This window comes from Chelon labrosus, assembly GCF_963514085.1.
Source record: "Chelon labrosus genome assembly, chromosome: 22".
Lineage (NCBI taxonomy): Eukaryota > Metazoa > Chordata > Actinopteri > Mugiliformes > Mugilidae > Chelon > Chelon labrosus.
The window spans coordinates 12,865,237-13,009,415 of NC_140355.1; the positions used below are offsets into that span (position 1 = coordinate 12,865,237).

The following is a 144,179-nucleotide window of genomic DNA, read 5'->3' on the forward strand; positions in this document are numbered from 1 at the left end:
CTTATAAGGTGTGTGTATATAACATGGAGCACCAGCAGACTGTAAATCCCCAACTTTTACAAATTACACAACTCTAATCTCAGTCTGGTTTAAGGTCCCGAACCATCAAAATGATAAAGATGTACATTGTTTTGACTAAGAAATGGGATGTTCATTGGTTAATTTATCAATTTAGTGAATCTTTAAACAATCTTGTGCCAACATGTCTAAAGCTGCCATACATCTTTTATTCCTTGATAATGTTTAAATAAAATTAATTGCATGCAATTACGTTGCCTTTAAATTCTAATCATTGTCCATAAGCCGCCCCATTACCAGATTTATCTCCTCTTAGAAAACTCCACTTAATATTGTTGCTAGCAGCCTTCGGCAAACATTTTCGTCTTCATAAGAATTAATCTTGATCAGAATTATGGCTGAAGTGGCTGGCAGGCTGCTGGCAAAACCAGTGTACTGCTAAGAGTAAAGAGTAATGTTTTAATTCAGTGTCAGGCAAGCGAGCTTGCATCGAATCCACAAACATTTATAAGTCCCCCTTGAGCAATATCAGGTGGCATTAGGGGACCCAAGGAGACAAAAAGCTGATGAATTGAATTAATCTCCCCCGCCGTGATGGATGGGCCCGTTCACAGGGGGCTGGAAAATGGGCGCATTGTTCATCTGTCACTCCAATTGCCATGTCCCTCTATGATTTGTGCCTGGGTTGTGAAGGCCACAAGTGGCCAAAAGACCTCCCTCTCTCCTTCGCGCTCGTCTCCCTGTTGTTGTTTCTTCAGGGTTTCCCAGACTTTCAATTGCACCCCCACTGCCCACAGTCAGGCAGCCAGATGCAAAGAAATGCATATGTGGTTTTTGCTGCAAGGTTATGTTCCAATTATTGTACCCAGGATCTGCTGTGAGCTTATGTGCAATATTCAATTAAAACACATATTTAACACAGAGATAGTTGTGACCTGACTTAATTTTTTTTCATAGTGCTTTTCCTAATCCCCTTTTATTGCTTTAACTGGTAAGGTCCATATAAGTACAAAGTGGAGGAGCTTCACTTTTAACTGGGCCTCTCTATTGAGCTACCCTGTTTAGGCTTCCAGACTTTAAGAAGCTATTCTTATGTTGAATTTAAGAGTCACAGAATTAGCATGTAGCATTGTTATGCTATTTAAGATTTTACGTAAACAAAATGTAACCCATATTTGCTGACAGGGCTGCCGTACCTTATGACAATTTCCCTCTTTAAAGATACACAACCTGTTTAAAGTAAAGCTTGTGAACTGGTGGGACCACCTTCTTGGCTCTGAGTCATAGTCTCCATTGTTTTTCTTAAGCACCTGCCCCTTCAAAGGCAGCTGTCCCGCTAAAGGCACAGGTGCCTAAATGGGATTCAGTGGAGGAAAACAGGGCTCCGATTTCTTTGCTGCTTTTGTGCCATGTGTGGATTACAAATTAAGATCTGATCAGTTACCAGATAATATCTGCTGCCTGAGAGCGCTGGAGAGCGATATGATAAAACTGCCTAATCTGACTTGTAGGTAATGCAGGAGTCGTGCCGAACAAAGGCTGGATGTAAGGGATGCTGCTGCACCTCATCTCATTAGCTACAAAAGATGTGTGGCACTGGGTGGAGAGGTGTTTGGCCCAAATAAAAAACCTTAGAAGTTGGAATGGGATACTGTGAAAAAGATGGGCTTCTTGCCCAGACCTTGCTAGAATAAGTCCCAGTCCCACAGGACTCATCGAATCGTGGTCACTGGGGACTGAACAGACTCTGAACTAACAGGAGAACAAGGCATGGAAAGTACGGAGGTGGAAAGCCGACTATGATGCCGATCATAGTTATTTTAGCTAAATGGCTAAAATAACTATGATTGGCATGATAACATGTTGACAATAAAAATGGTAAGAGCTCAACGTTTTCTCGTTGAAAAATCAATCAAACAACTACAAAGAGATACAAAATGACTCGAGAGACTCGATACTACTAGAAAGCTGCAACACGACTCCAAAGTGAGAAGAAAATAACCGCGAATGGAGTCAAACAACTACAGAGAGACCGAAAATGACCACAGTGAGAGACACAAACAGAACGCAAAGAGACACAAATCAATGAAAAAAGACACACAAAAGGAGCAGAATATGGTGCATAAGGTCTGCAAAGAGTCACCAAAATGCTACCACGGGATTCAAAATGACTACTTAGAGACTCAAAACAACCGGAATGGGATGCAAACTAAAAACTAAACTACGCAGACCAAAGGAAGATGCAAAAACAACCGCAAAAAGACCTGAAAGAGACTCAAAACACGTCTGCGGTGTTTTCCGTTGTTTTGTGTCTGTGTGTTTCTTTTGCTCCTGTGTAGGAGGAATTGGAGAGTTGTTAAAAGTCTGTAACGTTTACTACATTCACCACTTACAGTTACAGCAGTTAATGTGTCAGTATACCAACATTTACAGCCAGTCTTTAACAAATTTCTGAGCAATATGTCCACGAAAGTGAAGCTTATAGCACGAAGTTAATAAGGTTCTTACTCAGGAAACCATAAACGTCTTTGCAAAATTTGTTGCTAATCCATTGAATAAATGGTTGAATATTTGTCCTTCTTGTGAAGCTATGTGAAATTTAATGGTGCTTAGATATTTCAATCATGACCAAAGAAGTGCACCAACTTAACAACTAACACTGGCATGCCTAAGGCCATGCCACTAGCATCGGTGAAAATTATTACCCGGAACTCACAAACAAAGCAGGATCAATGACTTGGCTTTGCTTTCGTTTGACTCTCAGATAAAAGGGAAGACCGAAGCACCCCTCTCCTTAACATAAACCGAAAGGAACGGACACAATCATTATGGGCAATGGACCATAATTTTATTACGCTACAGCGGTGGTTACTACACTGCTCCGTCTCTGTCTCACGCGCACACAAACACACACACGGCTCTTAGTGGCCCCCTCTTTGCTGAAGGACTGTGTTTGTGGAAAGACGGCTTTAAGGCCACTAACTGAAATGTTTAACGTCCGCTGGTCGATTTATTGAGGTCACCAGGAGGCTGCGTTTTGAAAAACAGAAGAGAGAGAGGGCCCGTGTTTGGATTGATTTTCATGAATGATTTTTATGCTGTGAGCAGCAGAGAAACAAAAGACAATCACGGCGCATCTGATCACGCCACAAAGGAAATAAAGGAAGGCAGCATAAAAAATGAAGGGCAAGGCCGGGGCTGTGTCACTGAGCATTAAACTAATAAATATCAGTTTGTGTCTCTGACAGGTGAAGACAAAGAGCGCGGAGAATCCTGCTGGATTAAGCTGTTCCGTTGATTTGATCAAAGCCTTTCGCTCTTGAAGTTGGTAAAATTAGCACATTAATGGCACTGTAAAGTTTGTGATTTATCTTGAAATAGTAACATTAGAAAAAAAAAGGCTAAATACTTACTTAGGTTCAAATGAGGGTCAAACAATGTACCATTCAACACTAAAAGATGCAGATTAAGTGTCACTAAATGACAGATGTCATAGTATTTTAAGCTTGGCAGCCGTTTTGATGTAAACTGGGAGAATAGGGATGTTTATATAGATAAATAATGATTGCATTAATGTTTCTGATTCCTCTTGATCGACATATACATCCCTAAAGATCAACGCCAGGCAAAAAGCAACATGATGACAGCAATAAAAAAAAATCTGTCAGTTGTGGTAGTGGTAACTCCTGATTTGACAATGTCTCATACAGGCTGTGTGCTCCATATGCTGGCAGAGCTCTCCCTCTCCCTCTCTCTCCCTCTCTCTTTGTGAAATGAATTAGGAGAACATGAAAACTGAGCAGACTTTCAGCAATACATTATGTATGAGAAGCTCGAAGGCTCCTACTGAATTCTGTTCAGGTGGCATCAGAGGGTGCAGCCAAGTGGAAATGCTGCCTGGTCACTTAAAGCACACTATCTGTGGTAATCTTTCTACATGAAAGCGCCGCACACTGCTCGGGCTATAGTCTTTTACTTGCGGGGTGAAATATGCAACACAACCGGGCTTCTATAGAGGCCACGGAGGAGGTTCACTGGGGCAACTGGGGATTAAAGGCCTTGCTCTAACCTTCAGGCTGTCTTCTACCCTGCATAACTTTAAACTATTTGCAATGTAAATTAAAATCTATATTTTGTTTACCGCCTTGCGCTTGATTTACTAATCATGCCGAATCTGTGGTAATCACGCTCGTCTGCAACAGTGGGGGCTCCCTGCGCACATGTCATCTGTTTATTAGCGAGTCTGAAAGCTTGACATAGTTCTGAAATCAGATAACACACCGTATGATTCCTCATCTTCTGTTGTTATGAGATAACATCTAATTTCCCATCTCTTGAGTCATCTTACAAAGACATCGTCTGCTCATCGTGAAATCAATATGCTGCGGAAACACCATTACAACAGTCTTCACAGTGCTTGAGTGAATCACTCGAGATCACAGATGAAGCAAGTACACACAGGCAGACAAAGGAGACACACACATTCAGCCACAGGTGCACAAACACACGGCCTCCTCCACTGTGTTCTTCCGTATTACAAGACTAATTCAAAAGCCCAGAAAGCACAAGAGTGCTCAGTGTAATTTAATTGAGTCTCGGTGCACAATGAAAGAAATGCACAAATAGATCAAGACCAGAATCAGGATGTAATGTAGTGGACATAGGGAGGAGACAGTAATCTCAACTTTTGAATTTTAAACTATTCTGATAAATGGCTGTTTTTCTTTGCCCTGTGATTGACAGTTGACCTGTCCGGATTGCACCCAGCCACCTGGCCAATGATGCCCTCCACGATAAGCCGCTACAGCAAAGGGTATGGTATTAAAATACGTGATGCCTCATGTGGAGTCATTCAACCATATTCCACAGAAGAGTCCATAACTGTGAGTTAACATCTCTGTAAGGCTGCAGACAAAGCTGCTTCGAGCTAAATGCTAACTGTCGCATGCTAATGACAATTCTAACAAGCACGCTTAAATCTACTAACCACATTCACCATTATGCGAATGCATGGATTGCTTACATGCTATATACTTCTGCACATCTGGTTAGATGCTAACTGCATTTTGTTTCCTTGCACTTAAACATGTGTAACGACAATACAGTTGAATCGAATCTAATCTAACATTTGACTTAACACAAAACACAAAGCAAATGGGAAAAACATTAGAAGTTAGAATAGGATACTGTGAAAAAGATGGGCCTCTTTCCCGGAGCATGAAGCCCATCTAGAATAAGTTCCAGCCCCGCAGGGCTCATCTAATCGTGGTCACTGGGGGCTGAACAGACTCTGAACTAACAGGAGAACAAGGCAAGAAAAGTGCGTAGGTGGAAAGAAAGAAGATCATTGTTATTTAGCTAAATGGCGATGTCGCCATGATAACATGTTGACAATAAAGATAGTAAGATCTCAACCTTTCCTTGTTGGAAAATCAATCAAACGACTACAAAGAGACACAAAATGACTCAAGACAGGCTCGATACTACTAGAAAGCTGCAACATGACTCCAAAGTGAGAAGAAAATAACCGCAAATAGTGTCAAACAAACTACGAGGAGACTCAAAATGACCACAGTGGGAGACACAAAAGGAACAGAATATGATGCATAAGGCCTGCAAAGAGACACCAAAATGCTACTACAGGATTTAAAATGACTACTTAGAGACTCAAAACAACCATAGTGGGATGCGAACTAAAAACTAAACTACACAGACCAAAAGAAGATGCAAAAACAACCACAAAGTGATCTGAAAAAGACTTTATTTTGCTTCAGTGCAAGACTGTAACTGTCCTTCACTAATCTAATCTAAACATTTGCAAATTAACTAAAAACACAAAGCAGATGATAATGAGATTTGCAGGTGTTTGACCGTAAACCAAAGCATGGAAGGCCGTGGAGACAGAGTTACTACAATTCATCCTCTTAAGACCACGACTGTATGAAATTTCATGGCGATCTATCCAATAAGACATTTAAATAAAAAAAACAGAAGTGGAGGGATCATCCGAGTCAGCAAGATTCATCTTCTTTAGACCACGAATCCTCAGGGGAAAATTAATGTCGGTGCAGAATGTGGTGGTAGTTTACTTTGCTGCTATCTAGATGTTTCAGATTGACAGTGGTGAACAAATCTAGCTTTTAAATGTTGGAATTATTGAACATCTTTGAGTTCTGGACCCTCATCTATCGGAACTTATGATGGTGATTTTATAATATCGTTTGCATTGTTAACAAAAAAAGGGAAATAGTACAGTCAAAATGCCAAGCAGACAGACACATAACATTCAGATAAGAGGGAACAAACTCACGTTGAAGGCAACATACATTAAAAGTTACAGTGTGTGTGCACTAACCTGTCAGGGAGACAAACAGTTAGACACTTTCTTTCTGAGCGTAAAACCAGAAGTGGACTGAGCAGTTAAGAAAATAACAACAATGAGCTGACGACAGTCTCAGAGGAGTTAGACCTGTAGACATTCTGTGATTTAAAGTCTCTCTCTCTCTCTCTCTCTCTCCCTCTCTCTCTCTGGCACTGCTATAATTTTCCTGGGTGGAATGATGGATGAGGCGGTGTCAGCCCATGTTCATTATAATGCACACCATCTATTCTTCTCAGCCAGACTCTCCGCGCTCCAGGAAATGCCAGAGCGGTATTGGACCCACGAAGAGAGGCGAGACTCCCATCTGATTTTATGGAGAGAATTTGCTGCTAGGTGTGTGTTAACTCGGCACACGGTAATCCATCAATCACTAATGAAGATACTGCGAGGCTACTGCTCGGTCTTAAAAGAAACACATTCCTCTCTGGGTGTGAGTGATGAGCTCCCTCTGATGCCCATAATCCCCTTGCAATATGCTCATCTTGAATTAATAACAATGAGAGGACTCCTATTTGCATTCGTGCAAAATACCGCAACAACAACATATCGCTATGGCCTGTCACTGAAAAGCTATTATACTGACCAGATTTAAAGTAATGTTTTCGTAAAGACATTAGTAATGTGTAAATTGTTTGCTAGGGAACATCTATACTCATATCCACTCAAAAGCAATCAACAATGTATGGAAGCTGTAACTTAACTTAAAAGTAAATCTGTTTTAGGAGGTTAAACATTATATTAACCTTAACTGACATTTCTTTATAATGTATTTACTGCTTTGTTATATTCATACATGCATAAATGCATGAAGGAATACCAAGCTGCAACATCCAGGGCTAACTTGTCTCAGAAATATAGCTGTGGCTAATGTCCTCATTTCTGACAATTATAATGCATAGTTAAGTTGTGTGTGCTTTGCAGGGAGTTAGGTGGATTCAGGCGCTGCCAAGATGGCGGCGGTCATTGTCACCACACAGAGCTTCTCTTTAGGGAACTAAACAGGTAATGTAAAGGAGATATGCTGCCTTCAGGTGGAACTCATGACAATGTGGTAACAACATGGGAAGTCAGCTGTGAGTCATGAAAAAAACATAGCAGAAAATGTCTCTTATTTCCACTGGAAATAAAATATATATTATAAAACTACAAAGCAAATCCTGACTAAATTACAATATATTACTTTATATATTACTTTAGCCTCCACCTCCTCTATTTCAGAAAATGTCAGCAAACACGTCACGACTCGCGAACTCCGATATTTTTGAAAATTCATACGGACTCTTCTCATTGTAAACACGGCCCCATGTGAAGGCAGCAGCAGTATATGAAAAATACTTGTAATTAAAAGGGAACTACTGTTTTATTACAACCTGGACTTAATTTCTGGCATAAAATACCATCATTTACTCACCCATATAACTTTTGTGCAATTTGTAGTCGTTCGGGAGATAATTAGATCTGTGGATATCCACATAGTGGACTGGGGCACCAAAGCGCACCCTCTAAATAACGCATTATCTGCCGTGAAACTCGTTCATTTCATTTGTTATCGTATGCCAGTACTATTCCCCGTTGAGTTCGGAGTTACATGTTACCATCATCTGGGGTCTGTAGATTGACCTACAGACCCCGGATAATGTCATCTCTGAGCGCCGCGCGCACGCGACTGTCGGCTTGTTTACCTGTAGTTTGCTACTGCTATGGTTCGTCCACAACCTCAGTATCAGAAAAATATTCAGCCATGTTGCAAAAAACTAGCAGTAGCAAATTACAGGTAAACAAGCCAACCGTCACAGGTGGGGTGTGTAGGTCAGTCTACAGACCCCGGATGATGATAACATGTAACTCCGGACTCAACAGGGAATAGCACTAGCATTTGAGCGAGTTTTGCGGCAGACAATGCATCATTTATAGGCTACATTTCGGTGCCCCAGTCACTCACACTATATGGATATACGCTGATCTAATTATCTCCCGAAAGACTACAAATTACACAAAAGTTATATGGGTGAGTAAATGATTGTATTTTACGCCAGAAATAAGGTCCAGGTTGTAAAAAACAGTAGTTCCCCTTTAAGAGTGTTAACCTAACACATGACGTTTGCTTCTACTAGCGTAACGTATTTTTATGAAAGTAAATGTTTTGAAATCTTTGTGAAATGCCAGTTTACTGGAGTCACTGACTCCAGAAGAGTCATACATTAGCAAGCTAGCTTCCTTAGCAAGTTAGCTCCACAACAATGACACATGGCTGCAGATATTTAGGAATTATTCATATATTATGTGTAAATCTCTTCCTCAGGCTTTATGGAATAACCACTTTAAAATGATGATTATTATTTTAAACCTTTTCTGTTGCTTTAGTGCAGAATATTTAATCTTGTGGGGGAACATATGAAATTTAAAGCCAGTTTTTCAGAGGCTTTAATAAACCAGCAAAAAGGATAAAAAACGGTTACTAACACTTCTGTTATGTTTCATCCAGTACCTCCTATTTAAATCCTTTCTTTTGCTTAAAGGATAAAAAGACAAACCAGAATATAAAATATTTACAAGACAGTGAACATATTTTATATGCTGCAAAAACGCTTGCGCTAAATGATATACCGTGGGTATATGTTCATAGTTTACAGCTTCTTCTCAGTTTATGCGACAGGAGACTAAATTAAAGGGCCTCAAATGCTCCCCCAATCAAGCACACACAAATGCCTATCCACTTCAGCCCCAGTGAGTCTAAACAGATTGTCTGGACAAACACATTATCTTTAATCAGAACAGTAATGCATCTTTTCTCCTCGCACACAGATCAAGTCAGCAGGGGCCTGATGAGGGGAAATGCGTGGCATATTGAAATAGATTTATTCAAACTGATAGCATCTCATCCTATCAGCTCCACACCAAGTGTGCCAAACTGTGTGAGAGTCTTTTCAAAGCCTTTAAGGATGTATCGAACAAAGGGGGGAACAAAAGTGTCCAAATGAGTTTTGGATCATTGCGGGAGCAAAGGGATCAATAACCGCCAGGCTAAGCCCTCGCTCATCCATCTGATTCATATCTTCCCCCCTGCTTGCTTTTTGCAGATATAAGAGGAATCGCCAGACTAAAGGCCCTCACTCTGTGGCAGTATGTGCCAGCTACAAGCTGTTTCCTCAAATACATTAAGCTGTAGGAAGTGATTAATGTGAGAACTGCACTTATATCACAATGGACTGGATATGTCAGCGTATGGTGAGCTTTTTCTGAGATATAGGGCGGCAAAAGGAATATACAGATCACTATGTTAGACCCAGAATTTAAGGGTAACATTTCTTACATGTAGAAGTGGTCTTGCAGTGAGCCTGGAACAGCCTATCGGTTATGTGATAGAAATCAAATAACTGCGACAAACCATCCATTTACACACTTCACAAGAGGAATAAATGTCTCTCTCAGAAACTGTAAAACTCCTGATGCTGCTACATAGAAAAGTCTTGTGTATTCATCTGACAATTGTGGCTCCTATTATTAGATTATTTTGAAGAGCTTTTAGTAAGGAGAAAAATGACACAGTTAAGTAGCCTTGTAATGAGCAAAACAACAATTTGAATATATTGTATTCCAGAAATGTTTTTGTAATGTCTGTAAATTGCAGCGATTAACTTTCAAATCATGCAGGAGCGCTGACACGCTGCTGCTCTAGGGACAACGTCTCACTTAAAGAGAACAAACCGTTGTGTAATCATTGTATGGCTACAAATGAAAAAGTCCATTCAGTTTACTTCAACTGAATATATATATATATTTTTTTTTTCTGTGAGGATCAATGGGATTAAGGGATAAGAAGCTTATTCCCTGAATAAACTAAATATTGAATCTTAAAGACCTCTAGGGGGATCCATGTGCGAAAGTGTAGTTTTTCATTTTATGGAGACTTGTGCACTGTAATCACTGTGGTATGGTTTACATGATGGTTCAGGAAGACGTTCGCAAAGAAGAACCAGGTTAGCAAGGTTAGGTTTTGCAGTGATCTTGAGTTATATTTGTAGGCTAATCCAGGTAAATATACCTGCATGTGTAGCGCATATAACGAGTACCTCTGATGAGTGATTATCAATAACACAAACGCTGTATTTGATGCATTTGTGAATGGCCTCGGTGGTGTACCTTTTGTTCTTCAACCACCTGTGATCTTGGAGAACAGACGGACCCGAACTAAACATTTATAGATAGGGTAAACAAAACCTCCAGCAATGAGTCATCACTGCAAATATAACCGGCGTGCACCATGTTGACAGGATATGATAATATATCCTGCTAAATGAATCAAGTCAAGCAAAAATACCCAGGGCAGTACCTTCCAGTGAAGACACCAGCGTCATTTTCTAGAGTACATGGTCATATAAATGTATTTTATGTTATGTTAAGTTGATTAGTTTTAACCCAACAAAATAAATGAATGCTATACTGGGGAAGGAGTTTACTGTCTGTAATTTCCTGGACGAAGCAGTATAATCTGGTACTTAGAGAGGGGTAATAGAAATAAAATTCTGGGACAGCTTAATGCTACACCTTACTTGAAATAAAAAATTGTTGAATTTCTTGGACACTTTTTGTCACAGATGATCACAGAAGACACATCAGCCTCCAGTTGCCTACACCCACCGGACACCTAACATTAATGTGCACCTGTAAAATGGCAGTCCAAAGTTCATTCTCCTTTTACCTCCATTTTTGGTCTTCACTATCTGTTGATGGAAATAGCTGTCTCTTTAGCCGCCTTTATGTTCAACAGTTACTCATTAAACGCGCAGGATAAACCCGCTGTAGACCGTGGCGCACGGCAGGCAAAGCGAAACAGCGGGTTTATCGCAACTTGAGGACCTAAAAACAGCTGCCAGTTGCTGCTGGAAACGAGGCTGATGAGATCGGCGAGAGTTAAAGGAGTAAAGCAGCAGACCGGAAAATTAAAACAATGAGCTGAAAAACACACACTCAAAAAAAATAAAAATAAAATGCTCCACCGAGCTCAGAGTGCTCCAGAGCTGTTGATTATCCTTTGTAGATTTGCCCCAATGAGTGACCTCTTTCACGTTAAAAAAATATATTTTTCCACATTTATTTATATAGAAATATTGATTTGTGCAGCTTTAAGCAAAACTTGCAGAAATTCATACTTGACCTACTTTTCGGTATCTTTGGTGGCTTCACCTCATCATGACCTCAGCATCTCTAAAATCTTGGCTACGGCCCTGAACATGACCAATCTTGAAAACAGCAAATAATTTGAGGGTAATTCCTACTGATTAGTCCTCTGCGATTTCTTCACTGCCAAATTGTGCGAAATAAAATGTGATAGATTTGTTAAGCGCAACACTAACCTACATATTTATCTGTTATGAAACACGGTGTGACCTCTATTCTGTCACATTCTCTGTTGTGAGAACACACTTACATTATGTAAGCGGTGCAACGCAGAATGTCACCGTGCAATGTTGACAAAATGATGTGAAATAATCCCTCTGTGGATTCTTTAATAGGCTGTAAAATTACAGCCAGAGTGCGGCAGTAAAGGAGTCCCGCGGAGCAGGCACGGCTTGTCCATCCAGTCTCATATCAAAGATACTTAATAGTACTGTAATCCCAGACTTTGATCACGTGAGCGCAAACTTGGCCAAATGGCAAGGCGAGTCTCTGGTAGTACGCTTCCGACCGCCATTACATTACAATGCGTGGTGGGCTGGACGACCGTGCGCGAAGAAATGCTCCGGCGCTTTGCGTAAAACAAACAGCCACAGAGGGCGAGAATGACACATTCAGGCTACGCGCACTCTCGTTTAGCAGCACGGCAACGGCGCTCTGAGACATAAACAACGAGGAAGCGGCCGCCGCCGAGGAAAATCATGCACATGTTGGAGGATTTAATCCAACAATCAAATCGTTTCGCGAGAAGGAGCAGGATATAAACGCCGAGGCGGTTTATGAGGGGGGGAAAAAATCTGCAGCATGCAACATATTCTTTATGTCAGTGATCGGCGCCAGACCAGGCGAGGACGGCCACTTTTTTTTTTTTTTTTTTTTTTTTTTTTTTTTGCTTCTACTGTTCATTTGAGAAATCCTATCTGATATTTCTGTGCAAGGCTGAGGCTGCTGTGGCCGCGAGAGGACGTTTCGTAATGATATAAAACTGAAAGGAAGGAAGGATTTTTTTCAAACCTCCGTCTACAGTCGCCTGCTTGTCGTTTTCCTGGTGGTGGAGCGCAAGAATAGTTTCTCTTGTCTGAACGCTTTGACTCATGATTTCTGGGGTTACTGGGAGCCCGCTCGACTTTTGTCCGCCCTGCCACGGAGGAACACCGGGGGCTTTTTCTTTTTCGGCGACCGCTTCGTCGCCCGAGGTGCGTTTGGCTTCAAGAGCAACAGAGGGATTAAACATTTCTGCTCGCAAGCGCCCGTTTGTGTGAGACAGACTGGGTTACATTGTGAGAGGAACGGTTGTGGCAAGAAAGAAGGCTATAAATAGCACATGCAATTCTCGAAAACTATCACAAGTGGTGCATCAGCTTGTGGAACAGACGGAATCAGATATCCTGCGCGTAATAACGTCTCGTCTCGAAGTTGATTGTTTTGCAGCGTATACGGACACCTTTATTATATTTAAGTTTAGACTCTTAATTTGATATTTTTTTAGGGCTGTTCCAGGAGAAAGGAGTCGCTTCCCTATGGATTATGATCCTTTAATGATGAAAGTATCCGCGGAAAGACTGATTTGGAAACAGGCTGATCTCCCTCCGTGTGTGGATTGAAATGGATACATCTCTGCGCTCTGACAATGATCAGATTTGGAATCGCCTGACCTGGATTGGAACAATGTTGTGATCCCCGCACACACGCTTGGATTTACAACATTACAACAGATCCGCTGGGGGCTTATTTATGGATGCATATTGCACTTCTTTTTGAATACGCCCATTCCTGCGAGCGACCATCCCGAGCCTATTATCCGGACCTCTCGTGAGGTTATCCGCCTGCTTGTTTTGGCACCGATTTGTCAGCCCCTGCTCGGTGTTTGATGCCGATGTAGGATTTCGACATGCCCTGCGCTGACGACCCCAAAGGCGGACGATTATGACTACAACGGCGAATTGGGTGGCTAACGGGGCAAGCCTTGAGGACTGCCACTCCAACATCTTCTCTCTGGTACAGTATTAATAAAGCGTGCTCGTCGCAGACGTGCAGTAGTAGTGATTGACAAGTCATGAGACCGCGGGTGGCACGCTTAAATGCGTGCCTGCTGTACAAAGGTGAACCAATTGCTGGTGGTGTTATTAGGCAATCATTAACACGGGTTAGTGGTCCGGGTAAAAACACCACATTTCACCACTAAGCCTGTTATAATAAGACACCTCAGTCCTCCTGAGGCTTAAATCAGCTGACAATAACGAGCCAACTTCATCTGGTTTCAGTCCAAAATAAATCCACTTCAACACAAATTGCAAATTTCAGCTGCTACCAAAACAAACTGACCTTACATTTTGGCATGTGATTGCAGACATAGAGAGAAACAGTAGATTAAAAAGAAATGTTGTTTCGTGAAAATTACAGTTGCTCTGGCTCATTTCCTCCTCCCCTCTAAATAATCATTTCACTGGAAATGTTGCTGGGAACTCTGTTGCATTGCCAAGCAACTAACTTGGAAAGAAGGCGTGCTGCTGCCACCGCTGCTGCTGCTCAAATATTTCTTCAGCCAGAGAATAGGGGAAAAGATTTTTATCATCTTCAGCAAATAACAGTTTTACCCTGCGTGTGACGGTTCAAAATATATATTTGGGTAATTAATTGGAAGTTTATGTGAACTGAGGATAGTATTTTTCAGAGGAAAATTGATCATTTTGTCACACGGGAAAAAATAAATGGCTAGAGATTTCAGACTACATATAACGGAAGCAGCACTTTCACACTCCGTTTATGATAAAAAAGGTGTTTTTGACTTTTCATTTTTGCAGAACTCGCTGGTTTTTGAGAGTGTAAGAAGCTGAGCCGTGTGTTTTCACAGTTTTCATCCTGCAATCAGCGAGTTAACTGTCTTACTACAACATGCAGCCAAGTGGAAAGGCATGCGGTAGACTGAGCCCAGGCAGAGGCAGCCGTGAACCACAACATAGGGGTCCTGAGGGCTTTTTAGGTGATCATGCAGGTTGTCGACCAGCAACAGCAGTTAGCCCCCTGTTACACTGCACAAGTCAACGCCAGAGCTATATAAACACGCGTCACATGGCATGGGATTTGATGGCTATTTTGGTGCCATCAGGGAGGAAAAATAAACTTCGTAGTAATCACACAGCTCACAGAAACCACTGGCAGTTCTTCCTGCTCATGTATTTGTGAGTGTAAAAAAAAAAAAAAAAAAAAGAACAAGCGGAGGATTCAAAGTTAATCTGTTCCAGAGCATCGTGTTTGAATTTCTGTGCACTGACGCTGAAACACATGCAGCGGCATTCCAGCATCACGACGCCTTAAATTTCCTCAGTCTGACACAACAGAAAACAGTGATTGCGCCCCTGTCACCGTCTCGTTCGAGGCTATTCCCTCGCGGGGGAAAAAAAAAAAGCTTTCATTCACCCGCCGCGGCGTTATTGGCCATCGTGAGCATCCCTTTCAAACCGAGGGAGAAAGAGACCATCCATCAGCTGGCTTGTTGAGAATATTTATGACCGGCTAGTGCCTCGGCGGTTACTCACTGGCAGGGCTCCTACAGGGAAAGTCCAAGACAGGGCAGAACGCTAATGACACACCAAGTGTCCTGGTTAGAGGGTAGGACAGAGACAGAGAGACAGGCATGCTGACGAGGAACACATGCTGATCTTGATAATGACACAGATGTGCACAGAAGTAGCTCTTAATATCACTGGAAGTTGACAATAGTCACCTGAACAGTGACAGCTTTTATTCCCTGCAGGAAATGTCCCATTTTTTACTTGCTATTGCAGTAAAATCAACAATAAAAATGTTGCCCTGATAGACAGATAGAAATAAATAAAATGTCATATTGATATAATTTATTAGTTGCAACACAAGGTGAGATATTTCTTAACCTTACGCTCCAGGTTATATTGGCTGTGTTCTTAGATAAAGGTCTTGTTGGCTATAAGCGGTGCGCGTGCTTGTCTGACAGCCTGTTAAACAGCATTCCAGCATGCATTAACCTCGTCCCGCACGCTGATTTGCCGACTGTTATTGCAACCTGCAACAGTAAGAAAGTACCTCAGGAAGCCTAAGTGCCCATACTGTGGAGCTTTTATGGGGGCACAGCAGATTACTGTCAGGCGCTCTGCGAGGCCGGTGTCAGATACTCCGGGAACGGCGCAATCACGCAACCCACAGAACGACTGTCTCGCGCGCCGGCGATCATCCATCTGTGACAGAAAGCAAACGAGACCCCCGTAAGCGGGAGAGGGGAGCCGGGCCGGACGAGCCGAGCTGGGGTGGCGACGAAGGGAGGGAAGGGTGGAGGACGAGGGGAGAAACAGAGGAATGTTTTCAGCTGGAGGAGCGCGAGTGCCGAAGGACTGCAGCAGAATCTGTTTTCATTTTAGGAAAGTATTATGACTGATGTGCATTTCCTGACTGCTGGCCTCAGCCGATTTGAGAGAGAGAGAGAGAGAAACTGAGAGTGCAAGAGCGAGGCAGAGGCAAGAGAGAAAATTAAAGAGGGAGAGCGTAATGAGAGAGAGAGAGAGAGAGCGAGAGAAAAAACAGTCATCTTTCTGTGGACTGGGCAGGTTCTTATAACACTGAGTCCCAGCCTGAATATGAAACGCAAGGAGGAGACAGTTGAGATCCTCACAACACAGGAAGCCTCAGTGTGTGAGTGTGTTTGTACTGGGCACGCCGCAGACTCAGGAGACAAACTTCAAACAGCCATCATATTACACAGACACACACTGCATTCACAAACACGGGCACCGACACAAAGAGAGGGAAAAAATAAACACCCACATGCCTACACAAACATATGTATCACAACTGCAACGCACACGCTAAATCTTCCACCCACACTCGCACGCACGCACACACACACACACACACACCGGCGCGCGTCGCCTTTTATTTGGGTTGTGAATATGGGACATATATCCCACTGATTGTACAAACATAGGTAGAATGCAGAGGCCTTAATTAAAGGACTTCTCCTGTCCCCTCGACGGAGGCGTGGAGTGTAACACTGGTAATTAAGTGTCCTCAAGTAGAGGTCTAATGTGATCAACTAAGAGGTGCTCATTAGCCAAACTGTATTCCAGTGGAGATCTTGCATGTGTAATGATGATGCCGCGGTCTGGCGTGGAAATAAAGTACTAAGAGACGAGGCTGAGGGAACACCATTAAGAGCAGCGTCTTGATTTATGGCAGGTGAGCGGCCGCGGCTTGTAAGAAGGAGCAGGTAATCAAGAGTGGTGCCTTTTCAATATCGACTGTTTGCATTTCTTGGTTATTAACGGTGGTGGACACAGCACGGGATGCCGAGGGCATAGAGGAAGGGGTGCGCGCCGTGGTCTGCCGAGCCGAGGAACCGTTGGTTTGGAGTTTATACAGAGCTGGGAATCGTTTGAAATTTTCTTCAATTAGTGCTGATGCAAAACTAAACCATTGCTGATTTCTCACCCGGAGACATATAAACAAGTTTAGAAAATCTTTAAAAAAAAAAAAAAAAAAAAAGAAGAAGAAGAAGCCAAGTCTCATATAAAGTCCTCTGATGAGCAAATAAGAGTCTGGATGATATATTAATCGAAGCAAACGCCTGGAAATATTTAGATACACAGATACATACTGTATACACTGATCAGGCATAACATTATGACCACCTTCCTAATATTGTGTAGGTCTCCCTTGTGCCTCCAAAACAGCTGTGTCTCATCAGAGAATGGACATGGGCATTGTGGACATTGTGCGTGTCTGTGTCAGGCTGCATCCTGCTGGGGACGACTGCTGCCATCAAGGAGTGTCATTGCTATGGGGTGGGGGTGCCTGGTCTGGTCTAGGTGGGTGCTACATGTGTAAGTAACACATCCACATGAATGCCAGGACCAAAAGTTTCCCGGCAGAACATTGTATTGTCACAAGATGGTCGGCTGATCAGTGTATTTTTCATCAATAATAGTGCCGTTCTGTCTTCACTAGTCAAATTTACGGATCACAACTAAGATATGTTTAGCTCACAAATTAAATATCAGCGCCAGCCTCAAAAATCTTGTCTTTGTAATGTTGTACAAGCTGTTGTATAATAATAAATGAGTCAAGCTAATTAGCTGCATTTTCTTTGAAAGGAAAAGTTAAACCAAAAGCTTGGAAATGCTTTGTAAACATATGCTATTAAATAGAGAATCTATTGGCGACTATTTTCAGCTTTGAAAAAAGAAAAAAAAAATACATTAGGACATGACCCTCTTTAAACGAGGGACTATGTGATCAGAAGAACTTGAGGAAACAAGATTTTGAATGCGGGCGTTCAGTGTCATCTTTACCTGTGTTTAATGGCAAATTCTGCAGTCGCTTGTGTGAAGATATTTAAGGATGACAGTGAAGCTATGGCAGCATCAAGGAGAAGACCGGTCCAGGTTTCCAAGGCAGCCTCTCCGTCTTCTGCCGCACGCCCTATGGAGCATCTCCATCTGGTTGCTCCTCGTTAAACAGTCCACCCCCTACGCCCAACCTGGGCTTTTGGCTCTGCTCGCGTTCGTTTTCGACAGCTACTGCTGGCTTCACCTAGAGCCTATGTGCGGCACCTCCCACTAATCTGTCCCTGTCGCTGCTGTGGGAATCCCTTGTCATCACAATGGGACTCATCCCGGTAGTGGCCCACCCGTGCGAACATGGCTTCCTGTGTGTGTCTGAAACACAGACGTACAGGTTTGTTGCAAAATGTGCCGTGAATGAGCTTCTGTTGTGGCCTCACAGAAATGGGGAGGAGAATAAGTTGGAAACAGGAAGACGGGGATCTCCACTCTCATACTTCTGTTTTTTTTTTGTGCACATCTCTTTTCTAGTAAATTCTCCCGAGTGTAGCCATGGATCTTATCTGAGCAGCAGGCTTGTCAGAGACCTGCCACAGAGGTGAAGAACGGTTCAAAGACAGACGGGGAGAGGGGGAGGGAGGGAGGGAACCACCGCTGGTCCCGGACCTGGAAATGGGACAGGATGGGGCAGGAGTATTTTGGAGCACGGTGACTTGAGTGTGAAATATGTAAGCCCCGCAGTGCCAGCTGTGTTCTATTCTTAGCGCCCGCTGGTGTTCCTGCATGTGTGCAGGGCGACAGAAGGCTGAGTGGGAAAGGAGGATTGGCAGGAATGGGCAGTAGCTGGTGCCATCAAGTGCCTGTGATAGCTGGAAAGTTAGCTAGTTAGCTGGCATACAGGCTGGTAGGCTTTTAGAGAGATACATATTAATAACCATCACAGTGTTGCTGCCGCTCTGCTTTAATGCGGCGTTATCGCGGAAATATGCAAAAACGAAAGTACTCGTTGTTTGTTGTGGTACATACTCGATGAGTAGAATTAGCTGTATATTAATGGCTCTTCTAAATGGATACACTTTTTAGTTATTTTGAATCCTTAATCCTAAAAAAAACTATTTAAAAACTCTTATATTAATTTTAGTACGTCAATGAATGTACACTGATCAGCCACCACATTATGACCACTGACAGGAGAAGTAAATAACAGTGACTACCTTGTGACAATGCAATGTTACTTAGACATGTAGCACCCACCTAGTCCAGACCAGGCACCCCCACCCCATAGCAATGACACTCCTTGATGGAAGCAGCCATCCCCAGCAGGATGCAGCCTGACACAGGCACACACACATAAACTCAAAAAATATGAAAAACAGCACAAGGTGTTGACCTGGCCTCCAAATTCACTAGATCCCAAACTGATCAAGTGTCTGTGGGATGATCCCCAGAGGCCCATAGGCCCATAGGACCCAAAGGCCCCGACTAACGACATCCTGTTACCAGACACCACGGGACACCCTCAGAAGGCCCATGTCCATTCTCTGATGAGAACTGTTTTGGAGGCACAAGGGAGACCTCCACAATATTAGGCAGGTGGTCATAATGTTATGCCTGATTGCTGTGTTTAGCTCCTTCCCACCGTAATAGAATCTAGTTTCACTCCAGTTATCCTCAGTGGAGACACTCCTCCTGCCCCAGACACATTTCCCCCCAAATAATATAATTATAATCTCTAATTATTAGATGTCTGTTGCCACACTAACCCTGGACTGAACCCAGATTCTGACTTTTTGCCTGGTGGGCCGATCAGTTGCAAACAACAGACAAAACCTGCGCTCTATGATGCTGTGGGTCTGACTGCCATCACATGGGAGTTCTCGGCTTTGTTTCGGAGGAGATCTGTTTGCAGTCTCCTCACCTGACTGCGGGCGCACTGACAAAGAGAATTTCTTTAAAGGGAGATATTGCCCTGCTTGTAACTGGGCAAATATTTTCCACAAGCCAGACAGCTTTGCCAATATCATGGTTGGCTGGGATTCAGTTGCAGTTAGAGCCACACTTAGGTTAAAGAGCTGCAAAACAAGAGGGGGGGAGAGGGAGAGAAAACATTAATGTTGTCCGCTGTGCTGTTGCAAATTCTAATTATCATGTGTTCATGTTCCATTGAGAGATTATCTGCGACCAATCAGAGGGGTACTTGATGAGAACAAACACATTATGTGCAGACTGTTGATTCACCGCCGTTTGTGGTGCATTGATTCTCACTCCTCTGCCAAACCGGCGCTCTCTCTCATCTTGAATTAGGCAGACACTCATGATTTTTCGGATGCTAATGACAATTTGTACAGCTCAATTTCAGCCCTGGCTTGCTTCATAGAATAAAAGGACATTGCAGCACAATGGGGAGGCACAAAAGGTTTTTACCAGTTTTCACCAGACATGACTGAGTGAGAATGGAGCTATAGGACTAGGTGTTTAGGCAGGGCGGTCCACGAAAGACATGAACACGCCACGGCACCATTGTATCTGTTGTAAAGAGTGAATGGACACAAGAGGAGGACTTGAGTGGGATTACATAAGATTGTGTGTGCGTGTTTTGGCTTTTAGCGTTAACGCTCTGATTGGCCGCCACTCCCACTTCGTAAGCAAACAACAGATTACAGACAGCAGCCAGGTGAGTTGCAGGTTGAAACCTGTTCAGGTGTGACCTGCAGAGAAGTTAGTGGCACTGCCCTGTCTATGTCACGTTCACACACCTACATGTGTGCCGCTTTCTTGCTTTCCAGGTTTTCCTCTCTCTATTTTGTTTGTCTGGCGTGTAATGAAACAAAGTAAAAGTCATGCTGACTTGCGAGGGGTTGTCCTTTTTATCTGATAGCATCCCCGTGGAAGAAATCAATGCAGGAAATTACAGGCCAAATGAGATATTTTTCATACCGCTTATGCTCCATTTGCCCAATTTCGGGAACAATCAGACTATTAACTACTTGTAGCCGTTTCAGACGCCTCCATGCAGTGCTAATTGTACAATTACGGCACTGAATAATTTTTTAATACAATTTAAATCATGCTCTCGCTACAGAAACTCAGTGAGTAATCCTATACAGCAGTAATTTTTAAGCCACATTTGTGCTCGTGAATTGCAGCTGCGAAGGGGAACAAACGGAGGCGTAGTTCTGCTCGGTAGAGACAACGTACAGACATGCAGCGTGCTCCTTTGTGATTTTTGGAGTACAGTAAAGAAGTGCATGAAATGTTATATTTCCACTGTAACCCTGGAGACAGATATCTCAAAACTTGAATACCTTCCTGAATTCCTACAGATGTTGTATGTTGCCTAGCAACTGTTTTTACTTCCCTCTCTCGCTCTGTCTCCCTGTCCTCTGTTGTTCTTCTTTGTGATTCTCAGTTTTCTGTCTTTGTCTCTCCCTCATCTCTCCCTCCCCGTGGCTTGTCACAGTTAATTAAGTTACACCAGAGACACCAGTAAAGCAGGGGCTGGTTTATTTATTTGCATGTTAATAATTTAGGCTGAGCAGGACCACTGCTTTAGACTGTCCCTTAATGCTTTAAAAGGAGCCTGACGCTGCAGCTTTGTGTTGCTGCATTTGGCAAATGGCTGGAGATCTTGTCTCTCGGATGTGGCAGCGCCACTGCACACAATGCCTCGATGTCCTCATTGGTCTTGCACCGCTGTTCCTCCCACTCCTGCCTCTCTTTGTGTCAGGTGAGAAGTCATGGCTTGATGGAGGCTTTCCGTGCCGTGATTGGCAGGTCTATCCGTCACTCAGCCCAGGGGACTCTCGCTGCTCTAATTAGGTCGCTTGGCTTGCTCACCTCCCAGGGCTGGATGCTACAGCGGAACACAGATCAAATGACGGTCCCCTTGTTTTGTAGGGACTTGTAAAGGTGGTGGCAGGAGGCAGAGGAAAGGCATCTGTTTAGTGTCTGCAGCCCCAGAGGCCTTATTTCTACACCTGTTTGGTGCTTTTGTGTCGCTCTCACTCGCTCACAAGTGCAGTAATGTGCATCGCTCTTCATTTGTGTTGTAAAATGCCAGAGGGGAGTACGACTCCTTGTGGGTTAATTTGATTTCAGTGGGTTAATTGATGAAGGGGGAGTCATTGCCTGTTCTGATTTCTGCCCCCGGCTCTTCTAACTGGTGACTTCTGAGTGTTGAATTAGTATCACAGCCACCCGGCTTACATGGTCTTTGTTTATATTTATCTTGCACTCTATTTACTGCCCCAGTGCGTCAACTCGGATGCGTTCGAAGAAAATTGTGTCATTAAAGTTGTAAGATTTCAGTCCTGTTATTTTGTGTGGCACCACGGTTACTGTGGTAACGAGCAAGTGCGGTTGAATGCTACAACAATCACTGAGCAGCTCCTCTGTCAACAATACACCAGGAAGAGCAATCTGTTTGCAGTACGGGCAAATAAATTATAAAGTATTTCACCTTTTCCGTCATACCACCAGCGGCAGTGATCCGATTTCATGCTGCGATTGGTGAGTAGATTTTCACACAACGAGCAGGAGCACACTCTTAAAAGGTCTTGACTGGTTATCGCCTACTATTTACCGATCAGCTGTCAAAAAATACGCAAATGGCTGCTCTCTTCTCTCGTAAATGCAGTTAACCATTATCATTCCTGAGGCTCTTTCACAGTAAAATGTCTGGCTAGTTAACTATTTTTATTGTGAGCTGTCGCTGATATGAAAGCGCGGTTTTTATCAGCGAGATAAAATTACATGTAGGCATTTGAATCATGGCAAAGGCGACAAGAGGAGAAAGTCAATATATCGAATGGCGACTGGTAAAAATATTCAAAGCGTTTTATTGAATGAACGAAAGAGAGTAATGTCGGTTAGAGATAATTAAATTCCACCCGTCCTTTGACATTGAATCAAAGGGAGATGCATACCTTTGTGTGCATCTGATAAAGACAACAGGTCTTATCTAAAGACTCGCAGGCATCACGAGAGATCTGAACACACCCCGAAATATTGGCAGCTTGTCAAGTGCCTAACCAGATTTGACGTTGATGAGAGAGCTATGCCACTCTGACAGAGGTAGCGTTTTTGCATGTGCCAAAGGAGGCAAAACTGCTGATACAAGCTGTCTCTCAATTGCCTAGAGTGCCTTCTTTGTCAGACTATCAGACTACGAGGCTCTTACGCTGTCGTGAGATTCTTAAAGAAGCAGCGTCTCTCTCTTGGAGGTTCTCTGAATGCTAACCGTCAGCTTTGATAGAGCATTAGGCACCTATCCACTTAGATGGACGCTCAGATGGTATGGTAGATGCATTCCTGGTAAAGAAATATCCTTAATGAAGCTCAAACATACACCGATCAGGCATAACATTATAACCACCTGACTAATATTGCGTAGGTCTCCCTTGTGCCTCCAAAACAGTTGTGACTCATTATAGAGTAGATATGGGCCTTCTGAGGGTGAGGGGCCTCTGTGGATCATCCCACAGATACTTGATCAGTTTGGGATCTAGTGAATTTGGAGGCCAGGTCAATGCTATGGGGTGGGGGTGACTGGTCTAGGTGGGTGCTACATGTCTATATAACATTCACATGAATGCCAGGTCCAGAAGTTTCCCAGCAGAACATTGTATTGTCACAAGATGGTCAATGTTATTCACTTTTCCTGTCAGTGGTCATAATGTTATGCCTGATTTTTGTATATCAGTGCATGGATTCAGAATCAATATATATTTTTTTCTGTTTTGCATTTTAAAAGATTGTTCTTTTTTGGCAGCTTCCTGCACTTATGTTCGATGTTAACCGCCGTGTGTGACGAAAGTGAAAGTATGTGCTCTGCTCTGCGTAGTCATGTTTGAATATGTCGCGAGTACATGCCTCTCTCTGTCTCGGCGCACTTTCCTTCCTGGAAGTGCTACGCAAACACACATTTGGGTGCGTGCTGGAAAGTTCAAGAGGGCCATTCTCGACTTTATGAGTGGAAAAACAAGAGGTTCCAAAATATTTTCTGACTCAAGGAGCGTTCCTGAAAAGTGCACGTCGAGTGCGTTTGCCTGTTATCCGGGTAATGACGGTGTCCTCTTCATCGTACAGCTCCCGGTCCATCAAACAACGTATCGCGTATCGCGTGTTCCAGTGTGACAAACATTTGTAGAAAGAGGATCCTCTTTTTCTGTTTAAGTCACATGGTTCAGACTTTACTCTCTGCTTTCTGTTAGCGCAGCGAATGCAGAAGATTAAAGCACGGACTTCCATATTTTCTTTTGATTACAAGCACATGCCTAGTGGACTGAGGCTGACCTCAGATTAGCTCTCTGCTTTAGAGTTTAGATTGCTATTTAAAACATCCAAAATCACATGGAATAAAAAAAGCAATGCTTTCAATGCTGTCGGGGAAAGAGTTAACAGAATATTATGAATGGAGTGCAATCTTCCGGATCTTCTGCGCTAACCTGAAAAGATACTGGAAACATTTAGTTATCAGTTATCTCTTCTCTGTTTACTTCACAAAAAGACATAAAGAGGGGTATATATATATAAAAAAAAGCCAAAAAAGAGAGCGTGCGATACTCCTGGCTGTATTTGTGACAGTGAGAGAGCGCCGAGAGATGAGAGGGAGAGTGGAGACGAGAAAGATAATAGAGGTGAGAGTAAGGTCAGAGCTTTGGTCCGTCTTAGCAATTGAAGGAAAAGCTCTTGTTTTTGGTCCTGCACTCAATCAGAAATTGAACCGAGCCAACCTGCAGAACAAGGGGCTTTGGAGGAGTGTGGGTTTTATTGACAGTGAAACAAAATCCACCCGCCTTTTTTCTCTTGACCCCTTTGCCTTTTTTTTACCCCTGCGGTAGTGTTTAAAAGAGACGGAGAGTGCTGCCTGGAATAATCTTTGATTTGCTCTTTTGCACCTTGAAGGATGGAGAGGAATTTGCTGCTTATGATGTATGTACGCCGTTCTGACAGACTGACAGTCGCTCCAACCACGTGCACCTCCAGAACCGCTGATTGCACAAAAGGGCTTTGAAATGATTAATGATAGTCAGATCTGAATTTCCTAATCCTCTCATTATCACACGTTTTTTTTTGTCTCATTTAGCAACTAAAATACTACAGCCAGTGTGTTAATAATTAATTCTCTTATCGATTAATCTATTCGGAGTTTAAAGTCTACATTTCAACAACTTCACCCCCTTTTGCCTGATAAATTTACCACCTAAATGATTAAAAGTCGTGTTGTATTCGCGCGACAGGCTTTCTGACTGATTTGTTACTGAAGTTGCAGAGATAATAGCACTGCGTTCACTTTGTTTCCACGCTTCGCTGTGATACCGTTTGAATTTGCATGCTTGACAGGTTTTCTCTTATGTGTTACAAGTGGTAATTTATTCATGCAATGAGAATTTGCTGTTTGTTAGCGCTGGTATAACCGACCCCAGAAGTGTGATGGCGAAGGTGAGGTCTGAGAAGTCATGAGAATCGCGTTGCAGAGCAGAAATGCGCGCTGAAACACTCACAGATAGACAAGCAGATCCTAGCTGTCGCTTTGCTGAAAAATAACTGGACGTCAGCCGGAAAATGCGTCTGCCTCCTGATGCATGTCAGTGTTTTTGAGCGCTTCTGGTCTGCACATCATCACAGCTGCCGTGCGTGCGGCGCGCGTGCCTGCCAGTGTTAGTGTGCAGGCATGTGTTAGGATCTGCCTGCGAGCGTGTAACTGCGGCTCTGCTCCTCTTCCCGCAACTGTGCCACAGCTAATCCTGCAGGGTGTTATGTTAGTGGTTTCCACATGGCCAACAGTCGCACGGCACCTGTGTTTGTGCACCATTGTACTAATTGTTACTTGAATGTTTGATCTTGCTCCGGTATGCAAATTAAACAAGTGTGATGTGGAAACTTGAGACCCACGCACACTGAGAACAGACTTTTTGTCTCAAGTAGGGGACGTTATGCTCGTAAAAATGTAATAAAAGTTAAATTCAGAGACTCTAGCTTCATCTTATTTTATTTTTAGGAGCGAGAAAGAGACATTTTAAGACTCAACATCTATTGATTGAATTGCTGTGAGGTTTTCTACACACATTCATGGTTACCAGAGCACAAATCCTTCTGACTCTGGTGATGTAATGACTTCCTCTATTACACAAAATACAACCAAACTGACACGTATCAGCAAGTATTGCTGGATGGATTGTTTAACATTGAGCACACTCTGTCATGGTCCCCAGAGGATAAATCCTACTGACTTTGGTGATCTGATGACATTTTCTATTGTGACAGGATTTCATTTTGTGGCTCACGTCTCAACAATTATTATTGAATATATTTAGCTATATTTAGCACATGATCCCCAGAGGATAAAACATGCAACTTTGGTGATCTAATGACTTGTTACCACGAGACTGAATTTAGTGTTTTTTTTAGTGATATGTCTCAACAGTTATTATTACATTATATACAGATATATTGCCATGATGTTGAACACACACTTTCATGGTCCCCAGAGAATAAGTCCTACTGACTGAGGTGATTTGTTGACTTCTTCTGCTGCCGCAAGATTGGAATCTGTGGCTTTTCATGAACTGTCACAACAGTTATTATTGGATAGATTGAGCACACACATTCGTGATCCCCAGAAGATAAATCCTACCAACTTTGATGATCTAATGACTTCTTCTGTTAGCATAAGATGGTATTTTGTGGCACCCCTCAACAATAAGTATTGGATAGATGTTAACCATGTTTCGCGCACACTTTCCTGATCCCCAGAGGATAAATCATATGATCTAATGACTTCCTCTGGCATGATTGAATGTTGTGGCTTTCAGCAAATGTCTCAGCAATTGTTATTGGATTATTATTAAATGACTAAATACTTACAAAAAAGTATTGATATTGCCATCATTCTCACCTCTACCCTGTGTTTAGTGCTAAACACCAAATGTTAGCATGCTAGCACACTAAACTAAGATGATAAGAGTGGTAAAAATTATGACTGTTATTGAAGCATCCTGACATTGTTGCTGTGACTTGCTGGTGTTAGAGTTTAGCTCAACACAGTGCTGTGCGCACGTACAGCCCTACAGAGCTGCTAGCATGGCTCTAGATGCTTGTCCAATCTTGTTAAACAGATAACTGTTTTTCTGGTAAAATAAATATACCAGACTCAAATTCCGAGCTGAGTATTTTCCTTCAAACATGTCTGGAGGGGACCATTTAACAGTCAGCTCACAAGAGATCATGTTTTGCTTTACCAAACAACTCGTATGCTTTCATTGTTGAATATATTTTCTGACATTTCGCTTCCCCTCATCTTTGCCCCTGATTCAGTAGCAGCAGACAGCTGCAGCGAACAGTGGAGGAACTTTTGACATTGACTGGGAGTGACGAGGCAGTGCAAGCAGATGTCTTCCTCTTTGCTTTGGGACAAACAGCATCCTTGACCTTGTCATGGCTAATATTTAGGGCTTGGCTTATCGCAGCGCCAATGTTTATATCTTCCATTACATACACTGTCATTACAGGAGGGACGCGCTTGTAATTATGGGTGCATTCCGCAGTTGGGATGTTTCGTGGGTGTCATGTGCATATATGTACCTCAGTGAGCACACTCAACGTTTAAGACGCTGCAGTGTTTGCTGTGAGCAAATCTGTAGCAAAAGATAATGTGGATATGTTGATCAGAGTGCATACCCCTGATTTCCTCATACACACGGTTGATTTTAGGTTGATTCGGACACATGCAGTACCTGCTGTGTTTGCACACACAAGCGTCCTCTCCCTCGCTGCAGCCATCAAAGCTGTGGAGCCTCCTTTTCTTCATCACTCCAAGGCACTCCAGGCTTTAATTTTCTTTGAGCTGCCCCCTTTCTACCTGTCGCCGCGTTAAAGTGGGTCAGTGTTTTTCTTCTCTCAGTTGGTCTTGGATGGCTCGGTGCCTGGGCCAGTGTGCCAAACATGATCCTCACAGCTGGGTGAACACGGGGGGAGGAGAGGAGGGCAGCGAGAGATTTCTCCCCCCAGCCTGCCAAATCTCTGTCCTGTTCGACAATGCCTTTGTGCGCCCGGGCTCATTCATGCACAAACGCAAACACAAAGACACAAAGTTTCCAAAGCATATATGTGCATCACAGGGTCACTGATGTTTCTACACCTATAACATTTGAGGTTTTCTGGCTTTGGGGAACGAGAATTCTTTCCCTGGCTCGTCACAAACTGTCCAAGTGTTCTTCACACCCAAGTCAGCAGTAGGCAACATAAACACCTATCATCTCATTAGATTAAACGGAGACGCTGTCAGCTGCTGGGCCAGGCTCCAACCATTGACCTCTGCACTATTTCCTTTTCGCATGCCTCTCTAACTCTTGGCTTAGCTCTGTATTTCAATGCAGCCTCTCCTTTAGTACTTCATTCATGTATTTCACTCAAGGCCGTCCTTTATGATTCACTCTACAGCTCTTCTCTCCGCAATAGTTACACAGACTTCATTACACCTTTACAGCAGCAGCAGCAGCGAGCGAGCGAAGGTATCGGTTAAATAAGGTTAAAACAGCACGTCAGGGAGACGTTGAATGAGCATTTACACAACGATCGTAGCTGCGTGAACAGGAAGCCGGTGGAAAATATAGCATAATTGGACGGCGGGCCTGAGCAGTTATCGATTAAGTCAGCGTTGTATGATGCGCCCGTTCATGTGAAACGCAATATCTGTGTGCACTTTAAACAACATAATTCACTCTGCAGCCGCATCATGGATTTTACACGAGGTGGTTGTGTATTGTTAAAAATCCATGCCGCAGCTGTGTTACTTCTGGTGAAATGCGAATGCAAGAGTGTTTAACATGCTTCCTCATTAACCCTCGTTCATTGTACAGTGATGGGCCTATAGAAAGACAGCAAATCCTACAACTTTGGTGAAGCTAGAGGTCAAGAACATTTAGTAATTTTGCTTGTAGAATTAGTCAAACTATTATGGAGTTGCAAATAATTGCAGGTTCAATTTCTGCTGTCTTTATTCTCAGTAAATTAACAAATTGTTTCAACGTTTACATTGTATTTAACCATGTTTGGACTGAACTGACTTAAATTAATTTATTAGTGGCTGCACATAATAACGACGCCTAACAAGTACTAATTGAAGGCTGTTTAATGGGCTGTTTACTGCTGCGATGCTTTAATCATTATTCTTCTCTCCTCTTCCAGGCGGACTTGACGGGCATTAAATGGCGCTGCTACAGATTCCGCAGCGGCGGCGACTACGGGCCCGTGATCTCCGCCCCGGCTCAGGACGACCCGGTCCTGCGCAGCTTCATGCGCTGCGTGCAGGCCAACCTTCTGTGTGTGTGGCGGCGCAAAATCAAGCCCGACGGCAAGGAGCTGTGGATCTTCTGGTGGGGTGAAGAGCCCAACCTCTCCGACGTCATTCATCACGAGCTAGAAGGTGAGAGGCGCGCTTTCTATTCGTCTCAATAGTTTTTTTTTTTATCTGGTCAGCCGTCACCTCAGCTGCTGTTGCGCTCTGAAAGTTTATCTTAGAAGCTTGTGCAGATTCTATCGCGTTAAGGTTGCCTTTCATTATGTTTTGCTGGATTAAGCAGACGGGTATTATCACATGGAACGCAGTCATTTAGCGGTTATGTAGATGTACAACACGAATCTGAGCTGCCTGAGTGCCAAATAAAGTCGAGTTTCATATTGCAGGATAATGCCTATACATTATACATGAGCTAACGTATAGCAGAGTTCAGTATTATGTAGATTCAAGCTGTTCAGTCTGCTGCGCATTTGAGCCGCGCTCTGTTTGTTCAGGATGTGTAGGGCACATTGATCTGTTTTGTTTGGTGCAGTCCTATTTTTTTTTTTTTGAGCCTCATATAGCACGTATCTGAAATGTGTTTGCTTTGCAACTCAAGTGTTTATATGCTGCTTCAGGACTATCACTATGATGAAGCACGCAGCAATGGAGAAGATATTTCTTGCCAGTATTTACTGTGTGTGTGTTGGTGAAAATTACACTGAGATATCTCACTCGAGAGAGAGAGCGCCACTGTCAGCACTATTGTCCCTATTTATAGAAACATTTGCATTATCTGGCTGCGCACGTGTGTGGAAGTCTAACATATCGACTAAGCCCCGGGAAGACGGGGAGAGGAGGAAACAGGAGAGGGATTATATTGGGTTTGGTTTAGCAGAGCAACAGTCAGGAGGGAGAAAAACGGGAATATTGGATGGAGAGGTTGATGCGATGAGTGAGAATTCCAGTCTTCAGTTGCCTATTAAAGCTGACGTGATGTGAAAAGGCTTTCTCAGGCAGTGTAGCAGGTATTTGACAGATGTTCTCACCGCTGCCGGGGAGAACCATTTGCACTGCGTGAACACGTGTAATAGAGAAAGGTACATTTTAATCATCTTATGTTTGCATCACTAACATGGGGAACTTCTTTTTTTATCACTTCCTCAAAACTGCCAACATCCAACTCTAATGTGATGGGACCTTTCTGGAAATGATTTGGCGCTTACCCCGCCTCTTCCCCCCGATCCTGTATAAGATAAGCAGTTACGGATAGTGATAACATGAGGAAATTAATAAATGAATGATTTTAAAACATCTATGGAGGCCTATAGCGATCACAAAAGCACACAGCCAATGATTAGCAATCGTTAGCAATTAGCAGTGTGAGGTTTAGCATTACCTCACCAATATACAAGCTGCTAGTGGTGGACTAAAATATTGATTGTGGCAGTATTTCAGTAGCACACTGAGGTCAAATAAACTTAAATCTTATTTAATTACATTTATTTGAACTTTTGATTTCCTTATATTGCAACTGTGTCACTAATTATCTGTTTATCAGGCATGGGTATTCTGCACAAGACTTTAATGTCTCTCTTTAAGTACATTTTTAGATTTTGTTACCACTTCAGGCTTGTAACTAATCATTAATTTTATTATAAAATGTGTTTGCTGGTTGTGTTTGTGTCTATAAAACACACTCATCACAGTCTCTAGCGTATAGAGTGATGTCAAGAGAAGCCCCTGCACACACATACAAAACCACTCATCGCTCATCATGCATCTCCTTTTAGCAGTCACTTGGTTGCTAGTAGACGTCCCAGGCTCTGGTTGCCCCTTTTTTATTCATTCATTCATTCATCTCCTGTAACCGTTTGTCCTGTGAAGGGTCGCGGGCCAATTTAGAATCACCTAACGAGCACGTCTTTGGACGGTGGGAGGGAAGCCGGAGTACCCCAACCCCGAATGTTTCCTGAGTGAAACAAGCAGTACATAAAAATATTGCTAGCATATGGACAGAGCTAGCTCTTGTGTCTTGAGTTTGGTCTCGGAACCAAAGTCGTGGACGGTGTTTCTGCGAGGTAGCCCTTCGGGGAACTCATTTTGCATTGAGATTAGTTGAGCTTGCTACTCGCCCACTTTGCATCGCCAAAGATTTCTTCGCCTGTAATTGCTACAACTCGCTGAATTTGATTAACATTCCTAGGTCTCTTCCTGAGTCCATAAATCAAAAAGGCATAATAACGTTAAGAAACGAGAAAAGGCTACAAATTCTCCGGTTTGAGCCGTCAAGTGTTGCTCCTTTTGCTTACATTTCACCATAATTGTGGTGTTTTGTAATATAACTCGTTAATTCATTAGCTCTCAAATGTACTCTTTCTGCTTTCACCGTGCCATTTCCCCCTGAACTGGATGGTTCGTGTGAGATTTTCATTAAAGTGTGATCGGGTTTGGCGTCAGTGTTTCCACTAATTTATCACACACTGTCCAGTTATGGAGAGCTTGTGTTCGTGTGGAGAGGCTCTTGAGGACGATTACTGTACAATACAACAGATGTACAGACACTCACACACACACACTTAAACATGCTCTGCGTACAATTATTAAGATAAGACTTCTTTACTTTTCTTGTAAAACCTCACAGGTCTCTCTGTGTAATTCCTATTAAGCACTGAAAATAGCACATGGGGTGGGAAAAGGAGTTGATAATTGTTAATTAAAGTGAAGCTGGATTCCCTCCAAATTACAATCAGTTGAAACACAGGGAATATCTGTGTTTTTACCAAGTTTTAATGACCTGAATGATGTTAGGTTTCTCTCTCCTGGAGTTCCTTCTCTCTGATGGCAGCCAGACTTTTTTTCTGGTTTATGATTTCTCCATCCAGGTCAGCTGACTTGGCCACTGCATAACGTATGTGCTGACATGATGCACGATGATTCCTCTTTCTCGATTACCAGGATTCTTGTTTTGCAAGATCTCGATGAACAGCGCGGCCAGAATGATTTCGACACACTGTTCAAATCAGCCGCACTCTGATTGCACATTAAGGCTATCAGTGCTAACAGTGGAAACATGAGATGCGGTGATATATTTGCTGGTTATTATTCAAGCAAATACAGTAATATTTACACAGGAACGGGAGATAAGCCTTTTTATTTGCTCTTGCTTGCACTCTGCTACAAGCTCATCCTATTAACAAGACAAAGACACCTCCTACTCTGTCTGTTCTGCTAACAATCCAGTGACACTTAGTGGCCCATTGGATGCCGGTTTGATCTGAGGTGACAGATTTGGCTAACTTCCCTGATTGCATTTGTTTAATAAAAGGATTGCGAGAGTATACTTAGTATTCTTATGCAAGTAAAGGAAAAACAACAACCCTAAGCTAATATAATATACTGATGGCAGCTAACTGTTGAATGTGAACGTGTCGAGGTGATGAATCTTTTGAGCAGTGGTTACGTCTGAATTAATCATGGCTTTGAGACAGCGGCAGCAGCATGTGCAGCTATGATCCAGTGTTACCTCTCTTGTTCTCCCTCGCTGTAGTGCAGCACTCTCCGCTATTGTCTTTGGTTCAATGACAAGCATTAAGGCATCAAGTTCAACTCGCCGAGACTTGCTTTCTAAAAATCAGATGGCACCGGCCCGTTAATGTATGCAGCATATTAAAGCACAGTGTGGGCTGAGTGCAGTTTGCGAGGAAACAGGATTAATGTGTTGAATGGGCTGAGTCATCAGCGTGTTGCCAGCACAGACCGAGAAAAAAGTGACATATTTTGGACGTGGAGTCATAAATATGAGCGCGCGCAAACACACACATCTTCGCACACGCAGGCTGTCATGTACAGACGCATGCACATATAAAAACACACAGTGGTTAATGTGGTGACTGGACACGCAATCTGGACATTGTGATTACACAACAGAAGCATCACCTACCGTCCAGCTGATCATAGAGACATAAAGAAGTCTGTGGTGGGTATTGTCATCACAGCTACACAAGCACGCACATCTCTTTGTGTGTAACGACTGAATGATGATAAGATGATAGTTTGCAAGGATGATTGTGTCATCATTTGTCTAAAAGTGGAACTGTTGCATGTATTAATCGACAGCAGTTATTTGAGTTATTAAAGGGGAACTACTGTTTTTTACAACCTGGACCTTATTTCGGCATAAAATAAGATCGTTTACTCACCCATATAACTTTGATGTTATTTGGAGTCGTTTGTCAAATATTTAGACCTGTGTATATCCATATATTGGGAGTGGCTGGGGCACCGAAAAGCAGCCTCTAAATGACACATTATCTGCCGCGAAAGACAGATAGAGGAACAGCTGGCCAAACACCAACAAACCGCTGCACGTCCGCGAATAGCTAACAGGTAACTCCAGACTCAACGGGGAATAGCACTAGCGTATCATTACAAAATATTGGTGAAATGAACAAGTTTCGTGGCAGATAATTCGTTATTGAGAGGCTGCGTTGCGGTGCCCCAGTCAGTCCCACTATATGGATATACGCGGATGTAAATATGCAGATGTTCCCCTTTAAAAAGCACCATGAACTATTTTTATTTAAGAAAGCAGAAGTTACTATTCTGTTTAAAATGACTGGTTATTATTATTATCATATTGGGAGTCACACAGTTCCATTTTAAACGTTCCTGTGAACCAGCATGTCCTTTTCCAGACCACTGGCATTGGTACACCTAAATGGAATGCAGCCATCATTAATGTGATTAGTGATTTTCCTGCTGTGACACGTCCAAATACCTGTGAGAAAAGACCAATTAAAATGGTTAATAAGGGGCTAGTCCGTAGGTAAACATGTAATCAAACGTGTTAAACAGATCATGCTTCAGGTCACTATGAGGTGTGTGCTCGTGTGAGGGCAGTGGACCATGAATCTGTGAAGAGCTCTCGTAGACGGCATCGCTGGTTAAAATGAAGGTGTTGCTCGTCTGTGAGACGAATCGCTAAAAAATGTGTCTGACTTGTGTCCGGTATAAACAAGGCCTTAGTCACAGCTGGCTGCGTACAGGCACACAGTCAGCTGGCACATCACACCGGCCAAAGACATTCTCAGTAAGATCAAATAATAAACCCACTTTCAAGGTAAATGTGTAATTTATTATTTCCGAAACAAAACAGTGACGCACGCAAACACGCATACGGGCAACATTCAGATGTGTTTATAATTTGTGGTTTTCCTGTTACACCAAATGGGAATTTGATGATACAGTGGTAAGAAATGTTTTCGACCAAATCAAATAACGCAATGTAGAGATCCTGAAATGAGGAATGGAGTTGATGTATTTGCCGTCAAATTATATGGACACAGCTGACAACTTACAGAAAGTACCTGAAACTTCTAAACAGGATGCGCTCGTATGTGTGACGGTGTCAAGTATCAAGATTTACAGTTTTACTTTTGTTTCCTTAATCATTCACACACCTGCAAATATTACAAGAAATTCCCGGACTTAATTTTCATAACTGCCATCACTTTATATCTTGATTTGACAGTGTAATCTATTGTATTGTGGGAATTATTGTATCAGTTAACTCCATGGTCAATATTTTTAGACAGAGGGGTTCCCCAGGGTTCAATATTGGGCCTCTCCATTCTCTTTTTAGACTAAGTCTTGGGCTGTGTTCGCACACCTGCAAACATTACAAGGAATTCTCGGATTTCATTTTCATAACTGCCATCACTTTTTATCTTGATTTGACAGTGTAATCTATTGTATTGTGGAAAATTATTATTTCATTTAACTCCATGGTCAATATTTTTAGACAGAGGGGTTCCCCATGGTTCAATATTGGGCCCCTTCATTCTCTTTTTAGACTAAGTCTTGGGCTGTGTCTTCAAATCACACAGCTTTTTCTTGCTGCTCGGAGACCAGCAAAACTCTACCTTCACACTCCATGACAGCGGGGTAATATGACACATGGAGCCTGGTAAAGTGTCATCTCGGCCGAGCCGTGTTCATCTGTGCATGCCTGCCACATCAGAGGGGTGATCTCAACCTGCCACATCTCCCGCCTCAACCTTCCTCTTCATCTCATCCATAAAATTGCAGTCCGAATTGTCCTTGGTGTCGCCAAATTATTTATGGCTATAGCTATACATACTGACTTTAAAAACAAAACTCATACTTTCAGGTCATGACCCGAGCAAGGCACCTTGCTCTGTTCTGGTGCAATTCTCTAATTATTTATACTTTTCCCTGCAGTGGCCTTGCAGTCTCCTTCTTTTCCTGTTGTAGAATGACTTTCCCACCTCAGTTGGATGAGGATGACTCATTACCCCTCCTCCATGACAACTTAAAAACAAGCACCTGAGTCATATCTCTACCTGCATACCTGTTTAATTAAACCTCTCCAGTTACCTGTTGCTTTATCCAAGATACTGTACATGCAGTATATTATCAAAACTGAAAGCGTACCCGTTCTCACATAAAGTGAAATACTTGGCAGCAATGACTAGATGCAAGAGAGTCTTCAAAAATGTTTCTCTGTATTCCTAGGGTGTCATATTTTGTCACAGAAATACATTTTAATTTAATTTAATCCTGTTTGTTTAACATTTTTTTATTCCATTCAGTAGAAAAAAAACGAGTTTAAAAAATTCAAACGTAGCTGTCGTTAATTTTCAGACACCCTTTCAAACGAATAAGGACTCGGTAATAAGTGTTACATGCACTGTGCAGTGGGTTGGGGATTTATGAATTTCAAATTATTCTGCTGTTGCACTCGGCAATTGCTCCGTATAAAAGCATCAGCTTGATCACTAAAATGGAAATGTCAGTTTGTTTTGTCAGCCCACGAATGTGTTCAATTAACAATGGGACAAGAATACTATAATGGGATTGATTACGGATTTGCTGAAGAGGGTGTGGGTGTAGTGTTATCTAGTAAGGAGTTTCTCCAGTGGAAAAACCGAGGGCTGATGACTTTGATAACACCGTAGGCGGTGCTCCTGTGTGCCACCAAAGCAGCATGTGGTCAAGGTGAATGCAGGTGCAGGAGGAAGAGTTAGAGGGCTATTCACTTAGCATTGCGTAGCAGGCGTTAGCGGTTTAATCTATGCTGTATGATCATAATATTTCCGTCTGAGGAGGCTGAAATGTTTCTCGTTTGCATGGATCCAGATCCATTTAAGATATTTGTATTACCCTTATATTAAAGCTCCCGCTGGAGATGAACAAACAACAAATCTGTTTTTTTTTGTTTTTTGTTTTTTTTATTCAACCAAGAGTAAGACTTCCACCATCCTGAGCTTTCCCTTTTTCGGTCTTGAAACTGTAGTAAAGCTGAGAGGAATACAAAGTAGGGGAAATCCAGCAGAAAAGAAAAAAGATTCTGACTGGAATCAATCCTAGCTGGGGGTGAATGTTGTTCCAGAGAATCTTAACCACAGTGTCTCAAGGAAATTATGTGCATATTTAATTTGAAAGATGATTTTAAAGAGTGCAAACTAAAAATGCACCGAGGTACAAGGCAGCAGAGAGATAATTATGCTCTACAAATTGAATGCATGGCGTTGGACTTGCAGAATTGACTAAGAAATCAATCGCACGTGAAGCACTTTTCCCCATCATCTTACTTCCAGATGTATTTTAACATCATATTTCTGCTGTCATCACGGGTTACGATGAACGTGAAGCAAAGCGAGATACAGACAGTGCATTAGAAACCTTACTTGTGCGTATCCATTATCAGTTCGATGGTTTGCTGGTGCAAGATATGTGACTAACAAGTGGATTAGAGCAGCAATACTTATGAGAAAATAATCAAAGACAATGGAATTAACAGCACAGAAGGGAAGAGTGTGAATTGCACTTCTGGGTTTAAACAGGGTGAAACAGAAAACAAATCTGCCAAATACGTAGGATGAGTCTGATAGTTTGTCTTCTGTGTTTTGAAAGCAGCAGCTGGATGCTGTGTCCTTCAGAAACAGAGCTGCTTGCCATATTTTTCGGAGCTATAGGGGTTTGTGGGGAGTGTGTATGTACACGCCATGACAGGTTGTGTGTGGTTCGGCTGTGACCGTTATCATTCCTTTAGTGTGTCCGTAATTGGCCATGAGTGTGTATGTGTGGGCTGGCAGAGGTCGCAAGGTAATTGTCCTGTGGAAAAATGGTTGCCAAATGCATGTGTGTGTGTAGCGGAGCGCAGGAGGGAAGGCTAACCTCTGCCTCCATCTGTCCACGTCCGGCTGTGAACTCATAATCTGGCCTGTGGAGACAAACCCTCTTCACCACTTGCCACCTGCTTCAGAAATACAGGTTAGACTGAGGTTATTACTGTTATGGATCTGCTGGCAAGAATGCTCAGTTACCTATGTTACAAGTGCCATGCATAATTTCCTGGCTCTGCTGGATTTGCATTTTACACATAGAGCGAGCTCGTGCATCTATCGGGCACGGTTTTCCAGTGTGTGTGCAGCTCTGAGCATTTCAAGTGCTATCTCAGTGAGAAAGCGCCACGCCAGATATGCGCTTTGCTCTAATTACAATGTATGCACCTGCTACTTACATGTTTTAAAGAGATGGACTATGATAGTCGGCGTGTCTGCAGCCGTCCAAACATTTGCGCTCGTTACACCTCGAGAGAATAAAGGGACGGCAAATGAAAACGAGCACAAACCAGTTTACCGTCAGTTGGAACGACATCAGATACGATAATTCAATTCATTCAGGACAGGTATTTACGCGCGCGTGTCCTCTCCAGTTAAAACAAGCAATCGTTCTTGACATTTTGGCAAATGCGCTTAATGAAGTGCGAAAACAGTAATTTGTGGTTTTATGTGGAGGTATGTATGATGAAACAGTCACATTTTACCCACATAAAAGTGCCAGTTTCACAGTTTTTGTAACGAGGTGGATGGTTGTAACCCTGTGACAGAGCCAGGCTAGCTGTTTCCCACAGTTTTCAGTCATTATGTTAAGCTGCAACAGTTTATCAAAGCAATCCCCTAATGTGCTGTTTTTTATTGCTTTCATTTTTTTTGGCAGAATCTCAGAGTGGGCGTACAATCCTTCCCAAAACAATGACAGATATTTACACCTGCCCACCTAATGGCACTATTATACCCTGTGCCGTATAGCCAGGTCTTCTACTTCTGGCTCCCCTCGAATCGTTGACGGGTTAAGAGTTTTGCTGAAGTCCTTCTCGGCAGCAGTTGTTAAGTGACAAGTGTCCGTTTCGCCTCCTTGCTTATTACAGCCCAGATCCAAACCGGCGATCCCGAAGAGGCGTCTCTTCGTCTTTTAGGGTAAAGCTGATGACAGCGAGCAGCTGAATATGCCGTGCACCATAACCTTTAAGTTATAATGGGGCTGACACTTTCTCAGGTTCATCGTAGTATGTTAAATTTTACCATGCGGCAGCTGTAATGATCCCTTTCTCGTCAGCTCTCCCATTCTTTTTCTGTATTACTTTTCGCTGAGCCATTGTCACCGACATCCCCATAATGACACCGTATGGAGAGAAATTAACAAGTGCAGAGAAGTTGTCACGTGCGACGTTACAAGAGCATCGCACCCCTTGCTCAGCACTGTGTCAGTGTGATCCCTGCACGCACAGCAAAATGCACAGAAAACACGCTCCCCCAGGATGCATGTCGAATGCCGTCACAGAGAACAGGTGCCACCGAGCACAGAAGAGAGCGTGTTTCTGACCTGATAATGTGGGTGAAGGAGGTAATTTCCTTGCAAACGCGGGTTTTGCGAGACAAGCATTTAAGGTTATGACTTGTAGTCATAAATCGGTAAATAGGAACTGGATGTTAAAGATTAACAAGACGAAGGCCACCCAGGTCAATCATGGTAAAATAAAACGTACAGGAAGCGTATAAAAGAAAGTCAATGAAAGCGAGAGACGGTGTTTTTTTTTTTTTTTTTTTTTTCCATGGTTTGCTTTCAAAGAGAAATATTCATGGTGAGAACAGCAACGAGCTTCTCACACTTTTTCATGGATCTAAAAAAATATATCCATCATCATCGCAGGCCTTCTCCAAAGATTCAATAGCATGACTGTTTTGTACTCAGGTCTATTCCTTCACTGGCGAAAGGGAAATAAAAAGAAGCACAACTCAGGTTTCAACCTTTATTGAGTCATAACGGAGAAACGCTGGAACGGCTTCTTCTCACAATGTGATTCTAATAAAAAATAAATTAAAATCTAGCCTTGATCTAAAACAACTGCCAAGCCACTTTTCTATGTCAACAAGTTTTACTTGGCACCCGCTTTTTCCTGTGACGCTCGCCTCTTTCAGCCCGCTCTCCATCCCCCCCCCTCCTCCTCCTTTTTGGGGCTTTGTTGCCTTATTTCTACCTCCTCCCTTGTTTTTTGGGGTTGCGCTCTGTGATGTTAGGGGTGGCGAATGTCTGCAAGCACGCTCAGTTCCTTGGCAAATAAAAGGTGTGGGTGTACGGTTGCCAATCAAGGCCTACTCCTTCTTCTTTATTCCTCCTGGGTTTGTCTTAGGAACGGCTCTCAGAAGCAAAACTCAAACAGAGGGAATGAATAATTAGCCTCCCAAATTTCGCTTGAATCGGGAACTAGGTCGCCGGCTGACACACGTCTCAATGGGGAACAACCCTCGCTGAAAGAGAGAGAGAGACCTACGGAGGTTATTAGAGGCCCCGTAGGAACGCTGGTGAGAGGGACTTGCAGAGAGGCAATGAGAAGACACATGCATTTGACTTTTTTTTTTTTTTTTTTTCTTCTTCCCCTGTCTGGCTTTGGCTGGTGAAAAAGTGAGTCACATGTGGAAAGCAGCAATTCCATGATAGCGAAAAAAAAAAAAAAACAAGAAAAGAGGGGAGGAGGGGCGGGAAGAGTGGGAAGAAGAAGAGGGAGGGAGAGGACAAGGCAGAGATACATGTAGGGAGGGTGTGTGTGTGTGTGTGGGAGAGAGAGGGAGAGAGAGAGAGAGAGACGGGAATTCATGCTTCAAAAAGAAGAAAAGAAGTGGTTTGTTTGGAGGGAGAGCAGAACATCTGTGATTTCTCTTTGGGCAGTTAGATAGGCCGTGCAGTTGGCGGGGTGTTCTGCACATGTTTCTTTTCTTTTTCTCATGTCGCGAGCTAAAACAACTCGCACTTATTTCTCAGAATTGGTCACTTCACACCTCCTGCTTACATCTCTCTGGTTTCGTATCTGTGAGAAAAAGATAAGTCTGTTCTCTAACAGATTTACTTTCAAATTCGGGTTAAAAAAGAAAAAAGAAAAAAGTTTTTCATGCAGGGAGAAACTTCAGCTTCTGGCTTTCCCTTGACGTGCTGAAGGGAGAGGAGAGGGGAAAATGAGCTAGCAAACAAGGACTGAGGAAAAAATTGCCTCAGTCATGTTTACTTGTCTGTAAATTTGTGGGGAAGGACTGAGAATCTCTGATTTCCCTCCTCCTCTTTTTCTCTCCTCCCCTTGTGGGCTGTCAGGGCGTGGCCCATGACCTCCTGACCCCCTTGTGTGTGTGTGTGTGTGTGTGTGTGTGTGTGTGTGTGTGAGCGAGAGAGAGAGAGAGAGAGAGAGAGAGAGAGAGAGAGAGAGAGAGAGAGAGAGAAAAAGATGTGATGGTAGGGGTGAAGTTTCCCAGCTGCACGGAGAAGGGGCGGGAGTGTACGCTTTTCCTTCGCAAGCTTTCAGTTTTGAAAGAAAAGCCACAAACTGAAAGAATGAGAGCTTTGTGTGTGTGTGTTTGTGTGTGTGTGTGTGTGTGTGTGTGTGTGTGTGTGTGTGTGTGTGCGCGCGTGTGGGCGTATCTCTGAGAGAAAACGAGATGTAGAGACGAAAACGAGGGGACAGGAGACAGGAGACAGGGAGAAGGGGTTTCATAAGAGGTCAGGAGGGAATCAGGGAGTCGGAGGTGTCGGCGTAAAAGCTGAAGACAGCGGTGAAAGAGTGTGAAACGGCGTTGAAGGGTGGGGCGAGCTGCGAGATGGACGGCGGAGGGGAAGAAGCGGGGGAAATGAGAGTATCACTTTTCTGTTTGCGCTCAAGAAGATCAACAAGTTAGCGCTAAATACAGGCTGCAGGTTTAATAGAAATCCCTAAAAAGAAGTGGGCTTTGTTTACAAAGCTCCTTGCAAAGGCGCCGGGTGACGAGAAGCTGCCTTTTAGGAAAACAAAAGTAAATAAAAAAAAAAAATGTTCCTCCAACCTTGGGGAAGGTTGTCGAACTTCAACAGCCCTGTTATGTGATGCTTTCGAAGCGCCATAAACGGGCACGCGCAGGAGTCGCTCGGCTTCCACCTTTGGCGTGCCTGCATGTATGCAAGATTAATGTTTGATAGAGGCATATAGATCGCGGGCTGACGTTAATGCCGCCTCGGGCTGACAGTTAGGCAGCCACGATACACTTCCATTTCACATTTCCACTCCAAGCACAAGTGCATTTTATTTATTTATCTGACAGTCTTGCCCACAGTAACCTCCGCACAATGAAAACTTAAAAGCATCCGATAGTAAGGAGGGCAGGTCACACCAAAGCACCGCGGAGGGTTATGTGTGGTGTCAGATATGAGGGTCTAATACTGTAATACATATAACTGACTTGTAATCATGTGAAAATAATCATCAAAAACACTACTTGGGATATAAAAAAATAACAAGAATAAACGAGGACAGCTCTTCTTCAAATCTTCTGTCAGTCTAACCTTAAGACAGAAGAGAAAAATGACTCAAAAAGCGAAGCTCTATGAGCGCGTACGCTTAAATAAACAGTCGAGGATTAAATGGAATGAATACCGTTGTTGTTGTTGCCTTCCATCCTCCTTTTTGAAGACGAGCCAGCTGCCTTTGATATCTGCAGTTTGTGAGGCCCCTCAGCTTGCATCAAATGACTGCAACGGCCAAATTGATTTTTTCCCCTGGCGTTTTTATTTATTTATTTATTTATTTATTTTTTATCACAAGCATAGAAATGCTGATTTTGTTGCAGTAACCACACAATCAGTGTCTCCACAATGGCCTGTTTTTTCTCCTGGGGGGGAGTACAGCCATTTGTTAAAACAATTAGCTACGAGGAAAACTACATTTCTGCATAAATGGAAACGTCCGCGTGTCGTCGTTCAGCCTCCGCTTGTCTGTCAGGAATGTATTCAGTCACGCCGAGGATGGCTGGTAAACTTAAACATTCGCCAGAACAATAAATTAAGCTGTTTGGTTTTTAATTTCTCTTGTAAGCACTGGGTGTTTACACTGCTTCCCTCTTAAATGAATTCCCAGTCGGCTGTTCTTTCATCATCGGTGTCTGTTTAATGTTGCCTTTGTGATCGCAGTTCTGGTGCAAATTTCGCAATTTATTTATTTTTTTTAAGGTAGGCTTCTCACACCACCCCGTGGAAACTGTACTTTTGCATTGTGTTTATGACCTGGAGCATTAAAGCCGCCAGAAATCCTCAAGATCCCAAAAGAAGAAGAAAGCAAGCAGAAACGAGCAGAACAGAAATTGCGGAATATAAATAAATAAATATGAATGGCAAGTTAATCTTCAAATCATCAAACTTCAAACTGCAACAGAGATGCCTGGACTACTCTACAACTCAGCTTCCCATAACAGTGGTTAAATGGATGTCTTTTTTCTTCTGGAGAAAATCCTGGACAGTCGTTGCGTGGGATTTGTTTGATAACCTACATTAGCATAAAGCGAGCATATTTGTCCACTTACATGTTGTTTGGAGTAATAAAAAATCCCTTTAAGGTACATTTACTACAGGAAAAAAAAAAAAGAAATGTGTGGTTAGTTTTCATGAATCGCATGTTAACTATGTAAATCACGCGATTAATTGCGATTAAATATTTTAATCTATCGGCTGCACTAGTTTTAACATATTTCCCCCTTCCTCTTAACAGTTGAAACCACATCCACTGTGCTTAAGTAAGAAAGAAAAGGAAAAAAAAAAAAAAAAAACGGGATCAAACCGCATTAAAATTCAATCCCACTTTATCTGATGTTGCTCATTACAGTAGATTTATGGCTGCCGTTTGAGCATTTTCGTTCTTACAGCGCTTGAAACATGTGCTGCTGCTGCTATACAGATATTAAATTCAACGTGATGAATAGTGACTTAGTGATGTCAGGCACCAGACGTATTTGCTGACTGGCAAACTATTGATCTCTGCAGTACTTTGCAAGACTTCGCTGAAAAATGTGTCCTCATACTGTAAGTGCTCTAAGGACCAGACAAGGACTAACACAGACACCCCAGACACTGCTATGAATGAACTGCCACTTGGTCTGTCTGGAAAGAGTGGGGAACTATCCATCTCTCCCTCATCCTTGAGAGAGTCTCCAGCCTCTCTCTCTCTTGTCTCCCCTCTAGTGGCAGTTAGGAAGCCCTGTGGAGTCCTGCTAAGCCTCTCAATGGCTTGCCCTGCCTCCCACCTCGAGGCCCATTCACTTCTAATGAGGTGCTCAAGTGTCTGTGGCTTAACATGAGGGTCAACACACAGGGATGGTCCCTTTTTACGCTGCTAGCTCCGCCACTCAGGCAAATGCTAAAGTGATTAAAGATATTACGCTCTTATGTTTTAATCTACAAGTGTCTCGCTTTGATGTGCATCAGTTAAAACCCTCGTCAAACTCGAGTCATTTGGAATATTTGCAGCCTTTCTCTGTGGCGTACACTGACATATTTCAATATCTTTATGTATAAGGTCCTCAGCCAACACCTCAGCACGGCTATCTCCTTGACACATTATATGACGTGCACAGGTATTCACTGAATGAATGGGCATCAAAGGAAGCATCACCTTGCTCAACCTGACCGACAATCAAAACCTCAAGGCCCGAAAAAGACCTCGTGCCCTCGAGACAGCATTAGCAGCCCCCCTCCCCTGCCGCCACCATCAGTCAGACGCATTGCTTTTGATCATTCGTCAATAGCTTTCCCCCGATGTGGTGCTCCGGCGTAAACTGAGGACAGGCGGTGCGGTTGCGCAATCACGCAGAGTCCACCTCTATTTAAACACTTGGATTAAACAGGTACAGGCAGGCACGGGTAGGATTCAGTGTCGGGTTGTTGTTGGAGACAGGTTGGCAACTAAACAACACATAAAAGTAAGAAGAAAAAGAGAAGTGGGTGCGGATTATTGGAGGGGTGAAGGTTTCTGGTCCCTTTGATGGCATTGAATATTTTCTTGTACTACTTCTAACAAAACACGCAGCCTGGTTTCTGTTGAGTAATTATTTATTTATCCTTGTAACATGTAAAAAAGAAAGAAGTGTTTTTGTACACTTGGAGAGACACTGTAGGCAAATAGGGTTACATTTGTTAACTAATAGCTGGTTATGTTACATTTTAACCATATGCAAAAGTTTTATCTGCTTGCTATTTATTTACCAGTTCGCACAGTTTACATGTATATATGAACAAATCTCTCTGTAAAAAACTTTTAGAGTATTGATTTGGTATTGGTGTACGTGGAAAAACTTGAGAAAGCAGCCACTGAACATGTGCATTATAATATTTGAAATATTTATTTATTGGAATCCACCATTTAACTAATGAATATCACCATGAAACCTCCCTCACATCTCATATTTCATATTTAAATATGCAAATTAGCCATTGTGTCACTGAACATGCACTAGTTTTCGTAAAAAATGTGCATCAAACTGTGTGGTTTGGACGTTTTTGGACAAAAAGAAGGAATGTTATGGAGGCGGAATGGCTCCAAATCTCAAAATTTACCCATGCAAGAAAATATGTTTTCTCTTGCCTGTAGTATCTCACCTTAAGCTGCCACCATGGTCTGTCAGAACTGCTTTTTGGATGCTACGAAAACCCACACCTCTACGGAATGTCCGATTATTTTTGTACCTCTCCAAAACTGACAGTCCAACACTCACACCCACTCCGCGGCGAGCAACGAGCAGAAAGTTCCTATTTAGCTCCGCGAAACTTACGGGAAAAGTCAGGTTAGGATTCTCTTCTGTAGCCTCGTCGCTGTGAGTGACTCCTCTCGCGCACAGGCAGCCTTTTCTGTCCACCCTTCACTCTGTGCTTTATTTAATCTCCTCATGGATTATTTATATCTGGCACCGCCGTCCCCCCGCACCTCAAAAAGCAAAATCCAGGTGCAAATGATCCAAGACAAATGTGGGATTCCTCCAGCTCTTGAGTTGCGCGGAACATTTGCTGACGATATAAAACTGTAAATACCCCAGTCATCCTCGCCACGCTCGGCGATGTCAGCAGATCCCGTCGCGTCCCCGTGTATTAAGACAGACGGGGTTAATTTTAAGAATACACAGTAGGCTGAGGCAGTTCCTACACGAGATGGTAGTTTGTTGATCGTTTGCTGCAGATTGACGTCCATAAACTTCAAATTGCGAAGGGAATACGTGCTAGTATAACAATACAGATGACCAATAATGATCTCATTGGGTAAAGGCTTAATAGTCAGCTAACAAACTCATTAAAGTTGTAGTAAAAACACAACACAGAAAGTTATTGCAGTTTGCTCTTTATATAAAAGATGTCTAAAGAAATGCAAAAGACATAATGAATTATAAATCATACATGCCATTTTTAATGTTAGCTCTTCAGGTTCAGTGTATTATGGATGGAATATTAAGTAAGTACAGGAATATGAAAGGAATAATCCAGCGTTCAGGGACTTCCTTCTGTCTTAATTAATATCCATTTAACGTGGTTCAGCGGAGAATTTATTTTCGATATGTTTTAAATTAAATTGTTACTTTCACTGAAATCCAAGAAGCCAATCGTGATCGTGCGTGTCCTCCGAGACGAAATGTGTTTTCATGACAATGTGCGCGAGACGGTTCAGACCCCGCGTCCCCATTCATTTATTTATTTGCCTGCGACTTATGGGAAAACACTAGGCACTTAGCACTTAGCATCCATCCATCCGCAGCTTCCCAGACATCAAAAGATTTGTGTGTGTGTGTGTGTGTGTGTGTGTGTATTGGGCTTGAATGAACTAAGTGACTGTCAAATTACGTAAGGGTGTGGGATAATTCTGTTGGCTTTTCTCTGCGCAGTTGGCTCTTTTTTTGATTGTCGGGGTTGCTGAGAGGCCAACGCACGCAACACACAAACACGCTCCTTTTTTTTTTTTTTTTCATTGTCAGCATCGCACAGAGCCCGTTCCCATTTCCTAACCTTATCTGTTATAGCTCTCCTGCCATATTTTTTTACTCTATTTTCCTGCCTGTGCTTCTTCCTTTCTCTCTCTTTCACACTAGCCGTGCCCTCGCACGCCTCTCGCCGCCGTCACCACATGCACCAAACCTCTAAACACACATTCTCACGCGCATCATTTTTTATAGCAGGTTATATTACAGACCGGAGTAATCTCATTTGGTTCTTGTTGTAGACATAATAGCCCGAGCTAGATCCTCCTCAGTCACTCTGATTACGCCATTGACTCCACATTAATACAGTAAACATCCTGTAAATTATAAATTACGCTGTCAACATGCTCTTTAATGACAAGCTCTGGAATCACACGCAGCATCGCTCCAAATTAGCGCCGGACCAACTGGTGAGATGATCAATAAATCAAGGAGCGTATGTGTCATTTTTGTTTACCGAAATGAAAAATAAATGAAAAGTAGCTGAAACGCTTGTCAGACGTAGAAACATAGAAAATATCAATTAGCATTAAAACATAAACTTGGGCTTTCGGTGATGCATTTTGGCGTGAGGAGATCTGAGCCGGTGTCTTCTAGTCTTAGCACGGATGCGCCGCCGCGTGCATTTAGTGATTGTTCCTTGTTGTTTTCAATAATTTATTTTCTTCCCCGTTTCCTGCGTGCTCATGTTGATTGCTCCCCGCTTGAGTCCATAAAATGTGTTTGCGCAAAGAGAGGCTGAGTCCTCTGAGAATTATGCCCGGTCTTTTCCATCTCCTGTTAATCTCTGCGTTTTGCAAGCAGGCATACTATACAGTGGCGCTCGTGTTGTACGTTTTCTTATTTTCTCCTCCTTGTCCTCTCCCTCTTCTCATCAGTATGCACTTTTTTTGCATTGCCGACAGAGGTGCTCTGGACTGCTCAAAGCAGGTCATCGCTGGCAGCGGATTGACATGCTTTGCAGCAACAATAATAGAACTCACGTGAAGAAACCACAATGTTTTTCTTAAACTCGTGACTTCTGAGCGCTCGCAGTCGTTCACAACGAAACCTCAGCTGCACGGTATGCCAACCACCTTTTTAAGACACATCCTTAAAAAGTTCCTTTTTTCTTCTTAAAGTGAAATTGCCCCCCGTCATCGGAGTCAGTGATAGAAAACAAAGTGTGCAGTGAATCTGCAGAGAAGTAACGAGGGGGGGAGTTGTGTGAGGGAATACTGAGAGCTGCTGTGTTGACTTGGCCTGGGTCTGTGCCAGCCATCCCTTCTTACCCTCCGCTTTGACCCCAGCTCAGGAGAGGTGGGGCTTTTCTGGCTGCAACTTGACTCCGATGGTCCAAGTTGGGAGGAAGAGATGACCCTTTGGTCAGAACGGACACAAATATACGGGTCAGCGTATGCTTAGCGAGAAGACATGCAGTTGATTTTGTGAGTTTATGTTTATATAAAAACATGTAGTCATGGCACAGCGCTCACACCCTGGTCCCTTCTTTTGCCTCTCTTCCTGACTCACCCCCACAACTATGCAAGCAACTCCAGCTCAGTCACCTAATTGATTCCAGATCCCCCCCCCCCCTTCCCTTCACTCTCTCCGAGCCTCCTCCTTCTCGCTGTCACCGCTGCCCTTCGTTCTCTCCATCTTTCTGGGTCTCAGTGCCTGCCAGATGTGCATTCACCTCGTTTGCAATTAAGTTTATGCAGTTTTATTTTTTTTTTCCTGGCTCAAAAATAACCAATTTCAACAGATATGAGTCCAATATGAGTCCTTGGATGAAATAAGCACTGAAGTAATCTTGCAGTTTTGTTCAATTCAAAAACCGACAACATTTCCTGTTTACTAAAATGTTCAGTACCAGTGGTCTGTGTGACAGGTGTCAAGTTTAAAAGAAGGGTGTCACTAGAGCGTGAGCATGCGTATGCAACTATGGAAGGTAAAGAAAAGCGTTGTTTTCTTTGTTATGACGCAACGTTGAATGTGATGGCGCGAACATCTCAGCAAACACGCTCACCTCAGTGTGGATATTTAAAGCACCCTGACGTACAGTATCTAAGGAGACGTGTTGGGGCAAGCAGCCACAGAGAGGTGGCGAGTCTTTGACGGATCAGCTCTGGCTAGATAGTCTTTTAATTTTAAAAACCGCCGTGACCACTCATCTCAGCGACCTCCTCAAGCTTCTGCTCAAACAAGCCTATTACACATTACCCTCCAAATAACAGACGCAAATGTACGTATGTTTCGGCGACCAGAAAGTGGGCTCAAGCAGAGCCGCTGTTGCAGAGCACAAAGCTCCCCACTGTTGCATAAGACAGCCATACCGTGTAAACTGATGCAGAGGAATTGACCGCGTCGAACAAATGGGATAGCAATGCGCAAAAAGCCGCTTTGATGTTTTAATTATTCAAGAATTAGCAAGGCTAATGGTTCAGTGGTAATGTGCAGCATGTCTGATGACAAACAAGCTTGTTCTTCGGCACAGATGAAGCACTCGTGTTCGGTTTTGGCAGCAGTTATTGTCTAACAGGACCTTGATTCACTTTACAATGTAAGCTTTTTATGGTTCAGAAATCGCCAACAATGATACTTGAGAGAGTCTCCAACGTCGGGAAGATCCTTAACTTGTTATTAATCTCCAACTTCGGGATGCTTTAACTTGTGGAGCAGGGGACTCTTCAAGTTTATTGAGTCTTTCTGAGTTGAGTGACAGCTCCTGAAATTTGTCCCCCATAGTACTGTGGAGGTAAAGTCAGGCAAGATAAGATAAGACAGATTGGCAGGATGATATTGGCTATTACATTATTATAATTTAATGGAACCATCCTCTGCAAATTGTAAATACTTTTACTCAATATTTTTTTTTTTATATTGTCTTTTTATTCTGTTTGTATTTTACTCTATCTCCTTGCAACTGTCACTTTATGGGAGCAACTGCAACATTTTCCTTGAAGTGTTAATAAATTATTCCGATACTGATGCTCTTTTTACGTACATGCTAATATTTTTTCCAATTGAACGGATTGCTCCTCTAAACAGAACCACAGCAAATAATTAAATATCTTGAATAATGATTCCGCGAACACATATTTCCAGGGACTCGGGTACTTCAAATTAAATACCGACCAATAATTCCAACTGGAGGAGGGAGAAGAAAACACGACCGTGGAGAACAAGGGAGTAGCAACGTGGTGTTTTGTAAGAAATGAGAAATAATTTAAGTGTTACATCTGTCGGTACAAATGGGCTGAATGCGCTTTTTGCTTAGTGTGTAATTAAAGAGAAAAGCTGTGGAGGACAGACACGTAAGTAATGCGTCTGTTCTTCTCTGGGATTGGATTTCGGTTGGAACAAGCTAGTGTTTTCCTTGTACCTGATTCATACAAATTACCATGTAAACTGAAGGCTGTATTATAAAAGTGTCACCATGAGTTCCTTTAAAAAGGCACTGTTCCTAAGTTCCTAACTGGAGGACGGTAGTGGTTTTGAGACATAACATAACAGAAAACTGCTGTTATTGCTGTAAAGGTAAAAACTATAGGTAATCCCTCAAGGACGTCTTGTCCCAGGAACACGATTGTTCTTTACTATATCGATATGCAGTGCAGCATGTACTGTATATTAACATAATGTGTGTATACCTTGTTAAATTTGTGTCACATAAACACCTGCTATTGTCTTTTAATGTTCAAGGTGACTCAGAGAATGTAAAAAAATCAAATCTGAAAGAGCGAGAAAGTGTGACTCTGCTTTCAGATGTCACAAACCGCTGAATAAATCAGTCAATACATGAATAAAATAACACGGAATTAAATGATTTTTTTAGTTTAGGGTTGTATGGTCTCCAGTTTTATTTTATTTTATTTTTTTTTTATTGCTGATTGTCAGTTTGCGTTGATGCGGAAGCAGGAACTGCAGGAATGCAGCCGTTTAATTCTCCTGCATGACATTTTTAGACCTCATCCAGCACCTCGAGCTGTTCATAAAACCACACATACCCGTGTCAGTCTGACTGTCAGGTATGTGTCGTAAAAATGTAGTGCAGGCTTTACATGACACTAACGCGTTTGCAGGTGTGCGTCTGTGTCGGCAGTTCCTCCCACGGCGCTTGCATTACATCATAGCACTGTACACCAGGTTTTGTGCTGTATTGTGATGCAACGGTTAAATTTTGTACGCCACTTATGGCAAAAAATCTCATAAACATTTTATATTAGGCGTTCATAGTATGTCCTTCATTGTGGACGACGGGTTTTAAATTCGCAGATTCTTGTCTGATCCGACCAAACATCAATTATGAAGCTAATCAAAACCTATAACTGAAATTTAATTAACTGGGACATTATTTACAATTTTATGGCAGTATTCTGAACTATCAAATATCAGAATGAGAAATCAGCAGTTTCAAAATGTCAATAGAGGACACCTAACCTAAACCCTTAACTGGATTGTCAACAGCCTCACAGTTTAGTCAATGCAAGGATTCATAGATTCAAGAAGACATGGTTCTGAGCGGTAGTCCCAAAAGATTAGAGACTCATGTCCTCCACAGAGGACAAAAATGAACTTCCAGGTCCCAGGAGGTTAAACAAAAGGTCAAAGGTCAAGTTCCCTGTGACATAACGTTCTATAAAATGCTATCTTTCATCAGAGTGTGGAGAGATTATGATATAAGAGGCGATAGATAATTATTACAGCTTCCACTTTCAAGCACAAATGTGTTCCAGATTTTACTTTCATGAAAGTATCCACCTATGAGACATATTATCGTCATTATTTTCATTTTTATCCCTCCGCCCCTCTGTGCCACTCTTTCTTCTGTTTCTCTTTCTGCCCATCTGTGCAGTCTTGTAATCTGTCTCTCTTATTAATAAAAGCGCACACGCACGCTGAGCTATGTTGCCATGCACGGCGCACTGCATGCCTGTGCACACACACACACACAAACGCACACAAACACAGCAAACAAGAGACCAACTCAACTCTACTCAGACATGCAGCAGGGCGGCTAATTAGTAAAGTGGCAGCGGTACGCGTACTGTACACACACACATCGGCCGGCGAGAGCTCATAGCGCGCACACTGCAGAGACACCGCCGGACGCCAAGACCGCTGGTGCTATTGATCCGAGACAAATGAACAAATGAGAGAGAGGGAGGGAGAGGAGGAAGGAAACGTGTGGAGAGGGGTCATCATGTCCGAGACGGAGTGTTGTCACAGCTCAACTCCCGCCTTCTCTCCCTCTCAGATCAATACCATCTTTGTGTTTGTTAGCACACCATTGCGGTGGTGAGGGGGGCCAGTCCCTCTAGCGGTGTGACACCAACACAGTCGGGGAAGAAGAATGCAAACGAGAGAGGGAAGAAGAGTTGAAGGATGGAAGAGGGAATGAGAGAGAGAGAGAGAGAGAGAGAGAGGGAGAAGCAGGCAGGGGAAAGAGTGAGAGAGAGAGGTGGAAAGCGAGGGTTAGATATAGAAGATGGAGAGAAAGAGAGGTGGAAATAAAAAGAGAGAGTGGCGACCCAGTTCCATCACTGCTCGTTTGTGTTTGGGGTGGCGCGCCAGTTAAGAGCATTGTGGCACAAGGATCGGGAAAGAGGGGGGGAGGAGGAAGGTTGTGTGAAATAAACATGTATTTGTGAGGATGTTACCTCACTGTACGCAGCCGTCACGCAAAGTCAGGCCGGTCGCTCGCACGTGCGAAGGCACTTTGGGAAAAAAGGTGCTTGGAAAAAAGTGAGCCACACGTTCATAGTGATTCCAGATTAATTATTGAGCTGATTGACGTCGTTAATAAGCATCTAATTTGCTAATTGTTCAATTAATCTTCATTTAAGAGGGAGCATTTACTGCCTTTTCTTCTTTTCTTAATTTACTCGAACGTGTCTGAAAACATTTGAAGCGATCTGCCTCGGCTCATCATAATCAAATATCTGCTGAGAGGAATAATAATCCGTTGCAACCCTGAGTGATTGTATTCTTGTTGTTCCTCTCCTACTGTTATTAGCTCCAAATGAAATGTGACAAATATGTGACTTGACAGCACGTTTCTGAGGCATTTTGTTGTGTTTTTTTTTTATTTATTTTTTTTGCGTCTGCCACTTTCGACGCACTCGCAAAATAAAAATGTCAAGCTAATGCATTTTAGAGGAACGTTACAGCTCTATTAGGCCCCGTAATGGCTCCACTGTGGGCTTGGAAATGTAGCCGTCCTTCACAATTTCCACTATTGAACACTTCAAAATTTTAATTGGGAAAAGATTTGATGATAAATAATGAAAATAATCGTCAGTGGCGGCCCTCAAACAAATTATTCTATCTTACCATTTACTTCTTTTTTTTTTTTTCATTTTCTTCCACTTTCCATCTTGTGAGACTTAAAAGCCATCTGATTTTAAATTGGTCCGCCTCTTTAAAAACGGACTATTTGTCAGCAAAACCAAAAATGATGAGCGCTCAGTTCAATCTAATTGCGGCCGAGCTTGATTACATCCAGTTCCTTTAAAGTCTTTCAGGCATGATGCCGTTCCCTGTAGCTCGGGCTGTGATGAATGATGGATCATGATGCTGTAAAGCCCTATTGCACTTAGCTGTGCATTTAGTGTCTACAGCGCGCTTCTCCCTCTGGGCCATCTGTGTTCCTTCTCTGATTAACAGGCAGTAAAAACTCAAAAGCATGGTGGTTGCTGGCTGACTGCTGGTGAAGTGACACGTCCGTGGTGTTTTCTCTCGCATCCCTTTTGGATATCTCCGCTTTAATGTGTCAGATCATTGTTTTATTTCACACTCCATTTTCTATATTTATCATGATTGTGCAGAGTTGCTTGCTTGCTTGCTTGCTTGCTTGCGCGGGTGCCTGACCTTGTTTTCTTGCAGCGGGGATTTGTCACACCGTGCGTTGAAGTGGTGCAGTGAGCTGGCTCTTTGTCAACTACACTACAAACATGAGCGTCTAATGTGGATCGCATGTTTGCAAGCGGCTAAGCATGCGCCGCCGCCGCCACTGTTGGGATTTGTCACGCACCTTGTACTTTCTCTCTCTCCGTGGCGAAATCACGCGCAGGAATTAGGAGAGCGAACGTGGAAAGTCTCCTGCAAGGGGTGGGTTGTGTATGTGTGTGTGTGTTGTTTTGGTTTTGACGACTTTTGGGCGAAAGTGCTGGAAGGAGTGGTGACTTGGTTTTTTGGAGTAATACGGGTCAGACGCGTGCCGTGGAGCTAGTCGTGAGGAGAGTGAATGGAAATGGGTTGTAGGGGATTGACAGAGTGGGGGAAGGGGGAAGAAAAAAAGTTGGGGGGAATTTTAAGAGCAGGAGAGAGAAGGAGATATAGAGACAGTGAGAGCTAATGAGCTGGATTTGCTGGAGACTTGGCATTCTGCTCATGGTGCTCGCTCTATCTCTCTCCTCTGTAGAGGAGCTGGCTAGAGCGAGCTTCCTGTCTGAGCCCTGAAGCAGGAGTAAATGAGGGGTGGGGGGGGAGGTGGGAGGAGAAGGTGGTGGAAGGGTGTTGGAAGCAATAGAACAGAGGAAGGAGGAGAAGGAGGAGGGTGAGGGGCGGGAGGGACCAGTGTTGAAATTGAATGCCAGGGCGCCATGTTCTCACCGCCAGCGTTTCCATGGTTACAGGGTAATTCTGGCGAGTAAGGAAATTTCATTCACTCTGGTATGAAGAAGGAAAAAAAAAAAAAAAAAAAAACAGGAGGGAAATATCAACAAAGCAGCAGAAGAGGAGAAAGGAATACACAACCCCCCCCCCAAAAAAGAATAATAAAAAAATAAAAAAATCAAGGAGGAGATGAATAAGGAGACAGAGGATACCTCTACTGGTGTTTATGCCACCCATCCCCCAGGCGATCTGCCTCTGCCTCTTCTTTCTCTCATTCCTTTTTTTTTTTTTTCTTTTCTTGTGTTTCTCTGTGATGCTTGGTTTGTTTGCCGCCACCCTATAAGCAAACACAACACCCACCCACAATCCTCCACTTCTTCCAGCAGCCCTGCAGGTACACGGCGAAGAACAAAGAGAAACACTGTTAACTGGCCGCTGTGTGTGTTTGTCAGAGTGTGTCTTCTTTTTTCCTTTTGGGTGGGTGGGTGGGTGGAGGGGGGCAGTGGGGGTTGGTGCCAGGGCAGGGTCGGAAGGAGGGGGTTAAAGAAATCAAGGAGGCAGCAGAATTGCTCACAACTCACTTGACACATTGGCCGATGACACGTCCGAGGGGTAGATTTTGATGCCTTGAATTTCAAAGGAGAGGGCGGCTTTTTGGCCAAAAACTCTGTGCGCATGTGAAGACCTGAGCACGCGAGCATGTGTGTCAGCCCGTGTGGATGCAGGCGCACTCCCGCTCTCCGGCTAACCGAGGCTGACAACTGCATGGGGTTTGACTGGACTGTCGCCGCAGCCAATGTGACAGCTGTACAGCTGAGCAACCTCTCTGTGCACACAAACACGCGCAAGCATCGTCCTGATTTTCTAACGTGACATGTAAATTCACTCATCAGCGGGCGCAGCGTGTTTTGACAGCGTTATCGGCGAAGCACGTGCGGTCGGCTCCGAAAACCCGCGGGCTGTTTGTTATCATTAAGGCGTGTGCAGATGTTTTACCGTCGCTGGAAATGTCACCAGATAAGAGAATCGTGATATATTCTAACAATGATGATAATAAAACAAACAAATGTCCTTGTCTTTCAGTGGCTGAGGAGGGACTGTGGGGGTGTGGGCTGTCCTACGAGTGCAGGACCCTCCTGTTCAAGGCCATACACAACCTGCTGGAGAGGTAAAACCATCACCATTACACACAAGCACTTCACCGGGGGGCACTGTCACCGCAGCCGTGATCTAAATGGCAGACATGGAGTTGGAAAGCATGTTACATAACAGTCATGTAACAATGAAACTTGCATTTTTAAGCAGTACATGACAGTAGTTATAAATTTATTTATTAATCCATGAGAGGCGGCTGTTAATGCAGGTAATCACTGATTATATAATAAAGCTCAGTTGTAGTAATATAAAACGTTTCTTCATAGGAGAAGTTATTAAAATGTCACTTTTTGCTGTCACGTTTGCTAAAATGGTGCTAATAAATGCTAAGCAGGGATGTTAACTAGTTCTATTAACTCACTGTCATTTCTTTCTCTCTTTTAAATGAACTGCTGTTTTGCATTTTGAATCTCATCCCGAAAGCCACCAAAACGCGCGACGCTTTTTCGGGCTAAACCGAGAGACGGCATTGGTTTTCGTTCATAAGCCTCACCTTAATGAAATTATAATCTGAGCGCTGAATCACTTGCTCAAGTACCCAAAGCTCTCCTTTCTGAGTCAGAGCCATCTGTTAAATGAAGCAGCACATATTTGCTCTCTATTAAGTTAAGCATCAGTGATCATCATAGGGGGCAGGCTGAATTAACCTTCCTATTACCTTGAAGCTAACTCCTTTTATGGCTCACCATTCCGACACTAGAGGGATCACTTCCACCTTTCTCTTTCGCGTCGCGCACGTGAAACCGAGCTCTGACGTCGGTATTATTAATATGGAAATTATATAGAAAAAGCTTTCACTTTTGTTTCTCTTTGTCAGTAATTTAAAACAAAAGCAGGGAATGTTAAGCAGGGTTACAAAGTTAATGAGCAATACAAACTGTGTGCGTTTTTTATTTATTTATTTTTAAGGATGTTGCTGAATTAGCCAGTTGAAGCTCTGGAGCCGAGGGTTCCTGTTATCATAAACTTACTAAGGCATGTAATCGTCAGGAGAGCTGTGTTGTACTCTTCATTAATTAGTCTGGGCCTCGGTGTCTTAAGGAAATCGGCTGCTCTGATGGTGCAGATGTTTTTCGTCACGTTGAAGAAGTGAGACATCTGCCGCCGGAATTTATAGATTAATAGATTTATAGATGTACAGCCCACTGCAGCGGGCTTTCAAATAGATGGAGTTTATTTTATTGTTATTTTTTATTAGTGGACATGAATTATCCCCAGAGCCTTAGGCTGCTCAGATCAGCTTATGAAACTATTGAAAGGGTTTGAACGTCAGAGTGATCAGACACAAAAGAAACACGGTATACAGTGATAATAGTCATTAGTCAAATAGCCTCATGTAGACATTATTGGAACCCTTTACACTGCCATATTATAGGAGTCGAGCAATTAGTGGCACAACATTTGTTAATTGTTAAAAGTCTGCGTTAAAGGCTAAATGTGTAAAGTTTAGGGTTTACTGCTTGACACTCTTTTTGGCATTTCGGAAACAAAGTGGTGCCAAGATGGGCTGGGAGTTACGACTCCCTTCGGTTAAAGGACCTGTGTCAGTAGGCCTTCAAATGATGTCTTCAAATGGAATACTGGAGTTTGAGAAGTCATGTAAACGAAAATCCACCACTGCTACACTACTGTTACCGTCTAGAAGCCTCCAGGGCTAGGAAGCAGGTAACTTAATGTAGGAAGTGTAAAGGTGCAACGAAAGGATGAGTCTGTTGGAGACATGAAGTCCTCATTTGAAGTAAATGAAAACAAAATTAAGAATTCAGTTCTGGCTCCTACAACTCCTAGAATAAGGCACACATCCTTGCAAACAAACAATCCTTTAAAGTTGCTAATCAGGAATCGGTCTCAATTAGCACACAGTAGCAACTATTACTGCTACCGTGCAACTCCACAACTCACTTGAGAGTATTTCAGCCTTTTACGTCCTTGTTTTGTTTTTATTGTCAGTGAGCGTGAACAGTTTTCCTTTCATCAAAGGCTCAAAAGCAACGTATGCCAAAGACTAAGGCGATGACTGGCCGATGAACCGTGGAGCGTTTAGCAGCTAAGCAGGTGAAAATTTCCCCCAGGAGTCGGTGGGAACCAAAACAAACGGGCAAAAAGGAAACACAGAATGGATGCAAAGGGTTGCTCCACGTCTGCTGGATGTCTAAACAAGCAATTAACACCTATAACATATGTTGGTAATATGACGGTGTAAAGTTTACAGTATATGTGACTAAAAATCAGTGAATGCTGGTTTGCTGCATGCATACTGGAGATATTATATCACTATTGCATAGGTTTATTATCCTCAGCATCAAAAATAAGCTACTAAGAAAGACTTAATAGTGAGCAGTCATTTAACAACTATCAAAGAACCGGGGTCTGGAAGCCCTTCAGCATTAGTATCAGACTTTTCTTCCAGTGGTTGCTCAATAGATATGATACACTGTTTCCTGACATTATATTCTTGTACGGTCTCTCTGCTTGATGCACTGATACGATACGCCCAGTTAGTAACGCGGGGCTATAATGACCTTATTAAACGGATTAGCTACAGGCCACAATGTGACCAATCCCGTAAACCTTCTTTGCTAATGTTATTATAAAATTAAAAGAGAGCTTATATACAATAAGTGGCCGTGATCAGATAAGAACGCGTTCAGATAAGAATGCACCGAAGATGGTATACCTGGAGACCAAAGCTTTAGGATAGCTGAGCCCGGCCGAGGGAAGAGGACTCCATAAAATCATTTCGTAATTCCTTGACCCCGGTCAGAGGAATCAGCGGGGAATTCACTGGCACCTGTACACAGAGACGAGTCAAACCTCCGAGAGGGCCGTAGTTTGTCTTTGAAAGGAGCCTAAAATGAGGCGGAGAAGTGCACAGATGGCGGGATAGCCAAAAAGGGAGAGCGCGGAGACTGAACCCGAACCTTGATGTGATCGCACTTTGATCAGATGAAAGCGAGGGTTTTGGAAAGCTCTGTGCAAAAGTGCAAACCACTTTGTGGGGAAAGCAGATTAGCGGAAGATTACGGTCCATTTTCCTGCGTGTGCACTTGTCATCCACTCCGTTCTGAGACGTAGGCTCACATTCAGATGAGGGGCAGTCCCAGCTGCTGCATTATTAGAAACACCCAAAATTATTTTAACCAGCGTAAACGTGTTTTTTGTGACTCAGTTTAGAAAGAATTACAAAAAGATCTGTTTGAATTTTTAATACGTTGAGCCTAATGTACCAAAAATGCATTCGTTTAACCACTTGAAGAGAGAATATTGTCCATGTAAACATATCCATTGAGAAACGGTCTGCAAAACACCAGCACAAGTCTCAAAAACTGCTGATGAAATGAATCAAACCCTCCGAGCCTCAACAAGAATATTAATTGCTTGATTGTTGCACTGGAGTGCATGACATTGTTCGGGTGTTGCATTTAATCGCTCGTCCCCTCTGTAAATGATGAAAGAGAGGGCTTTTCTATTGTCTGACGAATGCCTTTTCTCTCTCTCTCTGTTCAATGCTGCCTTCAGATGTCTGATGGATAAGGGGTTCGTGAGAATTGGGAAATGGTTCTTCAAGCCGTACGAGCTGGAAGGAAAATCTCTGGGCAACAGGTGAGTGCAGCAGTGTTCGTTCAACATGCACACACACGCCTCGTCCAATCGCGTGCTCCCCTCTGTCCGTGCGCCCGCGAACATGCCGACAAGTGTGACGCAGCTATGTCGGGCGAATGGCTTTCATGTGATTCGGTGTTTGTCAAGTCGAGTCACCCCTTGATGTCCCGGCAGCTGGCCCATGGTGTGAAACTATTAAAAAGCAGAGCAGTGAACGGTGGTGAGAGGTGAGAGCATTGCTGAGCTCTCACAGCGCTCTCTCTCTCTCTCTCTCTCTCTCTCTCTCTCTCTCTCTGGGTGAGGGGAGGGTGGTTGTTGTTTTCTCTCTGTGTGTGTGTGTGTGTGTGTGTGTGTGTGTCAGTGTCACGCTGTGTAACTGTGTAGGCAGTGTGGGAGACAGAGACTGAAACAGAGTAAAAAAGAAGGGTGGGTGTGATGACAGTTCAACTTGTTGCTTCAGCCATTATAATTCCCTCTCACAGCTCAGTCTGCCCCTGTTCAGCTTTCCCTGCTGGTGAGGAGGCAACATTCCTTACATCTCTAACATAGTGGTGCTCAAATGCTAAGTATTTAAGCAACCGGCCCCTGGGGAACCTCTTAGCTGTCAAATGCTACTTCTTTTTTTTTTTATTGCTTAGAAGCGAGCGAAAGCAACTGTTATTTCTTTCTCCGGACTGCGCAGCTGTTTTAATTGTAGATCTTTAGATTTCATCGTCAGTCAGAGGCGGTGCAAATTAAGAGATGCACAGGAAACTCTCGCTCTGGAAATTTGCTGACACAAGCGCAGTCTGCTGCGATGTGCTGTGGCAAACTTGGGTTTTAGCTGTTGAGAGCAGGTGGAAGTCCCTCGGTGAGGCGCGCTCTCTCTCTCTCTCTCTCTCTTGAGAGAGTGTGTGTGTGTGTGTGGGTGGGTGAGCGTGTGTGTGTGTGTGTGTGTCACTTGCACTGCCTATATCTGGGAAATACTGAGAGGAAGCCCGATGTGATCGTGACATCTTTGCACTCACACGGTAAAATACACTGCAAATACAGTAAAGGTGATAAGATGAAGGCGCAAAACGGAAAAACAATACAATAATTAACGCTTCGAGAAGCTCAGCTGAATGGTATCATAAGAGAGGAAAGGATGTGAATCACAAGCGTTGCTCACCACAATCGTTAAAATACCAAATGAGGAAATGTCGTATGAGCTCATGCCTTCAGTAATAGAGTTTAATAGACTCAGTGGCAACAAATCATAATGAGCGCGGGAGCTGTGGGGCGCTGTGTCTGGCACTTGACACCTACAGAACTTTATTTTTATTTATTTTTTTCAACTGCACCCTCACACAATAACCTTTAATGGGCCGTACGTTGGCTCATGCAGATGTGCACATATAAGGTTAATGGCTATCACGGTGTTTGTGTCTTTATATTCCGCGCGCGTGCACCAGACGTCTCACATTGAACTAGTCCCACAAGGTGACCCCAGGCTTAATTACCTTGGATGTTTTTTTTTACACTTTCTTTCTTTTTTTATATATATAGGTTTTGGTGTCTGTGTTTATTCTGTTTGACATTGAAAAGTCTGCAGAATATTGCGAAAAATCTAAACAGCATTACCAGATACAAGATGGAAATGAAGCCAAGATGATGCACGCTGATTAAAAATCAGGAGAGGCACATAGTGAATAAAAGTAGAGTTGAGAAAACATAAGTTGAGTGTGTGCAGTGCTTCACGTGTGTGTGTGTGTGTGTGCGTGCGTGGGACTTTCTGTGCACGGTGTAATTCCTCCTCATTTCGACTGCTCTGTTTGAATATGTTGTCAGCTGGTACGCCCCCTGCTGAGCCAATCCTGACTTGTCCTTTCTGTGAATTGTGAGGAAAGACGGAGAGGGAGACGGAGAGAACTGTTTTTGAACACTCGCGCATGCACGCACGCACACAAAAAACAACAAACAGCAAAAACAAATCTTATATAGACGTCTGTACATATTGTGCTTGCACTCCGCTGCTTTTTGCATGTCTCGCGCTGTGTAAGTGAGGCATAGCAGTTGTTCTCCCGGCAACATATCTCCACTGCTGGCTTCCAGCAGTCCTAAATCCCCCCCTTCTCTTGCACACACCATCCCTTATTCTCACAGTTGCATTGTTGCCCCACAGTTGACAGTGTGAATCTCAAGAACCCCTGCAGCCTCCCTGGCCATCAGTGTTTTCATGCCACGAGGGAACATTGCTCAGTTAGGCATACAATGACCTCCTGCCTCAGCTGTAACCACCTCCTTTGTCTCTCTTCTTCTCCTCTTCCACACTGTGCCTTTTTATCCCCAACAGGGGGCGCTTTGGTGCTAATATCCGTGCCATGCTGCCTTGCTCGTGCCAACTCCTGCACCTTGGCACTGCTGCCTTTGTCAGGCTTATCTGGTGTTTATCTGGTATGTGTCCCTGGGGCGCAGCAGGGATTGGTACATCCAGGAGAAGATTCCCAAACCATCCTCCTCCTCCTCCCTCTGCTTACCCCCCCCACCCCCTTCCGCCCTCCCTTCCCCTTCTTCTCCACCCAACACTCCTGCTCTCTTTGTGTCTGAATGGGAGGAAAGCACTCTGGGTTGGTAACGCATTGCATCAGACGCTGAGGGGAGCATGCAAGAGAGAGCTATACAGAGAGGGGAGGCATGAGAGAGGAGGAAGAGCAGGGTAGAGGCTCAGTGTGTGTGTGTGTGTGTGTGTGGGGATCAGAGGAGGTGGGGGGTCCTAAATTAATCATTGCTAGACGGCTCAATGGATGTATTAGAGTCTGTCTCTCTCATTAGTTCAGTCAATTCTACCCATGCCAAGAACAGTTTGTTTGTGAATATAGGTGCTTTCATTTCACTAATGGCCATATACTCATGCATAAATAATAATATTAATGTTTTAAAGTGTAACAGAGCTGTCCTCGCTTGCAAAATAGAAACAAGCTGCTTTGCCAGTTAAACAGCTTGTTACAAAATCTCAGAAATCCTTACCTGACCTGACGGAATAAAAATACTACAAGTCCTCTCCTCTTCCTCTCCTCTCCTCTCCTCTCCTCTCCTCTCCTCTCCTCGGGGACAAATGACATTGAGATATTAGCCATTGCCTAGGCAACAGACATTTGGTGTTAGGCCACATTACAAGGTCGCAGAGTCTCCAGAAACAGAAAGAAAGAAAACAAAAAAAACGCATCTATTTAGATTTATGGTCCATGCTATTGATAAATGGTATAAACAGATATGCGCCGGAGAGGTGAAAGAAAAAATAGGAAAAAAAAATCTTAAATTTAGCCATATTCACTCATAAATAAATAGACAGATTTGATGAGCAGGTAAAATAATTTCCAAATGACCTAATTTTGCTCATATTAGAATTTTTCTTTCTTTCCTTCAGTGCTTCCAGGCAGGTGTGAAACACTAAAAGTCCCAGATGCAACGAAAGAGATATAAAGTCTCATGTCTTTATTTTTATTCATTTATTTATTTCGTGCGCAAAATTATGCTAATTAATCAATTTGAAAGGAGGACATTTAAGACTTTTGAGGGTTTCGCAAATTCAGACTTAGCAGAGCTGATGGTAGTTAAGAGTGACAGAGTAAAATTAGCAATGGATAAAAGGTGTAAGAACCCAGAAATGGCATAATTAGCGGTTGACGTGTCTTTTTTTTTTTTTTTTTTGTCAGGGTTAAAAAGGTGTCTGACAAGAAAAGTACTCCCTCGAGGAGCGGACTGTTAGACGGACATCTGTGGGACAAATCATAAAAAGCTGTAACGCCACTTCAGCCGTCACTGATTTGACTGTTCTTTCCATCAGCAGTAAAAAAAAAAAAAAAAAAAAAAAAAAGAGTGCACCCACTGTATTTAGCTAAAGGTCTATGGTGTGTCTCAGCTGTGTGATTAAACTACATTAAAGATAAAAGCTCAACAGTTTCCCTGCTTTCAGTCACAGGAATGCTTGTTAAATATTTGGACTGGTGAGCTCTTGGCGTGTTCGCCCCTATAACATGTTTTGCATGTGTGTTGGGCGTCCCTGGAGACAAAAAAAAAACAAAAAAAACAAATGTAATGCACTATCCTCCAGATTTCTCAAATTACCAGGTGAGAAACCACTAAGGGCATATGAGCGAGACGAAAGAGAGAGAGAGAGAGAGAGAGAGAGAAAAACATACAGATCAATAGAGGAGATGGTGATACATCACAGCTACAACCTACCACCAGATCTGTTTCCTCTTTTTTAATTAGGAGCACAGATATGAAGTAAAAGCCCGTGGTGGTAGCTCATGTACTGAGGTGAGAGACTTTTCCGGTCGGCAGCATTTGTGCGCGGCTAGCCCGGTGATGAGTATTCCCAGCAATTCTCTGCTACTTTTCCGGAAATACGCTAAATCTCATATCATTTCCAGTACACCGGCATTATTTGTGCGCCTCATACAAAGGGCCGTTAGTGCATACAGGTTGTGCCCTTAAAGCATGACACCTTTTCATTTTGAGTCCATACAAACAGCTGGAGCCGTGTTTGAACACAAACACTATGGGTGCAATACTGGCTAAAGCCCCTCACCGGGGGCCGCTGAATAATACATCAAACTCACTGCATCCTTCTTATGCTACTTTTAATGGTGGTGAGCGTTACGTGTACACGCAGCGGCATTCGCGCACACCTGCATGTACTACGCCGTAAGCCTGAGCATATCAGGCATATTAGTGTCAAAATGTTATTTTTTTTTTTTAGAAACAGTCGTCGTAGCAGTGCGGTGGAAGGACCCTTTCGGAGCGCGTGTGTACATGCTGCTCGCAAGAGCTTACACGAGTGTAAACATCCTCTTCACTGGTCCGCGTGTACCGGAGCAAGCGTATACACTCTTGGGTTTCCAAGAGCTGCGATTGTGTGGGAAGGGTTACGCAGGAGGTGACTCTTAAAAGTGCTACAGTGGCGACATTTAAGGCGCAGATTAAGCGGATAAATCCCCCAGATTTGAAAGAATCAGAAGAAACAATCATGTCTGCTTTGTGCTTATGACTATAGTTAATGGTATCTAAACACAGTTATCACATAATTGGCTTTGGATGCCTCTAAGGGTGGAAATAGAAGCGGTGTGCGTGTGTCTTGCATGTGGTTGTTTAACTGTTTATTGCCTTCAATCTCCCTCTGTCTAATCTCGCCTTATCTGTTTTTTTTTCCTCACTGAGCTAGACACGAGAGTCGCCCCAACAACCGAGATAACGGTTGTTATGAGCATGTGCGTACACACAGATGCATGTGTGTCAAGTCCGTGATGCATGTCGGACATTAACCAGCCTCCCCCGCTGGCTGGCTGGCTGGCTGGCTGGCTGGTTGGCTGGTAGCGTTTTGATGGGGTGAAAACACACATGAACCTAACAAACACAGTTCCCTTTCCCTAATTGTAAATGACATTTGCACACGCATGCACTGTACACGTGTACGATTACAACTGCGGGTTTATGCGCATTCATACATAAGCGTGTCACCCTCTACACAAACAAACTCCCATGCATCATATTTGCATCCGTGCTGTGCACTAAATCACATCTGTGTTGTTAATTCTGCCACATGAGCTTAGATACTGTACGTACAGTACGATACACACACAGAGACCCTATGTTGATGTGTCCGTGTGTTCTCTGGCTCCACATTACCTGATTGATTTCACCATAAAATTATGCTCAGTAGCCACCCATTAAAACTCTGATCTCATCGATATGTGTGCAGCGATTGCAGTGCGTGGCCCTGAATTATTCACTTCCTCCTCTTTTCCTCACGCTCGTTTTGCCCTCGCGCCTCATTTTCTTACAGTACCGTTCTCGCCTTGTCTTCCTAATTTCCTCTCTGTCCCTCTTTTTTTTTCCCTTTCGGTCTCAATCTTATCCGTGCATGCCCCTTAATTCACTCCGTCTCCATCTTCTCCTCTCTCCCTGTCTTTCCTCTCTACCTCCTCGCACTCCGTTCCCTCTCTCTCCGTCTCCTCTTCTCTCTATCCCTCTCCTGTACTGTCAGCCCTTAGGCAAGTCTCAGCCATCACTCCTCTTCATTTATTAATACCTTTACTCATACAGCCCAGCACACACAGCTGCCTCACATCTCTGGGCACCGTTCTCACACACTTGCCTGCCGACTGCACAAACGCCCCAGAGGATGCGAGGAGCCCAGTGTGTCCACACACTCGCACCCGCTTACTGTGCAGGAAAATGCCCTTTGTAAAAGGACAGGGAGCATCAATCTCCGAGCTGCATCAGCCTGCAGTTTGATGCTCTTTTTGTAGTTCGGCTTTTCCCTGGAATGCGTGACTGCACCTTATTGCCTCTACAGTAGGTGATGCGTATTAGGTTTGATTGATTGTTTTAATAAACAGTTGTGCTAAAATATTAGATTAGTTAAATAATTTCCATCGCACGCTATTTTTGGACTCTAATTTCAAGCGGTGTTCGCGTATCGGGTCGGCTTGATTGACAGTGCCAATATGAACAATTCTCTATCAGCGCGCACAATACGTTCGGCTGAAATATCAAAAGTATCCAGCCGTTAATGCTGCATGACTGTCTGAGTTTTAGACAATGATGAGATGATTTCCGCCAGTGATTCCCCGCTATTTGGCCTGAGCTGTTTACGAGAGGCATTAAGGGACTCGTGTATTGCGCACACATCAGTCCAGATCAATATGAACACTTCTCATAAAAATATAACTGTATAAACAGAATGATCAGCGGGTGCCTTATTTATTGATGAGATACAGAAAATCAGTCCGCCACTAAAATAAACTTCCTGACTTACTTAAAAACCTTGGAGCTGCATCTTTGCAGAGGCCGGTGACATTACTGAGAATCAAACATATTCAGAAAGTAATTTAAATTTGTCACCACACAGATGCTGAAGAGACCTCCATTGTGGTTGGGCAGTTAGCTAGGATGGCACTTTCGACTTGCATCTGTTTCCCCTGAGCTTCCTTGTGCAGCTATTTATAGCTCTTCATATGGTGGTATGATGCACTGAGGACAAGGTTGGAGGGCAGTGACATTGAAAGCATTTTGACTCATGCATTGTAGGGATGTGAATTGCAGAGGTGATGGACTAGCTGTGTATGTATGTATGTGTGTGTGCGTGTGAGAGAAAGAGGGAGAGAGAGAGAGAGAGAGGGGGACAGTGCCTGTAGGTGTGAACATGTGCTCCTGTGCCCGTTTGTCGCAGGCTCGTGCATGCATATGCATGCGCTTCAGCTCTGCTCATCCTCCTGTGATTGTGCAGACCTGTGTTCAAACCACCTGCTGTTATGACGGTATGTTTTTCTCTGAGAGCATCAGGGATGTTTATGAAGCAGGAAAAAAAAAAAAAATGTCTGTCTTTGGGTGCACTCAGCGCCATCTGGAGGCCATCGTGTCGAAGATGTAATCTGTGGCTCCCTCAAGACTGTGTTCAGTTCTGCCAATGAGAGACTGTGGAACTGGCCGTTTTATTGAATTTGATGATCCATTACGGCTCAAATGGAGGTCCAGCCCCCTCAGGGCAAAGGAGATATTGCATAGGCAGCAGGGTAATCACACGGAGATTACAGTACCTGCTGACTTTATTGTCAGTCTGATATGTATAAACCAAGGTACTAAGGAGGTTTATAGATTAAAAATATACATCAGTGAGGCTGTCTCTGTAGTTAATGATGTCCAGCCCGCCCACTGGTATATAGATTGCAATAAGGCCCCAACAATTACTCCGCTGTGATTAAAAAAAGACCAATGCATGATGAACCATTCGCAGGCTCTGTAATAAAGAGAGCGCTGCATATGTAAACATCTAGTCACCACAATCAGTCATGAGCAAATGAGGATTTATACCTGCAATAAGAAGCATATGTGGGGACTGATGAAGATGATCAATGAAGGTAGAGCTTAGCCAGGCTTTTACAGCGATACATTCTGAGTGTGTTCTCTAAATTGCTGGCTGGAGAAAAGCTCTCGTCATCTGTCATGCTGCTGCCTGAAAGTCAGGCACAGTCATGTTTTACATTTTGCTCTTTAATGGATCTGATCTGTGGGTTTATTTAATCTGATGTTTAATATAATTAAATGTATGTTTAATTACATTTAAATCTAAATTAAATGAGGGCGAATTCAGATGTAATTAAAGTGGACAAAGGGACTAGTGTCGACTTAAATGTAAGGTTTAACCTGGTTTTGTTCTCATACCTCTATTATAATCAGCTCCGTGCACACGCACAGACAGAAGATACAAGCCACCGTCTGCGGTTTCATTATCTCAGTCTTTACTGCCTTCTGTCCCCAGTGAACACCTATCATGCTCCTTCTCCTTCTTCCTCCACGGGGAGAGCAACGTGTGCACGAGTGTGGAGATTGCCCAGCACCAGCCTGCATACCACATCACAGAGAACCACATCCGCCTCGCGCAGACCTCCATCACACCAGTACAAGGTAATACCACAAACCCCCCTTTCTTTTCCACTCGTGCTTTTGTAAACAGAGACGAACAAAACAGCCCGCACAGAACGCATCCTACTGTTCAAATGAAGCGGGTCACGAAATGTGTGCAGATGATAGCACACAATAAAAACATGTCTCTGGATGCAAACTTCACTTTACTGGAAACTATTTTCAACAAAGTAACATGTCAGTCACTTTAACATTGTGGCTCACTGATGTATTTTTCAGTAAAACAACTGAAAATGGCACGGACCATAAGTACCTTCAATCTCCAGAGTAGTAAAGTTCCATATTTTGTGAACTATTTATGGTTATTTCATGCTAGTATCTGGCTAAATAACGGTAATATAATGAACAAAATCAAGGGTACCTTTGGCTATAATGTCTTTGCTGTGCAATATAATAAAATATAAAAAGTATAAAAGGAATCAAAGCTTACTTAAGTGTTTTCTATCGTTACTTACGTATCTTTAATACAACTCTTCCAATCTGTTTCATCCCTCAGTGGTCCTGAGTCCGTACGGTCTGAGCGGCACCCTCACAGGTCAGGCCTACAAGATGAGTGACCCGGCAACACGGAAGCTGATGGAGGAGTGGAGCTACTTCTACCCCATGGTACTACAGCAGAAAGAGGGAAGTGGAGAGAAGGAAAAAGAGGAAGCAGCCCAGGCGTATGATCGCAACTGTCACGTGGCAGTGGAGGTCATCGTAGGTATGGAAAATGTACTAAAAACGGTTTCATAACACGAGGTCAATCGCATCTCCAGTAGCAGAATTTACTGCTTTTTTGGGGGTAACAAAAAACGAGAGATTTCCCGTGGAGTCAGTCCAAAATGAAATCCATGTACCGCATATTATATTAGCACAAAACCGTTTGTTGATAAGAACACTGCAGAGCATGAGAGCAGCGATGAATAAACACATTGGACCACAGCGATGTTGCTCTGCTAGAGCAAACAGTGAGGGATCAGCATCGTATTGATTACCCTCAGTATCCATGTTGACTCCCTGGCAGTTTCAGCTGAGGTATTAGTAGATGGGGTGCTTTGACTGCAGTGATCCTCGCAGTGTGTTAGCACATGTGAAATTGGAAAAGGGGAAATGGCTCCAAGGCAGCAAAGGAGAGAGTAGGACAGACGGAGAGAAACGACAGGGAAGTTGAGGTTAAAAACCCCAGGGAGTAACTCTAACAGCTTTGTCTAATCAGTCTGATCCCACAGCGCAGGTCTGACCTGATTACAATCAAAACTCCTCTGGATACCAGTGGCTTTTATGTCTAAAGAGGAAAGCCTGAAATGATATTGAAAGAGTGAGTGTAAAGGGATTTGATTAAGTTTTATAAGAGCGGTGAGTGAGAAAGTGTGATTGCATTATTGAATAAGGAGTAAGTGCATCGCATGTAGCTACCGTATTAATGGCTAATTATAAGAATACTCTGGGACATCACTTTCTTAGAGAGGCACACATAGTGAAGGCATTTTAGGCTCAATAAAAATGACCTGGGTAGTGCATGATTAAAAAAAAAATAGAAAAAAATAATTGATTCCTACAAATGGCGCAGTTTTAATTAACCTTGCAATTAAATGTGATCTGCAGCCCTCCTGTTGTTTTCTAACAGTACATCTTTTTTCTTTTTTGTCTTCTCAGGTGGAGTTAGGATGACTTACCCAGTCGCTTTTGTGCTGATCGCCCAAGGGGACCTTCCAGCGGAGCAGCCTCCACCTGTTCCTGCAGCTCAGGGCCTCAACAAAGAGCCGAACCATTGCAGCGTGCCGCTGACACCGCCGACGTCACCGGAACAGCCGTGCTCGGGTAACAAATACACGTAACTGCGCCATTGTGCAGGACATTACAGTCAGTGTTATACACGCATATTGAAGGATTACAGAAAATGTGTAATGTCTAAAATATCATTTATATACATATAAAAAGTCATATATTTCACTTATCCTGACACTCAATCAAATGACATCTAATTTATGAATTTATGAGTAAATAGTATCATAAAATAGGCACATGAATTCCTATAATCTTTTAGTCTTTTGTTTTGTAAAATTTACTACATTGACCCCTTCTACCTTTAAACAAATAGAGATGTCCCTTCCAGGAGATGGAGGATGAAGTAAAAAGTCATAATCGAATAAAGCCTGTCCTCAGTCCTTTGTTACGACATCTGTTTCGCCCTTCCACCTTTTCAGCGGACAGTGGCTTTGTGACCTTGGTCTCCAGTGTCCCCACATCAGACAGCAATATGGGGATCCCCAGCATCAGCCCTAAGCATTCTGGGAAGAAGCTGACTTGTCAGGTGGTCCATCAGGCCTGGAGAGAGTGCTATCTCAACCAGCCGCAGCACGCGTAAGTTAAACCTGTTTTCATTTCCTCCGCTTGGCGTGATTATTATTGAAGTGCAGCGAGGCAGCTGAGCCGGTGCTCTCATGGATGTGTTTGTTTCCCTGCAGACCGAATCAGCCAACTGACATGACGCCGAGGAAGGAAGTGCCAAATGGAGTTACCACGTGGGACTTCAATGATCTGGGAGCGAGAGCACCCTGCAGCTGCTCCAGGTACCGCGGAGCTGCACCCAAGCTGTTCAATATAAGCCTTATATTTATGTGTACAGTATCTGAGGCCTGTGCTCATGTTGCTGGAAGATCTGATAAAGCACATGGATTTTCTTTTAAATTTAACTCAACATATAGTCTTCAAAACCTGACTCCTAAGACTCTTGTGAATGTAATCTAATGAATTCACTCTAAATGTCCTGCAGCATGTTAAATGACAAAATGTTTTATGACATTTTATGAGTGTATGTCACCCTAAAACAGGTTCTTTAGAGGGTTTCATTTACATTGCTATTTTTTTCTGTTGCAGGTTAAAACAGCTGAAGCTGAACCCGACCACCACATCCACTGCCAACTCCCAGACTAGTGCCAACCCCACTCAGGCCTCTGGCCCGTCATTACACCCCCCCTCTCTGCCCAAACACAAGACGAGCGACAAGACAGAAAAGGCCGACAAACAGTCCAAGAGGCCAGCTGTGATTCCCTTCCATCATCGTTTGTCCGTCACACAGGAGACCCCTCTGGAACAGGACTCGTCAGGAGGGCCCCAGCTTAGCGGCCTTGTGGTACTGGAGCAGCCCATCGAGCCCTTAGCTGATCTGCCAAGCTGCAAGTATTCCAAGCCCCTCTCGAATGGCAGAAAGGGCCCCGAATCCCTTCTCCATTCACCGATGTCTCCACTTCCGCCCACTCTCAGCCCACACCCCCGGGTACAGGACCCAGATGTGCTGGATGGACCTGTGGATATGGCCCTCTGTCCAGATGGGGCTTCAGGGATGGGGGTGATTACCAGCGAGACAGTTGTGTATACAGCTATGCTGAGGCAGAGGGAGAATGGGGCTGGCTGGTGGAGAGGCTTCAGGACTCCCAGGACTGATAAGACTGACTTCAGACCCCCTGAGCTCCCCGCTGATAAACAAGAGGAGATGAAGACAGAGACAACCGCTGAGGGAGCTCCACTTAAGAGGTAGGAGAGACGGACAATAATTGTGTTTTGCAAAATCTTAAGTGCAATTGATAAGTGAAGGACAAAGAGTAGAGTAGCAAAGAGTAAAATGCTTCCTGAGACAAAATCATACCAGGTACAGAACAACAAAAACTGGGTTTTATTTTTAGATACGACAGTACGTGTAGCATATTTTGGAAATACGGAAACAAAAACTAATAAACTACTGCTGCATTCGTCTGTTTGCCTCCTCCAGACTGTACACGCAGGCTCACAAGAGATTTAAAATCTCAGAAGAGAGGGTGAGGAATCACATCCACACTTTGGGCCTGTTCCAGCAGCCAGGTGTGGAGGCACTGCGGGAGAGCGGGGATGATCCCTACGACTTTAAGGAAGGCGACATTGAGTACACTTTCTCCACTTCCAAGAGATTAAAGAGTCAAGGGCGAGAACCCAGCAAGAAGGCCAAGGTGAGACGACGCAACTGATATGAATGTATAGCAGCTTTAATCAAGGCTTTTTAATAAATATGAATCACTTGAGAGATCAGTCTTCCACTGGTTTTTCAGCTCTCGACCTCAGATATTGTGTGTTAAAGTACAAATATTGCTAATATTTCGCCACATAAATCACCACAAATCATATGTGGTGTGGTACAAAATGCATCACGTGTTATATATTGGCTTTTTATTGTGTTAAAACTGGACTGAACTGAGAATTGTCTTCTAATGCATCTTCCAGGGTGAAGAAATCACCAGCAACGGTGCACTGCCTGATGGAAAAGATGCTATGTCCATTTTTAACTCGGGTCCAAAATCAGGTGGGGACATACAGTATCATCGTCATCATCGTCGTCATCATCATCATGAATTTATTCATGATTTTCATGAGTATTTTTGGGCCGTTTCTCTGACGTTGTCGGTGTGTTGTTCCAGATGAAGCGGGCCAAGATGACGCAGCTGCCAAAGCCAATCCGTCTCTGACCAGAGAAAAAGATCTCGTGGTCAACATCTCGGATCTGGACAATATATTTGATGAAGATGAGGAAGATTTAGGGGTGAGATGTCATGGTTTGCATATTATATTCTTTTAATGCGGCTCCTTTAGCACATGTGAAGTAGAAGTGACCCTCTGATGTTTTGTGTTATAACCTGTAGAATGTTTACCCGAACCAGCACTCAGCCAAGCTACCGGTGTCGACGGAAGATCGGCCTTTTGGGAAAGAAGGGAGAGTTGCAGTACCATATCCATCAAGTGAGTGCTGAGTATATGATTAAAAATCCTAATACGCGCTGTCACTGCATGTGTGGCGATGGCATCGCTCTTATAATTTCTTAATTCCATTAAACATCTGTGTCCTTCTCTCTCTATCCCTGTCTCCTTTTAGCAGTAGCAGATCTTCAGCGCATGTTTCCCACCCCACCTTCCCTAGAGCAACACCCGGCCTTCTCCCCCAACACGACTTATCGTGACACCCCGAGTCAAGAGCCCCCGGCTCCCAGCGGAGCGTCTGACCACCTGCCGTTGTTGGCCTCCGCCCAGTTTACCGAATACAGGATGGAGATGGAGGAGGGCCTGGCTAGTCCCAGACAGGAGGATATCAAGGTGAGGGAACAGCACATATATTTGATATTCACCTCTGCACAGCATGCATTAAAGCGTGAATTGAGAGCTCTATAAATGACTTAAATCCACCAGAAATTCTGTCATCAAGGGAAAGTCAATACAAGGACTTGTTGGCTGACTGGCATTTAGCTACAGCGAGCATCTGTTTAGGCTCACATATCATGTTGGAATTGCATCAGTAATATCTTTAGCTTGCTAATTAGCTATCTGTGCTGCGAGTCAGACATCTGTACTGACTGCAGGCTTTGTGAGCTGGGAAATGCTAATTTTAGAAGAATGCACTTAGCCACTATTAGTTGCATCTGCTTGCTAACACAAACCAGTTCCTCTAAACAACATGCATTGTCAGATATGGCAGATTCCGCGCGTACGATGTACCTTTTAAAATCCTGAATTTTATGTGATGTGAATGATACAAGCAGAATAACTGGGAACTGGGAAAAAGTATTGACTCTATAGCCAAAGCCTGGCATTGCTTAGCTGTTTATGTGACAGACTTCCACTGTTGTCCAAAAACAGTTAAAAACCCATCTGTGAGCCGCAGTGTTAACACTGGCTGCTATGTTCCTTAATGACAATAAACACAGGCACTGTAGTTTATTTTGAGTTGATCTCACTAAACCATCCTGCTGCTGTAAATACTCATTAACTGTTAGATGAAAGACTACAGCGCTTCACTCTTTCAGGACATTAATTATCCTTTTTATAAATATACTGTATATCCATGACTGAATTTCTTTGTAGGGGAATCATTTAGGCACTAAGAGTATTGATGCTTTGGGGCTTTTGGTCTTTTAATGGGATATCCAGTGTTATCCTTTAAGATCATGACAGTGAATGTGCACCCAGCAGAACCCACATGAAACGTGTCTCTATGTTGCCTGACTTGCTTTTTCCTTTCTGTCCAGCCGCAGATAGCCTCCTCCATGTTTGCTCCGCTATCCTGCCTGCCCAGCCAGACTCTGCCACCACTCAAGATTCCCGAGCAGTGTTACTACCGTCCTTCCTGGGCTCTGTTGCCCAAAATGGAGCACTTCCCCGCGGTTATGCATCCGCAGAATGTGGCTTTCACCAAGGACGGATACACGTAAGTAGTCCGCTACGGCAAGCTCAATAGAGACAAGACAGGGCACCTCTTGTCCTGTACTTTTTAGGCTCAATAATAAACACTTGAGTGCTCCAAAGATGGTAATGTCAGTTGGTCAGTCAGCTGGTTCAAAGGGTTTTCCTCTGTTTGGTTGTAAGGCGCTACATGATCTTTATCGTTAGTCTAATCTTGCATTTCTCTCTGGCTGTCCGTGTGCTTTCCAGAAACATTCCCAGTGTCAACACCCTCACAGACCAGGAGTATGGCCAGATGACCGCCACCACTGCCTCTGCAAACACAAATATTGGCATCCTCCCCTCTCCTGCGACACCACGCTTCTCTGTCCCAACGCCACGAACCCCTCGGACACCAAGGGGTATTAATGCTGCCAGCTCTGGGCAGGGTTCGGTGAAACAGGACGGTACTGAGCTTAGCTCTCCAGTCTCTACCCCTTCCACCAGTTTGCCTCTAAGCTCTGTGGAGCCCCTAGCTCGGCCGGGACCCTCTCTGCCGGAGGCCCACAGCCTGTATGCTATCCTCCTGCTGTCAGACTCCGTCCTTAGCGTCTTCAAGGACCGCAACTTCGACAGCTGCTGTATCTGTGCCTGCAATATGAATGTCAAAGGAGCAGATGTGGGAGTGTATATCCCGGATTCCACTTGTGAAGATCAGTACCGCTGTATGTGTGGCTTCAGTGCCATTGTGAACAGGCGACTTGCCCACGGCACAGGCCTCTTCGTGGAGGATGAGCTGGATATTTACGGTCGGAACTCGGAAGTAGGCCGAGCGGCCGAGAGGAGACTGGCTCTTTGCCGGCGGGACCCAACTATGCGAGACTCCAGGGCCAAGCGTCCGCAGGATGCTGCCCCCGCCTCACCGTCAGTGATGGTCCTTTTGCGGGAACAATGCTCACAGCCCATTTCTTCCCTGGCATCACTTCATCTCCCCCCCAGCTGCTCGTGCCATGGCCGCAAGGGGGCGCTCCTCCAAAGCTGGATGTCGGAAAAGCAGTGGGCCGACGGGAGTGATGCCTGTGTGGAGTGTTATAATGCTTTGGAGCAGGGGCTGCAGTATGTAGATAACCCCACGGGAGGGAAAGTAGATCCAGCTGTTGTCAGAAGTACTGCTCTTCACTCCTGGGCCCACACTAATGGTAAGAAGTGCGATTTGGCTGCTTAAGAGGGGATTTGAGTAATTTACACCTTACGCCTCATTAGAGCTAAAATGTGATAAACTGTTATCTGAACTATGATGTGTTTTATGTGTGTTTATTTGTTTCTACGGTGTATAAAATCTCGTTAACATGTGTTCAAATGTTCACGTCCCATTTTGTGTGTGTGTGTGTGTGTGTGTGTGTGTGTGTGTGTGTGTGTCTCTAAAGTGGTGGATATGAGCATGTTGTCGTCACAGGATATGGTTCGTATGCTGCTGTCTTTGCAGCCTTTCCTGCAGGACGCCATCCAGAAAAAGAGAACCGGACGGACCTGGGATAACATCCAACACGTTCAGGGTCCACTCACCTGGCAGCAGTTTCACAAGATGGCTGGAAGAGGCTCTTACGGTGAGTCAGTGCATTTTTTTTTGTTGTTGTTGTTTGTTTTTATGTAGATCAGTAGCATGTCTTGTAATAATACATATGACTTAAAATGTCACAATTTGTCTCTAAGGTTCGGAGGAGTCACCAGAGCCCCTGCCCATTCCTACAGTGTTGCTGGGCTACGACCGGGAGCGGGAATTCTTGGCATTGTCCCCTTTGGCGTTGCCTTTCTGGGAGAAGTTGTTGCTAGAACCATATGGTGGGCAGCGGGATGTTGCTTATGTTGTTGTGTGTCCTAATAGCCCCTCTCTGCTGGCTGCAGCCCGGTCCTTCTTCCAGGAGCTCAGTGCAGTCTATGAGGTAGGAAAATGGTTGAATGGGAGGCACAGTCTAATTTCAACTCATATTTGAATCAAATAAGACTAAACTGTGCGTAGTTTGAGAATATTTAATGTAAAAAATAACCTCCACTTCCAGACATGTCGACTTGGGAAGCACCGTCCTCTTGCCAAGGTGTCCAGGGATGGTCTTGTCCGTGTGGGTGAAGAGGTTGAGCAAGAAAAGCTGGAGGAGCTGGAGGTGGACCAGTGGCTGACTGGACCGTGGTCTGGACAGCAGCACACTGACAACCTCAATAAACTTAAACTCTATGCTTATGCCTGCAAGCAGCAGCTAGGTGAGCAAACCTAAACAGTCTAATCCTTCTGTCACATCCTATTATCTGTTCTTTTCTTTATCAGTGTATGAAGATTAACGTCCTTTTCCTTCTTTCAGGTCCCCAGCTTTCAGCACTGTCTTTGGATAGCAGTCTTCTGTTGCCTCCTAAACCCCAGCCGCCTGTTAACAACACATCCTCAGCTCAGCCTGCCTCTTCTGGACAGCCTTCAGCTTGGGCCCCTGATGGAGAACAGGCTCAAGGTGCTGTCAGTTCAGCAAGTGCTTCGACCCCGACTGGAGCAAACTCAGGCCAGACAGGGGAGACAACCCAAGGGGGAGCCAGCGATTCTAAAGGGCCTTCTAGTTCCACGCCACCAGCCAACCCACCAGCAGAAACCCCTGAACTGTAAGTCCGAGACCCTCCGGGAAAATGACCACATCTCAAATGTTAAACCGGCGCAATTACAAAACAATGTTTTTCTTCTTTTGCTCCTTTTCAGCTCAGCTGAGCAGGCCAGAATCGGCATCCCCACTGTGGGTGACTCAATGGAGAGCCACGCCAACCCACCAGCTATTGTCATTTACATAGTGGATGCTTTTCTGAGCTTAAGTGGAGCAAGAAATGAAGGAGGAGAAGAAGAAGAGGGCGATGAGGTAGAGTCAGGTAGCATTTGGCTACTAGGGCTTCTTCGCTGCTACACAGAGATGCTGCAGACTTTGCCTGAGACGATCAGACCTGCACTGGTGCTACAGGTAGGAATATACTTGGATTTATATTGGACAGGATTAACAGAATTCACTTGTGATGATCATCATTAATTTCTTTCCATCATTTGTCTGTATTTCAGGTGGTGCCATGCCAGTATCTTCTTCAGCCAGCTAGTGGAGAGAGCCATTTGTATCTGCAACACCTGCGCTCCCTGGCCTTCTCATGCTACTCTCAGTGCAGACGTCTGTTACCCCAGCAAACACATATCAAGTCCCTGACCGGCTTTGGCCCGGTGTCTACTGTCAGTTCAGTACTCACGAGTCCAGAGGTAAGCAACTTTAATCATATTTTACATAATAATATTGTTATATACTCAGTGCCTACTAACTATTTAAATCTGAATTTCCTCATTCAGCATCCCAGACCACTACAGCTGTACTCTCCGCCATTCATCCTCGGTCCGACCCGTGCCAAGCAACCAGAGCCAGGGGAGATATGGGCGGAGATTCCTCCCAAATACAACGTGCTCTTTGTTGGATACTGCCTCTCTCACGACCAGCGCTGGATCCTGGTGTCCTGCACCGACCAGCAGGGGGAGCTCCTGGAGACATGCATTATCAACATCGATGTACCCAACAGGTGGGAAATGGTTGTTTGTTGTCTTACTTTTGTTGCAAAGAGGTCGTGTTTAAATCGAGAAAAGGAGATGTTTAGCGTGAGATAATTCTCTTGTCTCTTTGTAAGTTTTTCATTGTTTTTTTATTCTCGCTTCAGAGCTCGTCGTCCCAAAGTATCGGCAAGGAAGATGGGGCTGCAGAAGCTGTGGGAGTGGTGTATCGGCATCATTCAGATGACCTCGCTGCCATGGAGGATTGTCATTGGTCGATTAGGAAGACTGGGCCACGGGGAGCTGAAAGGTGAGTGAGAAAAGTGTCTTTACGTATGCTCAGAGAACATAGCCACAACAAGACACGATTTGTTGTTATGTTTTTACTGTTATTTACTGATCAGCCACAATATTAAAACCACTGACAGGAGAAGTAAATAACTTTGACCGTCTTGTGATAATACAATGTTCTGCTGGGAAACTTTCGGACCCGGATGTTACTTAGACATGTACCACCCACCTAGACCAGTTCAGGCACCCCCACCCCATAGCAATGACACTCCTTGATGGCAGCAGCCATCCCCAGCAGGATGCAACCTGACACATGCACACACACAAAAATGGCTTAGGAACAACTGACCTGGCCTCCAAGTTCACTAGATCCCAAAGTAATCAAGTGTCTGTGGGAAAACTCAAAGGATGCTGTGACTCTTATCATTTGCAGTAAGGTGCCTGGGGGTTTCCACTCTTAATTCGCTGTTTCTGTATATAAATAAACACAAACGAGTGAAGAGGGGAAGTCATTTCTCTAAACCTCTTTGTATTCGGCCCGTCATATTTTCCTACCCTGGTATTTTCCCAGTCACCAATTATCCACTTGTACTACTTATAATCATCCTGAGCATAGAAGGATATGCAGCTACACCTACACAAACTCATTCTTAAATTCAAGTGAAGTGAAGTTAATTTATTTATTATTATGTTCTTTGTCTTTTCATTTGTTCTCTTGCTCTCCCTAAACAATGTTCTTAAAAGATAAAATTAACACATCCCTCTCCTTCTAGATCTCGGCTTTCACTTTGTTACTCCTCTCTAACGCACACCTCCTTCTCTCTCTCTCTCTCTCTCTCTCTCTCTCTCTCTCTCCCCATCTCTCTCAACTAGACTGGAGCTCACTCCTTGGAGAGCACTCCCTCCACTCCATAGGACGCCAGCTGAGGGAGGCTTGTCGCATGTGTGGAATCTCAGCTGCGGACTCTCCCTCCATCCTCAGTGCCTGCCTGGTAGCCATGGAGCCCCAGGGCTCCTTCGTGGTCATGCCAGGCAAGTACCTCGCTCAAGTTGTCTGTTAGAGGATAATAGAAACATGAAAGTTATGATGTGATGCTGGTGATGTTTGTGGCCATAGCATTAATTATACTTAATGTAAGTTAGCACAGAGATGAGGTTCTGTATGACTAGTAGTGCATTCAGTTAATACCGTCCTGCATATTTACATATGTGCTGTTCATTTTAATTCTATATCTAATTTAATTAAACATCAGTGCAAGCCGTATCATAAATCTAAACCTCATCCTCTCTGTGTTTCTGTTCGTGTGTCCAGACGCAGTGACCATGGGCTCAGTGTTTGGCCGCAGCACCGCTTTGAACTTACAGACGTCGCAGCTGAACACACCTCAGGATGCTTCCTGTACACACATTCTAGTCTTCCCGACTTCTGCCACCACTCAGCTAGCATCCAGCGCCTACCCTACAGAGGACAATAATGGTAACAACTTGCAGATAGCAGTCACACTACAGTAGAAGGTTATTTGATATGCACATAGACATACTAGACAAAAAGAATCCCACCAACAGGTGGCGTCTTTGTGCTAAATGAGCCAAATCGGATTTTAAACAATGATTTTCTGTGCTTTATTTATTTATTTTTTGTTAAAGACATGTTATTTTATAGGAATATTAATGATCTTAGTTAGCAGTGAGCCCAGACTGGAGCCGTAGTTGCCGATGGACAAAGTTTAAATACGACCGTGCTGACATTTTGAACTTTGTTTCTTCTTCCCTCAGACGACATGTTTGATCTTCCCTTTCCCGATGAGCTGGAGAATGACATTGGCCACGACATGATGCTGATCACAGGGAACCTTCACCCTTCCCCCAACACCTCTCCTGTGCCCTCGCCTGGCTCACCGTCCGGGATGGGAATGGGATCACATTTCCAACACACCAGGGTGAGTCAGGGATCAATGGAAAGACATAATCCCACAGTGGCTTGATGAAAATGACACCCTCTAACAAAAAAACAAAAAAAAACAAAGGAAAACAATCATGCCCTAGCATGCTAAAGGTGAAAAAGCGTGCTACTATTTGTTGTACATAAAAATTAGAAATTCCTGTAGACACAAAGCATTTTTCTCACTAATGGACAACTGTTAATTTATTTAAAAATGCATATTTCATGTTCCGATTAGATTTTGCACCTGGACGCGTGGGAGCTCCTTCTCTACCGTTTTGACTGACACGTCGTGTCATCAGACAAGTCTTATTTTTGCCAAGTAAAATACGTGCAGAGGAATTTGTCTCGGAGGCACGGGGGAACAGACAGTCTGACAATTGACGTTGCACCATATTTATTACAGTACTGACAAACTGTGGGAACAACATGGACAAAGTACATGTACAGCAGTACTTTCCGTACTGCTGTACATGTACTCCGGCACATGGAGCTCACTTGTGTTAGCTCCATGTGCCTATGTCACCCTCACATCGGGCTGCAGGATTTAAGTTGCTGGAGTTTTATGTATAACTTTAAAACTATACTATGCTGTATACAGTATTTCTGATTTTTTGAATGATTGCACACTATCACTGAGAAGTAATTCTGGGTTCAAGTGTAGCTCAAAACCAAATTACAGTCAAGTAATAAGCAGAACCGATGTAGGAATTGATCATTTGACTTTGATTTTAACCTTTGCTACCTTTACTTTACTTTACTATGAACCTAAAATGTTGACGTAGTTCCCAGAAATATTAGGTGTACATGATTGTAATTATTTTCTGGCCTTCTCCGTGTCTGTAGAGCCAGGGAGAGCGCTTGCTGTCCAGGGACAATCCCCCAGAGGAGCTGAAGCAGCAACCCCTGGCTCTGGGCTACTACGTCTCGACGGCGCAAGCGAACGGACTTCCTCACTGGTTCTGGGCCTCCTGCCCACAGGCCGAGAGCCAGTGTCCACTCTTCCTTAAGGTACTTGAAATACTGCGTGTGTTGTACTGTTAAAACTCGAGGCGGAGAATTCACTTGAGTTTCAATATCTGAAACTTGTGTTTCTTCACTTCAGGCCTCTCTCCATCACCACATCTCCATTACACAGTCAGATGAGATGGTGTCTGAAAAGAGTAAGAGGACTCCTCACCCCTTAGACTCAAAGACCACCTCTGATGTGCTCAGGTAAATACATTATATTCATTAGTACTTAATAAAATGATCAATTCTGCAAAATCCATATTGAGAATGCAAAGCTCAGCAATTTTGTTGAAGCAAACCAACTTGGGAATCTTTTTAAAATGTCAGAACTTCTTGTCTTGTGTAAAAATTTGTATTTTCCCCCCACACAGGTTTGTATTGGAGCAGTACAACGCCCTCTCTTGGCTGACGTGCACACCTGCCACACAAGATCGGCAGTCCTGCCTGCCCGTCCACCTGGCTGTGCTGACCCAGATGTACAACGCCATCCTGAACATGCTTTAGCTGCGTGAAGAGCTCGAGGACAACTCTTGATGGTCACCTTCATTTCTCCTGTGCCTACGCTTCTTTCCGACCACCAGAGAGCGCCAGAGCTCTTCAGTTGTTTCAGGTCGAAGAGGATATAATGGCCAAATAAAATAAAAGGACGGGGCAGGTCAGACTATTCCTTGCCTGGAATGTAATGAATGAGAAGAGTGAAGCGCTCTGAACAGTAATGTCGGTCATCCGTGGCACCGTGGAAACCCGGTGCGGCGTGTACCTTCAAGCCTGGTTCCGTGGCCGCTGTGGGAAACGGACGCATCCAATCCAGCTAACATCAAAATAGCGTTGAGTCTCACTCGTGCAGCATCTCTTTGCGGCATTTGGAGAATCTGTGGATGATATTTACAGACGAGCTCTGTAGGATACTTTTTACCCCCCCCCCACCTGTGAAAAGGGACATCTGCACAGGGCCACATAACTCCACATCGTACAACCAGCAAAAACGGCATGAGAACACAAACACATGGCTCTGTTACATCAGTTATGTTTTTACATTTTTTTTGTATAGAACTGCACTGCTGAGCTTTTCCGGACGTGCAGTCGGTTGCTGAAACTTTTACCTTTACTCTGAGAGGGGCAACCGTCCCACCCGTCCTCCCCCCTTCCGAACGGGGGGGAGCATTTGATAATGGCACTTTTTTTCCCCCCTTCACCTTTCCAAAGTGTTGTAGATACGAACACAATGGAAAAAAATATTTGACCAGTTCAGACAGACGTGTTGTTTATAATGTAAGGCATACATTTACAAAGAATTGAGACTTATTTTTTAATATTTAAAACAAGAAAACGAGAAAATGAAACATGGCCTTTTTCTCCCCCAAATGACTATTAATTGTCTTGGGATCTGAAATAAAATTTGTCATTTTATTGCAATTGTAAAGATGGCATATTTATACAAATTATATCATGTCATAGAATTTCATATAGAAATATATATATGTATATACATAAATATATATTACCTCTTTCAAGCAGGCACTTAATGATAAGGGGATGGGCAGAACTGTCTCTTTGGAAGTGGACGCAGTATGAACATTTATCAAAGAAGTTGCATTTTAGTTCCTTTTTTATTTTCTGATACTGAACATGTTATCTTTTTTATTTAATGAGTTTAAATTAAATCGATGCAGGAGATACAGTATACTGTATATTTATAAGGTATTCCTATTCTGCTAAAACAAACTTGAAATAGGCAATAATAAAAAATAAAAAAAACACGTTATTGCGAGGTTATTAAATATTTAAGAATGATGCTTTATTTCATTGGCTCTCCTAAATGATGTCAAGCAAACTTTTAGAAAGGCCTGTCTCTTCAGCATCTCTCAGTCTGCTCTTTGTTAGACTCCTAGCATGTTTGTATATACACTTTTCAGCTGTGTTTTTTCCGGGGGCTTTCTTAAAGCTGTACATTTCATGCTGGTTGGTTTCTTTCAAGTAATTCATATCAAAGTGTTTTTTTTTTTTTTGATTTTGAGTATTTTTTTATATAAAGCATACAGTGCGAAACTCATTTAATTACAGCCAAGAGGTTACATTTCCAAGTAAGTACAGTTATAGCTACACAAATGTACAGACAAGGGCAAGTTTGCAGAGATTTGTTACATCTGTCATCACTTTGAATCTCAAACAGATCCACTCAACTGGGAGAGATCTGTTACTTTTACACTCTTTTTTAGTAAATTATTAAAACTCTTGAAAATGATGTTTGCGCTCGGTGTCCTATTTCAAAACCGGCAAACCCGCAGGCTGCTCTGTGTGTTTATTTCATTTTAGTCGCGGTTTATTTTGGTAGTGCTGGGTGGAATGCAAATAAATGTACCGAAGTACCGCACCACGTTCGGTTTTAAAGTATTTGGCGATTGATCGCTTCCATTTTGCGCCACGTCGTACTCTAACGTGCTAACATTTAGATTAAGACTTCCATTCAATTATTTGACGTTCACAATCACTCCGCTGATTCGTTCTGTCTTATTTATTGTGGTTCAGCTCTTTGCGAAGCCTGAAACCGCCAGAGCGAGCACAATAGTGATGGTTGCAGAGGGGAAGAAAAATACTTTTTAACACGCAGAAGCTAGCTCATATTGGGGAGGGGGGCATTTGCTTGAGGCCTGCAGGGTAGAAAAACATATAAAAAAAAGGAGGGAATCGGAAGCGAGCAGATAAATTCATACATGCATCTGCAAGCTTGCAGGTAGCGTATACTGTATACATTATACAAACAGGAGTACATGATACATACTGTAGGAGATATGTGATATACATGGGAGACTGATAATGGATTTACAGAGCCGGCATTCAAAGTATTAATTGAATGCTGATTTTGATTTATCTCTTTGTTTTTCTCCTCCAGTTACAAATCAGCAGCTCAGACATGAGATGGTGTGAGAAAATGTGCAGCAAGAACAACCATAAGTGCCACAGAACAAGCTGCGTGACGAGGAAGATAAGCCTTGCACTATACTGTTAAGAGGTGCGAACATCTGTCTTCCACGCGAGAGCATTCGGGGAGATTACATCTGAGGCTCCGCCGTAATGATACACACTGCGGCCTCCGCCGTGAATTAGCCTGAACGTGGAAATAAGACGATACCCCGACCTTTGAAGTGTTTACTAACCAGCTCAATCGAGCATATGAAAGTAATGAACCACACTCCTGAGCGACTATTCATCCAGCTTTTTGTCCTTCCAGTTCGACTAGAAAGTCTCGTTTTCTAAAGTGTGCCGAGCTCACACTCGCAAATAAAAGGGCTGATTCGACTCCTCCAGAAAGCACAAAGAGAAACGTAAATAAAGTAAATAGGGTTTTGTCACTTTAAAGGAGCAGCCGGCATGTGTCAGTGTTTAAAATACTAACAGAGGAATGAAAATAAGTGCCTCATTAAACTTGTACTTTAGTCACTGCGAAGTCTGCAAGAAATAGTAAGATTTTATAATGTCACAGGCCTGCTGTTCATCTCCAGTTTTTCTCAATTTCAAAATTAGTACAGAACGAGGGTCGGCATCAAATATATAACAGTCAGCTGCCTTTTATGGCGTGTATATGGGGAGCTATTAGGGGTTTTCAGTATTGTCAAGGGCTACATATGAAAAATATTAAATGCATTTGTCAAACAAAAGTTAAGGACTTATAAATGAGTTTACTGCGTGTATGTAATGCTTCTAAAAGATGTCCTCTTGAAGGGAGGTAAGAGCATTTCTCTTTTTGTGTGATGTAGTGGCCGGGGGGGGGGTTTAGAACATGTAAAGACAAGAGGGAAAAGGAGCTTGTGAAGGAGGTCCTATTTGACCATCAGGGTCGCATAAAATCACCGAGTGGAAAACTGCATTTTAAAAGAGTCCCCCCCCCCAAAAAAAATAGTGGACAACAAAACTAGACAAAAAGTCGGCGTTTAAAGGGACTGGGCAGCTCGAGGACACCGTGAATGAAAAGGAGTGGGTAGCTGAAGAGTAAAAGCCACTGAAGAGTCACTTGTCGTGGTGAAGCTGTCTAATGGCCATCACAACTGGAGGAAGTGGACTCTTAATTGACTGCAATGTGTTTTCCACAGATGGCCTATTAGACCATGGCCATTCACCTGTTATCAGGCTTGCCAAGTGCTTTTTTGCAGCCAAATGGCCTACAGACTGGACAGAGTAGAGCCCATGGTCTGGTTTGGCATAGCATTAGTGCAAACACAATTAGAAGTCAATTACGTTTTATGTCGGTTTCCTGTGGGCCAGTGCACCACATGAGTAGACAAGGTTGTTCCAAAAAAAAAAAAAAAATCTAGCTTGTTGGTAGAGACTGAAAGTTAAAATAAATGTATTTTAGTTCAATATCAACATATTTAACTGTATATTCAAAATGCGACATCGTCATTACATCCACAATAATAATAATAATAATGATAGAGCTACTGAGATACACAGTTAGGAAAAACTGTGAAGAGAAAGAAACAATGGCTCCGACTTAAAGTTCCCCAGAATGGCTCATCCTTATTTATTTTGCAGCATGCATTCGTGTTATGCTAATATTTCTGTCGATGTGCATCTGAACAGAATTTACCATTCTAAGGAAGGAGCAGGCTGCAGCCGCTCTGTCACTCCGGATGACCCGTGAAAGTGCTCCACTTGCAGGCGTGACTTCGCCAGGGCAGAGCCATGTGCTGTTTTGACATGCCCTCTCCCTCTAAAGTGGAGGCAGCTGGGGGCTGTAGCTTCACACCGCTTTGTAGATGGTGTAACGCTGCTGATCTTCCTAAACTTGAAGAGAGGAGCAAAGAGGGAGAGACACACACACACTCTCCTCGGATACTCTGCTGTCTGCCTGGTGTCTGTCATGGCAGCCTTTAGCCAGTGGTCGTGAGGGAGGGGGGGTGGACAACGTGGTAGGTCCTGAGACTGTCTGACCCCCTGATATGCCAGCCAGGTCAGGGAGGGTTCAGCAGGGCTCTGCAAGAGCTGTGGGTGGTACAGGTCAGGGTCAAGACCATCCAGAGTGAGAGCTATAGCTCCTGTTTCTATTTGATGTGACGGTCCGCTACAAGTTTCAGGACTTTCCCAAGAACTAATGTCCTGGAAATACAGTTGGTGTGAAAGTTTAATTGGACTAGAAGATTTAACAATTTAAGGCCAGTGAAGTATCAAAAGTGGGACTGTATTTGCAGTTTTAAAATAATGCTGATTATATAACAAGGTTACGTTAAATTTCAATTTGATCGATCAACAACCTTTACAAGCACAATTCAAAAGTTCTTGAACTAATAAATCCATTACTCCTTGTTTGAAAATATTTAGACCCTAGTCTCTCTGGTTGAAATGTAGGTAAGGCAATTGAGTTCCTGAAAACTGTCCCACTTATTTTTAATCCGAATGACTTCATCTACAAGCATTAGATGCATTATTTTATTTTACTCTATTAGTTTTTACTTTTGCTACCTGCCCAGTTCAATAAAAAACTCAGCATAATGATGATTTCTGTCTCTAAATGTGCTCTAGTTACAGCACATTCTCATAATTAGGTGATCTGGCCCTTAAAAATGTTCAGCTCTCCTTTTTGCTGTTTGCTCTAATCTATCTATCCATCCATTTTTTAATAATAATAAGAAATGTGCATCAACAGGGGAGCTCAGTTGTTGTTACTGGGTCATCAGTATTCATTTCAATTAGTGCCCTCACTTCCCCCATGCTCCTGTGCGAGGCAAGGCCAGCTCCAGCCAAGCAAACCCTCAGCCATCTTCCAGATGGCTCCAAGGAAATGCAGCTCTTGGCGCAGCTCACACTCAACGCAGAGAGCCATCGACGGCTTTTGTTTAAAGGGTCCCCCGCTGAAGCGACAGAACATCTGCCAACTCAGCACGGCAGCCTGTTTGAAAACATCTGATTTTGTCTGGGAGTGCTTTCCATCTCCAGCCTTTGCATTTGCATAAATAGTTTTTGTTAGAAGGGGCCACCAAAAAGGGGAACACAGAGTTTGCAATTTCCCTTCCTGTAAATCTCTCATTGCAGGGTATTACATCCTTCAAGCCAAACGAGAACTCCACTTAACACTTTAGCCAATGTAAATAGAGGAAGATAAAAGCTCTGCGGACTTCAAAGCGGTCGCCGGGTGCCCCTCTCTTGCACACATCAAAAACGGCAGAGAGAAAACAATCTGTCATTTATGTCGGATATAAAAGTTTGAAGGACATTAATCCCCTTGATGACTGTATGCCACAAGCAATCCAGGGAGGCTGAGTGGGGAACGTTGCAATAGAAGAAAATCAAGAATGATAAATGGAATCTTGCACTAATTTTGTGAATCGGCGTTTTTCAGCGTGGCTAATTCTGTGCTTTATGCGTGCATTATTAATGAAGAGGCAGCCGGGATAAAGTGCACAAGATGAATTCATTTTTAAATTCCATTCCTGTGACACATGTCTTTTTGGTAGGTTTACTTAGTTTTCCTTTTTGAAAGATTATCTGCTACTGCTTGCAAACCGAGAGAAACCTTTACGCTTTTTACTTGCTGCTTAATGTATGTTTACCTCCACGAATTAAAGCTCTAATTGCATCATATTCAGTAATCTGAATATGAATTGATGTACAAAAGGCAATTTGTGTGACACATAAACAAAAAGATATTTAGCCAGTGGTGTCCAGAAATGAAACTGGCTAAATATGAACCATAAAGACTGTGTTTTATTCATTTATGAGTTTCAGTGTATGTGCAGCAGAAGGTGCATTCAGCACTCTGTGTTGGAGCGATTACCTCCCTAATCGGCCTTTTAGTTTGAAAAAAAAAAAAGAGGTATTAGTTTCTAAATTAAAACCATTGCTCCAGCAGGCTAATTAATTTCTGTTGAGAAAATCTGTCATTTTGTGCGTGTGAGTGTGACTTTAGCATATTCTGTCTCAATATTTGGCGCCCTCACATTTTCCACATCAGTCTGTCAGAAAGCCGATCGTCATCGAAGTCCAACTGTGAGCTTGTAACAGATGTTTGTCGCTGATCATCACATCACAGACATATCAAAGCGCTCCTGTAACTTATTAAAGCCCGGGATTTTCACAATAAAATAAAACTCTCCGCTCGCTGTCAAACGTTTGCTGGACATTTCTTTTTCCGTCACAAGGAGTGTGTCGCCGGGTTCTTGAGCCCAATGAGCCATCGGACACTTCAGCCGCCTCTTGGCATCACGATGAGGCCTATCAACGCCTCTGAGATGTAAAACACGGCCTCTCCAGGCTCATTGTTCCGTTATTTCATTAATTATTTGACCTAATTATTAAGAGGACGTGGGACCGAGCAGCTATGATTGGCTGAGGCATGTTTGAAGCCGCTGTAAAACGCGCAACAACGGCACACCTGTGACTGAACCGCGGTGAATTTCAATGTTACATACGCTGATGGAAAACTGCCACTCACACTGGTAATTATACACTCCTTCTCGGGTCGCCCCAGCAACAGCGGTGTTTTCTTTAGCAATGACCTATTGTTCAAGGGTATAGGTTGAGTTTGTTGCTATTTAAATGTAAATTTGATAAAGTAGCAAAGTTTAGTGATATAACTTTCTCTGAGCAGCACACGCTTATTTTTCTATTGTTCTGGTGCAATGCCCACAAAATCCAAATTAGAGTAAGAAATGCACATATGGATTAGTCACAAAATATTAGACGTGACGTTTTAAAGTATCCCAAATATTAAGCATCAACAGTTGGAGGTAAAAGTTGTGAAAGAACTTGCGACACAACCAATACCCTGCGAAGCTGTGAGGAAAGGTTAAAGGTGACGTTCGAGCTCTTCTTTACTCATGCAATGTCCTCCGTGCCCACAAGGGAGAGTTGTTAGTCAAGACATGAACTATGCATTTGCATATGGCAATTGTTCGAAGAGGAGCTGCACAGAAGACTGAGGGTTCAACACAGTATGAATTCTAGAACCTTCCCATTGTTTGATCGACTTGTGACCTGTCCAAATGAGTTGCAGATTTCCAAACTTCCTGCCATGAGGAAGCATTCAGGACACAAACAGGCGACAAACACTCACATCACCGAGCGCACACGAAGACAAATAATGCCAAGGTTATTGGAGTTAGCGGGGACAAACAAGCGTTAGCGAACGGCACGCCATTCGACCAGTTCGGTGTCCTCGTTTAAACTGCAGCAAAATCCACCGAATCCCAGTGATCCGTTCAAATGGAAGGCTGTTTTATTGTACAATTTCTGGGCGTAAATTAAAGTGTCCATGCTGAGTAGGAATTTATTTTGTCCTCCTGCCATACGTGTACCCCTATGCAACCGAATACAGCAGATTTTTGCTAGTTTCGATGAGACAGACTAAATAAAATAAGAGAGAGAAATAACTGTGAATATCTGTTGTGACGTTCATGGTGTTTTTTTTTATCCTTTAAAGCCAAATCAATAAGAGTGACAAACAACAACTTTTTTTTCCTTTTTTTTTTGTTAACCTTATTTGCTTTTGGGCTTCTTAACAGGAGAGAGGAATAAAGTCAAGTGCCAAATAAATAAAAAGGTCTTGCCAGAGGCACTTACTCTGCAATCTTCTGGAAATCGTGTCTTAGCTCAGCTAGTCCACTCAAGTCACATTGGAGAATGGGCTCCAAATCAAAGCCAGAATTGCAAAGCCCTGCAGTCATTAGAAAAGATAGGGAGTGAGGAACACATAATAATGATCCATTAGCCTTCTCTCCTTGCATATTCTCAATATCTGCCTCTTATGGTGAGATAAATCAGCTTACTAGCATGACTGAAACGGAGAACATAAGCACATGCTCCCCCTGCTTTCCCTGCTTTTTGGCTTCCTTTTGTTATCCACGCGGAGGATTCACAGTTGCATGTAAATCAACATTATTGTGTTGGAGAAATTTGATGAAACATTCTCAGAGCCAACGCTGTGCCTGTCTGCCTTGATGATCATAGCAGCTGACATGCTATCAGGGAACAGTGCTTCTTCATGCCACGAGCCCTGTATACAGTAATTATCATTACAATAACAATGACAACATTCATCTGTCTAAAACAAAGGCTTATTGGCTCGGTGAATCGATACTAAAAAAGCCAGCAGGCAGAGGTGATCCTCAGTTGGCTGCTTGGACAGCTCCTCTCTTGCTTTCTGTCTTTCTCCTGATTCGCTTTCTCTGGTTCTAATTTAGCCGCCCTAATCATAAAAGCATCAGCGAGCTGCTGTTGCAGAGTAAACCAAGAGGTGAAACGTGCCCCTAAAAATTCCATTTTCACTCAAGTGGACCAACACAACAAGGAACATGCAGTAGGCAGAGGCAGACTTCTCAGCTGCCAGATCAAATGGCCGAGAGGTTCATTATCAGAGACAGACAACAAACAGCTCTGATATACGTGTTGTGCCGTGGCCGTGCAGTAAGCACGCAAGGTGAGGCTCCCTTTTGCGTACGTGGATCCGCTCGGAGTGAACACGCACTGGTTTATTTTTCCATACACGCCTTAGATCAGCTCTGCAGTTTATGAAGGTGGAAAGGTTTCATTGCGTATTCTCTGAGCCCTTTGGGGCACGAGGTTGAACGGATGCTGTCTATCCATATTCTCTGCCATTTCATTCCCCATCTACTGTAAGCTGGCAGCCCCACTGACTGCACATAATTTGAGTCATCAGTCTCTATTTCTACGCAGCAGATGTTTCCCCATGTCAGCAGGCCTCCTGACAAAGCAAGATGGAGAACCCTCCTCCTTTAAAGTGTTGCACATGAGTCCCCCCTTCTCTCCTTTCGTCCCCTCTGCACACACCAACCTTTGTGATCCCTTGGCACACCGTCCCACGTCCGACCCCGATAGTGGGAAAACATATTTTAATCGATGCCTGTGTTTATATTCCGAACCCAAATGATTCAGTGCGCTGGAGTGACACACAGGAACAAAAGGCAGTAAGTTATTGTATTTTCGCGGTGATGACTAATTTATCCTGAAAGATAGACTGGGATCCTGGAGCCCCTGTGAAAGCCTCTGAAAGACACTAATGGAAGGTGATTAATAGGCAACTGGGGTAAATGACTGCTATGATACTGGTATCATCACTGATGTAACTGAAATAGCAGTGATGCATATTCTTCCTATTGGCTCATTTTACACCAGGGTGGTCAGAAATGTAAAATAATGCAGAAATCATGATTTAATCTATATATATTTTTTAATTTACATATTTAAGAAGTGTGCTTTGTGGATTGAATTAAGGTTAAAGCTGAAATCACGAAGAATCCGACAACTATTTTAATATAAAAGTATTTCCCTTAAAGAATGTTTAAATGAATAACCATCAGGAAATCATTTTATAATGTTTTTTGTTTTGTATTTGGGCATTTTATTGTGAAATGTTGTTTGAGGGAGAAAGAAAGAAAGAGAAAAGAAAGAAAACTTAAAAAGTGAAATACCTTTTAACAAGACAGAGGTGAAGTGCGACGTCTCTTCGTCTCTCCTCTTTTAAAAGATCAACGGGGGGGACATATTTAACGGCGACACTCGTTTATTTTGCATCCCTGCATTTACTTATGTTTTAGTTTTTACTCCTGCGTCGTATATTTTCCATAGCCTACCATAACGTTTTAAAACATTACGTTTAATGTCCGATTTAAATGTCTGAACCCAATGTCTGCTTTAAATTTTTGCGACAAACATTTTAACATTTTAATACACGTCTCAAAAATGAATATTGGCGCAGACAACAAAAGTGATGCAAATAAAATAACGATTGTGCGAAAACGATATCCAAAACAATAGATATAAGTAACGGGGAGAAAAAAAAATGCGGATTTATTTTGGAATGAAAAAGTACATTATTATTACTGTTTTTATTTATTTTATATATAGATTTTTTTTCTGATGTTAAAATCCGGAGCAGGAGAAAGCCCTGGACTCGTGCGTGATGTCTGAAGCGCTAATTGGGGTTGACATGTTTTCAAACTCCCCTTAGGAGCGACCTGGAGAAACTGTTTCAAAGAAAAACCATCTCCTCAAACGGTCCCATGTAATATTTCCTCCTTCGGCAAATGAGTGTGGGTAGAAGAAAATTGCAGGGGTCATTAGACCGAGAGAGAGAAAAAAAAAGGAACAGAAAAAAGTGTCACAGTTTTCTTTGGGCATTCTTTGAACCGAGCGAGGGGATGTTATTGTATCAATTTGACTTGATAGACCCAATTAGGCTATTAGGGTCTTCCTCCTGAAACGGATTTTGCTGCTGAAGCGCTTTTGATTCTTGACATCAAAGTTGAGTCGAAAAAAAATATATATATATATTTTTTGTTTTTGACAAAACAGATTCAGACTTTTTAAAATCTGAAAGTAATCGACTGTTTTGGACATTATCTTATAATTGTCTCGAATCCGAATTTACAGCCAGAAAACTGCAAATCAGAAAACATTTAGTACGAACCAGGTTGATCGATTGATCTGTGTTTTTGAGCGTTATCAATGAGGTATGAGTGGAAGGGGGTTAAAAAAAAAGAAAAAGGAATCAAGAATCACAAATCGACACACACGGGGAGCATAAATCACTACTGGGGAAGTTTAGAGACCTGGATGAAATGGAAATATGTTCCTGCCACAGCATGGCGCTAGGGAACTGCAGGACACAGGATACATTCATTCACATTTCGACATAATACCGTCTATTAATAATGATTGTATTATTATTATTATGTATTTTCCGATTTCCTGTATGTTAAATAATAATACTAAATGATTTAATTAAAAAAAGTATACTGTCATTTTTAACATACGTGGTTGAAATAAAGCTTTTATTGTCATTAGGTGGTTTACTTTTACAATAACATCTAATATATTCCATCTTCTTTCACTTTTAACATTCGTCGTATTCTGCTTTGAACGTGCAACATTTATTTTATTTAATTTTTCAGGCAAATAAACGTAATTACGAAAAGTAGGACGTATTCTGTGAAAGATTAACTAGGATTTTTAAATAAAAAATAAATCAGTAAAAAAAATAAAAAATCCACGACGTTCATTTGAAATGTAAAAAACAAGATACAAAAAACAAAAAAAGCAAGAGAGAAAAAAAAAAAACGTTTGCATCTCTATAAGACACTTGCATAGAAACACACTGCCGACGTTAAAGAACGCGTTTCCAGGTTGAGCATCAGGGAATGCCGATGCAAACAGGGCCTGTTTCCAGTCACATGCAGCCCTAAACCGCGTTTTGCTCAGTCAAAGCGTAAAAACGATCAAATCAAACACACACACACACACAAAAAAATTACATGCCCGCCGTTTTGTCTTCATAAACTTTAGGAGGTTTAGTTCAAATCTTACTCTATCGGACCCAGGCCTCTCTCTCTCTGCCTCATGCTCCATGGAAAGTGCGCGGTGTGCTTGCTGCCTACCTGGCGCTGCTGCAGCGTGATACTGTATACTGTACGGCTGGCATGCACACACACACACACACAAGCACACCAACACACACACACTGTCTCTCACGCTATTCTCTGCAGCTCCAAACACCAGAACAAAATATACAACATCAAAGTGCCACTGCGAAGTGAGACTGAAAGACAGGAAAATCATCACAGCAAATACAGGAGCGTTTTCCACATTACAGTAGCCTGCTGCCCCCCTTCCCTCTACTCTCTCCCTCTCTCGCTGGCTTTCTCTCTCCACTGCTACTGCTACTCTCTTTCAGACAGCTGAACAGTATGGATCATCGACAGTCACACAAACAGCTGGCCCGTTGACATCATCTGAAAGAGAGCCCCCCCATTTCCCCCCTCTTCGGTTTGACTTTGTCACCGTTTGTAGACTGTGAGTTTGTGTTGTCACAGTTTTCGGATGGCTCATTTACAGCACCCATCATGAGAGCTGCTAGGAGGTGACACGTGGCTTGGCAGCCTTCTGTCAATTTCAGCAAAAAGAAAAACAATAGAGAAGAAAAGGTATTTTGTTATTCCCAACTAATGTGTACAGGTGGAGTTGCTGGGGTTTCCATGTGTGACAGTTAGTTCTTGGGTGCCTCAAAAATAGTCTAAACATCATTCATATTCAACCCAGATAAAGAAACTGATGTATCCAGACCTAAATACCCATAGATGTTAAAATGTTTTGTAGGAAATCCTTAAATAACTGACTATTTCTGCAATCTGGAGTGTATCTGCTTAATTTACAACAACAATAATATATATATATATATATATATTTTATTGTGCCAGGGTTTGTAGGTTTTTTTTCATTCTGATGGCACTGAACAGTAGTTATGTACACTTAAACATACAGTTAATATTAGATAAGACAACGTAAAGTTCTACATTTCATAAAATATGCTGGTGAATTGATTCAGACATTGCAGGATAATTTGCACAACTGTACAGTGTATTTTTATCCAGTCACACAACTCTGACTGCATCGAATTTGGAGAATATTGTGACGGCTGTAACAAACTCTCCTGTCTAAACATGTTCTGCCTGTGATGGATGAATCATGTCCTAAACGGTTACTTGCCCCGTTCATGAGGAATCTCACGTTTCATTACAGATAAATGCACGTCATTGCAAAACGTATGCAAACAGTGAGTGGCGGACCAAGTCACAGCAAGTGCACGATAAGAGAGGCCCGTCGTCGAGCAGACGTAATGACAAGCCGGGGTGTCTCGCGTTCGGCTTCACGGAGCAGCAGCTATGCTTCTTTACAAGCCTTTCTGCCTGTGTCTGCGTTAACCGAGAAACCGGGAGAGGAAATACCTGCTCTGGTTGTCACCACGGACGTCCATAAACAGACTTCTGCGTGGGTTTTCCAGGCAGACACACAAATACACCAGGAAATATGCTGCTGAGCAATTATGCATGTCAAAAGTGCAACAGAAGAAGCTATAATGTGCTCATAAACATGAACGAGCACACATTCTGTTGGCCTTACGCACAACAAACAAACACACAAGCACATGAAAATATGATATAGCAAAACTTGCCAAGACTAATTCATCTGTCAACCACTCAGTTTCTCCGCCCTTATCGGATCCACAAATCAACCAATGCATCTTCTGTCAAAGAACACAAAGAACTTCATTTTTCCTCCTTCCGTGTTATTTCACCAAGCTGCTGGGATCGCGTCTGGGGACGAAACCCTCCCACCCCACACCCCCCTTCTCTCGTACATCCCTCAGAGAACGGCCTTGTTTGGAGCTGTCTGTCAGTCAGGAAAAAGTGCTCCTTGTTCTGTCTGTTCTGCTCATATCATCACCCAAAGCTCCCATTCTCCCAGAACTTGCACTCCCGAAAAGCGTCTCCAAATCAGATTATGCTTGTGTTTCATCGGGTTGAGAGATTTGGCCGATGGCGTATTGGCATTTGACTCCTGATTTATACTTTCTCCCTCTCACCTGCAAATGGAGAGCTGGCTGCAGCTGGATGCAATTGCATTAGGGGAGTATCTCTTTCATTAAATACTACTGAAGTCCTTCCATCTTGCCGATTTGTTTAGACTTCACCGAAAAATTAGCAGCACTCTTTGGTGCTACTAATATTCTCACAGAGAGCTTTTTATTGTCACAAGAAAAGTATGTCTAGTACATTTCCTGTCTTATTAACAAGACTGACAAGAAAACCTTCTCATAGAACAGCTCTGTGGCTGTCTGGACTTAAAGATTTCAGCGGCTTTGTCACACCTAAAAAAAAAAACAAATTCTAAACCTGACTTTAAAATAAATGAAATATTGTTTTTCTCTTTCGCCAACCCAACAATCCCTCCTTCACCTGTAACCCTGAAAAACATCATTTGAAGATACTCCTCCATGCCAACACTACAGCCACCCTACCGACAGAATATGCCATCTGAGTGCCACACCTTGCGCCACTTCCATTATCTGCCAAGAGGAGTAGATGAATCCTTAGAAGATGAGAAGCAGATCTAAAGCGACAGCCAAATGGAAAACCTTGGACACACTTAAAGAAACGGGCCGCGGTGAAGAAAAGGAAGAAAAACAACAAAAAAAAAAGGACTCACTCCTTCCACCTCCATAAATGAACTTCAATTCTTTGCTAGCCTTGGACATTCTTTTCTTAATCATTTCTTTTGATACGGGCCCTCTCCTCTCTGCCATGGGTGATTGGCAGTGTAGAGTCTATTGCTGGGGGCACAACAGAAAGGTTCACAAACCCATGTCCCGAAAGCTACACTAAAAAATGGCAGTGGTCAAATATGTTTTGTAGGAAATAGGGGTTGTACCGACTAGTCGATTTTACTGCTGTGCATTGACGCTTTAAGCAGGGAGTCGACTAGCCACCGACCACGTGACAATAACAACACGGATGCCTCGGAGAAGACAGGTGAGGAGCCCTGTGGGTCGTTGCAGCAAACTAGCAGCGGTACTTCAAGTGTGAGGAAATACTTCACTAAAGATGAAGCCCATTCTATCGTGACACACAGAATATGCAAGTCAGTCTGCAAAAACAACAAAATTTCTACTGCAGTGCACACTCATGTGAAAAGGGATCGCTAACAGGGGAGCGGTCCATCTCGACAGCAGTCAACTAACAACTTCAAACGTCCTGTGGTAACAGAGAGAAGGAGGCTGCAAATCAACAATTTACTGGTAACTTTCATTGTTTAAATTTATTAGATATTTAGCTGCTAAAAGGATTCGGAGATACACCGATTTTTTAATGTTTTTTTTTTTTTTTAATATCCCGGCTATTTTACAACACGCTATGAAATACTATTAAACACTATTGCCGGAGCCGATTAATAGGCTATACATATCTGCAGTGCACAGTATTGATAAGTGCCTATGTTTATGTTCGGTTCTGTTGTGTTGTAGTAGCTCCAATTACCTTGCAGAAAAGCCTCCATAGCTGCTTTTTACAATATGTGTTCACAGGTCAAGAATATAGATTTCATGTTTTTATGTGTGACGTCATCGACTAGTCGACGTCACCACATATTAGTCGACTTTAAAAAATCCAAAGTCGTTCAACCCCTTTGATTACAGTTACGTTAAACGTGCATGCAAACTGTCACAGCCAGCCAGTGTATTTCTACTTATCTTTAACAGTATAACATCTGCTCTTTGAAACTTATAGGCAAGATTGACATTTTTATTTTTATGGCTTTATTTAAGTTAGCAAGTGTTTATGGAAAAAGAAGGACAGTGGGCTTAGTGGAAAATTAAAAACATGAAGCAAAAGATGGAATACATTTTTTTAAGACTGCAATACCAAAAAAATTTGTTAGAATTAGTTATTCGACTTAATGTCCCAGTGGTCCACTGAAGTGCACCAGCCAGAGCAAGAGAGGAAGTAAAACATTTTATTTTGCTTTCCAGGTCGTACGGACAGTCAACATCTCCGAACTGTGGCAAAAATCCTTCCCCTTATCTTAACCAAGCTCTTATTACTGTAACCATGACGGCAAAGCGCCCACTTAGCTTAACACAGTTTTTTTTTTCCCCGGCCTTGTCCCGGTAGTTATTTAAAGAAAAACAAGAGTATATTTCTTGCCAAGTCCTTTTTATCCCTAAGCCAAACCAAACTGTAACGATTTTAGAAGCCTCTAACAAATGTTGACATCCTGCTGGCCCGCTGTCAGGTGCCAGATCAGGGAGGCTAACCTAGGGTACTGTGTCTTTTACTTTGCACCAAATAACTGCGCTGATTTAATTGTGTTGCAACAATTTTATTTCCCCCAAAACATATCTGGCAGAGTAATGTTAGAACGGGATGCACATGAATTGTGAATAAATATTGTAGTTATAATTTGGCTCCCCTAAAATTTCCCTATTCATTGCATCTGCTGTTAGTAGAACTTATGATAGTCTGTGTATCCATGGGGATTTGCCTATGTTTTGCCTGACAAGACTCAACATCCCTCTCATTACTTCACACTTCAGCGTACGCTCTCGCCGTTCCGCTTCCCCACCCAACAAAGCAACAGGCTTTTATGTGACACGCTGTCTTGTCTTTTACCCTCATCTTTTATGAAAACACACTCGGGCCCTCAGCGCCTGATCAAAGACACTGACATTACAACCGAATTTAGAACAAGCACCTGCCACAACTCTGCTGAAAGTGTATCCCTGCGGTTTGTTAGTATGTTTGTGCATGTGCAAGTGTATGCGGGTGTGTTTGCCACTAGTTGGCCAGTGTGTGCATGTCTGTGTTTACTACTACACACACACACACACATACAGTACACACTTGGATGCAGCCATTGTGTTTTGTGCGTTGCCCAAATTGTGTCTCATCGTTGTTACAGCTCCTGCATTTCAGATTAATTAAATGAATATTTAAAACTATTCCTATTGAATATTCAATACTATATATATATTTTTTATGCAAACCACATAAGTGTGTCTCTGTTAATGTGACACTTTTCACAGCCTAGGTCCTATGAACTTGGCCTCCGGTGCCATATAAAAGCTACTGCTCATTTCTTGGGTTGCCAGGGCACCCAACCAAAACCAATTCATAGCTCCCCCAATATTTTTCCTCAGAATGGCTATTGTGCAATCACAAAGCGTGCATGCAATTGAATGTCCTTTCTAATCATGACCACATTTAAAGATGAATTGGCTGTATTCCTCATGTCCATGGCTGAACCACTCCAATGGATGGAGGCCTCCTTTGGCTGTTTTACTGCGTTACTCTTTTGCGATGATGGCTCTGGAGAACCTCCAACCATCTGAGGCCAGCAAAACAGGTCTGACAACAGAAATTGAGGACAAGTAGCAGGCAGGTAGGCTGTTATGTTTTTTTTTTATTATTATTGCATCGATTCTGTTAATTTCAGTGTGCCCTCATGTGCCTACCACTTTTACAGACAATGCCTTTGTCAGATTTAATTGGCAATGAATGTGGTAGCCTGATTCAACTGATTCTGTGGTTAGCAGAACTCCCAGTGCCAATTGACCAAGATGTGGACGTGAAAAATCTTGCCTTTCGCTCAGCGAATGTTGGAAACAGTGTTGGGCACGTTACTTTTAAAAAGTAATTAGTTATAGTTATTAGTTACTTGTCCCAAAAAGTAACTGAGTTAGTAACTGAATTACTCCACTATAAAAGCAGCTACTTACCAGGGAAAGTAACTATTGCGTTACTTTAAAAAAAAAAAAAAAATACTGAACACTGCCCTGCCGCTGATTGGCTTACCACGAAATCTTACCCTACCTTAGCCAATCACCATCACTTATGCGGCTACAAAAAACACCTTTGCAGCTCTTGTGGCTGGCTGACAGCGCAAGTAACGCACCACATTTAACTGTTGGTAACGGTAACAGCGTTGGAACGGAGGAAATAGTAATTAATTAGATTACTTATTACTGAAAAAAATAACGCCGTTTATTTTAACGCCGTTATTCCCATCACTGGTTGGAAATGGCTTGAGCCAACTGTGACATTGAAAATAAAAATAGACAGTAGATGGAAGAGTGGTCATCATCACCTCTTCACAGCAAAGACATCTTAAGTTTTGCGTATTTTCATTACTTTGAAGTGGGTTTCTAACATTCTCAATGGCAATGAAAAGCATTTACCTGGAAAAGTAAAATTGTATTTCTGAGCACTCGTAGCAAATGCGATGTGCTCGCGGTAAAGATGGAAATATTTGGAGCAATTTCTGAACCCCTGTAACCCCGGAACTTAGCACGTACATTCTTCAAATGCATCCACCATAATGACTTTGGCACCCTTAATTGGACATAAACCATGAAGCATGGATTTGCCATTCCTGTTCAATGCATTCTATCCTGTACAGTACTTTTCCTTGCTTTTTGTCCATGTGCAAGCTGGGATACCCTCTATCTGATTTCTCACAGTTTTATAACTGACAACATGGAAAGCTGATGAAAGAAAAGTGGGTCTTTATAACACATACATACAATGCGCTCATAAACCATTAGACGCAAAGTGAGGCAGAATAAAATAATGGATCCTTAATGTTTGATGATAAATTTCTCACCTTATAAATGGGAGGAACAATAATAATATTACAACTGCCATAGCCAAATTTACCATTAGACAAGATTATATATAATGCAGCACAAAGAGTGCACATATTTCTGAGATTGGTACTGTTTAAATTAATCTTCTGTTCACTACGAGGAACTAGTAGAGAGAAGTACCATTATTGTTGCTAGCATTAGCATGATTGTAACTTGCTCTGTCTTCCTCCTCCCACTATGTCGCAGAGAAAGTGGCACATGAGGAAATGAGAGTGAAGAAGAGCAGGAGGCTAAAAGCATGTTTCTCTTTTTCTCCCACTCCTTGTCTTCCTACTTTAGGTCTTGGGGAGATAATGAGGGTCTTGGCTTTGTAAACATTATTTCTGGCATATTGCAGCGGCAATCAGCTATTATTTATGGCCTGAATTTTAATAATCTGGGAGCTAATATGCTTCAGAAAAGAAGGAAAACACAGTGAAGCCCCGGCACAGCCAAACATTGCTTTCCAAACAAGGAGGCCACTCAACAGGAACATCAAAAGCTCGCTCTCTTGTGCCTGGTTCACGTTAATTGTACATCTATTGTTCCCACATAGGTTCCTGGGAAACCAAAGAAGGAGAAAATGGACAGAGGGAGAAAGGCAGAGAGAGAGAGAGATGAGGTTGAAACTGGATAAATATTTCTAAAACAAAATCAGATTGACAGAGGTTCCGATGGCTCCGGTCTGTAACCCAGTTATCATCTTAATGACAATAGAGGACTTATTGGAACAAATGTATTCCACACATATGATGCACATGCAAGTCAGTACCACATGCACATAGTGGTAGTATGTGGCCGTACTAGGCAATTGAGTATGTTGATGTGAGGGGATGACAATTACAGTTTTTCATTCATTGGAAAAGAAACTGGAAGAGGACGCGGAAATTCTACATTAGTCTCTTGCATGCGTGTGGAAAAAAGGCCTTAATGTGACATATGTTTTCTTTGAAACCTTTCTTAAAATTTTGGTTAGGGTTAGACGTGGTTAGGTTTAGCAAAAAATAAATAAATAAATAAAAAAGAGTAATGAAATTAGTGCTTTGTTGGGTTAGGAGACCTCTGTTGTGATGGCTACAATGAAATTACTTTTTATTATGACTAGGGAACAAGTGTGGTCTGTGTTAAAAAAAAAGAAGGCCTTCTTCTTTGGCAGAGCCTTACAGTTTGTGGACCCATCCATCCCAGCAGCACTCACCCCCTTTTGGCCTAAACAAAAAAAGAATCATTGAGAATCAGTCACTAAATTGTGGAATGTTTTTAAATGTCATATTTAAATGAAAGATCTATTGAAAACGGAAAATATCAAAGTGAATGAAGTACATTCATAGGCTGACAATATTAAATGTATCTGAAAAACATAATGATCATACCAGTATTTTTGCTCAGTGAGAATGTATGACCAGCTGAGGGTCGAAGAAATGTGTGTGCCCCTTTGATTGCGACACTCAACAAAACAAGTCCAAGAAGCAGATGTGCGCACAGGAGACATGCCGAACTGTTCAGAAAAAAAAGGAGCAACTTGAGGTGCCAGAAAAAACTACCTATAGCCTGTAAATATGTAGCTGCCTGCCTCCCATTCTTCCACGCATGCCTTTGAGTGAGCAACCCTAACAGGCAGTCGGCAGCAGGACCAAGGTGACTGCAAGTTTAAAGGGCAGGGTTCAGAAAAGTAACCGACCCTGTCCTGCCTCACACACTCCCTGGCTGTCCATATTTACGAGGTGTAATTTTTATGTGAGCGCCAGGCAACAACAGGTTTAAGAGGGCCAGTGTAACCTTCCTGGGGCCTGGGGTGACCTGCACCCCGGCTACAACAATTTCCCTGGGCCACAATTAGGACCAGGGCTTCACTGAGTCACCACAGCGTCATGCTTCCATGGAAGCTCATTCTGACCCCCAACTCCCCTACCCCATCTTATTAGCTGCCATGAAACTGTCACATCTCTGTTCTGGCAACAGAACAATTCATACTTAGAATAAATCAAATGACACGATGAGCTTTGGACCAAAAAGTAAGATAAAGAGCAAAGAATGGTCAGTCAGTCTTAACTTCTTTCTCCCACCCCTTCTCTCTCTTTCCACCCCTTTCTGCCCCTTTCGCTACTTTTGTCTCTCCGGCTTGGCGAGCTGTGACAGTTGCCGCAATGCCCTGCGACACAGTGAATATGCAGCAGGGGCTCACTGGGTCTGGCCACGCAGACTTGTCACCACCATTCATCATCAAACCCCAAACTACCAATTAACTCCTGAGCCCACCCCCACCTGCCTGAAGGCACGATGACCTGCCCCCCCCCTTCATTCTGCTCTGTTCCACACACAGCGCTAACCCCCACATAGCCTCGCAACCCTGCTCTGTACTCTCTAAACATGCCCCGTGACTCCGTGACATACAGATGCTCAGAGATATTCATCCCGATCTGTGTGTGTGTCTGTCTGTTTGTCAGACCCCTGAACTTTACAAAAGGGATGAAGTCGACTTCCTCGTCTGTGCTCTTTTCGGGCAGTGCGGCTATAACGTCATACCATTTGAGGGGTAACAGAGGAAGACTTGCTGGCTTTAGCACTGAGGCAGAAGAAGCACACGGTGGCCTGCTAAGAAACAAGCTGCAGTGCATGAGGGTTTCACGGAAATTTAAGCTCAGGAGAATTAAAAGTCTTTAATTTAGCTTAGCTTTGTATGCAGAAACACATTTTTGTCGCAGCTGTGTCTTTACTACGGATGATATTATCCAGGAATGATCACCTGTCCGTCCACACACACACCTGCATTCCAAGCACTTTTCTCTGAAATGAATATCGGTCACAAGAGTCACACAGTAGTGGGAAATGGCCCGTGAATGTCCATATAGCAGTAGTCACATGCATCTGTGAAACATATGACGGAAAACATGGAACACAATGGAAACACAAATAATCTCTTTTCCAGACTACAATATTTAATACAGCATGCATTTCAAAGGAGCAATAAATGCGACAATCATTAAATTACAATGTAGAGAATTCAAAGAAGATTATTTGGCAATATGAAGCAGTTTGGTATCCTACCATGGATACTGTTTAGATATAACTGACACTCTCCCATGTTTATGCCATGTGTATGTATATAGACGGGCATAACTATATTTTAGTGATTGTGTAGATTGTGCTTATTGTATTAGTTTAAATAATGTAAAATGTTGTGTATAACCTTTTTTATGTCCATACTTGCCATTTGTTTGCATTAGGTTTACATCAGCATGGATGTGGATGTATATGCTGTGTCTTTTTATGATTTATGGACTGAACTCTATTAATCAATACCTAGTGTTGGTACTTAATCATACCGTACATCTTAATAGCCACCAGAGAAGCTACAGGAAAGGCTAAAACCACTTACCTAACAGTTAAAGGTACCTGTTAGCTCTGCCTTGTCACACTCCAGCTCTTGGTCTCTTGTTTTTGAGTTTTGCAATTACAATCATTGCAAGCGATGCTGCAAACAACAGTTGAATTTAAAACGCTGACAAAATGCTACTGAAATTAACAGTGTCAGAAATGTATGATGTTAGAATTTGCAGTGCAGTTCCAGTTCACTTTGCTACTGCATGCTTTCCTGCAGATGCAAACATTTTTAGAAAATTAGCTTCAACTTGAGATCAACCAGTATTAACATCACATCAATTTCTCAGACCTATCTGAGAAAACACGTATGTTGAGAGTGACCTGTCACCTATGTAAAACACTAAACTACAAATTATTGCCTAATGCAAATGTACTTGAGTGTTAGCTGTGGCTCTCTACACAGATTCTGTGAAATCATCCACCTTGACTGCTGTGAGGAGAATATTTGACATAAAATATCATGAGCAAACCGCTGATCCTGTAAGTCTGCAGGGCTCATTCTCTTCCCTGTCCCTCAGGAGACATTAACATGGACACATCACATGACGAAGGATGACAAAGTCCTATAGCCGGAGTACTGGCGGCAGCTTGCACATCCCTCTACCCCTCCACCCCAAATCTCCCCCACCCATCACCCGAGAGGTCATCCCCTTTAGCAATCAGCAATCATTTTCACCCTCTGTGTGGCTCTAATTACAGGATCTCTGGGTTTGGAGAAATGCTTCCTCACTGAGCAGTGGCGGAACTGCTCTGTCCTCCTCATATTCTAATATTTCATCTGACAGCAGAACAGCTTTACTGTGTGTCGTGTGTGGAGCACTTGCATGACTGCGTGTGAAACATGTTTGCAAATTCTGCAGTTTTACTTGTGCGCATCCATATTTTCCATTCGATGGAGAGTGTCTGTTAAAGGATACGCCAGCGTACCCCGTATCGATGAGAACGGCGAAGAGTGGGGCTCTCTTGATAATATCCATTAGCCAAGCTTACGCTATGCTCACTTGTTTATTTGCACTCATCAGACAAAGAAGGAGGGACGAGAGTGGCACTTAAAGGAGCCTGGTGCAAACAGATCCTTCAAAAATCTTTGCTCATTAAGACAAATAAATCAATTAATTTCCAGCATAAATGTACATTTTTGCATTCTTAAGGGAGCCTTCAATGGAACTTGTGAGTTTGTGGTTACAACACGGGGAGTCGTGTACACAAAATGCTTGCCGATCGAGTGCTAACATCAGCCGGGAGTTGTGAGAACTCCTGGGCAACAGTTCAGCAAGTATCTTGAAATGACACAGAAAACTCTAAAAGACTAAATTCCAATATGTTCACTTACCATCCACCTCATCCATTTCTGAAAACATCAGAAAACACATCACAACTCGGGAAAGATTTCCACTTACGAGGTTGTGAATACCACAAGAGGGCACCGTTCACATGACCTCTTCTCGGGAACATGGAAAGCACGACCTCATGTAACACAGCATGAGGCAGAATACACTGGAAGCCTTGTTTAGAGGAGACAGGAGACAATGCTGAAGGAAACGACACATGATTTGATAGCTTTGTAAATATTTGGCTAACCTTAGCTTTGTGAAACTCCGGCACCATCATCTGACTTGAGTTTCTTGCGCTGTCATCAATACTACCTATAAAATAAATGAAAATATATGATGGCTTTTATAAATAGGTTATCTTTTAAGTGTATTGCTTCATCCTGGCACTAATGGTGACTTTTCCAGTGCACTTTTGTTCTTCCCTACAAATGAGTCCACGTAATTTATAGGAGACATGTGTTGGGTCAGTTATTCACAGTACGATGAGATTTGTTTAGCTTTATGACGTAAGGGTCTTCCTTGTCGGCTGCAGTGTACAGCTTCCTGTGACACGCAGTTCCATCATTCATGCATAGCAGTAACTTACTGGAGGCTATACAGTATGTAAGGCTGAAATCTCCAGTGATTAATGGAGTGCAGTAGGCATTAACCTTACATTGTGATGGGGTACGATTATCAAAAGGTAAATGAAGAGCAAGCGTTTCCTACTTCAAAAAGGCTTATTGTGGAAGACTGGGGTCACGGCAGTCTCAGCTATTCAGCTCTGTCATTTACCGTCTGCACGGGATGAACCAGAAAAAAAGTGACATGGCATTTTATCAAATTCCGACACCTCTGCTGACAGTACAACAATAGAATCCAGATTTATCCTCCCGTCTGTGGACACGCGATATCAAGAGCCAACTTTCACTTTATGCTCTCCTCTCATCTCCTCCTAGTTCCACAAATTACCTGTCAGCTCTACTGCAATCGCCAAGAGGGTTAAAGGGCATCTCCTCATGCTTGTCACTCACAGTCCTGTCCAGCACGAGGCACTGAACTGCCCAGGGTCTTTTGGTCCAGGTTGAGAGAGTGAGAAAAAACAACACACAGTGGCTAAAAGGGGAAACAGGAAGTTAGATACAATAGAGAAGACCTTTGATCCATGATGAGGGGGAAGACTTCCCCTCTGGGTGCAAACTATTAATGTGAAAGTGACTCTGCCCATTGCACATTTGTTAGAGCAAATAATGGGCCTAAAATTAGCACACAATGGCAGGCAGACGGGCGACACTTGCACCCAGCCATGCGCAGGAAGGGAGCGCGAGGTAATTGTATAAAAATGAGTGATTTGTTGAGGTCGGGGCTGGTTTGGAGCGCCGGCCGGTCGGCAACTAAGGGCAAAGCTGGAGAGAAAGAAGTTGAGACAACCGGCTTTGATAAGCAAACTCCTCCAGCTGCCTGTAGGTTACTGTGTAAAACCAGAAGTCTATATATTGCTGCTTGAAGAATCCCTAAAGGAACTGAGCTGTTAATGTTTCACAGTTGCAGACAGTTAGCAACATGGTGAGTGCCTGTCCTTGTATAAGGATATTATTATCTCATACAAGCACATATTAAATATGCAAACAAAAATGCTAAATAGCCTCCTTTAAGCTTTCATGACAGCTTTCACCCTCCTGGCATCTATTCAACAGGCTTCATGGGTTCATCGCATGCTTTTCCACTACCCTTGAAGGAATTGCCAAATATTCTGCCGACTTGCTGGCTGCTTTCCTTTCACTCTGCAGTTCATCTCAACTGAGTATGGTGTGGGTGATTGTGCAGGCCAGATAACCTGATGCAGAACCTCATCACTCCCCTTCCTGTTCAAATAGGACTTATATTGCCTGGAGGTGGGTTTTGGATCATTGTTCTACTGAAAAACAAACAATTGACACACCACGCACAAACCAGATGGGATGGGCATTGCTGCTGAACATTGTGGCACCCATGCTTCTTAAGTTGGGCCTTGAATTCTGATTAAATTGCCCTTAACCGTCACAGCTCCTACTTCATGCTTCGCGGTAGGAAACACGTGGTGATACCGTCCATACAACTCACAAAGATTCAGTGACTGGAACCGCAAATGTCAAGATGCAGTTAAGGTCTGGTCAGCCAGGAGCTGAACCAAGACTCTGAGGCCATTTTAGCCCATGTGGTATCCACCCTAACCATTCGGCCACTGGGTCACCACAGAAGTGGTTTCTTTGGCGCTATTTAGCCATGAAGGCCGGATTTATACGGTCTACTCTGAACAGTTGTTGTTAAGAAGGGTCTGAAACCTAAAACGTTGGGAAGCTTTGATGTGGTCTCCAATCTGAGGTGCTGTTAATGGACAATTTCTGAGACTAATGAACATATCCTCTGGACTAGAGGGAACTATTGGTCTTTCATGTGGCAGTTCTCATGCAACCTAGTTTCATTGCAGGGTTTGAGTCCACATTTTTTAAGTTTTTCCAGACCGACTGACCTTTATAAAGTCTTAAAGTAATGATGGACTGCAATTGATGTTACTTAATTGACACGGTTTTGTCATGACAACGATCACAACAGCTGTATGCCAACACAACACAACTGATTCCATCAATTAACTTTTGTAAAAGTAAACCTGTAAACCAACGCATGTGTATCTCATGAAACCCGTTGGGATATTCCCAGTAGTGTGCAAAGTTATGTTGAAATCAGACAGTAGATACTTTGAGGGATCTAAAATAAGAAACATGTTTTGCTTTGTTAGCTACACAGTTCCATATGTGATATTTCTCAGTTTATCAATTGTTGTTCTCAGCTTTGCTCTAAATAGTAAGAATAAAGACAAATCCCTGAATGACAAACATTAGTATAACATGAGTAGTGTGGAAAAATATAGTGCCATTGCTGGCCACAGTAGAAAGTACATTTTAAGCTATTGGGCGTTTGATCATGCTCCCCTTCTTCACAGGAAACTGGATGAATGATGAAAAAGATCCGGTGACATTTTCACGAAAGTCTAAGCTGTAAACTTTTAGAGGAGCTTCACACAGTAATCCTACAGGTCACCCACTTCTCAAGAACAATCCAAAGACCAGTGGACCTCCTCCGTGTCCAGTGTTGGCTCCCCATAGCACATTGTGTGCTCACCGCCGCTGCATCAAGCAGCAGCAGAGATTATATCTCGCTGAAAGACAAGCTATGAAAACCCTCAGAACCGTGTTCCTCTAACAAAAACAACAATTACAACACTGTGAAGGAAAGCGGATTTGATTTGTGAAGGTTTTACAAGGCCAAACGGGTGGAAAAAAAGATGGTGAAAGAGGGAGAATGCGATCTGTTGTGCATTAACGTTTTTGGACAGCGATGACTTTTTCCCAGGTGCTGAAGGATTCCAGAGATGCTGATGGGAGAGTGTGCAAGTTTTGCGCTTGTTTTTGTGTGTGTGTTTACACGTGTTATTTTACTATTTATTACCACAACATAAGGACATTGTTGAAAGAGAGATAATCTGTGAGTGCGTACACATACGACGCAATACAAATGCATAAATTCTACTAAACGCCCACCCAGGCGTTTACCACCACTTGTTCCTCATTTAAGTTTTAAGAGACTAGCCAGCAGCAGGGATTAGAAGATCTAATTTCCAGTGCAGTCTGGTTACTGAAAATCTCTATATATGGAAGCAAGTAAGCATGCATGCATACACATACTCATCAACTTAATTACCAGCACAGAGACCGGTGTAAGTTGTTTATACAGGTGGATGTGAAACTGTTAAATGCTGAAGTCGCAGTGCACAAAACCAAGAAACTACAGAGCCACGGAGGTTGCAGTCTCACCCAGCTGAGGGAAAGAGGGCCGGGAGTTAGACAAACTCTCTACTGAGGACACTTTCCATGACCTCCCGTAATGGGAACAGCAAAATGTGTGTTGCAGTTCGGTTGGGGAAGCAGACAATAGGGTCTGCTGGGGATCATAAAATACCTGTGTGAGACTGATTAGGAAGAAAGCACTGGGTGTATCTCTATTAACAGACCAGCATTTACTGGCAACGATGTGAAAAAACAAAAGTTGGGTTTGTTTTCCATTCATTTGGGAAAATTCAGATGCTCAACGACAGTCCGTTAATTTAGACAGATAGATAGATAGATAGATAGATAGATAGATAGATAGACCCCTTGCACTGGAGATTAATGCTCAGTCAGAGAGCAAGGGAGTGGGAGAAAGAGAGAGGTGGTGGAAAATAGTGTCCCCAGCTGGTTTTGGCTATCTAATAAACATGTAAACACTCTGCGTTCTCTACCTCATTAGGTGATTGCAGAGGCCGCTTGCTCTCCATAAATCAGGGCCCAGGTTATCAAGGCCTCTGATCTTAACTGTAGTGGGCGCCCAGCTGTCTACAGCCGCACTGACTAAGAACAGCAGGCTCGGAGGAATCCAATTCCCTGCTTCTCCCACCTTTCTCATTTTGCAAATAAAAGAGGAGATACGCTCGTAAGTGCATGAATACACATGCTAACTGGTCATCAAACTCAAGGTATGCTGTTTGTTCTGCTGGAACACTTTCCGACCGTATAATGTGTCTTTTACGAATGTCAACTTAGCGTTTTTGGTATTTAAGCATTTTATTTATTATTTTTTTCCCCAGAAGATCCACGAGGTGTTGCCGTGGCATCAAGGATCAATCGTGAGAAAAGTATAATCTCCACGGAGCAAGCTCGACCGAAACATGAAAAAGTTAAAAGAATGAAAAACGGCTGTGAGAGTTTGACTTTAACCGCCTCTCATACTTCCATAAAGGTTACTACATGCCAGGTTCAAGCACAGTGTCACTCTCTGATTCCCTAATGTAAAACACACTCAGTGCGCCGTGTGCTTTACCAGCCCTCTAAATGTTACAGCGCTAACTTTCCACAGACAGACTCTCTCAAGGCATCTCCGAAAGGGTCACGAGTTTCCTTTTCTCGTGGTTGACTGATCATCACTTGCCGAATCCCAGTATTGACAATGAAAGCATAAAAAATAAAATCACATCTCAAGTGCAGCACTCTCACAGTAAGTCCGTGAAGCTAAACTAATTAGATTTAAACAATGGATAATGTTTTTACACCAAGAGGGTTTGAAAGTGGCCTGCTGTTAAGAACTGTAATGTGTTAATTGCCACAATGCAAACACAAGGGGATCACACTGTCATACTAAAATTAGGATTTAATAAGGCTTTAAGAATTCCTCAAATCTTTTGCAAATCAGTTCCAGTCACAAGCATAGGTGTGGGACTCTTCTCGTTACTGGCCAGCACGTGTTACAGCATTGTCATAGATTGATCTACAGTTTATAAAAGGCCTGCGGGTAGATATTAAACAGTGTGGCATGTTGTGTGAAAGAGAGGCTGGAGGTGGCAGGGGTTGATGAGGTCTTCAGGGCCTCCTTGGAGCTTGAAATCTATTTAAGAACTGTAAATCCTTTTTGGCCCGCGTTCAGTTGAAAGATGCACTCTGTGGACTTAAAATTCAGGGTTCAGGTTTCCCAACACGGGGTGTAGAATGAACCTTTCCTTAAGTTGAGCCCATGAGACCCTGTCATTAGCCAACGCAAAGACAGGTGGATGGGAACGTTGACCGCTCGCCGTGATGGAGCCATTTCCTTGACTGGTTGGTCCAAGGATACAGATGACTCTGCTGGAAAAAGCAATATTTGTCCTCCTTGACTTGAGCAATGTTTGGTTAGATCCCACACACCTCATGCAACTGTATTGTCGATTTTAGAAGGATAAAGTCACCGTAAACTTGGATAAAATGAGTAAAATGACAGTGACATTCATATTAATCACTATTCCTCAACTATTGTAGCTGTACTGCATGTTCCTGTATATTGTATATGAGCTTAAAAAAACTGTATTATGGCTTAGCACAGCTTTGAGGATTTCAAAAGGAAAAAACAGAATTAGTTAATTAAAAATATTCTGTGGCATTTGTCAGTGACTTCAGCCACACCCAGTGCTCTCACTCCAGGTGTTTTTCTCCACGGCTGTGTTTCATTTGGTTGGGCTGTTTACATATTGTGTAAATACTAAGCACGGCCATGATTCTCTTTGAGCTGATCGTCGGACATGAGCAGGTGGTAGTGATTGGGCGGGGGAGATATTAATCGACTCCAACCCGTGGTGAGCGGTGTGAAAAATGCTTGGTACATGTCATATTTTCAACAGTCATTCGGGTCAATAAAAAGTGTAGCCTGCGCGCTGCTCGGTGTGCTCAAATCGCACCACTGCACGCTATCAGCCGCCTGCTCTGACATCACCGGCTATCGCGTGTCCAAGATATAAGCTAAAATACAAATAAAAGGGTAGAGTAGCATTTTTTATTTATTTTTTTAATGCCTGGCAACATTCAGGTTTACCCTTCAGGTGTCTTGCGATTAATTCAGATTCAAAAATTGTGTTCGGTTACTTTCCCCACGAGCGTTTCCTATGCCGTAATAAAATGATTCATACCACTGATCAAAAGTCTGGGTCTGTTTGCTATTCCTGCCTCCCCCAGTATAAACAGATACGTGCATTTAAGAGCGTGTGTGCATGCCAAGAAAGCAATAAAGGATGGGATTTTTAATAAATTATCAACATGGACATAAATTCCGATTTATCAGGGAATCCAAAGCAAAAGCAGAAAAGCATTTGTCAGGGAAGATCTATTAAAAGACGTACACCGGGCAGGATTCCTAAAGACCCAAAACACATACACAAAACACTTTGGGTTAACGGCGACTAATTAAGCTCTAACTCTTGTACTGTTTATACTAAATTATACTGAACGGTTTGCGATCTTCAGTTTAACTTTTAGAAGAAATAAAATTGTAACAGGGAGTAGTATGACCATTTGCTATGACTGGAGCTGGCCTTTTGAGGGCAAAGCTTAAATTTGCTCGAATTTTCCCAGTAACACTGTTTGTGCTTGATGGCTGAGCACAGATGTTGTCCTGGCAGAAAATGAAGAGTTTGATTGTAATCTGGGCTTCTCTCATTACTCACTTAATGCAGCGAAGTGTTGTGGCGAAGAGGTGAGAAGAGAAGGGACGAGAAGAGAAGAGAAGAGAAGAGAAGAGAAGAGAAGAGAAGAGAAGAGAAGAGAAGAGCCATATTTCAGCATCCAAAAGGCCAGATGAGCTCCTCTTGGTGTGATTAGTTGGGCTGGTTGGAGGTGAAGTTAACAGCTATTGACAGGCCAGACAGACCTCGGCTACTCTTCACCTCTAATCAGCCTTAGCCTTTAATCATGTCTGAGGCTGGGACACAATCTCCAAACTGCTGATGAACGGATGGACTATTGGATTACCTCATGATCTGGATAAGGGGCTGAACTGAAACACAAGTTCCCTGCAACACTAACAAAATGCACACATGCTGATTTTCACATGCTGAGTCCGGTCATTCATGATTTTAACTCCCAACCAAACATCATTTACATGCATTCTTTTTCACATTTGTTCCAGCTGCCGTTGTTTTTCAAGAAATTAATAGAGCCTGCTCATGTGGCCGGCAACATGTAATGTATGTAATTTGATGGGAGGCTGCAGAACAAGGAAGCAGGGAATATCCTGGCCACATCTTTAACCTATTGAGGCGGGATGATGTCATGATTAGAAGAGGAAATTGGGATCCCTCCAGAACCTAAACACCCCAAGGCTGTCGGGCCAGCCATCCAGACGGCTGGAGGGAGGGAAACAGAGCCAGAGAGGGAGAGAAAGTGTAAGAGAGACAGAGAAAAAAAAGAGAGAGGAGCGAGATGGGGGCTAGGGTTGACCCACAGTGTCAAGATCAAAGCGCAGCACCACTTGGCTGACAAGGAGAGGCACACTCCAGGGATAAGTGTGTGCATGCGTGTTTTTGTGTGCGTATGCGCACAATATGTCTGCCATGGGTCTCATCCAGCCTGCCTTTTCACCCAGGGCTTATGTCAAATATGCCATGCTATTACATATATCTAGTCTCATCTCTCCTCTCCTTCCCTCTTTGACTGATTCATTGTCTCCCACATGTGCACACACACACAAGCACACACCTCATATACAAACTCGGCCCCTTAAACAAATCAGGCTGTGATGCTCTTCATGGCTTCCTTCCCTCACAGTGGTGAGACACTGAAAGGTGATGAGGTGAAGGAGACAGAGAGCAGAGACGGGAGGGAAAGGGAGCCAGAGGAAGAGAGCAACAGAGAGAGCCGTTGTTCTTATTTGCACTCCCACTCAGAAAAGATTCCCTTGCAAGGCCCCAGTACAGTCATACATATACAGTGTAATCACATGTGTGAAATCCTGTAATGAGCTAACCACAAGGCTCTCAGTTGAGGGCATAAGAGGAACAACTGATGGGTTGTAAGGATCAGGGCTGTTTTGACATTTGTTCGTTCATTCGTTCTTAGTAACACTAAATCTCTCTCATGCAGTGATCAGTGGAGCAATTATCTCCTCCTTGTCTGAGAACTCAGCTGAGTTGAACTGGATGAGGGCCAAGATGGGCACAAGGGATTCTGCACACACACACACACACACACACACACACAGCACAGCCACTACACTAAAGTCATTTATTTGCCCATTATTTAGTCCCTGGATGTTTTTTTTCTTCTTTTGACCAGTCCAACCAATCAGATTTTTGTGTTAGTTTGACTTCAACAGCAGGAAAACCCCAACTGTGGTTTCCCAGATTTGTTTCTTTGTTATTTCTTAGTATAGTGATAGCCTTGGTTTATCACTCTGAAGGTCATGTCCGTGATATGAACTCTGTATTTGCAGCAGAAGAAAGAGAGCTATTCAGAAGCAGATTTCGACTGGTGAAGAGCTTTCTGATCTGAGCTATAAGCATTTGTAGCCGCAACCAACACTAGGTATAGTGCTCATAACCCAACAATAGCTATAATCAGTCTGGAGCAGGTGTCTGGATCCTTGAGCCTCTTGTACAGTCACATCATTAGATCGCATTATAAAACCCGCTATGATGATTTTATTTTATGCCCTCCTTGAGTTTGTGACCATGTGTTGCCCCCAACAACCACACACAAATCACTTCCCTGTTGATGTATAGATTGGGCCATGTTCACGTCCAGGTGTGTTGAAACAAGTCTAGCCTCGCCCTGAGGCCAAGACAGTGAGGGAATCGCTTAAAGAGCTTTAAAGGCTCATATTTCCTCTCCTCGCCACATAGAATTTGACTTGCCTTATGACCTTCAGCATGGTGAAATATGTTCTCGTCTCCAACTAAAACAAACACAACATAATTCTTCATCAACATCTTCGCTAACAAGCCGAAAAAGGATGCGAAAAGACAGGAAAACTGCTCACTGTTCAACCCCAGTTGGCCATCATCGAAGAGAATCATTGCAGGTGTGTGTCAGTGTTAGACATAATTTACAGCCTCACATGCATCTAAAGAGCAAGGTCATTCTCTCTTTTTGTAAACATGCCACTCTTATCTGACAAGGGAGCAGATCTGGAAGATGATTTAGGGGAGAAGACATACCGGGGTCAGTTTGGGTGTTGCAGGCATACAGTGGGATGGTATGTTCTTATCAACAGTGTAAAGAAAAAGACAAGAAACTTGACACTTCAGAGTGGGAAAGCAAATTGAGTAATCAATCATAGCATTTATGGTTACGGTCTTTTACAGTCACCACAGGTTCAGTAGTGCCTTTGGAAAGGAAAACGGGTCATGTGCTTGATAATGAGTTATGGCAACCTTACGGTGTCACTTCATAAGACGTCAGATTCATAATTTTTGCTCAGTCCTTCTCTTCTTTAGTGCTCTACACCCACACAACCTCAACATGTGATGCTTCCTAGGTTCTGTTTCCATCTTGCTGACTGCCAGTGAGGTCACAGAACCCAAGTTACATCCATAACTTTGTATTCCTAGTTGCAGTCAGCTACCCTGTATCCGTCCCTACGGTTGTTCGTTCCTTCAGCTGAAACACAATCCAACCAGTGCAAACAATAAATTTATAAGTCTGGCATACAGAGAAACACAGAGAGCTGATTAGCTCCATCAGCATCGTGTGAACTGGTTTGGCATGGGTTTGAACGAAATTCATTTTAATAAAGTCCCTCAATATAGCTTCAGTTTACTTTTATGTTTTTGTTTTTTTCTGATATTAATCACAGAAACCTGGCGTAATATTTCCCTCAGTTTGGTTGAACTTCGCCGCATAATTATCTGGGCAATGTGGATGCACTTGAGGAGGATATCCAAGACTTTAACAAGCTCTCATCAGAAGCCATCTGATCCCTTGTGGAAGTGTGTTTTAAGACCCACACTCCCTGGCATCCTGAATTTGTTTAGGCCAGAACCCTTACTTCCTCCTGGTGCCTTTGTAAATTTAAATACTTGTGATAGCATTGACGTGTTGTATGGTTATGACTGCACTTACGTTGTCAGAATCTCAGCGAATGTTGCGTTGATTGCTCTGATGTGTGTGTGTTTATGAGACTGCGGTCATCAAAACGTTTTAGCCCCTAAATGACCCCATCCTGCTTTTTCAGCTTGGCCAATTTCACCTGAGTCTGCACAGGTTCTGGGTGGGAAATAATAGGTACAGCTCTGGAAGCTATTTACCATCAGAGTCAATTGATTGGAGCCGCAGTCTGGCCCCTGTCAGCCTGGTAGAGGGATGGTGGAGAGAGGTTGCTGGTGAGGTTGAAATTAGTGAGGGGCATAGGGGGCCTCTGGTCTGGTGTCAGGTCTGATTAGGAGGATCCTGGGCCTCTAAAACTGCATGCAACCAAAAACGTGTGTGAAAAGTCATGTCCATACACCTATGTAAAAAGATGTGGCCGCTTCAGAAGAGTGTCTTACAGTCTTCTGGAAAGGATTGGCTCGAGGGAAGATGATGCCTGTGGAGGAAGTGGGAAAGCCAAAGAAGGAATTCTCATTGATTTCCCATTTATCCCCATCCCAAATCAGTGTGTCTTAAAGACATGCTTGGCCGAAGCCTTCTCCCGAACACCGGGAAAAGGAAATGGATGTAAATGTTGTCAGGATCTCGCTGTCACCTTTTTGTCAGCAAATCCGCCGAAAGCTTTTACGACAAAAACGTGACAAGGCTGCCAAATGTAATATCACTCCTGACATGTGAGCGCAGAGCACTTCAACAGCTAGCCCATCAAAACCCGCTTGATTTCACACTTGTTGCGATTACATGACACATTAAAGCCATTTCAGCGCTGACATTTTCCCCCTCTTTCCCTGCCAGTCATCGCAGACAGTTTCCACCTGTAAGAATGTCGCCGTTATAATAACATGCAGGCAGGTTTTGGTGAAACCAAAGCAAGGTGGGGCTCCAACTAGTGAGGCAAGGTGAAATGCGGAGAAGTTAAAAAGAAAACCTTTAAATGTTAGAAAATAACTTTTGCTTTGGCAAGAAATAGTACAAAAAAGTATATAGTGGGCAGTATATGTAGTGCTTTGAAGTTCACACTTTCCATAGATTGCCACGTTAGCGCCATGTCCATCACAACCTCTCCATCTAAATTTTGAAATGTACGTATTTTTACCATTTTGGAAAATGATCTTGAAAGTAAACTATTGTTCCAAACTCTTTACTGTCAAAACAGCTTCACAGACAACCACTAAATTATTCCTTTGCGACGTAAGATCCTTCAAAACTAATTTAACAATAATTGTTAAACCCATGACAAAAATAAAATACTACATCTAAAGAATGCAAGACAACTCTCTTTTCAGAGACTGAACCTTTTTTCCTTCTCTGACAGAAACGCGGGGAAACAAAGGAAAATTGATCCAAATGTCAACTGAATCTTGGATGCTTTTTGTCTGGAAATCAAAGAAGAGCTTTTTAGAAAAATATGACACAGCTGCCAAATGTAATATCACTCCTGACACACTAGCGGAGTGCGCGTCCAACCGTTAGTCCATCAAAAGCCCGCCTGATTACACTCGTCGCGATTACTGGAGACATTACTGCCATTTCGGCTCAGACGTGAATCAAATATGAATGGGTTTTCTCTCTAAAGGGCGCCGAGAGGTAGCGGATGTCTCTGGAAGGAATTTGGAGGTGAAAAGTTATTTCGAGCTGATTTTATGGGGATGGTTCTCCTGAAAGATGAGAGTCGATGGAGAGATGGAGATGACCCAGTAAGGGCAGGGGGGGGGATGAGGGAATCTGGTGACAAGGTGGAATGGGGGTTGAAACAAGAGGATAACACATACCTTACTTTTGACTATACTACATTCAAACAAGAACAGCAGTGTAACTAAGGTATCACAGCCCCAACTTCTGTCATATTTCACTATAAGCTCAGGAAAGTCGTTCTTGTTTATTTTGTGCTTTTTTCCAGCTACAAACATTCCTTATTTTTTTGTACAGGAATTTGTGGTGGCTAAGGGATGAATCCTGCTGAATTGGCATCTCCTCTGTTTTTTCTCTAGTGCCACCAGCAGTTTGACAGTTTTATTGTTACTACCATCATAAGGTCAAAACCTTTTGCTTATGATCAAATTCCTGCAAAACAAATTACTTCAGCCTCACCTTTGATTACAGCTAAAGCGTGGTTTACGCATCTGCAGGACATAGATGGCGTAACGACATAGCATATGCCAGTGTGAGCCATTTTTACTTGTGTACTCGTCAGTCTCTGTAAAAGTATCACCAAAGCACTAGTGTCTTTTTTGCTTTTCTGCTTCCTGCTTCACTTTTAACAATGGCGAATGAAACGAAAGTTCACAGAAATTTCACCAAAGACAAGTCATACAAATGTTTGAATCTCCAAACCTCCTAGTTAACCTTACCTCGATGTGTTCCATTTTTACTGACCCAAAACAAGCAGTTTGAAAATTGAAATACGCTACTACCAGTCGCACCAATCACAGCTCTTGCTGTCTGCGTCACCGTGGTGTGTAGTTACATTTCTGCAAAAGGTGCACGTCAGGCTAAGGCTTTAGGGTCTGCGTAGGGTCTGGGCTGACATTGTAGCTACGGTCTCAAATTGACACAGAAGCAAAATGTGTGCATAAGTTTTGCATGCTAACACAAAACTAAAGCCCAATTCCTGGTTCTGTGTTGGTGTCTGTTTTGTGTAGTTATGGGAACCGAACCATCTAAGAGGCCATGGAAGAGATGCTTACGTGCAGTCCTCCCAGAGTCGCATCGTCTTTTGGGTGATGAAGCTATGATTTTGCAGATTTGCAGAAAAGTATTCCAGTAATGTGCAAAGGTATATGAAAGGAATGACCACAGCAGAATGAAGAAGATGAAGTGAGCAACGCATGAAAAGAAACACAGTAGCACAGACGACAAGGAGAACTCTGCTACAATGGAGTTCAGTTCTTTCCTGATAAAGGCAAGTGGCAGCACAAACATAAGAGTAGCCTACGTTTCTCTTTCTTCCAAATATGTTATAGGCTGCCACAAAGTTGTAACAGACAGCTACAACAGGCGGATATGTTTCTTAGTCATGTCTGTCAAGTGGTCAATTGACAATTCAGTCTGATAACATTTCTTTCTCCCTCTGTCTATGCTCTGTATGCAAGTATATTCCTCCTTAGTGAGCAGTATGTGTGCTCCACTGTCTCCATTAGCTGTACAGTATACCATTCACCTGTGTGGCAAAACAAAACTGTCACTCACTCTGACTGACAAGCAGGCAGTCAGTTAGTTTCAGCCATGAAATATTCAGCAGTGGGTGCTTATCTTCCAGCTTCAAGTCCAACAAGCGATGTAGCGATATTAAAACAGGTCTATTATTTATTCTCCCCCCTTTCCCCTTTACCACAGTGATAAAGTCTTCTATCCCCATCGTGGTCTGTTTTACTGTTCCTTTTGTTTTTCATATTTGGACACGTGTATGTTGCGCTAACCAGCTTCACCACATTTTACCGCTGCAGGGCACAGCCTCGCAGATTTATGTGCGGTGTGCTGGTGTTTGGCAGTATCAGCGCCGTGGCACCCTGCAGTGTTCGCGTAGCTAAAACAACAGCCTTAGGACATCGGGGAAAAACACTAACAAAACGCGTTGCCTGTCATGTCACATGTAGCCTCGATACAAAGAACCACTCTCTCTTCCTTTTGTGCGTTCTTAACTTCCACTACTGATGCCTTTCTTTCTGCCTTTCTTCAGGTGGTATCACTTCTAACATCACGCTTGTGATGATCACATGAGCTGCTGAACTCATTGCCCTTCACTGGCTATGACTGTGATGGACAGGGATTGCATGTACCAGTGCTACTGTGGGTGACTCTACTTTAGATAAGCTGCATTTTTAACCAGACATTGACAAATCCCTGTAGAAATCTTTTACTTACAGAAAATTTACTAAGTTAAGTTTGTAGCTATAGTAAAATGGTAATTATTTGAGGACAAGGCTCCTATCTTTCCATATAACACTCAACTGAACAAACAAAACTGAACTGGGAAATGAATTTACACTCTGTAACTGTCAAAGTGCATTAAAGCAGCATCTTCTTCTTCTATTAATCTGAATCAGTTACAATAAATGTGTTGGGCTGGGATTGATGAGCATTAACCAGCCGCGCTGCGGTAATGTGGCTACTGAGTCGGTATACGTTAAGCACTGAGCCCTAAAATCCAGCAGGGTCTGACGATGGCGCCACCAGCAGCCAGCCAGTCTCTCCCCCACCTCTGCCTTCCTCCCACCTCCCTAGTGAGGAGCACTCAGAGCCAAGGTCCAGGAATTAGCCCCAGCACCCGGCCAGACAACAGATCAATGGGCCCGGTCCTGTATTGATAGGGCCACTTGGGCTCCAGAAGTGCCTGCTAATCCCTGCAGTTTATCAGCCACACTGGCTGCCTGCTGTCTGGTACAGTTCTCTGTCGGGCAGGCAGGCTTGTTTTTTGGACTCTCACACACAGACTCTCCTGTACACACATTTTCTCTTGCGCGGCACTCGCACACGTCCCCACCTCTCTCATCATTGCCTTGAACATGGCGTCAATTGCATTACCTCGGGTGTTAGGGCCACAGCTATAGAGTTGCCTTGTTTGAGTTAGCCGTGTCTAGGTGGCTGTAACTATATCCAGTGTCCTGCTAAAGGGGCAGGAGGCAGGCTGGCTGGTAGACAGAAAGTCTGACCGGAGCGTGGACCATTGATTCTAATGGGCTTTTTAGGGAGCCTAATGATGGGAATCTGTTCACGCCTCGCTTGTCACGCCTAATTAAGCCAAGGCAACAATGAGTCCATTCACACTGGCTCAAGTTACCACCCTCACCCATCCCGTTAGAGCTGGTTTTGCTCACTTTAGCCAGGGTAACATGACTGGCTCCTGGCTCAGGCGCAGATTAGATGTTGTCGAGCCATTTTGCCAGCTCCTGTTATGTGACCACTGAATGTGTTATGTTTTATATTGTTACATGCTTTCTTCGTCAACTACGTACCTTTGCTGTTAGTTCCCATAAACTTAGCACTGTTATAAAATAATAATATGCTGGATACAGAAATACATTTGTTTTACTCATAGCTCACATGCTGTATAATGGCTTCATTGCAAAAAAAGGTTCTGGGCTTCAGCCAATCACAAGTTTCAGTACTGATTTGTTGTTGTGTGTTGTAACTGATGTCTCCAGTAGTAGTCCGCGAGTGCTGAAACAAACACTCGTGTCCGTACAAGTTGCTGGCTCCAGCAAATCGCATTTCCCTGTCCGGTGGTGACTGACTAAATTTATAACATGAAAATGTACCTTTAGCAATCTATTATTATCCATAATTGCCAGCTTAACATGCATTCATCCTGTTTGTTTTTGTGCCCAACGTTTGGTGCGTGTACAGTATGCATTACGTTTGCAGCTCATCTCACCTGTGAGGTCAGATTCAGTTGCTTCCTGTCGGGCTTGGCGATGGCCATCTATCAGGTGTGTGATGGAGCTGACAGATAAACGGCCCGCACGACCTTTCTCTGCAGCCCTGTTTGTGTACACATGCTTTTAGCCAGCCACTTAACTGCCAGAATTAGGTCTGTGAGGAGATAATTGCAGGGTGCATGTAGACGTCGGTTGGGGTGTGCGTGTGCATGTGTGTTACTCAAAAGATCCATACACACCTTTTGTCAACCCTTACCTGTGCTTTTGTCTCAGGGCGGACTGTCTCTGTACGGTTTAGAGAGGGGGGAGAGAAAGAGTGTATACATTTTGTCTGTGTAGTGCAGTGTGTGTCCTGGACATTACCTTTGCAGAGAGGACTGTTTGTTCGCTGTGACATGAATGCTTCCTAAAGCCGGGGAGTGTCTGTAAATATTGATCTCCTGTCTGTTACTGCATGGGGCACTCTGCGGCAGACTAAATCACTCTTGCTTTTCTCTGTTCATCTCCTATTCTATTCTTCATGTTGTTTGACATGGAGACAGTTCAAACATGGCCTGACGGGACATACAGTGGAGGCTTTTCTGAGATGTGGCTTAACGACAAGGAAGAGCAGTTCCCTAACAACCCCTATTTATTGAAATATTGTGAAATTATTGTGTAACAAACTCACCCAGAGTCTTCCCTTAAATGACTCTTCTGTTAAAGCACCTTCTGCCTGCATGCACATTTTACTAATCAATGAAATCATTTAGCAGTTTATAGCTGAACTTTCAAAACTGGTTTGGATACAAGGAGCTGTCAGTGAGCAGATAAATGTGAAATCTGATATGGTGATGCACATGACAGAATGTATCACTTAACTATTAGCAAATATGTAGAGCACAGAGTGTATGTGTGTGTGTGTACTGCACTGCTGGCACTGAGCAGTGTCATGCTTCTGCTGCATGTCATCTGACCTCGTACCAACACTTCTCAAAAGCAGGTCTTGTGATTGGCGGAAAGACAGGAACGACAGCCTCATTAAGGGGTCCTGACCGTGACTTCAACCCTTATCCTTCAGAGGCAGGATGAGGAAAGACTCAGAGGAGAGAAATGAATGGCTGCCAATAGCAGATACTAATTCATAAGTCCCTGCAGCTATCATTAAACTTTTCAGTCAGCAGCAGGCTGCGATTTAACAAGGGATGGGTTTTAGGTAAACAGTAACACAAAGCATAAAAGGAAAGAGCCGGGAAAGGGTGGGGTTTGTCTCTGTGTTAATGTTGCCTGGGTTCCTCCCCAAATCTCAGCATGTATTGTCTGTTTTTGCACGGATCTCTGTACAGTATTTACCCATTCAGGGTGAATTGTGCAAGGTCTTTGCTAGTACGTGTTTCAAAACATCACAAGAACATGTGGTGAGAGGATGCCCTCGTCACAGAGTTCACGCGGCGCCTTAAGCACGGCCCTAAGGTGCTGTGATCAGTCGGAGGCCTTGATGACTTTACTTCTGCCATGTCTGGAGTATGTCCAACAGATGGTCCTGATAACGCCACTTGTCTTTCACCAAGCATTGCATTTGGTTGTCTGGGTGGAGGCCTGGGGTAGCGCGGGATCATGCCCAACATGACTACTTGACATTGTAAATGCATAAATGTATCATCACTGGACCCATGAATCATACGACGCACCAAAGCGGAGACAGGAACAAGCTGAAAGGACAGTTTAGACTCGGAGGATGGACTTCAATGAAACAGAATGCACGGTTTAGCCCTTGAATGCGTCGATGTAATTAAAAACTATTAGAAAAATATACTAGAATATGTCATAAAGCACATGATAAATGATAATATGTTAATTGCATATACATAAGATTATACGCTATTAGTCTACTTGGAGCTAATGTTTGGTGAGGGTCAGTCCTTCTACTAAAATAGCATTTGTACTGGATTGTGTTTTTACAGTGGTTATTTCTTATTTTAAATTTTTATACCTTGCCAGTACAGACAACAAGAAAGTTCTTCATATGCAGCAAACTGACCATGAAACGAGGACGTAGGACTGTGCTAATATGGAGATGCATGAATGCAACAGGTGTAGGGGAGATGACATTTACAGCTGAGACTATTTTTATACAAATTTTAAAAGTTTTCTGTGCAGGTCAGAGCAACAAAACCCTTCCAGCATTGAAAAGTCCCCAGGGAAGAATGGATTCTCTCCACCCTTTGTTGTGCAACGCTGGTATTGTCCATGTCTGTCGAGGATTTAATCAGTCTTCAAATTTAAATCCAAACATTCAAAATGAAAAAAAATCTCACTTTTGTTGCATTGAAGTTGTATTTTGTGGCTCATATTTCCAGCACGCTAAACCTAACCAGCTACCTGCGTAATAAGACGTAAGCTCAAACACATTACCCTTGGACTTATGTTAATCAAATGAACATATTGATGACAGACTTGTTGAACATCTTGTCGTAGTTTTGGTGTATGCTGTAGGCTGTTCACTGCAACAAGGTCACAAAAATAATTAAAACAACATCAGAAGGCATGTGGACTTTTTTAATCATATGATCCTAAGAAAAACAGATTTTATCAGCTTACTAAATTGATGCAATTTTGCAACTGTTAAATAACAAGACCCACTGCTAACACACGCTCGATAGAAATCATGCTCACAGCTTTCCGTGATCTAAAGTATAGAGATTATTGTCTCAGTTTGCTTCCAAAAACACAGCGCTGTAGCCTAAATCCATTATTTGGTTTGTCACTCTGTCTACCTTTTGAAGCCTGGTGATAATCCTTCACACAATAACACCCTGAGAGTGACATCAGTTTGCTTCCCCCTGCCATTCCTGTGTAAAAAAAATAAATAAATAAAAAAAATCAGTTGTACCATGACAGAGCTTTTAAAAGCCCCCGGGGATGCAGAGTACAAACTTTCTGAATGCTGCCTTTGAACAGCAACACACAGAACAAAGACATCTTCTTCAGTCTCTCGACATCATGAGAATCCTTTACAAGAAACACATTGAGCTGAACTGAAGTTCTGCTGTTTCACAATTGTCGTTTTATTGACATCAACTTGGATAAATAACGTGTTAAAAGGGCTCGGAGAGGAGTCAACCACCAAATCTGTTGACTAAGAACCGTTGTGGGGTCAAATGATACAATAAACTGAACTTTGAAATCGATTCATGCAAGTTCATAAACTAACTTTTTTTTTCTACGCCCTGACTGAACTGATGGCCAGTAATGTGATGTGTAAGTACACAAAGATTTTCTCCCTGTCTGGAGAGAACAACACACCTACTGTCTTAAAGAAAATTTTCCAAACCCGAAGCTCACACAATCTGTATGTGCAGTCGTCGTGAGAAATTTTGAAATCAGCTGCTTTCTGCTACAGTACACACACACACACATACATACAGAGTCCTCATTCTTGAAATGCAACACACGTCAGCCCCGTGCAGAGACACTGTTCACAGCTGTCTCGGTTGAGCAAAATCAAAGATGGTGCCGCCTGGTCGACATGGCGGACATGACATCTCGTCCTTGCGTTTTTTCCTTCCCTGACAGCCCCTGGTTCCTATCACCCCAACGCCATCCTGCCTGCTTTCATAACCTGTTGGACCACACGGCACGTCACAGCACGGGCCTCTTGGCGTGTCACGGGGCCGATCAACCCTGTGTGGCAGCTACCTGACGCCCCGTCTGGCAGCTCACCTCCATCACTGTCATGCTCTCACATTCCATTCTCTCAAGGCCCCATCACGGACATGATTTATAGCTCGGAAAATGGTGAACAGAGCGGTAATGCTTCAGAAATTGGGTGCACTTCTAGTTTCTTAAATTGTCAAAATGTTCGAAACCAACTGGGTTTTTATGCAATTTGTTTTTTGTTTTTGTTGTTTCTGGTAATTTGTTGTAAAATCTCTCTCTGGCTCTTCAGCTACATGGTAATTGTTTCAAATGGACGTCTGGCCGAGCAGCCTCCGGGTGAAAAAGCTTCTAAAACATCTTTGTATTTGTTGTGCTTGACAATCGGGGTCATCTCGATGACTGACCTCTCTGTTGCTCAGGCCATGCTTGAACAGCAAATATGTGTATTGAGGTGCACCATTCCAAGCCACCCGCAGACACTGAACAGGCTAGTGGTGACAGATAAGTAGCAAGACGGGCCCTGACAGGTCACAGCTTCTATCGTGACGTGACACCTAATAAGTGGTGTTTTTCTCCCAGAAACACACATACGCACTCATGAAAGTGGGGCCCAAAGGCTTTCAGAATAATAAAAGAGAGGCGAGGTTTTTGTGGCACGAGATGTAAAGGGGAAGGGAAGGAGTTAGTGAAAGCACCTCGGAAGGTTTTGTTCCCTCCAGCCTCCATATTGCAATGTTTTGAGTAGTGTGGAAATAGTTTGGCTTTCCTCATTTTGTTTGCATGATATTTTAAACAACCATCAGCACTGACAGATAAATTCTATTTTGTCTGATTCCACTCTTTGATTTCATGTTTACGTGTCCTCACCGAGTCTCATAAATGAAAGGAAGGAATTGGGAATATCAACAACTCTGTAAGTATCGTGTTAAAAAGCCCTGGATTATGATTCTGTTTATTTATGCTGGGTTTTAGTCATTCATTTTTTTTTCTCCCGAGGCACATTTGAGTCTAGAGAGATGAGGTTAGCAACTGGTCATGTCTTTGCGATGCTTCACATGATTTAGCCAGAGTGAATGGTGCTGTTTGTTGGGGATGGGCAAGGAATGGGCTCTTTGTCAGATTTGGGGGATTTTTGAGAAGAGCTTACTTACTTAAGTGATCCACCATAACTTTACACTTTTATGAGAGGCTTGTGGTATTCCTTGTGGATTCATTTGTTTTGAAGGGGATGTAAGTTGTGGGTAAGAGGTCCATAACCCCAACAGTATACACCTCCACAACTGGTTCTGTGAGGAGCCTTTCTTCTGGCTTGACTGAAACCTGCCTACTCACCGGCAAGCGGTTATAGAAAATGAATGAATGAATGAATGAACATTTTAGAGCCCTTTAAGAAAATCCTTATTTCACTTCCCCCTGTCAGAAACATTTAAATTCTATGTCTTCAGACAGTGCAGTTACAATTCCCCCCTGGCAGCTCTGATCGATGATTTCACTTTTACTCTGTAACCTAAGACTGTTTTGCAGTCAGCAGCATCACCTGCTTCCTCGCCAGCCCTTTGAGTCCAGCTGGCATTTAGTCCACCTGACACAGGGGAGATGAATATGAAATGCCTCTTGCTTTGTTTTCCTTTGCAGCTATTGTTGCTGCTGTGATTAGATTTGAGACTGAAGTGCACGGTAAGACAATCTGTTGGTGGAGTGTAAGACTGCCACCGTTCAGAAAGTGCCTTGGCATAATGCACAAACGGGGCTGCCTCCGAAGCTGAATTTATGGCTTCTTGTGTGCGTGTTGTCCGTGGATGCACTTGGCGTTTGCACTGTCTGGGCCATTTCAGCATTTTTAGAACTGCTCATTTTCATTTTAAGTTCCATAGAGATTTTTCCTGAACCACACGTTTTCGGCCATGCCCTCACAGATCAGTGAACTTACTGAAATCCTACTTCCCACGTGGCCATCAGTCATAACAATAATGAGCTCAGTGGACTGCTATCTCCAGAAGCTACAGTTAGTAATTGGCTACCCATAGTCACCTTTTGCTGCCCTCTAACCCATGCAACTATAGCAATACCAACTCTCTCTTTAGCTCAACTGCCCCCAAAGAGACTGCTTCGCTGGATGGGAACTGCATCTGTTAAAGCATGTAGCTGTCAGAGCAACTTAGCCACCAGGCTCTCAGACGTGGCCCAGGGGGAGCTGTCCTTTCTGGGCCAGTGAAGCCCGATTTTGTTTTGGGGCCTCGGCTATGTTAGCATGTCTCTATCCGGATGGAATGATGGGATGTATCGGTGTAAAAAAGACTAATTTTGTCCTCTTTCAACACAGATCACAATGAATTCTAGTCTAAGAGTGCCAGCTGTGTTTGAAATTCGATGGCGCCTAGATCTACAGATTGGCTTAAGGGCTGCCACTGCTGGTAGTAGTGAGATCCGTGCCAGTGCTGTGTGTGTGTATGTGTAAAGGGAGTGGGGTTTCTGTGGTTGGGTTGTGTTGATCATTTTGTGGTTCCCTAACTCCATGTTTTAAAGACACGCCGGGACCTTGGATTTCCCTGTGTTTTCAGATGGAAATTTAACACTCCCACCCTCCTATTCAGTGGCAGCAGTGAGCTGTGATTAGATCTTTTACCTCTTCACAGAGAAAATTACAATGTTGTCACTCTAATGTATATTTCTGTTCCATTTCTAAATGAATAATTTGTACACACGCTACTTAACCACATGTGTTTGAAGAGTGTTTGGTTAAAGTTAGGCTCTTTTCCAGTGTTTTTCTTTTGGGATAAGTATTACAAAGATTATTTCTTTTTTTTTTAGGAGAAAGCGGCAAACTGACAGATACGAGAGTGACAGCTATGTAAACAGACAGACAGAAAAAAACACACAGTTTCAGCCTGACCCATACACAGATTGACAGAAATGACAGAAGCAGCAAATTCTCAATTCGTGCTATTTCCTAAGCCTCCTTTCTCTCCAGTGTCCCCGTGCCTCGTGCTACTTCAGGAACAGGTGTTAGCCGGGCAGACATGGCGGACGGATTAGGACAAGTTTGTGAAAGATTGTCAGCGAGGGCTTAGATTTTGAGATTACACATATGGGCAGGGGCAGCAATAACACAGGAAATTCACACTTTAATCCGCATGTGGAAGATCTGCCAATCGGATATAGCGAGAGGGGGGATATACCCACATTTTCAAGATTTTTATGTTTGTGCTGGAGTATCAGTGAATAATGCCACCTAAGCTGTCAAATCCGCTGATCCATGTTGATCTATCTGCCTGAAAACAGCTTCTCACATAATCCCAGATATGGACTCATAAACACAGAAGTCACAGGTACAGATGTACAGCGGATTTGGGTTGTGAAACAGCTTTATTTCTGCGACTGTTATCTGTTCGTCATGGTTAAAACGCTGATATTATGCCTTATCCCTATGTGGCCTGCTAATTGCAGTTACACGGTTACAATAGTTATTGTAATAATGTGATTTTAATTTATCCAATTGGCTGGCTTGTCTCTTTATAAATGAATGCCTCCGAGCTCCAGACCCCTCTGCAGTGCATCGTATGGGAGCCTGCAGTCGAGGAGGGTCAATATCAACATATTACTGGACTCTAACAGAGCCGCAGACAGTCACAATGAGACAGGATCAGCAAGTCAGCAGCACCTGCCGCTCTCTGCACGAGGCCCCACACACAGCCGAGGATGCACAAGCAATACATTGACGTATAAACACACATGAATAAACACACTGAAGTCGGCGCACACACACACACACGCGCACGCACACACACAGAGCTCAGGCTCAGCTTAATCTAATCAAGTGCGATGGCTAGCTCGATTAATAAAGCCAGCTATTGACTTCTAATTGGCGCCGCTCTGCTCTGCTAATTTCCTGGGACGAAATTACACTAATGCGGTTTGCCTGATGGAGTACTTATAGTTGGCTCCCAAGAGAGACAGGCCTTTGAGACGGATAGATAGCAAGGTTGGAGAGAAAGAGAGAGAGAATGAGAGAGAGAGAGAGAGAGAGAGAGAGAGAGAGAGAGAGCGGGAGAGAGACAAAGAGACAAAGGGGGGAGACGTTAAACTTTGATAAAGATCAGAGGCTGTTGTTTCAGTGCAGACCATTTTCTAATCAGTGGCCTGCTGTCTTTGGAAATGTCATCCAGGCTGGTGTAGCTTTACTGCTCGCAGAGAGAGGAAATCAAAAACACAGAGAGAGGGTGAGAGAAAAGTGAGAGAGTGGAGTACAGGACAGCTTGAGCTGCTGACTTTCACTAGTGGAGTGTAACACTAGCCACCTGTCTACACACTAATGAATTCTCTCCAAAACCACTCACTTCTAAGGCTACCGCTGCACGCACAGCACACTCAGACCAACTCGCTCCCTCTGCTCTGATGACATTAGTTTTGGCAACCTCAGATGTCTGTCTGGTCACGGAAAAAAAAAAAGAAGGCGTGAAAGATGCATGCGAGAGAAAATGTTCGTGTTTATATTCAAAATGCCACATAGATTTGAGTACCAATTAACTGATAATCGCTATCGGTGACATTGCCAAGTTCATGCTCTTCTGCCGTAATCCCAACCGCATCTGACCCGGCACACAAGTACGTGTGAGAGAGGTCACATGCACGCCACCGCGCAAGTTGCATTAATTCTGTTTTCACGTATGTAACGTTCTTGCGAAGCCTCATCGACAGATTATCCTGTGAATTTAGCACTATCTGTGTCTTCTGTTCCCAATCCATATCTGTAATCTCAGTTCCTGTGACTAATTCTTGGGCTGCATTCACAATCCCTCAGTGACACATGCTGTAATCCCCAGTTGACACCGATCTCCGAGACCAGCAGCACCTGTTCTGTCCCAAGATGAGAGAAAACACACTGCACTTTCTTCTGTCTGTTTTTGGGTATTAATTTTTTTTTTTTTTTATTGATCTGATGTAACGTCAGATTAAAGAGTCATTATATGGATACAGCTGGAACCGCTTTAAATAGATCTCTTTTTACAATGTGAAACATTTTAATAAAATTCTGAAATGTATTTCTTCTACTAAAATACATAATCTAAAGATTGTGTGTCTGTGACTCTCATATCATTACATCACCAGTGTCAGTGAGGGAATAAAAACGTATATACTACCTGAAAGACTGTACACGTTAAACCTTGGACATCTGAGAATCACTTCACATTTATAGAATAAGTGAAAGCTGTGAATACAAGAATTCCCTCTATCGCTCGCATCCACGCTTGTGACCTGAATTGTGCCAAGTTGTCTTGATCCAGTGTTAAGATCCCATATTAGAAAGAGGATTGGTGTGTCTTTGATGCCCTAGATTACCAGTAATCGTATCTCCTCAGATTAGGACGGATAAGGGGGAGTGCAAAAAAATCTGGTACTTATCGGGCCAATGGGGATTCATTCTCAACATTATGAGTAAAGTAATGAAGACATCCTGTAAAAATATGACGGAAAAGCACAAACTAATTGAAGCTTTAATATTATTCCATTATCTGTATTGTACTGATTCCACTTCACAAAATTCAATAAGCTTAAAACAACATATCTGGAGTGTTTTTGTTTGTTTGTTTTTAATATATTTAATACTAAGCGGATACGTAATTTGGAAACCGTTTAATGTTTATAACTGCTTTTATTAAAAATAGGTACATGTAGTTTACTGGATACATCCCTTATGATGATTTAATCTGCCTGAAAGACAGATTAGTGGGGGTTCTTCAAATGGATTGAAAACATCACATTTGCCCACGGTCAGAATAAGTGCGTGCACGCTCATTTAGAATTAGTATAACACAAGATCTACTGTAAACGAGACTCGGGACACAGAGCACCCAGCACCAGGATCCTGCACGTAGACTTACTCTCTCTCTCACACACACAAAACCAAGAGACGCTAGTTCCTCTTGAACCTGGTCCAAACACACACTCTCTCAATTAGCTGGGGCCGCCAAGGCGACGTCAACGCAAACTTCCAAACAATAGGCACAGGGGATTCATAAAGCATGGGGAGGAAACATGAGCTAATACCACTATTCCAATTAAAGAAACATTTGTTGCCTCTGACACCTAAATGTGATTCTCCACAGCTGTGGCGTGCTCCAGTACAATAGTAGGTCTGCAAGGGCAGGGTTTGTTGTATTGTTGGCCGTCGATTGTGTGAAAGGTTGAGTCAGGCCCAGGCCCGGTCTCTTGAGAGGTATGCTTCATCACAACAGAGGAGACCTTTTGTTTTCCCTTTTCAAAGGATTTCCAGCACTCCCTGCTCCAATCATAGCCCCTATTCATAAAAAAAAAAAAAAAAAAAAAAAATGAAAGCTCAAGTGGACGGTGATGGAACATATAAATGTACTACTCTGGCTGTGATGTTTACTGATGATCACTGTCTGCTCCGAAAGGCTATTGGGAAGACAACCCACATGTCAAATACCAGATTCATTGTTAAATGCAGAATCATGATTCAGCTTGCGCACACGGTTAAATTAATACTTGTTGTACACTGTTTAAGGTGATAATCTGCAATCACAGCTATCTTTAATTCGGTAAATCCTTTTCAGAGCAGTTCATTTTCTCAGTGCGGCGTCACCGTGAGCCTTCCCAGTGCCGAGCTGGTGTGTAGTTCCTTTAACAGTAGGGGTCACTCTTCTCTCCTCCCTGGTGGAGCTTTTAGATCAGAGGCCTGACACACACAAACACACATGAACTGGCAAGCAAAGAATCAATCATACGCATATGCATGCAGATTTGTTTGCAGCGCTGCATGCCTGCATGCACATGGTCACAGACATCAAACAGATTCAAAGGCGCACTGTTCTCCCGACAGAAAGGTCTGCGTGCCTTGCAGTAACACAGACTCTGACAACAACAGCAGTATTGCTTGTCTTGCGGTAGCTGTGGTTAGTGTCACACAAGAACAGCTACTGAGATGCCTATGGACTCAGAAAAGCTTCCTGCCAGGGCCTGTCACTGACTAACCCAGGGATGGTGTGTCAGCTTTCTCTGGGCCTGAAGGGAGGCCTATTACTCTGAGGAGCCATGGCTCCAGCACACAACACACACCAGCCCCAGCCCCGAATCACTGACCTGGCCACAGAAACCACATACCCCTGAATCCATTTCAAATTGGCAGGATAGGAAAACACAGAATACCCAACTCCAATGAAATATTCAGCATCACAGAAACTCTAAATATGAATCTATACAGTATAAACTATATGCTTGTGCAACACAGTAAACACGCTTTAATATCTGATCCTGCCACCATCTGGTTACTTTCTTTGGCATTTTTCAAACCATAAGAAACAAACAGCTATGGGCATGTTTCGGATTTCACACAGAAGACAAGGGAACATCAGTTTACGGCTTTCACAAAGGATTTTCATAAACATAATAAAGGAAATCCATGTAAACAAAGTACACAAAAAGTGACGGCGGGTTGGTAGTTCTCTTGAATTTAGCCATCTATATTTTGTGCCTTCTGTTAACACTGAGGCATTGATGAAATCCAGAGGCAAAATAGCTTTGGTGGGTGCTTTCCTTTTCAAATCTTTCATCTCAGGCTGGCTAACCTGATCCCATGAAGCCAGACTCTGAGCCGGAGATCTCTGCACTTCCTGGTGTCCCAGTAATGATTGTTAATGATGTCATCTGATCAGGAGAAGAGGATGTGTGCGGGTATGTGTGTTTGTGTGTTCAAAATGGGCTCTGTGTGTGCGCCTGTGCATATATTCATGGGCGAAGATACCTCGCCAGATTGAGTAGGGGGGTAATTTTATGTTGGCGGGGGCGGAGAAGGCAGGAAACATGGACAATGAACTCCAGTGTCTGTTCATACAACATAACTGCCTCCATCATCTGTTTGAGCGAGAAGCCACGCTCCCCCTCTTCTCCCACCACAGCTCACCCATTACTTACAGCGGCGGAAGAAAAAAAAATAAAACGTATGGGAACCTTTTGGAATTACCTGTTGTTCTGCTTTTATCTGGTCAAAAAAATTGTGTGCTTAAAGGGGGAACTACTGTTTTTTACAACCTGGACCTTAGTTCTGGCATAAAATACGGTCGTTTACTCACCCATATAACTTTGGTGTAATTTGTATTCCTTCGGGAGATAATTAGATCTGTGTATATAGCCATGTAGTAGGAGTGACTGGGGCACCGAAACGCAGCCTCTAAATAACGCATTATCTACCACAAAACTCGTTCATTTCACCAATATTTTGTTATTGTACGCTAGTGCTATTCCCCGTTAGCTGTTAGCCGGAGTTAGCTGTCAGCTGTTAACATCATATGACTATCGTCTCTGAGCGCCGCGCGCACCCACGACGGTCGGCTTGTTTACCTGTAATTTGCTACTGCAATTTTTTTAGCAACATGGCTGAATAAGTTTCCGATTCTGAGGTTGTGGATTAACCATAGATTGACCTACAGACCCCGGATGATGATAACAGCTAACTCCAGACTCAACGGAGAATAGCACTAGCGTACGATAACAAAATATTGGTGAAATGAACGGGTTTTGCAGCAGATAATGCGTTATTTAGAGGCTGCGTTTCGGTGCCCCAGTCAGTCCCACTATATGGATATACGCAGATCTTATTATCTCCCAAGGAATACAAATTACACAAAAGTTATATGGGTGAGTCAACGACCGTATTTTATGCCAGAAATAAGGTCCAGGTTGTAAAAAACAGTAGTTTCCATTTAAGGTGATAACTCAACACAACTCATAATCCAAAAGGTGGATTTTCATCAAAAAAGATGCTGGGATAGCCGGCAGAGAGCTGGCACTGAATTGAATGAGCTGAGGAGACTGTTTCATTTGTAATTCTTCTATGCACAAAACTTATGACAGCGGCCAGCAATTGTAGATCCCACTGTTATTTCAAATATGACAATATTCTGATCTGGATATGGGTCATGTGTGAAATAGTGATATTGTTAACATACCAGCTAGTCAATGTTTTGGAAAGTAGGGGTAAAGACGCACAAATGAAAATCCAATCTTTCTGGCCAGTAGGAAAAACACACATAATGAAAGACTTGAATATTACTCTTGTCCTGAAGGTCGTAGAAGAAAAATTTCCCATTTTGATGCAAAAAACATACCGTCACTGGTGGAATATTAATTTTCATAAGACAACCAGCCTAGAAGCAATGGTGTCTTCACAAGATCACTGGGTGAGAAGTAAAATAGTCTTTATGCACTGTCTCCATGTCAGTGGATTGAAGCAAGGCCCCTGAAACATGCGGGCAGAGGGAACTAAGCAGCATCTCACAACGTATTTCACTGCTGTTACAAAATGGAAATCAAAACACTTTCCATATCTTCACCAGAAGGACCCCAGAGGCCTTGGCCTAGCTGTTAGATAGCCTAAAACGTTGCATGTGTCTCACACAAACAATGTTTAATGATTTCCTCTTACAAACATAAAGATGTGGGCAGACAAGGCATTATAAAAGCCTTGCAGATAGTGCTAATGGAGCCGTGGCTGTTAATGGGCCAGCAGCACTCTCAGTGATAAATGATGCTTATCATACTCAAAGCACCAAGGATTTGTTACACTTTTCCCACTGCCCATCCTTTGATGCAGCCACAGATAACACCCTAATGATCTGTGGCATTGCTGTGGCTTACCATACGTGTTGTAACATGTGTCATATCCGGAAACAGTTTTCATGTCTTATCTCTAAAACTGCACCTTTGGTCTACGAGTTTATGACGTTTATATTCAAGGTAAAAGTGAAAGACAATGAATAAAATCCCATTTGTATTCCAAAACACAGTTGCCACTGTCTGCTACAAACGTCTGCTGATGGGAGAATAATCACAGAGGTCTGTGGCTGACAGGGATAGGTCATGGTCCTTGTTTAAGTAGCCTTGTCTGGGGACGCAGGCAAAAGACACTACACACCATTTCCCCGTCCTACAGTCGGGGCTTTGCCAAATGGGTGTAATTACATCATGTTTGGCTCCTAACTCATTGGTGGGGGTGAAGGTGAAGGGGCACGACCCTACACTTCCAGAACATGACCTGGGAATGTAGGCATGAGGCTTGAGTCTGCTCGTGACAATGGCTAGCGTGGTGACCTGGCTAACGGGGCACAGCTGATATCTTCCAGCATCCATCTGTTCACTTCAGCTCCGTGACTCCCAAGAGCTCATGATGTTTGGATGGAGCATCAAAAGATTGTATGCATTATGTTTTAATTCTATATTGTTTCAGTCATAACCCCACAATGGGGTACATTTATTTATTTCTTTTTTCATTTTGAACCCACAAACACAAGGGAAAGCAAATTAGCATCTGGACAACGCTTCAAATGCTAATATATGTGCGAATTTTAAATGTGCAAATATTAGTTCTCTTGTGTTAATGCATATGAGAGGAGGTCTGGCATACAATAACATTTGTCCGCAGTTACAGAAAAAAAAAGTCCATTGCTCTTACATTTTTTTTTTTTTTTTTGACGAAATATCATGAACTCGGAAAGAGCCCTCATTCATCAACTTAACATTTTACTATATCTGCTCTGATACAGAAAACATATATCCTCATTAACAATACACTGGGCCAGGAAATTTATATCATCCTGCATAATACAGTTGTCTTTTGATCCTAGTCATTAATACGCCATTAGGACTATATTTTATGTACTGTTTTATGCAGCACTCACTACCTTAGACCTTATTATGAGCCAAATGATCAATATCCAGATATACGTGGTTCTAGAGGGAGAGAGTGTTTTTTAGTTAGAAAGTAAATTGAGCCCAAACTTTTCTGTCAAAGTAGTAAAAGACATCTTGGAAATTTGTGGTAAATCAGAGGCAGATGTGTATGTTTATAAAGATAAATTAAATTAAAGGCCAGTCCGTGCTTTGTTGCCCAGACACTGGGTCCTCAGTGGCCTTCTAATCATGCTGTCAGTGATTTAACTGGCTTCAATGGGTAATGCCATTTAGGGGGGGAACTGAGGCAGGCACCAGGAAATGAAACACGGTTTCCTTAACATGGATTGTTGAAGCAGTGACTTGACCCCCCCATCCCACCCTCCCTCCCTCCCTCCCCTGCAACTCCACACCCCTTCCCCTTCTTTAGCTTTAGACATAACCATGGCTAAATAGAAAAACTAATGGAGTAAATGGCACTGGCGATGGAATGTATCTGGCTGTATCTGTTACTCTTGAGGCCTGAACTTGTGCACAGACATAACCACGGGCATAAAAGCAAACCGGCACACTTCCTTGCACATGAAGAAATACGCACGCACAAATACAATAATTGCTTATAAAGCAGGCACATTCTCTAACTGGACAGTTGACTGTTCCTTGAACAATCTCCATTACATCTTGACATCACTGGGAGTCATTAAACTGACTGCGCGGATATTAAATATGGATTACTCAGGCTTACTGATGCACTTTTATTGGGGTGGCAACAAATACATCATCTTTAAAAACTTTACAACAGTGACACCAAAAAGGGCTAACAAATATTTAAGGTGGTAAAGTGAGCTTAAATGTCCGTTTTAATTCAAAGGATACTGCCCAGCATTTCTTTAATCTGTGTTTTTTGCCCTGAAAAACAGCCTTTATAGAAAATGTTTTTGGATTCCCATTATTACATTCCAATTTCCAATAAAGCAATACTGGTATCCGTCCCAAAAGGGCAAAAATAGTAATAAAATCTTAATAACAATAATAATTATTTAAATCGCTTTTATTTAAATGACCAGCATGTAGGATTAAATGACATGTAGTGGAAAGGTTGCAGAGTGAAAGAGAGTGAAAACCCTTCCCTCATACCTCCATAGTAAAACCACAAAAACACAAACTTTCCAACATTTGGTGCTGATCGATCGCTCCTCAATCTGCAACTCAGAAATTCCCAAAAGGCATTTTTATATTACATCGGGTAGCTTTACAAAAAAATGATATTGGTTACTGACTGCTAACCACTCACCGATTAAATAAAGTTCTACTCATTTTAGATATTTTTCAATGTTTCCTTGCCTCTGCTCAGCTCAGCTCAGTTAGGAAATGTAGATGACAGACACATTGCAGTGTGCATAAACCTCAGACTTCTATCATGTGATTATGGTAACACAGCCTTTCACTGTGTCATTTCTTAAGTGCGGAAAGATTTTGGCAGCATGCCCACACCACAGGTTCTGGCCGCAGTCATCCCAGTTCGGTGGGCTGCACCTACTACAGTTCTATGGCAAATAAACACCAAACGGCTTTACACTTTTTGCATACATTAGTGGTATCAGTCGTCCTACCTAATTAATCTCAAGATGGTAAATAATTGCATTTCCCAAAATAGGCCAAAAAACTAAATTTGGTTTTATTTAAAGGGTCAGCATGCAGAATTAAGTGGCACCTAGTGGTGAGGTTGCAAATTGCAACCAACTGGCTGATATCTGATCTATCTGATCACGGTGTAGGTGAACCAACAGACATTGTTTGGTTTGTTCGTTCTGGGCTGTAGAAGCATGATCTCAATATAGAAGGTGAAATGAACCCATACTTTATAGTCCGACAACACAAAGATTCATATTTACAGGTGTTTATACCCTATTGAAACCATTATTTTTGGAAATTATCTGTTATTAGTGAAATCTGTGACAATGAATACCAGATCCACTTTATATTTTATATTAAATTAAAGCATTAAGCCAGGTTCAGTTCTCTGTGACATAGCTTGTCCAGTTGTCTAGTTTCAAGGCCCCCCCACCCCCCTCAGACAGACCCGACCCTTATGTAAGGGAAGGTCCGTCACTATTCTCTGTCAGGTCTGCCATTTTTCACCTTTGTCTAAAAATACAATGGAGGAGGTGGGGAGGTCTGAAAGATTGCTCAAGAATTGCCGGAACAAAGGGAACGAACTTGGATGGGCTAAAAATACAGCACAGCGTGTGAATACGATAAAGGATTACAGGGGAGGACGCTGACAAAGCTTTGCTGACTTTCAAGTGGGAGAACAATGTGGCAGACACTTTCAGGGCGTTTGGCTACACACTGTGGCGGCTGGACAGGCTGTGAAGCAGGATGTCAACATCAGCCCTCATGGAGAGAACTGAAGGCTGCTACAATAAAGCAAGAGAGTGTACAAATAATATTTCTTATTAGAGTTATAGTAATATAAAACCTTGGTAAACACCTGAAGAACTCATAAATAGATATACAAGCATACATAGGGGCTTTTATAGAGAAATAAAAAGGTAAAGAAAAAGCGTGGGGGCTGAGGAGGGCATAAGAGGAAAGTGCAATGTGAGAAGGGCCTGCTAGCCCTCATCTCATCGATTCAGACAAGGAGGGCTGGACTTAATTACCTTCAATCTTCCCCCAGCCATCACTTTCCCTGTTGATCACTTTTCCCCTCGTGTGTGTGTGTACTTGGATTAATGTGAGTATGTCAGGGAGGAAAGAAACAGAGAAAGGAAGAGGTGTATGTTTTCAAGGCCAAAGCATTTGTGGTGGATGCGGTGCTCTGGAAATTGTGGGCTCCCTCATCTGTAATCTGATTTCAATGGCACTGCCTTTAGAGGTTGAGTCAATCTGATTTTCTGCCTTGACTGAGTGACTGGATTGTTGTGTGTGCGTGTATACGTGTGCGTGTGTCTACTGCAGGAGGTTAAATACTTACAAGGCACCACTCAGTCAGTCAGTCTCTTTCCTAGTGAGGCATCATGGGAGCGTTTGATTGGGTGAGTTGCACAGAGTGGAGTCAATTAGACAGCGTGGAGTCATGTGATACTGTGGGTAAAAGAAAAAAAGGAGACGGAATCATGCGGTCACGGCCCAAATCAACAGGTGGCTTACAGCTTTCATCAAAATATTTCAGGTGACATCAAATGAGACATGGCAAAGAATACAGTGTTGGGTAACCCTTTTCATTTATTTAAGTTGCTGTTACCTGAGCTCACGACACCCCAATCTAAACACACATCTCTACAGTGATGATTAAATGTTGAGGAAGTGAGAAAATAGATGAGGGGCTTCAAACCTCAACACCCCCCACCCAAGACGATCAACATGAACAATTAAACACTCGTGATAGCTGCTCCGGGCTGATGTGCGTACCTCCCTTTTCCGTGAATTAATCTCGTCCAGTTTCGCTACTTGCATGCATGCATGCAAACACACATTCAGGAACCCACTCTTTAATGTGGGGCTGTTTACTGTAATTAGTATCAGTTCATTTACAGCCCACTGACCCAGGGTGACCTGCTGGATCTGGGTCAACAGGGAAAACCAGCGAGGGGAGACGGGTGGAGCTCAAGGTACGGCAGTCTGTCTGGGCAAGAGTGTACTGTCGTGTGTGCGAGGGGTGGAGGATGGATGTCTGGTGCTGAGGGAAAATGCGCGAGGCAATGTCTGCCCATGTGCACGTGCGTGCGTGCAGGTACGTTTGGCGCGTCTGTCAGCAGATGACAAAAGCGTGCGTGTCTCGGCGCTTCGGCACACGTGTGCGACTTGGTGACTGTGTGCATGTGTGCGAGCCTACTCCTCATTGTGCTGGACTTCAGAGGCCCAAGCGTCTCCTGCTTCCTCTCGGAGGCAGTGGGTTAAAAATAATGTGGTGTGCAATGAGCGGCGGGGAGCAAGGCGCAGACAGCAAGGAGCCAGAGCGTCACACATACACACACACACACACTGTCACACACCCACACACACACTCAGCCATGGCAGCGATGCTATATGGATTTTTTTTTTTTCCTCTTTTATGGATATCTCACTCACAGACTAAATATCCTCATAAAAGTTAGCATACACAAACAGAAATAGATGGCCGCCCATTTACCCACACTTCATCAGATTCATTTCTTCCAGACTAGATAAAAAACAGATTGAACATCTGTCTCACCTTTCTCGTTTCACTCAACACTGAACTCCCATCTTAACCTTTTCACCCCCCCTGATATTAGGTTGAACTGGTAATTACTAAGTCACAGCCTGCATAGGACAAGGACTGTAAGTACATGTTGAATTCAATATGTTCTTTGTTCAAGGAGCGGCTACCTCATTGATTCATCACTGCTTGAATAGATAACCTTGTAAAGCAGGGAATTCATCCTTGATGGACTGCAGTCTCTGTTTTACCTTAAATTCAAGGTTATTTGATATGTCACTGGGTTCAAGCTAATTGACAAGTAAAGAGACATGTCTGCAACACAAGGTGGCACTGAGATCTTGCTGGTTGCCAGTGCGCCGCCAATACGACACGAGACAGTTTTTGTTGACTATCTGAAAAGCTTGGGAAGAAGAGACCGGTGACTCACAGGTAATTGGCCTATCGCAACCTCTCCCACATCTTCCTCCCCTACCCCTCCCTCCATTGCGTGAGGAAGCCAGGGCGACTGCAGTCCTTCTCCGCCCCAAGATAAGACTGACTCCAACCGGCCTCGCGCACCTCCTGTCATCTGTCTACTCTCCTTATCAGCTGGCATGTGCAGCACAGTGGTGTTGACGCTCTAATTAAACCCACGCGGTCTCACCTGCCCCCCACTACTGCTACGTTTGATCTGTACTAGTGCTGGAAGTTCTCTACTGTAAAAAAAAATAAAAAAGTTATAATTTAGTTTTGCACAATAAGGAAACTGGGACTTTTTTTTCCTTTATAATTAATGATAACACAAAATTGACATGTATTTCTGCAATTGTATGCCAACAGGTACACTGCGCTGCACAAAATGTCAACAACAGATCAGTCTATTTACAAGGGAAATAAATCACAGTAAAAGACAGACACACTACGGTACCATTTAATTAAAATACAAGAAGAACAACACAATAAAGAGCACTGGCTTATACTCTCAAATCAACGGTTTGTTCCTGTGTGTATGGAGTTCTCCCTCAGATATTTCATTTAGCCCCAGATGTTTAGTCCGTTGATATGTTTGCCAGCAGGTCCGTAGCTTTCTGGCTTTTTGACGGAGTGATGATCTGTCCGAAATTCCCCGCTAACCTTCTGTCAGATCTAATCAATGACAAGTGAGTCGACGTCTGTGAAGTTTTCTTGAATCACCAGATACGTGTTCTTGTTTTTTTGTATTTTGCATTTGGATATATAAATGGTTATTTTTGGTTCCAACTTCTAAACTGTTTTAATACCACAGACAAACATTTGTTATGTTGAATTTCTAATTTGATTTCTTTAATTATTTATTGGAGCCTTACATGTTGCTGATCTGGGATCTCGCTGCACCAAGAAGGGCCTGTGACAGTTCTGGTTAATAGCTACGATGGTAGGGGAGTCCACACCACTCAACATTTTTTCTTTAGTCTTATCTGATTAAAGTGTTTACTAAGTGGGAGTGTTGTAAAAACAGATCTCTTGGACTATTTTATATTCCTCTTACTCAGTACAAATGCCTCATGTTTTTCAAAGCAGTGTTTTCACGCCTTTCTGTGCTCTTATCAACACCTCCCACCCACAAAGATTCAGTCACCGCTGGTAGACAAAATCAATACTGACTGGAAAGAAACTGGTCTTAACCAACAGGTTGTGTGGGTCCAAGCATTCAGTTGAACAATATAGCGTATTCCATCTCCATTCAGTTTATCTGTGACACCGTCGTGCATGATAAGGAGACACTGATAGAGTTCCGGAGAGATACTTGAGCAGAGAGTTGCACACAAAAAAGGTATACTCATAAATGTTTATAGCTCACCATTAAACTTTGCTTAGATGTTGAATGTGTCACTCAGTGATAGTGGAGCATGTCAGCTGATTTATGGGGATCCCTGAAATTGCCTTAGTGACGCCTGGAGAGGATGACTAACCAACTCAGGTGGGGTCAACAAGCTCAGACAGTCAGATAAGATAGAACGAGGCAAAGACAGACGCAAAGACAGAGACAGAGAGGGAGAGCCCTTGGGATGGACAAAAAGAATGAGGGTCACTCCACGTAAACATGGCAGACATCTCTTGATCTGCCCTGAAGACACAAGACCAGACGCAAACTATTTTAACTGATTATGTTGTTGTTTGTCCCGGTCTGATCTTAGGGAGCATGTAAGTTAATATTTAACAAATAAAAACATTTCAAATGAATTCATTTTTTCCCCTATAATACTGTATTAGCTATTTATTTGAAGTGCGTTTTAGTGTGTCCTTGCAGGCAACAAAGGTCCTAATGTGGCATTTATCCAGCATGATATCATTACGCAGAGTGTGTCCATCTTTTGCACTCTTTCTCTCTTCCAGTTGAGATGTCAGGCCTCAACGCCATTTGTCTCAATCAGCTGCCACTGTTTCCATTTGGCCTGCACGCCCATTCAATATTGAAACCAGCAGCTCCTAGTTCAGACATTAAAACTTGTACACACATGCAAACAGAGCCCACCAGAAGCGCACCATCATCTCTTGCAGCCACACATCCCACCATAATGCCATTTAGAATAATAGCACTGCGAGCAAATAGCAGTTAACTGTGTTAACGTCTGAATCTGGTCCGCCATGCCTATGCGAGCATCTGTCATCTTTATCAATAAGGAGAAGGTCTGACATGAATCCAATTAGCTCCTCCAAACCTCTTGTCCCTGTGTCATCTACATTCATATACAAACACATGCAGTCACTAACAATAATGTCACAGGTGCTTGTGCTGTCCTCTGACCCCAAAAGTCTGCGTATTTGCAGAGGTGGACTTCCTCTTCTCCCGATTAAGGCACGCCAAATCTTGTCAGTGTGCCCCCGGCTGAACCCTGACCATAAAAAACAACACTAATTTTTGGGGAGGTGTGTTCGATTTCTTTTTTCTTTCTTTTTCTTTCTGTGGATGGGGGTGCTGCGTTAGTATTTGACGGTGGCGGAGCCGGGCCTTCCCCCTGACACTGACCTCCTGACCTTCTTGACCTGCTGGGTGCTTTGGACAAAGGAAGCCTTTCCCTTTTAATTCAGCCCAGGGAGCGTTATACGGGACCTGACCCTGTGGTCCTCTTAACCTTTTGGACCTCCGGCCTGATGTCCATGATTTAGGGCAAATTTCATTACATGCATTCTCCGGATGAGACTGTTGGCTAAGAGGATGTGGCACTGCAACGACTCAGCCTGATTAAAACGTCAGGTAGGGCGGATGGCTGAGATGACATGTTCAACTCAAATGAAAGAAAAGCATGTGGGTGATCTTGTTATATTACTGATACATGACTTGCAAACTCTTTCAATTGAACACAACCTATCCAATGCAAATTCATATCAGCAGGGTTTCCTGTCAGCTCTGTTTTAATATTGTTTAGAGTTGTAGTTGTAAAAAAAAAAAAAATGGACATCTGCCAAATACACATTCATCCTATGGGAAATATATGTAATGAAAGCTGTTGCTATTCTCACACTAATAGCCATCTCTGCAAACAACTCTGGGGAACTTGTGAAGCTGTAACAAGAAGAACAGAATGCCAACACCATAGGGGACAAAAGATGAGTGAGAAGTGTAAGAAAAGGAAGACCCTTGAGAATGGCTGCCACGGTAGGCGCCTGGTCCTGTGTGCTGTCTACCTGTCTCTCTTCCTAACTGCCATGTTCTTGTCAGTGTTGACACCCTGTCAGCCCCACCTAGCCAGGGCCCTGTGGGTAGCAGGCAGCCGGCTGAGGTGGAGGTACACAAAGCAGGCAGCCTGAATGGGACTGACTGGGCTGGGCTCTAATGGAGCCAGCCTTCCAGACGCAGACAATAGCGGGGCCCGAGGCCGGGGCCTGAAACCTGAAGCCCTGGCCTGGTATTTTAAGAGGCCTGAGTGGCTCTGGAGCCAGTTGTCAATCAATAGGTGCACACAATCAGGCAAAAACAAGACTTGGAATGGTGGAAAAAAGTTGAGACGACAACAGAGGGCAGAAAATATTGACAGAATTTTTTATTTTTTTTTGCTTTTCAGTGAGACAGTCTTAGGATTCACCTTTGAGTCTTTTAACACACACACACTGCAAAACCACACACACACACATATGGTGCTACGCTTTTCAGGCCAAGGTTGCTTCTTACAGACTGTAGTCTTCATTGTCTAAAGTGCCTCAAGAAGAGGTGGGGTGGAAGAGTTCTATGAGTGTGTTTGTGTGTGCGCAAGGGGGTTCATCAATACACGATGTAATGCTTTCACCATTCTGGGCCGCTGCTACTGACTGTGTGCTGTGCTGTGTGTGTGTGTGTGTACACATACCACAGACAGTAACTGCAGTGGAGTTGTGCTCCCTCCTCCTTTCACAAACACTTGCATCATTTTGTCAGGAAGGAGAGGGCCTGTCTCCTTTTCTCTCTTCTCCTCTGACACCTTCTAGACATCTGTGGGAGTAGCAGTGGTTCTGATGATGCCGCCCTTGAAAGCCACAGCCTGTCTCTGTGGAATGATAGAGTGGCATAACCCATGCAAAGGACCTAATACCGCCTCCGGTGTTCTTGCAGCCATCCTCCTTTGTGTTCCTGAATTTTCAGATCAGTGTGTTGTCCTACCTGTCCACCAGATGCCCTCAGTGTGCAGTCCACCTTCAATTGAGTGATTGCTTTTTTTTTTTTTTGCTAATTTAGTCTGCCTTCCCCAGTCAGCTTCTGCCAATCTGTTAATATAACTCATGTTAATGTACTCAACTATTCACAATCTCTCTCTACTTTTTGTCCCATTGCCATTAAAGCCTCAATCTCACTTCTACTACTACTTGAGCAGGCGTGGTAGAGAAATATTACATTTACTCTCATTACTGTAAAAATAAATTAGCGTTCTTTTACGTTTTTGAATATTTTTAAACCTCTGTATTTTTGTGGAGCAGTGCAGACAAAACCACTCGCAACTCGACATCGCAAAGACAATTTTAGGACGCAGAGGTCCCAGCTTGAACCCAATTAGCATCATGGCTACCGAGGTGGTCATTGTGGGCAAATATTGTGAGTTCATGTAGACAATAAACTTGACCTGACTAAAAACATTGATGCCCTGTATGAGAGCCGCCTGAGACTCAGGTCTTTCATAGTCTGCAGAATCATGCTGCAGATTACTTGATAGCAGCCAGTGTCATCTGTAGGCAGCCAATGCAAATCAACTCACCAAGCTTATAAGAGAGCCTGGCCCTGTCCTGGGTGTGGAGCTGGAGTCTTTGGTGGACGTGTTATTGAGGAAAATGCTGAGAAAACTCCTCAGTATTTGGAACAATGCATTTTGCCACTCTGGAGTCATACCAGACCACCACCAAATGCCACAGTAGGTCTTTCCTACCAGTGGCCCTCAAAGTATGTAACCCCTCCTCCCTCAATAAGGAAAGGATTAACATTGTCTGTATACATTATGTTCAATTTCATTTTCAAAATTGTGTGCAAAATCAGTTGAGTGGCTTTTTTCTCACTAGTGGGACTGCATCTTTCAACGTAATAGGTGTTATTCAGAGCGGCTGAATGGAAAAGCTATGTTCGTGCATTCAGGATGGATGGGTGGAGAAGATGGAGCCATATGGGAAAAATTTTGCATTAAGAAAAAAGAGAAACGTGAAAGAAGATGCAATAAATTGCAAATTATAAAAAGAGTTATAAAAAGAGAAGAAAAACTTGTTATATCCTCCTGACTACCCAGAAAAAAAAATATTGTCCAGTAACATTTATTTTTAAAATTCCCCAAACTTTGTAAGGTAATTCGAATACTGAAAAAAGTATTTTTAAGATATCATATAACTGATGGACGACATTTTCATTAATGAGAAAGAGAAAGGTACCAAAGCCCCATCCCTTCACATTTGGTATCACTGAAAAGCCCTGAATGTCCTCTGTAGATAGCAAATGAGTTATTTAAGTAGTATGCAGTGGGTGGGAGATATTCAGGTTGACAAATGTCCTCCACAGAGGACAAATCTGAACTACTGTTAGTCAGGAGGTATGTAGAATTCTCTCATTTTTTTTATTTTTTATTTTAATTATAACAACCTACACCAACTAGCGAAGAAGCTACTCCCATAAATATGTAAGCTATCAGGA

At 43.1% G+C, this 144,179-nt stretch overlaps 1 protein-coding gene across 1 annotated transcript; it reads left to right on the forward strand.

Moving 5' to 3' along the window:
- The first annotated feature begins 12,647 nt into the window (after positions 1-12,647).
- Positions 12,648-82,262, forward strand: LOC311507833 (mediator of RNA polymerase II transcription subunit 13-like). The gene is made up of 31 exons (XM_084572356.1): positions 12,648-13,576; positions 29,080-29,317; positions 54,970-55,054; positions 58,561-58,644; positions 66,932-67,077; positions 67,592-67,798; positions 68,734-68,898; positions 69,285-69,441; positions 69,546-69,650; positions 69,958-70,614; positions 70,850-71,063; positions 71,335-71,413; positions 71,529-71,650; positions 71,751-71,847; positions 71,981-72,198; positions 73,128-73,306; positions 73,531-74,459; positions 74,688-74,867; positions 74,974-75,203; positions 75,321-75,519; positions 75,618-75,906; positions 76,001-76,253; positions 76,349-76,537; positions 76,625-76,848; positions 76,984-77,126; positions 77,981-78,139; positions 78,420-78,584; positions 78,884-79,047; positions 79,896-80,060; positions 80,155-80,264; positions 80,432-82,262. Exons 1-31 carry the CDS (start codon positions 13,505-13,507, stop codon positions 80,562-80,564), a joined length of 6,357 nt encoding a protein of 2,118 aa, XP_084428482.1. The 5' UTR covers positions 12,648-13,504; the 3' UTR covers positions 80,565-82,262.
- Positions 82,263-144,179: the final 61,917 nt, after the last annotated feature.

Coding starts and splice junctions, on each gene's coding strand:
- LOC311507833 (XM_084572356.1), top strand. CDS start 13,505: ATGACTACAACGGCGAATTGGGTGGCTAACGGGGCAAGCCTTGAGGAC. Junction 69,442..69,545: donor CTCAACCAGCCGCAGCACGC/GTAAGTTAAACC, acceptor GTTTCCCTGCAG/ACCGAATCAGCCAACTGACA. Junction 80,265..80,431: donor ACCACCTCTGATGTGCTCAG/GTAAATACATTA, acceptor CCCCCCACACAG/GTTTGTATTGGAGCAGTACA.